This window comes from Typopeltis vanoorti, chromosome 26 (assembly GCF_054136105.1).
Source record: "Typopeltis vanoorti isolate ZY-2024b chromosome 26, IOZ_Tvanoo_1.0, whole genome shotgun sequence".
NCBI classification, from domain to species: Eukaryota; Metazoa; Arthropoda; class Arachnida; order Uropygi; family Thelyphonidae; genus Typopeltis; species Typopeltis vanoorti.
In genome coordinates this window covers 20,979,411-21,123,589 of record NC_143574.1, presented here as the reverse complement: position 1 = coordinate 21,123,589, position 144,179 = coordinate 20,979,411, and the positions used below count along the sequence as shown (strand labels likewise).

The following is a 144,179-nucleotide window of genomic DNA, read 5'->3' as shown; positions in this document are numbered from 1 at the left end:
TACTAACAATAATTAAGTCTCTACACTTTATGCTTTTAATATAACGCGTCATTTCCATTTTTAATTGATTTTAATGTCGTTACTGCATTCTTCTGTTGTAGCATTTGATGTTAGTGTAACCATTCTCGTCCTGAGGAAGCCAGACAGACTTAAGGTGGCAAAACTTATTGACGATTATATACATATATTTATAAAGAATCATGGTCCAATTCAATCCAAGAAAATGTCTCATACTTGGTATAAAAGGACCAAATATTAACAGTCAAAAAAAAAAAAAAAGAGATTTTCTTTAATACCACTTTCCCTTGAAAGAGTTGGAAATTTATTTGCGATTTTAGTGTCATGAGAATCTTTTATATGCTCTTCAGGACTCCATTAAGTAGGAGATGGTGGGCAGCTGTTTCTCTTGTTTTAATAGAAAATTCCCAACAGATAATGTGGGGATGATGGTCACCAGTCCAGTGGAACAATGACTATTAAATCACCTGCAAAACAGACATCGTGCCGAAGAATTTTATCTGACATTGATGATTGAGGAATCTATTGGTGTGATGTGCTTATGGCAGGAGAGACTTGAGTATATGTTAGTTCAATCAGAGAGTGATCTGATCTTGTCTAGCGATTGTATATTACTGAGGGGGAGTAGGTGGGTTGATATCTTTTTTTGCAAGAGAAAAGCAAAACTGTGTTTTGTTTGCACTGAAGGTAATCAGAGTATGCTCGCTCCAATAAAAGATGGTACGTAGATGAATGTTTAAAGCACCAGCTGTTGATGATCTGGAAACTTGGGATGTCAAAGTACTGCATTGTTTATGAAATCAGCAGGATGGATGGAGACCACTGTTATAACGTAGTACTAATAATATTTACTTAATATGGTTTAAGTCCTTTACTTAACTATCTCTTGAATAATTTGTCCGATCTCAGCAGCACCTATAATGTGTCTGTCTTTGTCTTACTATTATATACTTCAGCCCCTCAGATTATCATCACGTGCGCGAGTCCGATCTACCAAGAGATTGTCTCAAGGTTAAGCCAACGCCTTGGTAACAAAACTTCTGAAGTTCTTCTGAGGTTCTGGGAAACTTTATTTGTTCCGCTGCGCCACCTAGAATCCTTAGATCGGAAAAACGTCTCAGTCAAGAAGTGAACCTTCAGATATGCACGTGGTTAACTAACTATTTCTATACTAAGTTATCAATTAACAATTAACAATTGTTAATTATTTAATAAATTAATAACAGCAAACGGTTTATTTAACATGATCATCATCATACAGAATAAAGAACTTTCAATTAACACTGTACTACTAGATTACAAAGTAAAATGAATCAATATACATCACACAGTAATTAATACTACAAAAAACATTATGTTCAAAGATTCAAAGCTCGCATTCTTAAATTATAAAACCAATAATGACTTTTAGGTGTTAATCAAGCTGCTTGGATTAGACATCTCTACAGCTCTTAAACATAGCTAGCAATCAACACAAGTACAATTATAGTACATAGTACATATTGCCCACCGACTACGATTAAAATATCACAGTTCTGTCTTAATTTTCGATAGTCTCAAAATTTTATGAAGGTCTATGATTCTTAAGTTACAATTATCTTAACTATAACGAACTCGAGGATTCCTCATGCTTGTCCTTATAATTCTTGGATTCCTTCCAAACATTTTCTTCCTTCTATGTTAAGGCTAAATTTTCTGTCAGCTTAGGTTGGTCCTTATGGAGTCTGCATCTATGCCTAGAATATTCTTAGCGCCAGGCGAATCCGCATCCATAAGGCACGCTACCTGGCCACTATCTTCTCCAGGAGTTGCCCGTTGCTTTGAGAATCCTCTATTCGTTCATCGTAGGGCTTGGAGTCCGCGATCCCTCTAATCACGACCCGACCTACGACTTCTGCCACCGAGAGAGAACAGAGACTCCAGACAAAAAAGCAAAAAATCCTCTGGGGTAGGGGGGGGGGTCCAGCCCTTTTATATCCATCCCTACCGGGACTCCTTGTAACCCAAAATTTTCACCCGACACGTTATGCCATATGCGCGCGTAACCGCTTGAGGCAACTTACTAATCCGGTGTCTTGCCCGCGTACTTTGACCTTATAATCTCAGTTGGTTATATGCAACTTACGCAGTAATTCTTTTATATCAATTCTAACAGAAAGTATGTATATAACAAATTCATTGTCTAACATACAATTTATTAGGTATTTTACACGGAAATATTCACAAGTTTTACACTAATTATGGTATCCAATATTTGTCAGGCTAAACCTATATCTACAAGCTGTGAATAGGTTTAGTGGTGATTGAGAATAAGTGATTTATGCACAGGAGAGACAGTGGGTGATAGGACCCAGCAGAGCTCTTGTATTGTTGGTGAATTGGGGAAAACTTAGTTACGGATATGTCTATTGGGAACATCGTAATGTTCTGGAAGGGTTGTATGTATAATTTGATGAGTCTTTGACTCCATGAGGTCTTGTTTAATAATAATAATAATAAAATAATAATAACGACAAGCCAATGTGTACTTATTGCATTACACAGCTATGGGTAAGAGTTAGTCAACATTACAAAATATTACTTAATTCGTCAAGATTCTAGCTGTCCTACTTATCCTCACACTTAAGAAACCAGCTTTATTTAACTGTCGTGTAATGAAGAATTAAGAATCGAGGCCAGACTTTCATAATTATTTCGAACCCTACAGTAACCTGGAGTTGTGTGGAGTGCTTGTAGAAGAGAGTTTCTAATGCAACTAGAGGCATTTTGCTGACCCCAGGCCTCATGAAAGAAAAAGTTAAAAGTTTTTCATAGGACATGGTGTAATATACACTCACTTCAAATCAAAGCTGGAATGAGTTCGTAATGTTACAAGTCTGAAGGGGAAATCCTTGATCAGCATGATGCAACTTCCTGTGAACGGGTTGTTGAGCAAACACTCACAATCCACCTGCTTATATATTAGTAACTCAAAGAAAGTAGCTACCAATTGTGAGGGCGCTGATTGATATATATATATATATATATATATCAGACATTTTACTTATCACACATTTTATACGACATTTTTCTTAACACATTTTTATGATTTATTTTTCATGAAGCTTTTTAAAAAACATTTTTTTTATTAAAGCATTTTATATTTTTTATAGGACGTTAACAAGTCTTAAAGTACAAACCATTAGAGAAAAGAAAGCCAGGACGTACTCTTAAACGATTCAACGATGACTTCTAAAGCCGGAACAGGCCATGCTAGGCCTAAATCCTTGATATGCATGATGATGATGATGATGATGATAGGACGTTTTTGTACACACGAAACTGCAAGGATTAATGAGATTATTAGCATTTTTATCTCCTCAATGTTTCAAATTTAGTATACTGTTTGTAATCGATGTATTGCCAGGTGTGATAAATGTTATATTTATAAGACAGGCATACTCATGTTCATTGAGATGCGAGCAAGAACCAAATGCTTCGCATGCTTTCATAGATCAATCACATTTCTATTAGTTCCACTGGAGTATTATTTAAGTATGGCTCCAGTAGATTTCGTATCTAATGTTCATTGCATGTACAGCAAAGTCAGATTACGAAACTCTAGGAGGTTGATATAACCACTGTGCTCCACAAGTCTGACTTCAACCGAAAAATAAACCCTGACCAAGCTTTTAGGATAAACTGGTTTTTCCAACATTAACAGACAAGTATAAATATTTATATAAATATTTTTTTTATACAACCTGTTTCGTTCCCAGTGTGATTTTTTATTTTTTATTTTGTGCACCGCTAGTTTGGTTCTCTGCTGTATCCAATTGCAATTCTATACAGAAGTCAATGAAATTTTGACCTTAATGTTCTGGAAATGTGCAAATTATTCTTATCGTGGGAATCTTAATTGCTTTCAGTGCTTGTTTATCTAAAAATCAAGACTGTGATAACCTTGTAGTGTCATTATCTTGAATTCAGATGCGTTAATTTCAACACAGGTTCTGTTTGGACGTTTACCAGAGCGATCTCCACCTTACAGCTGCAGTCAAGTATTGAAAACAAAACCCGGGAGTCACACACACACACACACACACACACACACACACACACACACACACACACACACACACACACACACACACACACACACACACACACACACACACACACACACACACACACACACACACTCTTAACTATTTAAAGGTAAACAGGTATACGTGCATTCGCTCGCTCTGAATTTTGTTTGTCTTAAAAAAAAAACTAGCTCTCACACATTTTCATCAAAGGCCTCGAGAGCTAACCTCTAAACCATGATTAGAGGTTAAGGATTATTACAAGGGGACTCAATGATTCTGATTTAAAGCAAAGATATGTAAATGAAGTGATCGAGTGTAAGCGTCAACCAACAACGTTTTTCTTCTTTTTTTGTTTTAAACTTACAAAAGGAATACAGACATTTTCTGGAAACTTATCAACTATTTTCAAATTGCTAGCCTGGTTGGCTGAGTGGTACGCTTTATAACAAGTATCATTTTGTAGAATCTTTTTTTTTTCCGAATAATCATGAGTTAATTGTCTTTTGTGTCTCATGATGCGTCAAGTACGATATTTTGTAATTCAGTGAAAAGCAGTACGAGATGCGAAAGAAAACACCTACAAAAATTGTAAGTCATCATCATCATCATACGTATCAAGGATTTAGGCCTACCATGGCCTGTATACGAATTCGAATTTCTATTCGCTACTCTAATTTCGGGTCGCTGAAGCTTGCTGATTTAGATAGTAATTTGAAATTCACAGATACTCGTCTGTAGTTCGATATCTGAACTTGAAGTAAAGAAATCACTATGTCGCCTGGAAAGCGTAAATGGTTTAAATAACTCGTTTACCTTTAGACTTTTTTTTTTGTTCCTAATCAGGAAGTTTGAATATTTCTTCTAAACACGTTTCAATAGTTTGGGGAGAGATAGTGCGTCACTCGATTTTATGCTTCTCTCTGTTGTCATCGTGGAGCTGTTCGAAAGGATGCTACGAAGAATGGATGCTACGAAGGCTTACGAATACCATTCTGGAGATGCAATTTTAAATCGAAAAAAGTTTGCCAACATTTGCTGGTATTCAAATGCGATTAATATTTCACAATAAAGGAACGAAAGATGAATCCTTAATATTTTATTATTCAAAAGACTGCTCCATCACTAGCATTCCAAATAAGTATTTTCCGTAGAAAGAAGAACCAATACGTGATGTTTGTGATCAAAGACTTGATCATATCCTAGCTGTGGATCCATTCATTTATCAGCAGGCCTGACAAATAGTTCTTGTATGCACGTAACCCCCTGTATACAGGGGAGCATCTATAGATCTAAAGAAAGGCAACTTTATAATCATGTGATCGACAAGAGATTACAGTTTTTAGGTGACTTGCGTGTTAAAGAAGTCCCTGTTAAATTTCAGTTTGGGTTCAACCATCACAGAATATTAAGTGATAGCAACAGATGCATCTTGACCTCCAGGGTTGAATTAAAAACAATTTAACTGACTCAAATTACAATAGCTGAATGGCAAATCAATTTCCGTATTGAAGAAAAAAACAGAACACTCAGCTATCAACTACATAACATCATTTAAATAATCTATTTTTTAAGTTTAGGTATCAGTGATCAGTTTGATATTTCTTTTATTTTTATACATGTTATCTCTCTCTCTCTCTCTCTCTCTCTCTCTCTCTCTCTCTCTCTCTCTCTCTCTCTCTCTCTCAATGATAGTTACTTACTTGAAAACCTTGAAAACATCATCAATTGACTGAACAAGTTTGACAGGCCTTGAGCCGATCTGTAGAAAGAATTTTTCAGATAGACACGAGAGTAGAATTATTGATTCCTGAGAAGCAGAATAAATACGTTCAAAATATGCTTTTCTTTACTCTTTGTGATCTCTTTCACTCATACATTCTCATCTTAAAACGTTTTCACATGTAAATTTTTATCTTTGGCAAGTCTCCTTGATCGTGATATTGAAAACTAGTCAACAAGACATTGATTATATATATGAGACGCAAAAACCTTTACAAACAATGGTTTGAACTAAAGTTAATTGGTCTTAATACGGAAGTGATGGGGATTTGACATCACGTGAATATTGAAGCCTTAATTGCTTAGAACATAATGCAATCAACAGTAATCTTCGGCCGAACACACACTTAATTGACAGTTAAATTATACACTTTTTTTTCACAAAAACGACCCGTTTATTTCCAATCTCACTTTTAACAAGTCCCAACAACATCAATAATTAGGCTCGCTTTGCCTGCAAACATTATGCTACCTTTGTATATCTGTTAACGCTATGTAAATCGAATAACCAATCCATTTACTCAATATTGTTCTTCCATTTTGAGTAGTGTCATAAGAATACTAAAAATACTTGATCTGTACAGAATAGGAAAATTAAGATGATTAATGATCCCCGTTAATTCACCAATCCACTTCACACTTTCACCACAGCCATTAAGTTTCTACGTTTGCATCGTCTACAAATACTTACACAGCCATTTCATATGAACTATTCAAACTCAGGTCTTTGCAACTAAAGGGTATCACCGAAACCCACTGAGGGCTCTCGATAATTTTTCTACACTCTCTTAAATCCACTGAAAAACGTACTGCGGCTATTTGAGACTCCGTCACAGCTCAACTCCACAGCCATATAAAAAATTTCTCCTCCTCTTCCTTCGTCCGTTTTAATTCTAGAACCATTTCTCCATTTTATGTTTGCCAACAGCTGCAATCCACAGCTCATCAAATCAGTGAACAAGTTTCTTCTGGTCCATCCATGGTACTCAAGTAGTACAAGTTGGCCAACTTCTCGTGTGGGGGATTATCATTAAATATAATACAAAACAAACATATACGTGGGTGGTCTGAAAGGTTCTCGGCTTCAACCATTAATGGCAAGACTATCGGCAAGATTTTTTTTCTAAGTTAGTACATCTGTCGTAAGCATCCATGTGAAATTGCAAGTCATTCAATCAAGTAGTTTGTTTTATACAGCTGTCTGAAGCAAAAGTGTTGTCTGTATCCCTTGAAATGGATAAAATTGAGTATCGTGTGGTTATAAAATTCTTTGGAAAAGAAGGTTTAATTCCAAAACAAATTCATTCCAAGTTCATAAAGGTTTATGGGCACTCTTCTCCTTCGTTTTCGACAATTAAGAAATCGGCTGCCGAGTTTAAAAGCGGCCATACCAGTGTTCAAGATGATCCACGTGAAGGACGTCCTAAAAGTGTAACAACACCAGAAATTATTGATCAAGTGCACGATATGGTATTGGATGACCGGCGAGTCAAAGTGCGTGAAATTGCTGAGCCTATAGGCATTTTAAAAGAACGTGTAGAATATATTTTGCATGAAGAATTGCAAATGAAAAAGCTTTGCGCAAGATGGGTGCCACGCAGATCAAAAACGCACTCGCATGAAAATCTCTGAACAGTTCTTGGAGCGTTTTTACAAGAATCAAACTGATTTTGTCCATCGATTTATTACTGTGGATGAGACGTGGATTCACCATTACACACCAGAATCCAAACAGCAGTCAAAACAGTGGACAGAAGCCGGTTGTTCAGTGCCAAAGAAGACAAAGTCGGTTCCATCAGCAGGAAAAGTCATGGCATCGGTGTTTTGAGATGCTAAAGGCATTTTGTTTATTAATTATCTTGAGAAGGGTAAAACAATAACCAGGGAATATTATTCCAATCTAGGATATCAGCATCATCATATATCTCCATCGACGTCAATGAAATAATTTTATGAACAATAGTTACGATTAATTTAAAAACATATTATTGTTCTTTGTGGTTTTAAATACTTTTAAGGTAATATAATTTAAAATTAAATATCTCAAGGCGAATAAAATGTAGTAAATCATCCTATATTCGTAAGTGATTTAATCAGCAGCTGTTCTAAAAAATAAATTAATTAATTATAAGATCAGTAATGAAGGACTTCTGCTATAGTCGATCTTAGCCAATGATATCGCATAACTGGCCAACAATCACAATAAGCAGACGTCATGCAAACGTCAGTTTGATGAAAATAATACTGTAGTTGGTCAGGGTTTATTTTTCTATATTTATTTTTGCTGTAATAAAGGCTGTTACAAAACACTTCTTTTGATATTGTCTACTAACACTTCGAAGCTTGTTTCAATACTAATCTACTTGTCACTTTATAGACATTATGCTCTTATTTCCTTACAGTACGTCTCACAGTTTTATTTATTAGAATGCGGCCTTGTAAAAATGCAAATTGATATATCCCATTGACATGAAAGGTCCAAGGAAATGCTACGATGTTGACATGCTCAATGATCATTGCAAACACGTCAACATTATTTGAATAAGAAGTGGTGTTTATTCTTCTATGGTTCCTTATCCGTTCATTTTATATACGACAGGAAAACACTTTTCCTTATATATAAATTAATTTCTTCCTTATACAAACAGTCAATATTGTTGTAAGGAAATATTTAAACAAACAACATCTTGTAGTTCATGTTTCGACAATGCGTATGGGAATAACCAGTGCCATTGAGTTCTTTCTATTATCCAAATAAATAAATAAAACAGAATTTTAAAGAATGCTCTTTTAAAATCAAGAATAAGTTATCGTTTAAAAATATCACACACACACACACGTATTGGGATTGTGAACTACACCCACTGTCCAAAAAGAAACCGAACTTTTCTAAAATAAAAGAAACTAGTGGCGCCACCTGTTGTATCTTTTTGTTGTCGAAAGTGGCACCCTTCATTAGTGTTGTGTCAACTGTTTATGACATTTGCTTCATTAGAAGCCGAGTTATAGTGCCAAGAGGGACAGTGTTTTGACGAACGGTCGGAAAATGAGTTTCAAACAGAGTTGCGATTGACTTTTGTGTTCAACTTGGTAAACGTTTTACCGAAGCGCATCAAATGCTTCAAAAAGCATACGCTGATGAATGCTCATCCCGTACTCAAGTTTACGAGGGGTTTAAGCGATTTCAAAGTGGTCGTGAGACGCTTGAGGACGACGAAAAGCCGGACAGTCCAAAAACTGGACTGAGCGAAATTAACATCCAAAAAGTGGGTGAATCAAAGAATTCGTCCGTGAGATTGATTGAAGATGAATTGGGGATTCCAAAGTCAGCTGTGCACAACACTTTGACCATGAGTTTGGGCCTTCGTGAATTGAATTCGCGATTTGTTCCCCACAAGTTGACCGAAGACCAAAAAATGTATCGAATTGAACACTGCAAGGACCTCATTGAAACCGCTCGTAAGGACTCAAACTTCCTTGAAACGATCGTTACTGGTGAGGAAACGTGGTGTTTTGAGTATGAGCCCGGAACGAAGCGCCAGAATTCTGAGTGGAGACCACCAGAAGAGGGGCATCCGAAAAAAAGTCGCTTGGAGAAGTAAAAGTAAAGAAAATGTTTATTTGTTTCTATGATTCCAAGGGCATTGTCCACAAAGAATTCGTTCCGCCTGGCCAAACGGTCAATGGTGAGTTTTATCTCGAAGTTTTGAAGCGATTGATAGCCCGAATTCGTCGCGTACAGCATGAATTTCGTCAAAACCCACTGTCACTCTTGGCACTATAACTCGGCTTCTAAAAACAAATGTCATAAACAGTTGACACAACACTAACGAAGGTTGCTGCTTGCGACAACAAAAAGATACAACAGGTGGCGCCACCAGTTTCTTCTATTTTAGAAAAGTTCTGTTTCTTTTTGGACAGCGGCTGTATACTAGGCCTTACTACCAACAAATGCTAAACAATAAATACACACGAGAAAGTTTATTCTTCACATCACCAGGGGGATTTTTCTGAAATAAAAATTTAAATAGAGTCTTTAACAAATGTACATACTAAATCTATTAACTTCGATTACTGTTGAAAGCATGTTGTATTCCTTGGACAAAAAACGACAAATTCCAGATTAAAAAACCTCCTCGGTCACTTTTTTTAACTTCGTACTTAAGACAGGAACAATATAAATGTGTTTTTTAATCTGTATTTTTATTGTCAGCATTGAAAATCCAATCTGCCAAAAGTAGACGTAGAAAAAGAATGGGAAATACAAGAAGTTGGAAAGCAGTGAGAGTTGCTTAATATAGCAGAAGCTTCCGTAAGGAAAATTCAAGGATACATCGTACAGTTTCGTAATCAACACTTCAAGATGTGGATGGAATAAATGAAAAACGAAATAGAGACGCAACAATCGAAATTTGTTGGCACAAATCCACGTGAGCAGAACTAATTAACTAATGTTAGGGAGGAACTTATGTAAAAAAAATCAAAATGCGTAATTCTGTACAATCAAGAAAGAAATACTGCAGTGGATTCCTGGTAAGTGGATTAGGCAATGGAGAACGGCCCTTCAAAGCAGATTATATCAATTCCTGGTAGAAACGCAGGAAAAAAATGCATGCTATTATTTTATATGAGATGTCGTGCGATGTGTTTTCCCTGCTGTAGCAAACGTGTGGTCTCCTTAAGATTCTTTTGTTTTTTATAGCATTCTTAAGATGCTATATGATGGTGGTTAGTGGAGTGGTGGAAACGAAGCTGTAGAGCAGGTGCCCTCCCTCGATGAATACTTGGACTCCTTGGAAGTGTTATGTTCTACAAAATGAACTGATAAAACCTTATTGCTTCACATGAATCCCTAAGAGAAATCCGTGCTTTTACCATGGACGGCTGGTATGTTGAATCTCTCTTGATCCTGATGAACTAAACTCAAAAAAAAAAAAAAAGTAAACGCTGATATCTAAATATTTAAATGCTAATTTATATCCCGATGGCATAGGTGTTTTGAAACGTGCTTATTGGAGTTAGATGAATTGAAAAAATTAATTTTTTTTCCAATTCATCTACACATTATTGTAGTCAATATTATTTTTTTTTTTATTTACACAGTACAAATATATCCTGTTTTGTTTGTCCAGTCTGCAACTATTCGTAATGGATAAATAGGCGAGCGTATTTGTAAAATTCAACTTGATTATTTTGGTCTTAAGTTTGGTCATGATTGAGTCATTCCGTTCTTGCGCGCGCGCGAGCAATCAATATCTCTGATTCGTGTCAAAACTTGTATTCACAGAATTACAATGCATACAGCTTGAACTGATTGTTCTAAAATCCTTGCAGCGAACTGCAAGGAGTTTAGAACAATAAGCCTCATTTCCCATACATCAAAAATACTTATGAGAATCTTAACACGAAGAATTGCATCTAAAGTGGAAAATTTTCTAGGAGTAGATCAGTTTAGTTTCAGGAAGGGTAGGGGAACAAGAGATGAGATCGGACTGTTAAGAATAGTAAGTGAAAGAAGTTGGGAAGTGAATGAAGAAGTTAATATCTGTTATATAGATTTTGAAAAAGCTTTTGACTTTGTAAAATGGGATAAGATGGTGGAAGTAATGGTATAGATTGGAAAGACAGAAGACTAATTATCTCACTATATATGGGACAAACTGCCATGGTGAGAGACATATATGGTGCAACAGAACCAGGTATCATTGGACGAGAAGTAAGACAAGGCTGTTCTCTGTCACTAATTTTGTTCAACATGTATTCCGAAGCAATGTTAAAAGAAGCACTGGAGAATTCAGAAGAAGGTATGAAGATTGGAGGTAGAGAGATACCAAAACAGGACTACATCTGTCGAACAGATTACTGGAGTCCTGTATCAATTATGGAATGAAAATTAACATAAGAAAAACAAAGGTAATGAAAGTAGCAAGGAGAGAGGCAAATGTGGATATCAGAAAAAATGGGGAAAAATCAAGTAAAGGCATTTAAATATCTAGGAAGTGTTACTAGAAGTGTCAGATGGAAGATGTAAAAGTGACATAAAAGCAAGAATAACGATGGGAAGAGATACCTTTAATAGAAAATGGAATTTATTCAGAAGTAAAATGGATAGAAACCTAAAGAAAAGACTAATAAAATGTTATGTGTGGAGTGTTGACCTCTAAGTAGCTGAAACTTGGACATTGAAGAAAGAAGAAATTAAGGTTTTGGTAAGCTTTGAGATGTGGATTTGGAAAAGGATGGAAACAATCAAATGGACAGATAAAATAACTAATGAAGAGGTCTTAAAAAGAGTAGAAGAAGAAAGAAGTCTGTTAAGGAGGATAAAAAGGAGCAAGGGAAACTGGATCGGACATATTCTGAGAGGGAATGGAATCATCAGAGATGCCATCGAAGGAAAAATAGACGGGAAAAGATCCAGAGGAAGAGTAAGGAAAACAATGTTAGATGACATGCTCAATGGAGACACAACCTTGAAAGAGAAGGCTCACAATAGAAGAGAGTGGAAGAAAGGTTTTTGCTACTAAAAGAAGAACCTGCTCAATTGCAGTATATTCAAGAAGACAGCCTTGAACAGAGAGCTGCGTGCTCTGTATATTCTGTGAAGTTTTGATACGAACCAGAGGTATTGATTGCGCGCGCACAAGAACTAAAATGACGTCATGACGAAACTAAGATTATAATACTAGTAATAAAAATGATATTCACTTTTCCCATACCCTTCATGAAATCACACAGTTGTTTGCTGTTTCTTCCTTGATTTCCGTGATAGTGGTTGAGATTGAGATTCAGTTGCCCAATCGTTGCAATGGGATGACTATTTTCATTTTGGCTGAAAAACAAGGTCGAGATACGAATACCCCCCCCCCATCACTCCTCGAAATAAAAATTAATGCTTTAATTTATTCTCTTCGTATCAGTTGTGTTTTGGAAAGATTTCCTCAATTAGCCTTCCATGAATTGATAATAAATGAAGCAACCTCGAATCAGTTATCATATATTTTGTTAGTTTCTTCATTGTTCTTTCCTTTTTGCGCACGCCATCAAACCCAAATGACCACGACCATCTCAAATACGTGTCCTTCGATTTAATACATTGTGGTTTAAGCCAATAAGGATACAGTTTGTTCAGCTAAATCCCAAAATAGGTGAGGTGAGGATTGGACATTAGGTCAGAAGCCCTGGTCGGTTCTGTGCATTCCTTAAAAGACTACGTAGAGGTCTCCTGTGAGTTATAGACCTTTGACCTTTAAACATCCTGCTAATCTAAGGTAAATAATTAAAATAAGTAACAAAATATTCTTACAAAACTATCAGTAAACAGCAAACAACAGTTTTATGAAAATTACGACGTAATATTTACAAAAAAATCATGAATATTATTCGCAAAGTCGTTGGATGCAAGTACTGTACTATAATCCTTAAAACTCGGACAAGCAATGTTTCTCCTTCCCTTAAAATAAATACAAAACTAACGCACGCCTGAATACACATAATTAGCCAACGTGAATACTACTCAAGGCCTCGACCGTTTAGACTAATTTAAAAACAGCCCAACCCATCTAATTATAGTCGTTTTTGAATGATGACTCAACCATTCTGTATTTATTTGTATGAAAAACAATCAAAAATACGTTTAGTAACTAACCTAATTTCTCAATACGTTTCCATAGAAACCACCTAAAAGTGGTTTCTATGGAAATGACCAAGCTCGTGAAAATATCTATATCAAGTAAGGTTAATTTTTCGACAAAAGTAGCGTATTATTATGTATTAACAGGTTATGTGCGATTAGGGACAGCCCTTGAAGAATTAAAAATAACAAAGAATTAAAACCAATAAGGAAATATAAGCCATATTTAATTAGCTTAATTATACTTAAGTGATGTAGGAAAATATTTGAAGGAAATAATTCATTTGTTTGCTAATGATGCAAAATTACGTGGAGAATAGTTAATCAAGATGATTTAGAAAATTGATGGTGAATTTAAAAGCACCGAAATAACGTGGGCATGTTTATACGTCAATACATTGATGCGAAATGTCCACGGAAACTGAAATAACATTTAAATACTCAGAATAACATGGATGCGAAGAATAAATTAACCATAGACAAAAACACGAGCACTAGTTGAATGCGGAAATGTGAAAATTTGTGCATTCTGGGATGAAAATATTTTATAACTTGTGTAACTCTGAACTATACAACTGTAAATTATTACTGTGATTGTTATTTTAAAAGATAGCAACAAAACTATGTCATCATCATTATTATTGAAATTTCATTATATGTAGCACTTAGTGCTGAACATTATTATTATTATTATTATTATTATTATTATTATTATTATTATTATTATTATTATTATTATTATTATTATTATTATTATTATTATTATTATTATTATTATTATTATTATTATTATTATTATTATTATTATTATTATTATTATTAAGAGCCTGTGTAGCTCAGTGGATGTGGCATTTGCCAACCATGGCGCTTGGCCGCACGAAGGAAGTTTTGGTTTCGAGTCTAGTCGGCGACTAGAGGAAATTTTTCTAAGCCTTTTTTCGACCGGTTCCCGAGTTAGTCGATCTCTGGCACGGGCAAGCGGGTTTTTCCTCCCGGAAACTCGGGTTTTTCGTCCTGTAAACTCAAGAAAATCGACCGTAGAACCCACATTATTTCAGACATTAAATATATTGTGTTAGGGTTAGGGACCACTAGATGGCGGCACACTTGAGCCGTCTCTCTTCACTGAGTACCGCTTAATTAGTGATTGCCTTGGGCCATCTATCTCTGATTGGTACCAGTGGAGATTGAACTACCCACTCAGTCTCCAAAAGTTAGATAGGGCTAAATGGCCTCGCCTATTTGTAAGTCTCAATCATATACCCCCCCTCTTTCTCCTGTTTGCTAGTGTCTGCAGTCTACAAATTTTCAATCTGTCTTCATAATCAGTGTTACACGATTCTGATATTATTTTTAACACTCTCCTTTGCACTCTCTCCACTGTATCATAATCACGACAGAAACCAGGAGACCAGACCTGCGCGCAATAGGCCAAGCGAGGTCTTATGAAGGCATTGTAAAGAGGCAAAATGACATCACATTATCTTTACATGTGAACGTTTTTCAACATTGCAATTATCTTTTGAGTGTATTTGCAATTTTGCCACATGATCCCTGAAATTCAACTTCCTGTCTATTAAACCCTCCAAGATCCCTAGCCTCATCAGTTTCTTCTGGCCTAATCCCACCAATATAATACAACATTGGTGGGATCCCGTAGCTTACTAACTAGATCTTGGTTATTTTTATAATAATTTAATTTATTATTATGGCTATAGGCTAGTGGGGCCCTGTTCCCACCACCTGGGCATCAACTACCCAAACGTCACCATCTTTTTTAATCACTAAGTCTAGCTTACGCAAACCCGCGGAGGTCCTATACTGTGGTTCCACCGCGATCTCCCTACCTTTGTTCTTAAAGCGGTTGTTCAGAATGAAGACGACGGTGTCATACCTCCGCACGCGACCCCCATGGGTACGAAAGCAACACTAGGCTATATGAGACAATGTCTCACTGTAGTGGCAGCCAGCCCTACAGTTGGAGTCGTCACTACCCCATCGAGCTGTGCGGGCTCGAGTAGGCAAGGCATTGATCGTCGTCCTTATAAGGTCAACATACCGGAACCCAGGGAGAAGTCGGCTGCCATCCCTTACTCAATCATGCTGGGGAGACACCAGATATGACTCTTTTAAAAGCGCACCATCTACAGAACAGTGCAGCAGAGATGCCCCACCTCTTGTGTTCTGTGGGTGCTGACTCAATTAAGGTACCCTGATAATGGGACCAGCCTTAGCCCGCCTAAAGTCTTCTTGTATTAATGGGCTATAAAAAGCCTCTCTACAGATAGGAGAAGAAGATTGTTCTAACTTCGCGAAAGTATCATGGTGTATCCATTCCCCTTGTCTAGTTCAATGGTAACATTGTTATAGAATCAGTTGTGATAATAATAATAATAATAATATATTTTTGTTTTTAAGTTTGAGAAAGAGAAAGAGTGATTATACATACAAATTTCTGCATTTGCTTATAAGGATTACTTATAGATTAGTGAGGTAAGTTAATTCCACCTACTTCGAAGTTTGGGTTAGCTTTTATGAAGAGAGTGGGATTTAGCCTTCACTATTTGTGTTGTTGCTACTGTTTATGTATAGGATGCTAGTGATTTGTGATGTGTATATTAGTGTTAATGGTTTCTTAACTTTGTTGGTATATTTTCCAGAGTTCGTGTTTTAATGTTCTGTAATTATCTACGTGTTTTAACTTTCTTCGTAGGTTGTTGAGTTGCGTGGGTATCTGATGTGATCTCACAAAAGTACCGTATGAGTTGATGAAGGGTGTGGGGATGTAGAGAGTTGTTGTAGGTCGTGTTATACGATATGTGTCTCTGTTGTTTCGATAGGTGATGTTGAAGTAATTCCTTGTTAATGTCATGTAGTGTTTCAGGTTTTTAATGCTCAGAATTCTGTGTATCGCCATGTGCTTCTCGGATATTGGTTATTGCGTGAAAGGTGTCCAGATCACTGTTGACACGATTTTCCTGTGTAATGTTTCTAATTTTGTTAGGTGGCTGTTTGATGTGTTTGTATAGACTGTTATACCGTATCAGAGTAGGGATTCGCAGATACCGTGATATAGGAGTTTTTTTATGTTGGTTTTTAATAATAATAAAAATTAATTAATTATTGTTTATTAATTAATTTTATTAATTAATTAATTAGTCGAATGAAAAGTCGAGTTTTTTAATCCTTCAAAACAGCCTTTTACAGTAAGACGCTGGCCTAAATAGCCTTAGTGGATTCAGTTACATTTCCAAACAACTCAATCCTACTCTTAAAATATCCTTCGGGGCTACTGCACACTACTCAAAATGCCTCCACCCCTCGTCTCCTTTCTATGCTTCCGGTTTACCGCTTCTCAACAAACTTAATACTGCACGTTCTACTTGGCCTCCACTACAATCAGAGAATAACTCTACACCACAACCACCATGACTCAGAAACCGGAAAGGTCGTGCTGTCCCTGAGATACTAACATAGTGGGGAATGGCTCGATGTGACAGCTCAGGTATTACACAGAATTGGCGATTACAGTAATTTGTTTTAGCGAGACGTGATAAGCAATAACCTACGAAGCAGAGAGTAGATGATTCTAGTGGAACAACGCAAGCAATGTGGTAGTATTTTGTTTTCTTTAATACGACAATGTCACACTTCCAGTTCTTCCGCTATAAAATTAAACAAAATATTGATATTCATATTTATTTATTTTATTTTTATATTAATAGAAAAATACAATAAATTGTAATAATTATATATATATATATATATATATATATATATATATATATATATATATATATATAAACCGAGCTTTTGATAGAAAATAAATCACGCGCTAATTATAATTATTCAAATCATTTATTTCAATCAACATACTCTCCCTCAGCTTCTATACGGCTTTTGGCACGGTCGATTAATTCGTTAAATGAGAAGGTCGTGGTTACTGCCGCTTGAAACGATTTCAATGGTGTCGTATCGTTTTTCTTTCATCGGCAAATGAATTGGGGGGGGGGGAAGACAGAGAAGTGAAGGGGTGCTAAATCAGGCGAATACGGCCAGTGATCCAACACACAAACTTGGTTTTGCTCAAAAACTGTCTCACAATGTTTGAACGATGAGATGGTGTGCAAAAGTGACCAGCTGCTTGCATCATGATATACATACCGTACGCGACGAATTCTCGCTATCAATCGCTTCAAAACTTCGAGATAAAATTCACCATTGACCGTTTTGCCAGTAAGAATGAATTTGTGGATAATGCCCTTGGAATCGTAGAAACAAATCAGCATTGTCTTTACTTTTGACTTCTCCAAGCGACTTTTTTCCGGATGCTCCTCTTCTGGTGGTCTCCACTCAGCACTCTGGCGCTTTGTTTCGGGCTCATACTCAAAACACCACGTTTCGTCACCAGTAACGATCGTTTCAAGGAAGTTTGAGTCCTTACGAGCGGTTTCAATGAGGTCCTTGCAGTGTTCAATTCGATACATTTTTTGGTCTTCGGTCAACTTGTGGGGAACAAATCGCGAATTCAATTTACCAAGGCCCAAACTCTCGGTCAAAATGTTGTGCACAGTTGATTTTGGAATCCCCAATTCATCTTCAATCAATCTCACGGATGATTTCGGGTTTTCTTTGATGAAATCGTGCACGTTTTGGATATTAACTTCGCTCAATCCAGTTTTTGGACGGCCCGGCTTTTCGTCATCCTCAAGCGTCTCACGACCACTTTGAAATCGCACTCGTAAAGTTGAGTACGGGATAAGTATTCATCACCGTATGATTTTTGAAGCATTTGATGCGTTTCGGTAAAACTTTTACTAAGTTTAAACTCTGTTTGAAACTCATTTTCCGACCGTCCGTCAAAACGCAGTCACTCTTGGCACTATAACTCGGCTTCTAATGAAACAAATGTCATAAACAGTTGACACAACACTAATGAAGGTTGCCGCTTTCGACAACAAAAAGATACAGCAGGTGGCGCCACTAGTTTCTTCTATTTTCGAAAAGTTCTGTTTCCTTTTGGACAGAGGATGTATACACACACACACACACACACACACACTGTTTTATTTTGAAATGACCAGTTTACAATAATAATACAAATTATGGTGATTTTGGTATCACCAATCCTCACCATCTGATGGTGCAGTCATTTAGTAGGATAATGAGAAAGAGCTGTCAATTTGGGATTATTGAGACAACCAAATTATATTTTGTATTGGTTTAAGCCAAAAACAACACGATCCTACCTGCTTTCTTCATGGAACTAGGACGAACAGACAAAGGCTAGCTACTGGAGGAAAAAACCTCAACAATAACATCATCAGAATTCGGGATAGACACTATCAGTGTTAGAAGTATCAATGGAAAAGAAGTGAAAATTGCAAAAGTATTTGAGAAGTACAAGACCAGAAAACACTGGAATTATGGAAACAAAGAAGCCTCCCCAAAAAAAGGTAAGATTATGCTAAATAATATCAAGATGTTATATTCAGGTAATGATGATTAGGAAAAAAGCAGTTGTAATATTCGACGCTAAATATGAAGATAATCTTGAATGGCCAACTATGAAGCAAAGTGGACAAACATCGAAATGGGAATTAGACCATGAAACTTAGTTCGATTGTTTATAGCTTTCCACAGAATGTGGAACTATGGTTCCGTAGATGAGTCACTTGGTTAAGATGATTGGATGATAATTCTTACAAAAGCACAATGATGAGGCCTTCAGAAAGAAAAGTGCGTGCGTGCGTGCGTGCGTGCGTATGTGTGTGTGGTTTTAGATAAAGTTAAATAGAACAGTACAAGCGTTCTTACTCATGGGTCTTTTTTGCCAATATGAACGTCAAGTGAGTAATAGCAGTCAATATTAAACTCTTGCCACACTTTCTCTTCAATGTGAAGTTCGCCAGGTTGCCTTGCCTGGAATAGGTTGTTTATAATTATGGCCATAGCATGTAAAGCTAGGAGGAACAGAGAAGTATGTTTGCTATTTGCGTATGTCTTCTTCGGCTGATTTTTTTTTTATTTCATTCAAAAAACAAAGACGTCGTATCATCATTTGAAGACAAAGAAACATTCCATGATATAAGTTTGAGACGTACTCAAGATTTAAATAAAGCCCTGTCTTTAAAAATATCGAAAGAGAATTTAATACCAAGTATTGGTACAATCTGTTGAATTAAATATTTTTTGATGCTTTACGTGCTAGGCTTAGTTCGATTGTTTATAAAATTGAGCCGTCAAAAAGACAAAAAAAGTTATCATTTGGACTTCGGATATTGTCGTTAATATCCGGTCTTCAATGTTTAGTAATAAAGGAGCTGTCCAATGTGGAATGTTTGCAAAAAAACTTCGATATCGTTTATATTCTTTTTTGGAAACGAAAATGCTTCTGTAATTTGGAACTCATAGTTATGTTTTTTATTCTGCACAACAAACCGGCGCTAGAAGAACACGTGCAATCAACAGAGCAGACATAATACGCGAGTCTCATGGCCTTAGTTGCTTCTGTGATACTTCCAAACAACAACAGCTAACTGGAGCATCAAGATAAAATTTTCCTTCCTTTTTTTTTTACTTATAAAACTTATACATCTGAATTATGAACATCCATGCATATGGAAAACAAAATGTACTCCTGGAATCAAATGCCTGGGACATCACAACCTCAGAGGGGTGCTCCGGTTGGTTCTTATCAGGCTACAGTATATACAGTAGTAAGAGGTCAAAGAAGTACAAACTGCAGAGTTTACAAGTGTTTCAGGTGTTACAAGTTTTAACGTATAAATGATTCTGAAGGGTAGATATCATGTATTTATTTTTTTAAAAAATCTGTAATTTTTCTCAGGTTTATTCGAGATCGCAACCACTTGCTCAAAAGTATTGATTGGTTGGTTAGTGATTGTATGGAGAGTATTTTTTTTGACACACACACACACACACACACACACACACACACACACACACACACACACACACACACACACACACACACACACACACACACACACACACACACACACACACACACACACACACACACACACACACACACACAGTATGTCCATTCCCTAATTTTGTGACTGTATATCAGCTAACGAAACATTATTATCCAAAATAGCTACCTGTATATAAACTCTCTGAACTAGAGCATTATCCATGATGAATTGTATAAGACGTTCATGCTTCTTTGGACATTGTAAACGTAAACAGTACATAGAAGGATTAGGTGACATAATTTTTAGGTAAACATTTACCTCATTTCCAAGTACGAAAAAAAGAAAAAGAAAAAAGGTAAATATAGAATCTATTGGAGAAAATCATAACATGTATTTTGTTCCTCAGTTGTATTTTGTTTCCACTGTAAACGAATTAAAATATGGCGATAAATTTTAACCAAGTTTTTAACACCTCATTTTACAAAATCGCCAAAAGAGGCTTTGATAAGAGTTATAACAAGCCTGACAAACAAACTAACCTGTTCTGTTGCAATAACTGGGTTGGAGGAAAACTCTTTAAGATTGTAAATATCAAATCGGATTGTAATCCATCGTCAGAATAGTTCTGTAATGCTAACAGAAAAGTGTTAATAAATGCTTATTGCAAAACTCCTCATAAAAAATATTTTAAAAAATTAGGACGCGAGCAGCCAGTAGAGGTCATGGTTTTGCCCATTTGTCTAGCAAGCAACCTACTTGCAATGTAGGTCTAGGCTGAACAGCCAGTTGTCATTTCTCTTTCGTTCTCCAAGACTGTGTATCTACCAAAATATACTGATGCATCTGACCAAACTGGTTATGCTTACTCTCCAAAAGATGACACTGATGGATGATAATTATTAACGCTCGTACAGTTTTGTTTATGGCAGCAAACTAAATCTTCCAGCATTATCGATGACTAATATTAAAACGTTTGTGAACTACAGTTATGACAATATTAACAATCGAAATAACAGCAGTCTATTAAGACTGTTTTGGGATTCATAAAGTTGGATCGTGAACTTGCATATTACAAAACAGATATTTTGAAATGCATACATGACGATGGAACCTGGAAATATGGAACACTTTGAGCAACATTGCGATTTATTGAGAAGGCCAACCTTTTAATAGTTTCTTTTATTTTATTTTTAGATTGAGACTTCGTGTGTGTGGGTGGGTGGGTGGGTGTGTGGTCGCTATCTAAGCCAAGTGATGTGAGTTCAGATCTTTTCGTGGGCATGTATGGGAATGTTTTTAGGATGGAAAATGAATTTCTTCTACACCCATTTTCCTGTAAAATTCTGAAGTTGAAGCTTTTAACGCGATGTTTTTAACTCAATATGAAACGTGAAACCACTATGGTATTTCAGTTTCAACTGTAACTATTGAAACAAATACTAGCAGTACTATTCATCCAAGAACTGTACGTGAAACTATTGATTTTAAATCATAATTAGTACAAGTTGGAGTTTCAAACGTAGCTTGGTTTATCACAAGTTTAATACAGGGTGTCCCAAAATTCACGCAAGAAGTAATTTTGATAGAAAACACAGGTTTTTAATTAAAAATTGTAATTTCTTATTGATTCATAAAGTATACAGTATAGGGTTATGCATGGAATAGCATATCGGGTAAATGGCCTTCACGGCTTTGCTCGCACATATGCACTCTTTTGTCGAAATGTTTCATGACCGTTTTGCATAAATGTGGCTGAATTTCGTTGATACAGCGCTCAATTTCCTCCTTCAAGGCGTGAGTGGTCGTGGGCTTGTTGGCATAAACCTTAGACTTCAAAAAAACCCCAAAGAAAAAAGTCCAACGGCGTTAAGTCACATGATCTGGGCGGCCAATTCTGATCACCAAAACGGGAAATTACACGACCAGGAAATGACTCATGCAGTAATTGAATTGTTTCTCGGGCTGTATGGCATGTGGCACCGTCTTGTTTTCCACATCCATATCTTGCAATTTAGGCACAAAAAACTGGATTATAATGTCGCGATAGCCAGCACCATTAACTGTTATTGCCTTACCAGCCTCATTTTCGAAGAAGAATGGACCGATGATGCCTCCAGCCCAAAAGTGACAAGTTGTGGATGCATTTGTTTCTCAACAATCACTCGTGGATTTTCTGAACCCCAAATGCGACAATTTTGTGGATTAACGAAGCCATCAAGATGAAAATGAGCCTCATCGCTGAAGATGATTTTGTTCGAAAAATAAGCATCCACTTGTTGTTGTTCCATAATCCATTCAACCAACTCTCTTCGCTGTGTGTGGTCAGTCGGCTTCAGTTCTTGAGTCAATTGAACTTTGTAAGCATAAAGATGCAAATCTTTCGTGAGAATACGCTGTAGAGAGCTTCTCGAAATGCCCAATTCAAGACCACGGTGCCGAATTGATGTTCCTGGACTCTCAGCAACACTCTCACGAACTGCTTCGATGTTTTCTGTTGAACGACTTGTTGAAGGACGGCCAGCGTGTATAAGATCACTCATTAATCCAGTTTCCTTGAATTTTTTAATTAATCTTTTCACAGTTGATGAAGTTAAATCACTATTCCGACCATATTTTGTACGAAAATTGCGAACTGTAGCTGCCAAAACCTTCATTATTTTTAAAATATTGCTCAACAATGAAAATGCGTTGTTCTTTCGTGTAGCGCTCCATTTTTAATAGTCCTGAACTGTCAGCTGTCACGCTGTCTTTTTTTCTCGTTGGCAACACTTTATCCCACAAATGGCGCTAAATTTAAATCTTGCGTGAATTTGGGGACACCCTTTATATACAGGCCGACATAGGTTAATGGTAACTCCTGTTTCGCTTATTTACTTGCATTTTAAGATACAGTGACAACAGTTGTGAATGGGGTGATTCTCATTCGATGATATTTTTAGATTTTGCAAAGACATTTGACAGATTGCCACAATAAATTTGTGTGTAAGCTACGACAAATGGGTTGGGATAATCGGTTGGCGGATTGATCGAATAAGAAACTGTCTAATCAAAGTATTGTGTATATAGAAGCTTGCTCTCTGAGGAGGAGTGTTAACGGTCGAGTCCCACAGGATTCTGTCCTGGGACCACTCCTGTATATTTTTTTTTGTTAATGATATTTGAATAGACTGGTTATGTGGGTTGACAAGTGGGGATGATACTTCAACACCAATAAATGTGAGATTTGCACTTTGGAACTACTGAAGTCCAAAAGACATACTGCAAAAGTTATAAAAACAGCATGAAGAAATGCTACTATGCCAAAGAAGAAAAAATTGCAAACAGAGATGAGGATTTAGTCATTCCACTCTACCAAGCTTTGATTACAACGCATCTGAATCATAACTGAACCCAAAGCCATTTCTGGCATATGCACTAAACATAATAATTTTTTTTCCCTTTTGCCATAAAAATGGTCCAAACGAAACGACAGATCTCACAGAGATCGTAAGTACTAAATTTCATCAAATGTTATCCATCCAGTGTGTTGGTTTGTTGGTTGGTTTATGGTTGCTTATTGAGGCTTGAAGTACAAAAAAAAAAAAAAAAAAAAAAAAACGTAAAGTAAAAATTATTTTAAAAATTTCTTAATAAGCCCAAAGCGCTGATGTACTGTAGAGTGACAATATCTGTGGTGAGCGGGATATACTGTACAAAGAGAAATAAAAATGCCCCCGTCAAAATTAAATCGGGTGGTATGTTCCATTGTAAATCCCAAATTTTATTAAATGCTATTGAAGAGAAGTCATTGAGAAATTATTATTCTAGTAATAGTACAACTCGATATCAATCCATCTTACGATCTGTTACGTCATGGTAACAGATTATTACTTTTGACCCTGAATTGAAGGCTACACTAATGTTGCATGAAAAGAAATTCCTAGAATTACAATTATTAGAAGTATTACTGATGGATGCTTTAAAAAATGAACAAAAAGAAGTGGGGTATTGTTAAGTTAGCCAATGACGATACACTTCTGTTCATCTGCATTGGCCAATTTATTAATTCCTGCGCATGTTACTGACTATCACGTGGTATCAAAACATATTGCGCATAAAGTTATAGCACAAATGCCCTCTTCATAATAATCGTAGGCTGTTTTCGTAGAATCCAAATATTTCTCATACATCAAACCAGTCATGCACGTATCGGTGTAACATCCAAAGTCGATGTTAATGTCATGGTTCATCTCATCATAGTAACAATCCATGAAGCGATGCCATAAAGAGATGTTGCAATTTCAATAAAATTAAGTTTTTTCTTATTTTAAATTGGCTTATTAAGTTGTCTAATTCGAATTGCAACAACATGTACGCATGAGAAAAATATTATGGATTGATTCCCTATTGTTATTCATGAATAACACAGGATTACATAACTTGAAGGACATATAACAGGTGCAAGCAATTGATATTCCCCTACTACTAGTGCTCATTGTAATTTGCAATTTGAGAAACGAGCTACTAATTACGTAGTAGCTCGTTTCTTTAGTATTTACATTGGCATTTAAATACTCAATTTTGCAATCGATAAAACGAGTTTCAGGGTCCCAAACGAGGATAATCGTTTTGAAAATTGTAATTTAAACTCCAATTAGCGTTCTGGGAGCTCTACAAAGTCTTTTTTGTAGCCAAGCCAACTCCACTTTTCTATGGTGGCCCGTTTTCATAAACAGGACTCTCCGGTGACCCTGAGAATACAGCGCAATGAAGCCGATCATTCCGTAACTTCGAGTATCGCCATATGCAGGAGGGAAAGCATGTTGGATGTTTCATATATGATCCTGAAACTCTCACCACGTCCATACTCAGTATTAACTTCTAACGTTACAAACAATGAAATTACAATTAAAACAATAACACCATAGAATAACACTGGGATCAGAAAAAACTCCCAAGAAAATATTCGACATCCACCATTCGTCACATGTCGAGTGCCGTGATCCTGCTTTTCATCTACTATGGCTCAAAATCTCTTTGGTCAACTTTCTTGCATTTATTTGCCATCTTAAACACTCTATAGATTCTGATAACTAACCCCTTTGGTCTTTTTGGTTATTTAACTCTAAAGGGTAACTGTCTGCAGTCTACTATCAAAAATAGTATACAAATAGTGAAGTTATAAATCAAACTCGATTTTTTCTTCTTTAGTTTCACTGATAGAAAAATATTCCAGAAATATTATCCAGAATTAACACTCGCCCTATATTGTCTTTAGAGCATCTACCTGGCAACATGAAAGCAAATATATATTTATGATATAATCAAGGTTCAACTTAAAAATGAAATTTCAGGAAAAACTATAAGAGCACTATTTAGGCTTAGTATATCTACACATGTCTGATTTAGGCTTAATGATAACTAAATGTAAACTTTCATATGGATGAAAGTAAACTATTTTTTAAGAAGCTATTATAAAAAAAGTTGTTTAACTTTTTAACTAATTATATTCAGATTAAATATATTGGCATAAGAGATATTTTCATTCGCGTTTATTTTTTTCGTAAAATGATCTTAGTTATAAATTATTATTATTATTATTATTATTATTATTATTACGGCCAACTCCAAGGAGTCCTTAGACTCATCGAGGGAGGCCCTAAACAACTACTCAACATGCACACGGTATCTATCATACTTTGCCTTGAACTCATTCACGGTCGTAGCACCCACAACAGACTCTGGCAGCTTATTCCACTCATTTACCACTCTAAAAGTAAAGAACCCAGCTCTAACACCCTTCTAACCACACTTTTGCTCAGTTTCCATGGATGGTCCCTAGTCCTCTCACCACCAGTCCTGTTCTGAAAAATATCCTCTGAATTAATCTTATAGAAACCCTTCAGCAATTTGAATGTCTCAATCATATCACCCCTTTTCTGCCTGTCAACCAATTTCTGCAACCCACAAATCTTCAACCTGTTCTCATGTGGTTCATTCCATAGACCTGTTATCATCTTAGTCACTCGCCTCTGGATCCTCTCCACCTCCTCCCCATCAAGAAGGAACCCTGGCGCCCGCATCAGGGCACAGTAGTCAAGATGGGGTCTTATCAAGGCTCGATACAGAGGAACAATAACTTGCTTGTCTCTGCTTCTTAAAGTATTTTTCAGTACCCAAGTGATTTGATGAGCTGATTTAGCCACTTTTGCAATGCGCCCCCTAAACTTCAACTCCCTATCACCCCAAAATACATAACCTTATACTTTGCCACATTAAATTGACATCCATTCTCCTTAGCCCAGTCCCCCAATCTATCCAAATCATCCTGCAAAATTCTGACATCTTCTGCATTCACCATTGTCCTACCCAACTTTGTATCATCAGCGAACAAATGATCTGTTCCTCTTAGATCCTTCCCTATATCGTTAATGAACAAATTAAACAGCAGTGGTCCACGAAGAGAACCCTGTGGCACCCCACTAGTCACAGGTCGTCTTTTGGACTCTACCCCTGAATAAACTACTCTCTGATATCTCTCCATCAGCCACCCTCCTATCCGTCTCGCCAACCCTATATCCATCCCCATATGCTGCAGTAATAAATAAAGATAAATAATGTTATAATTTTTATTTGTTACGTGCAAATAATTATTATTTAATAATAAATAGCAACCGATCTAAGACTGATTAGTAAACTCAGTTCAAGTTTAAGTAATAAAATTTTAATTCAGTTATTAAAAATCGGTTCTTCTATAGTTCCAAATATACAACCATTTGCATGGGTTCAATTTCCATCTATTTGGAAGAAATAAAATACCAGATGTAAAAACTGCAGATATTCAGAAATGTACATCTTTAGGATGTACACTAAAAACAGGTCTTTATTTTTTTTTAGGTTTTTCTATGAAAAAACGTACCTTCGAAAATTGAAAACAATGTCATCTTCAGAGATACATCTAATGTTATATCTATCAATATATGACGCAGTTTTGCTTTCCTGTTTCCCTGCTTGCTTCTGTACACTGTGGGAAATAAAAAAAAAACATTTCACAAGACCGCTTTGTAAATCGATGTTTATTGAAAACATGAGTTGCTTTCAAACTATGCATTGAGGAAATAAAGAAAACAAGAAATTGAAAATTTAAAATTCAGTTAAGTACTTGATATACATTACATTCAGCTTTCGATGATCGTCATAACAAAACCATTACAGGGAAAACCGTTGATTAACGTGGCCATGATCGCTTAGAAGTAAACACGTATTTTTGCTAGGCAACTAACTCATAACCTGATCTAAGTTGACGTCATCAAGTCTAAATACCAGAGTTGCAGCATTAGGAAAAGCTTAACTTATGACGAGTTATATTTTCGAACGAAAAACCAACACGCGAGTGTGATCTCGCGAGATACGCAGAATTAAGCATTGTTCAGATTCAAGTTATTGATGTATTTATGTTTACCTTCGTTCTATGATGAATAAGCCGTACTACCAAATGATATTAATCTAATGTGTCTCTTCTTACTAACAAAATCCGATTTGGCCATCCTAATTATTATTATTATTATTATTTTATTAAAGAAGAACCATAAAATACACTTAAGCACAGTGAAAACATTTTTATTAAATTAATTTTAATTACCCGTGACTAATTATATATACATATACCCCCTCTGTCCAAAAAGAGACCGAACTTTTCGAAAATAGACGAAACTAGTGGCGCCACCTGTTGTATCTTTTTGTTGTCGAAAGCGGCAACCTTTTAAACAGATATTTAAAAATGAATTTAAAGGAAAGAAGAATCAGATTATCTATGTGATTAGATCGGATTCATGATAACGATGGGTTTTTCCCTTTCCTGTTTCAATGGATGGAGCCCTCACACTGAAAGTGGCTGAAGAAGTTCCTTGTTTGATTCTGTAGATCAGAGTTTCCATATTATACATCCCTTGGGGGCAGCAGCAACACTAAATTTCCAGATCTACAGATCTACATCCCTTGGGGCAGCAGCAACACTAATAAATGATAGCTTACAACGATAGGCTATTGACGAACATCCGTTGAAACTGGGAATACATACAATTCGGATTAAAGACAACTTAAACAGGGTTCGACTTGAGAGCAGTTGTCGTAATATTTGCTCTAACGAAACCACTAATATTAACAAAAGTGCAAGTGATTGTACGATGAATATAAAAATTGTTTTGCTTCGTATTTGAAAGCTCATGATAATGTCCTCGTAATGTATCCTTATAATTCATAAATTGTGACTTCAGATGGTCCATTTTTCCTCGGGATGTTAATTCGATGGAAGCAACTAAACTAAAAAAAAATCAGCTAACGCCTTTTTTATTCCCGTATACGGGGAGTAGGCGAGGCCATTTAGCCCTATCTAACTTTTGGAGACTGAGTGGGCAGTTCAATCTCCACTGGTACCAATCAGAGACAGATGGCCCAAGGCTATCACTAATTAAGCGGTACTCAGTGAAGAGAGACGGCTCAAATGTGCCGCCATCTCGTGGTCCCTAACCCTAACACAATATATTTAATGTCTGAAATAATGTGGGTTCTACGGTCGATTTTCTTGAGTTTACGGGACGAAAAACCCGCTTGCCCGTGCCAGAGATCGACCTAACTCGGGAACCGGCCGAAAAAAGGCTTAGAAAAATTTCCTCTAGTCACTGACTAGACTCGAAACCAAGTCTTCCTTCGTGCGGTCAAGCGCCGTGGTGTGTAAACGCCACATCCACTGAGCTACACAGGCTCCTGCTGAATTTTATGTCTGTTAATTGCGTGTGTTTTACTGGACGTCTTGTTGGTTTTACTGGATGAAAAACCCGAGTTTCAGGAAGAAAAAACCCTGCCATCTCCGTATGACGCCGGCCTTTTCTGAAGTGGGGGAAGTGAAGCGAAATTAAAGGAGTGCAATCATATTTATTCAAAGTTAAACCCCAGATGTCCTTCATACTTCAGTCGGCAACGACGACAATCTTTGAGTTCGAAGACCTGGTTTCGAATCATTTTAATAACTTTAAAATTTTGTCCCCTTACTACAGCTCTCTCTCTCTCTATCTATCTATTTCTCTTTCGCTCCAGAGCAAATGTATTACTCTAAACTATCCTACGAAATGGATTGGACTTTATTAAACGTGAAGGATCTCATACTATCAACTGTCGTCAATCGCACTGAACAAAGAACTTGTTCTTTGAATTGCTAAGAACGCATGTCTTTTGTTCAGATATCAAAAACTCTACTGCATCCTCAGCTAATCATACCATAGGCAGTCAACTGTATTGCGCAATCGGTTATTCTCAATCAGGTCGGGTGACAGCTTTCCCTCTACCCGTCTACGCCATTAATTTCATGAATGATTGTTAGACTTATAGTACAATAGCACTGCGTATAATGAACAGCGTGAATGTAGGATTTGAACTCTATCAATTAAATAAAATGGAATTAGGCTGGAGGTATAAAAAAAAAGAGGATAAAAGGAAGATGAAATGAGATAAAAATCTCTGAATCTAGTTCAGAAAAAAATAGAGAAATATAAGTTTTCTTGCATTACGTTTGTAAAGAAAATGCGCGTAACATATGTATTTTGAATCATGTGTTTTTGTCATATCTGTATAAACAGAGGAGTGGAACATGGATCAACAGAAAAAACAACTGAACCGTGGATAGAATATAATAAATATAATAATTCTTGTTTTTTTTTTGTTTTTTGCAATAACTGCATGAAGATTAATGGATCTATTTGATGGCTGAAAAAAAAAATATTTACTACTTTAAACGGTTATTTAAAATCATTCAGAATCAATATTGCACCAAAGACTACAATGTCGTGTTAAGGAAATGCCAAATGGATTTTTAGATGGTACATGACTTTCACTTTCCGGTGAAACAGCGATGCTCTATGTGAAGTGCACGTGGGAGGTGTGAAGTGGCTATTGCAATTTTGTCTCCACAGTAGGATCTTGGATACGCAGTGTGGGCGATGACCTTGCCTAGCAAACTCAAAACACTGTAATTAATTAACGGGTAGAAGGGAATCCGAATACATCAGCACGCGGAGGGGGGGGGGGGGGACTGATGAGTGCACAAATCCTTCCCAAACTCTTTGCCTCAAGTGATCCTCTGATCTTTCACCAGAAGGGCATAAGAATCCTGCCAAGTATGCTAAAAACTCGTTCACCTATCCTGTATCACCTATATAATGTGTGGTATTAAGCGAGCATTCATCAGAAACAAGTTTAATAAAATTCAACGATATAGCTATGGTTGACGATATTCTTGAGTGATGGAGAGGGCCATCAAAAAAAAAAAAAAAAAAGAAAGATCTTACATTATCTTACTTTAGATAATGTTCCGATTTCCAGTGATGATAAGTTCCTCCCTTCTTAGGCTAACTTTCCCATTTGACTTATCCTGGACATAAACATCCATAGCCTCCTAAAGATTTGGTTTTCTTGTTCCTTCGTAACTACTTCTTTCATATGCAACTCCTAACACTTTACACATCACAAATCCATCTCACCTTCGACCAACGTTTCACATTTGGGGTTGGTGCACCCAAAACCTCCTTAGGATTTTTTGGCTTGTATACAGAAGAGGACAATTCGTCTAAGAGGTGCCCAAGTCTCACTAATTCCTTCAGTCACTTTCTCATAGTTTGCTCTGTTTCTATTTATGCCTTTTGCTCAATCGAACTAGTCATTACAATTCTTCCAGTAAGCCACTGATCAATATCCGTACCCATTTCAACTCTAGACATATCAAACCAACTTCTATCTTCTTCTATTCTTTGAAATAACGTTTCCTATTCTGTTTATCTCAATCAATGCCATTTCAAGAAACTTGATAATACATTCCTTGTTTCGTCTCAACGACCTGCCCACACATGACACTTATAGGTCTTGTGACGCAGTCTATTATTGAGTATAATATAATTTAGTCGAATATTGAACATGCTTTAATGTTTTCTGCTAAAGAACTCGGTCAACGAGTTCTTTAGTGGAACTGAAATATCAATGAAATGTCCTTTGTATTATTGGTGAGAATCCTTGACGTCTTTGAAGTAACTATGTCAACTTTTTTTTTTCAATTTTTTATATATTTTGTAGTATGAAGACTTCAAGTCGGTTGTAGATAATGCCTGTAATAATTTCATAATTATCCATGTATGTTATGATGTATGAAAACCAATAATGAATTTGACAGCGTCAGAGGGCTTAAAAAACAGGTTTTATCAGGCTTGATTTCTGTCTAATTGAGCATGACAAGTTTAGAATTCTTGTAATAATAAATCTGACTTTACATTCAAATCAAAGTGATAAATGTGATCTTTCGCTCTTGTTGTTGTTAGCGCCATAAGATCAAAATTGTTGTGAAATAAATTTATGTGACTAAACCACAAACGAGGACAAATGACTTTTGACAATTGTCGACCTTCTCGATCGATATTGTAAACAACAAAGTCGTTCATTTATAACTAGACATTACAAGGACTGAAATATTGCAATAATAATAATGAGAATAATTTCGTTTTGTAACTCTACCTCGATGTTTGAAATGGTGTGAGTTCTACCATTCGATTTTTTAAGGTATGGAATTTAAGAAACCTGAATTTCTAGGAGGGGAATAAAGTACTTGTTTTGACCATCTGGACTCAAACCGAAAAAATAAAAATAAAAAATAAATCTTCTAGGCAGCAACTACAACCTAACATATAAAGGCCTCGCTTCTGGCGATCTACTGTCATTATGTAAACAAGGCTGAGTATGCGACTAAAACATTCAAACATAATGTACAATAAATACGATGAAGGTACAGACAGTTCTGTGTTTAAAGTTCCTGGATTGAGGAGTTCCCTTCATTCTTGTCGTTAATGGCGTCCATCTTTTATGACTGTTATTGCTGCTTTGCCATTTTTGTCTTTAAAAATCATTACGAAACCCTTTTCTGCAAAACCCAGAGTTGCGTGCGTGTGTTAACGAACTGTTTTTATTTTCGTTTTTACTTTTTATTTTCATTTTAGTAACAGAACTAATAAATAGAAGATGCATCGGAACAAAAACGTGATCAGTGTGTGCCAATGTTATAATTTCACATTCGCGTGTTCACAATAGCAAATTATATAAGCTACTGTTGTTAAATATTGATATAAACTTGAGATAAATAATATTATTCAACTTGTTTTCATATTTGAAATTTCACCTATGGATATAGGCCAAATTTCATATGTTTGTGCTGTTCTTTATTCAAATATACTTAAAGAAAATACAAAAACATTCGGAAAAAATTAAAGAAATATATGCATGAAGTTGCCATTTTTTAACTTCACATCAAAATGATAAAATAATTGAAATATAATTTATATTTGTTCTTTATTTTTACCATTAGCGGTTTGTTTTGCTTTCATTATTCACTTACGTATGATCTATAGCAGGGGCGAATGCTGGTCTTGAAATTCACGCTTTATTTTACAACATTTATTTTACAAATGATATTCTATCTTTCTCAATTTAGCTACTTGAATACAAATTCTACCCTACGGTTCTTCTTTATGAACTGGTCAATAACATCGTCATAAAAAGTTGGTTGTGACTTAATTTTCCCAAGCAACACGCACACTTGTAAAGGCTGGCTGAAGCTCACTGGCTAGAGCTACTTTGACTACGTATGGCCTGTGTTTAAGATGACGTGAAGGGAGCGGAAATGGCTATGCGCGCGCATGAAATCACAGTGCCGCAGCGAGGACCTTGAAGCTCCCACAATCGAGTTTTTATTTGTAAGTTTTTATTTATTATTATTTTTTTTAAATTTCATTTATTATCAATATAACAGACTTCTAATTTATCGTAATAAGATTTATTCTCAATGTTTATGTGCATTTTTATTAAAATGCACATAAACATTGAGAATAAATCTTAAAACATATATATATATATGCATTTGAAAAACAAGAAAACAAACTATTTATATTTTACAAAATAAATACAGAAGGATTTTTAAATGGCTTACCGTCTATACAAGAATGGGAAGCCACCCAATGTGTTGATCAGGAGAGATTAATCATTTTTTTCTTGATGTTGTTTTATGTCATTTTAAAAATCCTTCTATATTTATTTTGTAAAATATAAATGTTTTGTAAGTATAAAATCTAAGTTTTCGCTACTCTTACAGGATGGTACTGTAGTTATATTACCAAAAGACAAGGCCGAGTTACTGCCATCACTCTTCTCTTCCAATTTTTGTATCGATGACCTGGACAAGGTTCCCTCCATGCCACCAAGAACGGCTTCTTCCATGGCAGTCTTCCACCAAAAACCAATCCGAAGAATCCTTAATAACCTGAACACAAACAACGCATCTATTATGTTAAAAATTTGTGCCCCCAGAACTAACACCTCTTCTGTGACGCCTCTTCAATCTGTCCCATTCAACTGGTATCTACCCTAAAGCATGAAAACAGGCGCATATTCAGCCCGTTCCCAAAGAGTAAAAATCAACCAACGAACTATGGTCCAATTGCTCTCGCTTTTGTTCTATATTGTTACATGTTAAAACTACAATACGAACGTCTAAATCAGCAACAACATAAAAAAAAATCTTATCATAAACGGTCTTCCCGAAACTGCACCTACAGAAAACCTCAGAGACGTAGTTTTAAAATTAGGCCATGCAACTGACATCCCCCCCTACAGCTTAACGACATTGAGATCGTAAATCGGATTCCTAGGAAGAGCAAAAAACAAGGCTTGCCACGACCTACACCAGTCATAGTTCGTCTTAAGAGCAAGTCCACAAGAGACAATCTCATAAAAGCCAGCAGATAGAAAAAACCAGTTGCCAAGGGCTTGAACACATTGCAAGACAATACACCAATCTACCTATCTGAATATCTAACACCATTCAACCAGAATCTGTTGTACCAAGCAAGAAAAGCAAAAACAGAAAAAAAATACAAATTTTTGTGGATCAGAGATGCCAAGATATTCATGAGAAAGTCACAAACTTCAAAACCGATACAAATTAAAACCTAATTACTTCAAAAAGAAGACCACAATAAAAATGAATGTGAACCACTTGACCTGTCAAACATCAGCCTACTCCAACACAGCAATCAAATAAAAAAATATATAAAAAAAAATTTTAAAAATACATATATCTAACCGGTGTCATCCTCACATTAGCTCATTAAAAAGAGCTTCGAGGATGCAAGCAGACATTACATCTCAGCGAAGATAAAAAAAATAAAAAAATAAAAAATAAAAAATTAAAAAAAAAATATATATATATATATATACATATATATACATGTGTGTGTATAACTAATATTGTATCTATGTATATAATTTATCTGAGACATAATAAAATGTTAATGTTAAAAAAAATTGATTTTTATTGTTATTTTAAAAGATAGCAAAAAACTGTTATCATCATTATTATTGAAATCTCATTATATGTAGCGCTTAGTGCTGAACCTTGTAAAATAATATACTGAATGTTACTAAAGATGATAATTGTATAAATGAAAATCTTTGAGAGATCAATAAAAAATATTATTATTATTACTATTACTATTATTATTATCTGAGACCTCCAGGGAGTCAAGAACTCATCGAGGGAGGCTGTAAATTACCCAACCCAGCTATCATACCTTCCCTTGAATTCATTCACACTAGATAGATGCACTCACTACTCACTACCCCTAAGGACAAATTATTCCACTCACTCACTGCTCTCAGGGAGAAAAACCTAGCTCTTAACCCTTTCTTGACTGTAAATAAATTTAACTTCCATGGATGCCCCCGTGTTCTCTCCCCGCCTTCCATGTAACGAAAAATTTCATTTGAAATGCTCTAACACCCATTCAAAAGTTTATAGACCTCTATTGTATCATCCCTCTTTCTCCTGTTAACCAGAGTCTGTAATCCACATACTCGCAATCTGTCCTCATAACCCAAATCCCATAATCCGGATATAATCTTTGTAACTCTTCTTTGCACCGTTTCCACAGCTTCTTTATCCCCTTGGAACCCGGGAGACCAAATCTGCGCACAGTAATCCAAGTGTGGTCTTATCAAAGTCTTGTACATAAATAACTTACTTTCTCTCAGACTTCCAGTCCTATCCATAGCTTTGCCGATGACAGTACACTCCATTCCTCCTTTTCATTTGATAGTGCTCAAATATTAGAATCCTCAAGATCTACCACGACCAGTGACTTCTGATCTAGCTATATCCCAGTGGGGCAAGAACCTTGGACTTCAATGCCACCAAAACTCAGTCCTGTCCCTGTCTGAATTCTCTCAAGAAAGAGATTTGCATTCCTTGCCTTCAGACTGTTCCAAGAATGCTTGGCGAATCGAATAAAACGAACAAATAAATTTTATTGCAGCTTTATGTGAATTTTCGGATGCGAAGTGTCATTAGCGTGTCAAAAGGGTTTTCATATTTAATATTTATTTTAAAACAGTATTTTATGGTGGTACATACTTTTATTCTTATTTAAATGTACAAAATTTAAAAAGTTTGAGAACCCCTGGATAAGGTGTTCCACTGTGTTAATATTTCATTAATGTAAATATTGAAAAGTGTTGGAGACAGAGGGCGTCCCGGTCTTACTCCTTGGTTTATAGATTGTTTATCAGACAACTTTTTATTATTATTATTATTATTATTAATATTATTATTATTATTATTATTATTATTATTATTATTATTATTATTATTATTATTATTATTACGGGCAACTCCAGGGAGTCCTTAGACTCATCGAGGGAGGCCCCAAATCATGTTCATCACAACTATTCGACATTCAAACAGTATCTATCATACCTCGCCTTAAACTCATTCACTGTCATAGCACCCACCACAGACTCGGGCAGCCCGTTCCACTCATTCCCAACTCTAAAAGTAAAGAACCCAGCTCTAACACCCTTACTAACCACACTTTTGCCCAGTTTCTATGGATATCCCCTAGTCCTTTTCATTTATTTTTATTTTTTATTTCATTATCTTTATATATATTCAATATTGCATGTAGTAAAATATTAGATATATTTATTCTTTGTAATATATCAAACAGTATATATCTTCTTACTTTGTCAAATGCTTTTGCGTAATCTAAAAACAAAAATGAGTTTCAAATTAAATTCTCTTCTTTTTTCTATAAGTAGTTTTAAACAGAAAGCTACATCCCTTGTAGAGCGTCCTTTTCTAAATCCATTTTGACTTTCTAATAATATTTTTTCACTGTATATTTTTAGTTTTTCATTAAATATTCTGCTATATATTTTGTAGCATGTATTCAATAAACTGATACCTCTATAGTTAGCAGGTTTTGTTTTATCCCCTTTTTTAAATATTTAAACATTATTTAAACAAACGTTGTATTATGTTAATTCATCTCAATTATGAGTATTACCTGTCGCGTCTGCTGTGTACTTTAAACATTTTTGTTCCCAGAAATAAAAATTGTTTTTTATCACGAAATAATGTAAATTACTGGTTTAAAAGGTTTAAACATTTAAATACATCTAGATAAGTATACATAAAGTTTCGGATATTTATAAAATAAATATCGTGATAATAATTGTTTTCGTTTCTATAACGTTTGGTCAGTGTTAGAGAACGTGAAATTTATTTAGTCTTATGTATATCAGTTGCTCTCAAGTAAATCCAAACAGCCAGCGTTACTTGATGACGTAAACCATTGTTGTATTACTGGTGGCGCTTTAGCTAAAGATTTTCAGCAAAATAAACCAATGTTTTTATACAAATATAAGTGAATAAATAGGCAAAAATGTGCTGTAATTTTATAATATCAAAATAAACCGTTTGTAAGATTTAACTGAACTGTTGTTAAATTACATTATGTTACGATAATCATTAATTTCTGCGATGACAATTATTCAATAAAACCGCATAATTAACTACAATTAGGCTTGTATTAGTGGTCTAAACTATCTGAAAACAAGCATTTTCCCTGAGATCGTTTCTTTTATTATTTCAGCACGTAATTGATTGTTTTTGTTATTCAAAAGTGATATGTGAAGGTAATTTCCTTGTAGCTGAAGGTAAAAAAATAAACTTACTCCAAAACATAAAACATGTTAAGGAAAAGCATGGGCACCTTTGGTATAATTACCGTAATTTTCAAAGTAATTTCATTGACTCTGCAGTAAATGAAATACCTTGAAATGTAAGCCACCTGACTATCAATTATCTGATATTTCATGGAAATCATATATCCAATGAGACGGAAACAAGGAAGACAGAATAACAAAAACCTGATCTGCTTGTCTTTCAAGACAAATAAAATAATAGAAAAAAAAAAGACGACAGGGAAAACCCTGCCATATATCTTCGAGATAAATAATAAATAAATTTGGTAGAGTGAGCAACCCTGAACAACACGTTTTTCTACTTTGAATTGGTCTGTTTTAATTTCGTTAGTTATACACTATTGTTTTGTTATTTCAAGTATTAAATATTGGTTTTTGAAGAAATGATCTGTAAATAAAAATTATAAACTAAAGCCCATTATTCATTTGGAGTGGTCGAGCACCCACAGCCCACTTCTTTACTACCTGCAGGTTCGTAAATTGATCAACGAATACCAATATAGATTTGGTCCACGATCTACAACAGATCATGCCTCTCTTTAGGTTCAAGCCACGGAAATGTTTGATGAAATTCATGTGGTCACTCTTGACATATCAAAGAGTTTTATCGGATCGTCACAAAGTCTTCTTGGTCACGTGTCACGAGACTGTGGATGGTTTCCTTTCTTCGGATTTCTCCACCAATATCGAGATACCCTATGACCCTTTCTCGTCTCCCTAAAGAAATCCCATAGGCTTTCAGATCACTAGTACACTCCATTCCTTTCTTCATTTGAAAAACCCTGCAGTGCTCAAAGATCCGAAGATATACAAGATCCTCCATAACTAGTACCTTAAATACTTTTCTCTATAAACGAATTTCAGTGGACTGATGTTAATCTTCCAATTTCTATACAAAGTTTTTTTTTTTGGCTTATTTTAAGCAAGGAGGATCACACTTCATTTCCGTTCACTTTATGTGAATATTCAGATCTCCAGGCAAGATGAAATTTATTTTCTTGAATACGCTTTGAGTCTTATCCTAGTAAGTTAAAAAAAAACAACAAAAATGTTTCCTTTTTTGTTCAATTCATAAACTTAAGACATCTGTACATCTAACATTATTTAAATAATCAAATTCGTATTACTTTGAATAGCGTTCTTACATTTACAGTGGAGCATCAAAAATCTTCCTAAGATTTGGCAAAATCTTCTAGTTATTTTCCTGTTAGTTTTATTTTTAATATGTTGATAAAATAAAAATAATAATAATCAGCTAATGCCTTTTTATTCCCTTATAGGGAGTACGCGAGGCCTTTTAACCCTATCTATCTTTTGAAGACTGAGTGGGCAGTTCAATCTCCACTGGCAGTCAATCAGAGATAGCTGGCCCATGATTATCACTAATTATAGGCGACAACCGATGAAGAGACGAGCAAACAATGATGCCATCTCTTGGTACCTAACCCTAACAGGATATATTACTGTTGGCTCCATGATCGATTTTCTTGAGTTTACGGGAGAAAAACTTGCTGCGCATAATATATTAATATATTTTGATATTTTTTTCACTGAATACATATTCGCATCAAAAGTGGTTCGCATTGAACTGGAAACCTAATTTTTTACTTACTTTTAATACTAGCAAAAGTAGATTAAATCACTGCTGTTGGATTAAAATATTCTGCAAATTGTAACGTGTACTTCTCTCGGCGAAACCAAAAGTGGATACAGGAAAGAAAAGAATGTGAATAGAAATATTTTCATTAGCGGCGAATGAATTACTAATAATTAACAATTGTTGATCATGTTAATCAACATGATGTTGATCATAAATAAAGATTTATTTTTATTCACAGAGATAAACTGATTTTACTCACTATGGCTATTCTTACCAAGACTGGAATGGAAATATCGCTGTATAGGGAAAAACATCCCCCTCCCCCACACACACAGACACGAGTAAAGTAAAGTAGAAGTTTTATTGTTACACTAAATACAATACAGAGACATTTATGGTGCATGTACTATATTTAATGACAATTAGAGTAATTAGAGACAACTGGAATTAATATTACATAGGGAAATAAAAGTTTTTTTCCCTGTATAGGGAAAAAACACCTTCTTTCCAACAGAAAGACACTAATTAAAAAGTAGCAGGCTTATTGTAGCACTAACTATAGCATCCAACTCAGTACAATGTCCTAACAGCATATTCATTTCCGTTCACGAAAACATGTGTACGCATCATTTCATAATTCAGTACTAAATATAGAAGCTATGGTGTTACTTTAAACGATTTTCTGTCTACCTTCCTTCCCCCTTTAGGGTATGAGGGCCAGCTATTCCGTAACCGTTGGGTGAGGGTGCGTGTTCGTTGCCCTCGGGTATATACATATAGATTTCGATATGGATATTTTTGTGTGGTGGGGAGAATAGTTGGGTTTCAGTTTTCTAGTGTTGTTTCTTTATGTTGTGGTTTGGATTTTGAGTGGGTGTGTTCTCCTCGTATTTTTTTGGAGGGGAGGGTTAGGTAATTTTGTTCGTACGTACATTTTTGTTTGCTTATTTTAATGTTCAGTTACATTGCATTGATGTTTGGAGTAAACAAATGTTCTTGTCTTTTGCATTTCTTACAGAAGATGGGTTATTTATTTCAGATTCTCATTGAGGATTTAAAAAATCGGCAATAAATCGGCAAAAAAGGTTTCTTGATCGCACTGGATGAATGCTGTTAGGTCTTGTCGCTCCATAGAAGCTCGTAGATGACTTATACTGATTACATATAAATACTCTGGTCTTACCAATATTTGTGCATTGTTCGCAATACTTGTAAAAGCAGCAGTGCGATTTTTGATATCCGTTTACGGCTATTGCTGAGCTTCTTCAGAAAAAACTCAATTCGTATCAGGGCTAATAAAACAAAAGGAACTTTTCATAAGATCTCCTCGACTATGGATAATCTATTGTTTTGGGAAATATCGAGAAAAATTTAAGACTTTTAAAAATGTGGAATTTATCAACGGATTATCAGTCCCTCCTATTGATATAGAAATGACTTATCTTTTAATAATTGATGATTTTATTCCTAACCAAAAGACAGTACAGAAATCGCAGATGTATTTATAAAAGGGTCTCCTCACAGTAGCCTATGTGTTATTTTAATCATACAAAATTATGTTTTGTAAGGATCCGCATTATCGTACGATGTTTGAATAGTAGCTACATTATCTACTTTCGTAATCCTAGGGAGAATGCGCAAAATTATCATTTGGCCACTCAGATATATCCTGGAAATTCAAAAGCTCTCTTTGATATTTATAAGGAAGCTACTCATCTCCTTCACACATTTGCTGTTAGATTTAAAACAGAAAACATCGGATTTTGTAAGGTTGCGCTACCGTGTTTTACTAGAGGAAAGTCCCACAATGGTGTTCATCTCTACATGGGTCGAAGACTCAAACAAAATGGTCAATTTTTACGACTTCTCCAAAATTCTAGCAGAGCTCAATCTAGTGCCCTTTTGAGAAACTATTCAAAACAACATCACAGCGCTTTGTGAAATCTGCAAAAACGTATTGAAAGGTAACGTGAAGTTGAATAAAAAAAACAACATGCTCGCTTATCAAAGATAAAATATTTTAAGAAAGTTAGGAAGTGGACAAATCACTCTCTGATTGAAAGATGTAGGTTGATTTCGCAACACTACAGGGCTTGGTTTCCCTTCTTGGCAAGGATATTATCACCCCTCCTCTCCGGGTTGTTAAACTGAAGCCAACATTTCATAAATATACACCCTTCCAACTGTGGAAGGAGATGTACAAATTGGATTACTCAAATTTTGAAGAGGACAAATGAACACCCCGATATCAAAGTAAACGCATATCTTACTGCCCTTCAGAATTACCTAGGGATGAAATTACAACTTCAACGTGAAGATAGTTCTCCTAGAGAGCACATAACCAACCAATCATCTCCACTACCGACTTCTATATTTCATCATTTTGTACATACCAAGAAGACCAATTCGAGTGCTTCGTTTTCTGAGGAACTAGTACGAATCTCTGTTCCTACACGCCAGCAGAAAAGGAAATCCTATAGGAAATATTCATTGTTATCACCTAAGAAAATGAGGACAGTGGACCAGTTAGTAACCAATTAGTTTATAAAAGATTATCAATGACATTAATTTACATTACATCAATTACATTTGTTTTTAGGGTAAGGTGGGATCCATTTCATTTTGACAAAGTAATGACAGCATTTTTTTACTTAAAAATCTTTTATTTTCAGTAAATCAGGAGTTAAATTCAAAGTTACAAGAACGTAATTATAAAAATAATTCTATGGAAAATAATTTGTAATAATCTCAAGAAGAGAAAAGCCGCTAAAAATCAGTCTTTTTTCAAAAAAATGCAATGTAATCCATAGGTAACAGTGTCGCTAGCTTGAATAAAAACAGAATTAAATATCAGATTATTGCAGTGATAATACAAAAAGTTCTTAATGTCATCTTCAGGTTGACGCCCATACGAGTATAAAAACTCCGCTTTTTATTTTCTCTACAAAAAACCCTTGTCAGTGATGTCTGTGTTCCCATGAGCGATCTGTATATCTGTATTTACTATGAACATGCAGGGTTTTGGTAGCTTGATGAGTAGTAATTCATCACGAGCACACACATCACAATCTTACCCTCCAAATGGGTGAATTTCAGTTCTGGTTAAGATTTTGTTAAATTTGAAAAAGCCAGAATTTAAGAATAACTATATAGGATGATAAGCTATCGAAAGAATGCACTGTTTTGTAAAGGAAAAAGTCTTCTTAGCAATTTACTCTCTTTCAATTTACTCTTAGATATTCAGTAGGGGGTGAGATCAGGACTCTGTGGAGGTCAGTCAAGTGTCGTGAAGTTCATGTGAACATGAACTTCACGACATTTCTCTGGATATCCATGACATTGTCCAGAATGTTCAGATACCTTTAGGAGTTCAATGTTCGTGGCACCACACAGGTCCGAGGCTACACAAGGAAAGCAAGACTATACCATCACACCGCCACCGTCGAATTTCATAGTTGGGATTACGCACTTTGGTAAGAGACGTTCACCGGGTATTCTCCAGAACTGTCCATCTGCACAGTAGAAGGTGTAGCGTGATTCATCGCTCCATAACACAGATTTCCGCTCTTTCATGCCCCACAGTACACGTTCTTTGCACCACTAATGACGACGCATGTTGGTTCGGGTGATGTGGCTTGCATATTGCAATCCTACCATTGAGGCCCATGTTTTGATCCTCGGTTATGAATGTTTTTGTGAAGATTTGTGGCCGACGAATGGTGGTTTTTATATATTATCCATCGTAGCACCATACAGTCACTTTCGATGAGTGTGGTGAGTCGTTCACTGCAGGTGGCACTTGCAGTTGACTCCCTGCGCTTCCATTTGAGTATGGTATCAATGATTGTTGACCTGGGATGGCCTAATTTGTCAGCCGAAATGATAGGCCTATAATGGCATCCTATCAAACGTTTCTTTTAAACTCCATTAGTTCCTTTTTTGCAGTAATTTCATCCGGTAAAGTTGCACTGACTTGAGAGCATCATATTCCTTCAATTTATACCGGCAACAAACACGTGACTAGTTGCGTGGCACGATGCATCTTGCCCATGTGGGTGTCCGTTGACCTCTTCCCAAGCAATGTATCTGTAATGTCCTGTTGATTTACTTATTTTAGTGTTTCCACTGCTAAACGCACTCGGAATGTAAAGATGAAACCTCGTGGTTATTTCATTGTGTATTTTGACCTCGACCTATCAGTCGTCGTGTTGAATATCTGGTAACGTCCCCAGATGTCTTGTTTTTCAACATATCACATTATCAATTCTCTTTCCAACAAAAAATATTTTTGTCAAGATGATGCAAGTGTTCCGTATTTCGTATTATAGAAATAAAAATAGATATAATGGATTATTTATACAGGTCGGAAGTGTGAGTAGTTACCAGTAAGGCTAGCGAATGGATACCTCTGGTGATACGAATACATAATTTGTATTATGACGCAAAACTGCCGTGGCAGATATTGAGATATTTACAATTAACTCCATGACAACTAAAGGTCCATGATATGTATTATGGCTGGCAGGTGGCGTGTGACACGCACAAGATTTCAAAGTGTAATGTAATCGACACTAAAACTTTTCTTTCTTTTTATTTTATTTTATTTTTAAATTTCCTTTCTTTTTTTGGCAAAATATGAAGTGTTATTCGTTATTATTATTATAATTATTATTATTATTATTATTATTATTATTATTATTATTATTATTATTACTCCTACAATCACTGAGGTTGAAACAATACGATACCTTGGAATTTACTTCGATGCAGATTTACAACGTATTCTTTCTGTGCACACTACAAATTAAATAGATTAATGTCGCTACAGTACAAAATCATAAAACTGATCTTTTGGGAACAAAGAGAAAATAACGACCTTATATACATATATACATTGCAATGTCAGAACACAAAATACTGACAGCAAAACATTTATGTCACTATGCAGCTTTGCTAAAACATTATTTCGATGCCAACTAAAGGACAGTTAGAAATACATACCGTATAACAAGACCTCAGACAGCTAATTATATCACATATAAATACAATAATCACTACGAAAAGGCCACCTGGTGTCATCCCCAGATAAGCTCACAAATAAGCTTCGAGTATGAAAGCTGAAAAAAAAATACATCTCATCTCATCCAAGATAAAAAATAAATAAATAATAAATTTAAAAAAATAATAAAATAAAATAAATGTATCATAAGTAATCAAATGCATGTAATGTACATATCACATGTAAACAAATGTATGTAATGCTGTATCATATGTAATGATAAGTATATAATGTATGTATCATATATTATAAATTATTATAATTATTATTGCGAAAAAACTTATTATTATTATTATCAGAATACATGAATGTATCAAATGTAAAGAAATGTATGTAATGTTGTATCATACGTAAACAAATGTAAGTAATATTGTTTCATATGTAAACAAATGTATGTAATGTTGTACATACGTAATCAAAACTATATAATGTACGTATCATATGTAATAAATTATTATTATCATATTTAAAAAAAAAATATTATTATTCTATCTCTCCTTCTCGGTCACAGAATGTCACAGATCATGAGTTCCTTTTCAAAAATTGAAAGGAAAAAAAATCACTTTCATAAAATACTAATAATGCTTTTTTAATGTCTTGATTTTATAAATCTCAGAACAGTACACGGCTTTCATTTAAAATCTATTTACGTTCATAATGTATTATTAATCTATTCTTAGAGCGTTAAAATGACAACAGTAGAATAGAGTATACCTGGAAAGAGTGTGTAGAGGCTTAAGTACCGTGAGGACATAATGTTGAAGGCTTAAATCTTTATTAATTCTTTCTGAGTAAAAAATCCCTTAAGCCTCCAACATTATACCTGGAAAGGTATTCTCAAGTTCATTACTAAGGTCATGCCAGTTCTATTTCGCCATCCCACGTCTTCATTTTACTCATGAGCAATAATTACCATTCTTTGTTTACCCTCTACTAGGCTATGGGTTGCTTTAAGATTCATTTTAGAAAACAGCATGTGGCTTTAAAACAGTAGAAATAGATATGGAAATATGGCCTTTGTATACTACGGAGAAGCGATTAATATATTAATAAATATCGAGAAATGCTTATTGGTTTTATTACACATTTATTTAATTTAGTATAATTATATAAATACAATTTAGTCTAATGTTCGTAATTTAAATTTTCAGGTATTATTAAAAAAATGAAGAAATAAAAATAAAACATACCGTTTTGAAGACAGGTTCTTTTTTTTTTTTTTTTGTTAATTAGCTGAAAACTTATATTATGTTGTACGCATTCCAGGTTAATGACTGACGCTGTTCACTTAACTGCAGTGTGGGATTTACGTATAAGCTAAAAAAGCTACAGCTTAGGGCCTCGCAATCTGCAGGGGCCTCAAATAAAAAAACAAAATGATCAGCTGATCTAATTTAAAACAGTACGGGGCCTCTGGGTTTTGTATAGCTTAGGGCCTCAGCAAGTCTAAATCCGGCCATGTAACAGGAATAAATGAAGCAAAGAATAGCCGGTAGTCCAAGATTGTTATACGCGTTTCTCATTGGCTATTTGTTTGCTTCATGAAAAGTGAACATCGTAGTTCGCTAAGCAGATAGCATGTTTTAATCCACAAACTATGGATTTGAATCCTACTCTCATATGAATATTGGAGATTAAGTAGTAGATGAATTTTATCGCAGGTTCAAAGACAACACCATTTATTGGAAACTTTGGATAGCTTTGATCGCTAAAGAAGGATCTATAGTTCGCCCACCAGCAACCCTAATTAAAGAACTACCATGCAGCTATCGCAAAGTATTATAAAAGTCTACTAATGTTCCTATGTTATACGTGTCATGAAAATCCTCTGGAGTTAATATTTATAACTAAAAAGAACAAAAGGCCTGTGTAGCTCAGTGGAAGTGGCGCTTGCGTCCTCTGTGCTTGGCTGCTCGAAGTTAGACCTAGATTCTAGTCTAGTCGCTGACTGGAGGAACTTTTTCTAAGCCTATCTTCGACTGGTTCCCGAGTTAGTCGATTTCCCGTAAACTCAAGAAAATCGACCATAGTACCCACATTATTTCATACAGTAACATATCTTGTTAGGGTTAGGTATCAAAAGATGGCAGCACTTGTTTGCCAGCCTCTTCATAGGTAGCTGCTATAATTAGTGATAGCCTTAGGCCAGCTATTTCTGATTGGCTACCGATGGAGAGTGAACTGCCCACTCAGTCTCCAAAAGCTAGATAGGGTATAAAAGGCTTCGCCTACTCCCTATTAGGGAATAAAAGGCATTAGCTGATTTTTTTCTAAAAAAGGACTAATGAAGGATACACTCAAAAAGTTACCATGCCGTTGTATACCACCTATAGATCATATATTGTCAGAAAATATGCAAATTAATATTTGCTTCTCTCTATCGCTTCTCAGTTGTCTATTTGGAAGTACCATCAGTTTTGTTTTTAATGTTAATGCTAATTATAAAGTCTCCTTACTAGTGGCTTTAATTATATATAAATATATCTCTGTAACCCGAAATTGTTACTGTACAACAAAAGCATGCATTAACTGCTACCACAAAACACAATGGAAATTGCTCTTCTGACTAGTAGTGGCAAGGGAGAGGGAGTATTGTTACCTGTATTCCATTCAAGTTCAAAAATACTACAGTTCTATTTTAGTCCATAATTCATCATGTCAATCAATAAAACTCAAGGACAACCATTTAAAGTTAGTGGTTTGGCCGGGTGATTTGATTGTAGGCATTGTTATTGCATCAAGAAGTGGGATTGGAAAGGAATTGTTTGTCTTTGCTACTTCAAGAAAATGCAAAACTATTGTTCGTCTACAGGTACTATTGCAAAACAGATGCAATCTTAAACCTTTTTAAGTACAGAATACTCCAACAACTTTTTCTTTCAGAATTTAATTCCAACTATTAATACACTGCAAGCTATATGGGCGAACTCATGCCGACGTCAGCAAGTTATAAAGGTATATTTAGAGGATCTACTGTCTAGAGTCTAGACAGTAGAGTCACTTGAACTCGTGCAAAGGATGATGGATTTTTGTAGCTACGCAGATTTAAGCGAACTATTTAGTGCAACTTTAGAAGGTAGAGCTAGACATAAAAAGGACAACATCAACCCTAGAATTTACTGTAGGGTTTAAGCATAGAATTTCCTGTTCCAGAACTTGATATAATTTGTTCGTAAACTGGATGCATATGCAGTTTTGACAGGCAAAAATTAGGAGTAAAAGTCCAAAGTTTTGTTTGTTGTTGACGTTGTACTTTCAATAATTAGAGGACCTATGAAAATAAACAAAATTAAAAGTACTAATAATAAGTTAATAGCTAACAGATCCAGTAAGACGTTTTCAAGGCCTGGACAACTGTTTTTATCGAACGAATAACCTTGACTTACAAACACACGTGCAATCAATGTATATCAAAACGTTCGCTACAACATATTCACATTACAGTACTAATATTATTGATTATCCTAACTTCATTAGTTCCGTTATGTGATTAGCCAACAAAACGCGAATAATAAATTGAGCAAATGGCTTCTTTTATTTCCGGATTTGTCTCTTGAAATATAGAGATACAGAATATCACCAGTTACACTAAAAAAACACCACAGAAGGCCTTCCTGTTGCATTTTGTGCATTGCTTGTATCGAGATATTTCTCATCTCACTAATGGTTGATTTGATCGATGGTTCCAAAAGGTACTCTTGCTTTTAGTTACGTACTGCTACTGACATATCGATCTACTCATTTCTCCAAGCCCAATGTCGCGGCTTTATATATATATTTCATATTATTCCAACATGTTCAAAACCAATCGAGACGAGTTTAAACAGTCTAACACTTTTTTGTTACTCTGTCACTCATTCGCTTTGATCTTTTGTACAGTTACTGTTATTAGCCCACTTTCAATTCGAACAATGTTTCCCTGTCTTAGGCAGGATTGAGTTATAACAGTTAATTTTCCCTGTAGACTTCCTTATTCTAGTCTTCTGCATCTAGGAGGAATATTTCTTGGAAAAAAATGTATTTTATTAAGGTGGTGGCCTAAACTAGAGTGTCCTATAGTCAAAGAATAAATACATTATATATATTTATGTACACCCTCTGTCCAAAAAGAAACCGAACTTTTCGAAAATAAAAGTAACTAGTGGCGCCACCTGTTGTATCTTTTTTATTGTCGAAAGCGGCAACCTTCATTTGTGTTGTGTCAATTATTTATGACAATGTTTCATTAGAAGCCGAGTTATAGTGCCCAAGAGTGACAGTGTGTTTTGACGAACGGTCGGTCTTCACGATATTCATGTCGTACGCGACGAATTCTCGCTATCAATCGCTTCGAAACTTTGAGATAAAACTCACCATTCACTGTTTGGCCAGGCGGAACGAATTCTTTCTGTTTAATGCCCTTCGAATCGTAGAAACAAATCAGCATTGTCTTTACTTTTGACTTCTCCAAGCGACTTTTTTTCGGATGCCCCTCTTCTGGTGGTCTCCACTCAGCTCTGACGCTTTGTTTCGGGTTCATACTCAAAACACCACGTTTCGTCACCAGTAACGATCGTTTCAAGGAACTTTGAGTCCTTACGAGCGGTTTTAATAAGGTCTTGCAGTGTTAAATTCGATACATTTTTTGTTCGTCGGTCAAGTTGTAGGGAACAAGTCGCGAATTCAATTTACGAAGGCCCAAACTCTCAGTCCAAATGTTGTGCACAGTTGATGTTGAAATTCCCAATTCATCTTCAATCAATCTCGCGGACGATTTAGGGTTTTCCTTGATGAAATCACGCACTTTTTGGATGCTAACTTCGCTCAGTCCGTTTCTGGACGGCTCGGCTTTTCGTCGTCCTCAAGCGTCTCACGACTACTTTGAAATCGCTTAAACCACTCAAAAACTTGAGTACGGGATAAGCATTCATCACCGTATGCTTTTTGAAGCATTTGATGCGTTTCGGTAAAACTTTTACCAAGTTGAACACAAAAGTCAATCGCAGCTGTTTGTTTGAAACTCATTTTCCGACCGTTCGTCAAACCCACTGTCACTCTTGGCACTATAACTCGGATTCTAATGAAACAAAAGTCATAAACAGTTGAGAAAACAATGAAGATTGCCGCTTTCGGAAACAAAAAGATACACCAGATGACGCCGCTAGTTTCTTATATCTTCGAAAAGTTCTGTTTCTTTTTGGACAGGTGTATATATGTGATAATGTGTGCCTTCCCCATCTCTCCCGCAAGGGTGTTGGCGAGATGGGGAAGGTCAGTGGAGACAAATGTTGCCATTACATTCTTTGTGCACAAACTGGTGTGAATTCGGGTGTTATCATGGAGAAGGTGGACCTCATTCGTGTTTCTAGTGAGCGAACTCTATGGGTGCATTGTTTTTGAAATACATTGTTTTTCAATTTCTCTAACGTTACCACAGCTTTCTGAATTGATCGTGGTGCTTCTCTCCAAAAAGACCACGAGCAAAACTACTTGTATGCTGCGGTCTTAAGACCGATCAACCCCACTCACTGTGGTGGAACTGGAAGCTACAGAGACCGGTACCGTCCACTCAGTGACAAGAAAACTCTCAGCTACAATCGATTCGAAACACTGAAAAATAGAAGACACACTTATGGACGACTCGTCGCATATATACTATCTACCAACAAGGTTCGCCCTGACAATGATGGAAGCGAAGATGTTTAAATTACAAATATATTATAATTAATTAAAATTGTGTGTGTGTGTGTGTGTGTGTGTGTGTGTGTGTGTGTGTGTGTGTGTGTGTGTGTGTGTGTGTGTGTGTGTGTGTGTGTGTGTGTGTGTGTGTGTGTGTGTGTGTGTGTGTGTGTGTGTCTTCCAGATCTATTAATGTAGTACGTTACTATCAATAAGTGTATTTCACATATTTATCATGAAATATTTATTACATAATAAGTGTGTTTATTTGTTTATTTATGTAATATTCGCTTGATTATTATTACTTGACATTTTGTGGAACAACTTGTGTTCGCGTTTAGTTTTGAAAAGATTAATTTAATCCGGTTTAAACATTCAAATCGAAATTGCTTTGTCCTTTTTGAACAAAGCTATATGCTTTGTTCTTCACACACACACACACACACACACACACACACACACACACACACACACACACACACACACACACACACACACACACACACACACACACACACACACACACACACACACACACACACACACACATTTTTTAGAATTTTCCCTCTTGTATCCTTCTAGCTCTTCATTTTGCTATGACTTATGCTTTATACATAATTTCCACATAATATACGTGGCTAGCGCTTTTGCAAAACATTAAAGTACACAAAAGCTTACATTTAAGTAATTTATGCCGGTTTAGAACTTGTTTTTTATACCTTTGGCTTTTTATTTACCACTTCTTTGCTGGTACGTAGAATGTCTGGTTTGCCATAACCGGTCATCAAGGTCAGCTCACACATTTAATACTTGTTTATCTGTGAAATTGATTACACACGCAGAAAGACACATTTTTTTCCCTTTTTTTTTTTTTTTTTTTGTTTCTGTTTGTTAAACATGAAAAAAAGTGAACATCATCGTAAATGTAAACATGAGATAAATAAAAACAGAGTAAAGTATGTGAAAGTAGAGTATATTGATTGCTATTAGAAGGACTACTTTATTGATATTTCATTAGTAGCAGTAATGATCACGTTTCTATAGAAAATTTAAATTCTCAACAAATAAAAGAATAATGTCAGCTAAGTAGCCGTTTCATTGCAGACGAACTGTTGCTTTCTTTTAAAAAGCACCATTAAAAATTGAACGGGTATTGGATAATTAAGCCTTTTACATGGCAAGTATGAGTTTTTGAGTAATTCCGGCGTAAGAGGTTCCACCTGAAGCACTGGCCTCGTGCTAACTTGCGATCGCTAAGTTACACTCAAAATATTATTATTATTATTATTATTTTGATTATTATTATTATTATTATTATTATTATTATTATTATTATTATTATTATTATTATTATTATTATTATTATTATTATACAGTCCTGCGCCATTTTAGTTACTCGACTCTGAATTCGCTCCACGTCATCCACATCTCCAAGAAACCCAAGCAACCAAATCTGTGCGAAATAATCAAGATGATTATCATGTCCTATAAAGTGGAATAATAGTCTTCTTATCTCTTCATGTCAGAGTGGCCTTCAACCCGATAATCCTATGAGCTGTTTCAGCCACTTTTTGCAATATACTCTCTGAATTTCAACTCGCCATCCACCAACATTTCGAAATCCCTGGCTTCATCAAGTTTCTGGAGTACTTACTGTCCTATCAATATGGTACACATGGTAATCTTTTCACTCCAAATGCACTTTACGCTTTGCCACATTGAATTGGCATCCCTTCTCCTTTGCTCATACTGCCAGTCTATTTAAATAATACTGTAAAATATCTGCATCATTTTTCCTCATCCACAAACTGAATATTTCCAGGAGATTATTTAAAATATCATTAATAAACTAAATAGTAATGTTCCAAATACAGAGCCTGTAGCAAGCCACTAGTCACAGATCTTCTACAGGACTATGCACGTGCATACATTACTGTCTGATATCTCTCCCATCAACGTCTCTTATCCACAACAGCAGCTTTAAATTCACACCCATTTGATGCAACTTATGTATCGGAATTCCATGTGGTATAAAACACCTTTGAGAAATGCAACAGTAGGATTGTGTAGCCATTACTTTTATCCAAATCGATCATCTTATTATCAGAAAGTGAGTAAGTTTCTGAAGCATCACCTACCCTTCACAAAGATGTTGTCCCCATACAATATCCATTCCTATCATTCTCAATTCCCATTCTCTTTATTAATATACACCCAGTCTTGAATTTTGTCTTAACCAACTTCTCCAATACTTTGACCACCACTCCTGAAATACTAATTGGGCTCTTCCACATGCCTAACCACCTTCCAGGTCAAAACTGGATGCTTGCTGTCACCGATTGGTGGCAATATAACCACGTTAGTTATAAAACGATCCTCAGATGTAAGCACAAGGTTTATAAATGCATTCACTGTTCCTTTGCTACTTGAAAAATCATATTAGATATATTCTTTATAGAATGAACAGTATTTATAAAATTAAAGCCAATTTGACAAAATAAATAAATAAATAAATTAATTAAAATGATTATGTCAGTACCAGGTTTCAAAAATGCTGTTATGGAAAGCATTTTTTTTTACTAGTCATTAAAATAAAATATAATAAAGTAAAAACAGAGTAGAGAGCCTGTATAGCTCAGTAGAAGTGGCGTTTGCACTCTACAGCGCTTGACCGGACGAAGAAAGGATTTGTTGGTTCAAATCTAGTCGCCAACTAGAGGAAAATTTTCTAAGCCTTTTTTCGGCTAGTTCCCTAGTTAGTCGATCTCTGGCACTGGCTAGCGGGTTTTTTCTCCCGGAAACTCGGGTTTTTCGTCCCGTGAACTCAAGAAAATCGACCGTAGAACCCACACTATTTTCAGACATTAAATACGAGTGTTAGGGTTAGGGACCACGAGATGGCGGCACTAGCTTGCCGCCTTCTTCACTGCGTACCGATGAATCAGTGATAGCCTTGGGCCAGCTATCTCTCTGATTGGCTACCAGTGGAGATTGAACTGCTCACTCAGTCTCCAAAAGTTAGATAGGATAAACGGCCCCGCCTACTCCCTATACGGGAACAAATAGGCGTTAGCTGATGTTTTTTTTTTTTGAAAAACAAAGTAAAAATCAAATACAAAATGTCATTATCACTAAAGAAATGGTCAGTGCACAAGGTAAAAAACTAAAAAAAAAATTGGAGAGCACGTGGCAAAGACGAACTGCACGGATTTTGGTTCAAGCATCTAACCAGTCCACATGGACGAATGGCAGAACAATTTAATTATTTGTTGCAATCAGGCTCGGTGGAAGACGATGATATCTTGGTGTACTTTCTCTTCATGAAAGATAAGAATAAGGGTGTGGATCCGAGTATCTATCATCCAAAAGCATGCCTACTAACGATGCATAAGCTGTTCATGGAATCATAACAAATTCCATGTACCACTACTTCTCAGATAAGCAGATTTATCCGATTGAACAAAAAGACAATTTCCAAAAATCTACAGGAGCAAAAGACTAGATGCTTATTGATAAAATGATCTTTAGAAATTCAAAAAGGCGAAACATGAACTTAAACATGGAATTTCTGTCTGCTGTTATGAAATGGTGGAAAACAAATTTAAAAGTCAATATTGAACGATTTAGAGATATTAACCTTGAATGTGGAATTTCCTAAGATGATTCTTTGTTACCATTACTCTTTAACGTTTCTTTCATATATTTGTCAGTGATTTCGAAAAAAAAAACAAAATGTGGATATGAAATTCCTAAATATATAATATTAAAATTTCCCATCTTCTGTATATGAATGAGTTGAAGTTATATAGAAAATTGGCAGCAAACAGACTCATCGTATTTTCAATCAGGACTTCAAAATGGAATTTGGTTTGGATAAAGGTGCAATTTTATCAATTAAACGAAGAAAAATTAATGACGTTAGCAATTTTAATTTTTTGATCAGAAGAAATATATCAAAGCCATTTCAGCTAACGAACCTATAAATACCTAGGAATGTTAGAAGCAAGTGAAAGAAAAACATCACCGGAAGTGAAAGAAAAACATCACCGGAATACACCATGAATCAGAAATATTCTGAGAATAAAACTTAATGGATTCCACACAGTTCCATCAATGAACACTTCGGCTATACCAGTAATCCGATACACAGCTGGTATAATAGATTGGACAAGAAAAGACCTGGACAAATTGGACAACAAAACTAGAAAATTAATGCTATGCATCATGCATTACATCCAGGAAGTGATATTATTGTACCTACCAAGAGGAATAGGTAGACTGAGTTTGCTGCGAGTGAGACAGATTTTGGAAGAAGAAGAAATGAGTTTTTTAAAAAATTACATCGATAATAGCACTAAGTAAATGCTTCAAGCCATTTCAAAAGAAGACCTTCCAAAAACAATAATAAACAAAGCCGATTACAATGAGGAACAGTAAAATAACCGGCATGTACGTTGAAAAAATAAACCCTTGCATGGCCAATTTCTTCGAGATACTGAGGAAAGAATTGATGTGATCAAGATGTGACAATGGCTACAATATGGATATATTAAAAAAGAAATAAAGGATTTATTCTAGCCGCTCAAGAACAGGCATTACAAACTAATGCAATCAAAGCAAAAATTTTGAGCATCAATAATAACAGCAAATGCAGATTATGCTATCAGAAACATGAAATAGTAGAATATCTAATCAGTTTCTGCAGCAAGATAGCCCAAACTGATTACAAATACCTCCGTGATCAAGTAGCCAAAATAATTCAATGACATGTATGCAAAAATGTGGTTTTCGTACTTCAGATAACTGGTGGCAGCATAAAATTGATCAGTATTGGAAAGATAGTATTGTCTTTAGTAAAGTGCTGAACAAACGAAGAGAAAGTAGGCATTCTTGCTAACTCCCTTGGCGAAACGGAGTCAGCAAGGATTAGTTAATCCAACACCTGTGCTTGCCATGTCTCACTATTCAAGTTAGCTGCCAGCATGAAAACATGTTGAATAAAACCCTATAACTTTCATAACCTCCCACAATTTCCCATATTTCTCAAAACTTTTGAGCAGGCCACGAAGAACATTACCAAACGGAGTTTAAACTTTTTATATCCTTCAATGATTTGACTAAGGCAAAAAATTTGATTTCTGGTACCCTTGCCTTTTCTGAAATTTGCCTGTTTTTCAGACATCTGAACTTTGACTTTGACCTGAATCCTATTTAGAATAATCTTTAGTAGATTATTGCTTTCATGAGAGATTAAGCAAATAGTTCTGTAGTTCTTGAAGTCCTTCGTATCTCTTTGCTTCTGCAACTGGAAACGCTCTTAACCCTCCATCCCCCTGTAACTTTAATTAACTCTGCCTGGATCCCATCTGTCTCTCAGACCTTTTTGTTATTAAGCTCCCTAACTACTCTTTCACTCTCATGACTGCGTGAAGGCGATTCCAACTAATGAGTTCTCCTAGGAAGGGGTCTATTCCAAAATTTTCTTGTCCTCTCTGCTGTACAATTCTCCACAGAGTTTTTTTTTCATTTTTTTTTTGATCTTTTGTCCTTCTGTTAGTACTACAATATCCCTGTCTTAGATCATATTCAATTTATGCTTAAAGTCACAAACTTATCCAAACATCATTTTGTAATTGTGTCTCCTCATCTGGAGGTACTCTTTCGCCTTACATTTCTTAGCATACTTATATACTTGTTATTGGCCTGTTTGACGAGTTTTCTAATTTCTATGTAATCTCTTATATTTTTAAGTCTCTGTGTTTCCTTGTTTCTCAAACCTCCCATTTTTGATTAGATTCCAAGGTTGCGGATTCTGTATTACCTTGGCTAACTAGTACATATTCCGTGCCACATTCTGATATACTAATATTACTAATTCCATATTACTATACCATATACTAATATAACTAATTCCATATTACTAATACTGCTTCTGGAAGCAGTATTAGTAATACCTAATCTGTTATCATAGACTAATGCTAACAGTCTTTCATAATGGCGTTACGTTCGCCCAAATTAGACGTGCCTCACTCAGGCCTGTCATACTCTTTCCATGGTAACCTTGACGTATATACACTTCATGGCTGGTTGGGTGGTTAATTCTAATAAAAAATATCCTGTAATTCACAGGCTTATAAGTGAGAGGGATCTTGTCTAACCGTTCCTCAGTACCACAACTACTGTGGTACTTTGAATCTTCCTCTTGAATGAGCACCTAGCTCGCCATCCTGACTTCTAAAATGATCTCCATCCCACCTGCACTGTTACCATTCCTAGGATGGTAACTGTGCCCCTCTCCGCCTCTTTCTATGACATTCCATGTGCCTCTGTAGACTTCACCTCTATGATTAATCTCGTCTTCGCTATCTCTCATTCACGGTAACACTGACCTATATTGGAGACTATAATATGCTCAATGCCTCATCTTGAACGCGGCACCTATTATTCTGCACAACAGCCAATGCAGCATAAGATTTGTTATAAGGCATATGCAATTAATTGACAAAAAAATACTGTGTAATGTGTAACAGATGAGGTAATGCAGACGGTGGGTTGCTCAATGTAGACTGAATAATGTCGTATTGTGTAGTGTAGATGATGTAGAGTTGTCTTTAGAGAGAGAGATCCTGGGACACCAAGGAGTCTTTATGTAATGATAATAATAATAATTTACATAATACTTTTGTGAGTCTGACTAAAACCTTCCAGTTTGAGGGCAGCCGTGTTGCCCTCAAACAGGAAGCTAGGAACTCTGTTCGGTTCCATTCGCAAAATGTGGCCAAACCAACGGAGTCGATGCTTTTTAACTAATAAGAATGATTGAATTCGAGGTATTGAAATATTGCACAACTTCTGTATTAGTCGTTTGTTTGTCCAATGAGTTCTATTTATTTTCTTGAAGCATTTCATTTCAAAACTGCTTTTTTATTTATTTATTTATTTTTATTTTTTACGGTCAAAGCTTCTGCTTCATAGACAGCTCTTGGTAGTTATTATACTTTTCTATAATTTTATTTTCAGACTTGTGGAGATTTTGTTGTTTTTTAAATATTATTAAGTTTATTCATCGTTGACCATGCTATGGAGAGTCTGTGTTTTATTGTTGCTGTTCATTTAAATTTGAAGTGAAGTATGCTCTTAGGTAATTAAAACTATTAACCGCAGTTTGATTTCCTGATTAAGTGTTATCCGAATATTATTATTATAATTGTTATTATTATTATTATTATTATTATTATTATAAAAACCTCCATGGAGTCAAAGACTCATCGGGGAGGTCCACTGTTATACACAGCTTATCATACCGCGCTTTAAATATATTCACTGTCTCTGCACACACCACACTCTCAGCCAATGCATTCCAATCGCTCACCACTCTCCGTGCAAAAAACCTGCTCCTCACGCCCTTGCTCACACCCTCCTTATACAGCTTCCAGGAATGACCTCTTGTTCTCCCATTCTGTGCAAAACCTCCCCAACATTAATCTGGTAATAACCTCTTAACAGCTTATATGGCTCGATCATATCCCCCTCCTCCTTCTATCCACCAATTTCTGCAAATTGCATTTTGTCAATCTGTCTTCCTACAGATTGACAAAATTGCATTTTGTCAATCTGTCTTCCTACTTCCAGAGACCAGAAACCACCTTAGTAAATCGCCGCTGAACTTTTTTCCAATCTTTTGAAACTTTTGAACTTTTTCCATCTTTTTGAAAACCAGGTGACCAAATCTGTGCAGAGTAATCCATATGTGGCCTGATCAAAGCCTTATACAAAGGAACCATAACATCCTTACTTCTAAAAGTCAGTGTCCTCCGCATCATTCCCATTATCCGCTGTGTTGTCTTCACAATTTTAGTAACATGTCCCCGAAATTTTAGGTCCTTGTCTATAATCACTCCCAAATCTCTCATCTCCTCTACCTCTTCCAATATATTTCCATCGATTGTGTACTTTACATCCTATCTCTGCTTCCCAAATTTCAAAACCTTACACTTTGAAACATTGAATTGACATCCCCACTCATTTACCTATTCAGCCAGTGTATTCCAGTTCTCTTGCAAAGCTACAGCATCCGCGCTACTCCTGATAGCTCTCCCCAACTTTGCATCAACTGCATATCACCATTCACACCTCTCCAAATATCATTTACATACAAATTAAACAGCAACGGACCCAAAACAGACCCTTGAGGTACATCACTAGTGTACCTCAAGGGATATCGCTCCTCCATAGACAATTTTTGAATATCGCTCCTCCATAGACAACTCGCTGATACCTATCAGACAGCCAATCTCCAATCCAACGAACTAATCTATTGTTCAGCCCCATCCGTTCCAATTTAATTACCAACTTGTCATGTGGCAATTTATCAAACGCCTTTGCAAAATCTAAATATACCACTGTATATGCAACACCCTTATCCAACACATTTGTCACTTTATTATAAAAAGTAAGCAGATTGCTCGAGCACGATCTGCCTTTAGTAAATCCATGCTGGCCACCAAAGAGTATTTTTCTGTTGTCAACCCAATTCTGAATCTTAGTCCTAACTAACTTCTCTAATACCTTAACCACTACTCCAGACACAGACTGGTCTATAATTCAAAGCATTATTCTTATCACTGCCCTTAAGAATTGGAACAATTAGTTAATTCAAGTATTTTGGGATAAATGAATTTATTCCTCGATTTGAAAAAAAAAAATAATATATATATATATATATATATATTAGAATTTTTAGTGCAATGAAAAAATAAAATCTATCTCCATTTAGAATAATTTATTTATTTATTTGAATAACCCAATACCAAATAACTAGTAGCAGACGATGTATAACATCATTTTCAGAAACTTTATCTTTCAACTCCCGTCCTTCACTAGGTACTAAGAAAAATCAAGATTAAAGTCGTATGTTTTCTTCAAAACAATATGTTATGTTTTTATAATATAAATTATTCTAAAAAGAACATCTAAGTATATATTACTGCAATATAAGCTTGCCATTTAAAAAACTTATTTTACTAGGTTTAAAAAATGAGCTCATGAAACGTAAATGTGGTGGCTGTTCGAGTAGTTAGAAGCAACATATTCAAATTTAGAACTACTCAAAATAAAAATAAAAAAATAATAAAAATGTATCATCATAATATAAATGTCCATTTATTGTTCTATAGCCGACCGTACAAGAAATCATACACCACTCCTCTCCAAAATCCCACCTTAAGGGAGTACCGTACTGTCTACGTTAGGAGCCGCTACTTTCGACTGGCACGTTAAGAAATATCCACCTGACTTTACTAATAAATAATTATAATTAATTCATACAGAGATAGTAATTTATGAGAGCTAATAAATAAAGATTTGATCATTGATTTATATACATACATACAGACTGAGTTCTATATATATAAAATAAACAGTTTCACATATATTAAACTCTCGCTTTATCAATAACCAACTTGCGCTCGATATGTCCCATGGCTTCTGTTATTCTGTAATATCCTGAAAGCAACATGCTGTATTTCCAGCGATATAGATGGCGACAGCGTCGTTTCTGAAGTAACTTCTCTGTATATATAAGAAGTCAGAAGCGCGGGCGGTAAGTGTAGGGCTTGCTTGTGGTGTTTTTGTACTTGTGGTTTTGGATTCTGGTGCGTTAAAAATGGTTCAATTATTGAGTGATGCCGTGGACTTTTATACAGATTTAATGGATAGTGGAGGTAAGGTTTACGAGCCTTTATATGTTAAGATAAAGAAAAATTATAAAAAGAGAAGACTTCATGAAACTTTTTTTATTAATCATGTACGATGCCGGTATTTGGAAATCGGTTTCTTTACTTTTCGCGAGTTAACTGCCTCTTATTTAATGAATAAGATTTTTGTTTGGGTTCGAGGAAAAGATTAATTGAAGATTCGTTGCATGACCGTCGTCTTGTTAGCAACTAGAAACAGCTGAGGTATCTAGCGCACCTGTTGAAATGGCACTTGCGGTCTTTTGCTCTTGACAAACAAAACTATTTTTTGTGATCGCGGTTAGCGCATTTTTTTTTTTTTAGACTCCGTAAATTGATGTGATCTATGCATTTTTTTTTAAAAATAGTACTAATGACAACACGCTCGTTTCTTATACATTTCATATTTAAAATAAGATCTTCAAATTCTATACTTTCGTCACTAGTGGTAATAAAGCGTTGTAAGATGATACAGTGCTTGTTTTATATTAATGTGCGCTTTTCACATTCCACCTAGCCTACAGTAGATGTTAACTATATACATGTATGTGTCTTAGTCTTCATATTAAGATCCTTGAAATTATGAAAATGATGATCCCATTCAAAAGTAAGTTTTTCATTTAGAAATGGGGGGGGGAACATGATGCGTTTAAAACAATATCTTACATTTTTACAACATAATGCGTCCAAAGAGCCACTTGATTCTGAACAGAAGTTACCGGTAAACAAAAGGGCGTGCCGTACTCTGACTTGGGGATACTACCTGTAATAGACTTCTGTAAAAGGGCGATGGCCTCGAGCGTACATATATCCGGTGTTAGAGCGTATCTTGAAATTTCCGATTTCAGATGACTAGAGCTCTGGGAGTAGGAGGACAAGGCTAGTTTACCGTGCAACGCTTAATTTCATATACACCTAAATACTTAATTAGCGGGTCGATGAAGGGTAGGAAAACTGTCATACTCGCAGTCATTTTATGTGTATGTGTTAGCAGTAACTGCGATATTCACCTGTTCGCAGTACCAAGTAATACGATACACACTCGCAAGATTTATAATCTTCTCGTGAACTAGTTTTTTCTTACGTTACGACGTAATTGGAGTAGTAGTTTTAACGCTCAATAAAAAAAAAAAAAAAAAAAATAGTAGTAGTTTTACGGGAAGTAGCGAAAACTTATCAACCAATCGCCGTATAATGATAGTGGTAACAGTTATGTTGCAGGTGTGGCTAGTTTCCAAAAGGGTAGGTAAGAAATTGCTCGTTCTTCACGCTGGGATAACTGAAACAAAACCAGTCGAGATTATTTGTAAAAGAGAATCTAGGGAAAATTATGAAAAAGGTACCTTTTTATTTAAAGAAAAAAAAGCCTTTGCGTTACAGATTTTATTATTATTTTATTTTATTTATTTTTTTGATGGAGAATTTAGTAAAAACTTTGACGTTGAAGCCTTCATTGTAAGACTTGCCTGATCGGGTGTAGAATGCAGGGCTGCTTCCGTTAACATTCCATACTTTCATTTAGTAAGGGAAATGCTACTTATTATTACTTAATATTTTCACAGACAATCACAAACATCCATGCCCACTGCGGAATATCTCAATAATCTTTCCATAACTCTGCAAACTGATGTCTGTTATGCATCCTGTTAAATGAACATCTCCACGTAGTCACTTGTTGGAGGGTGCCCGTTATTCACACAGTATCTATCATACGATTCCTTAAACTGGTTCATTGACATTGAAATTGCAACCATCTTTGGCAATACATTCTTCTTGACAACCCATCTAGTGGTGGCCTCTTGTTTCTTTTATTTATTGAAAATATGAAATTTCGCTTCAATTAAAATTGATAAAATTTTTAGAATTCTTTATCAATTTATACATGCATAATTTGTTCTCTTCTGTACAAATTAATTTTTGTAACATGCACATCTTCAGTCTCTTATGATGCCATCGCTGAATCCTCTCCATCACTTCATCTCCCAAGCAACCAAATTAAAGCACTAGCTTTAATTCATTCAATTTAATCAAAGCTTTATAAAGAGAAATAACTTCTCTATCCCTGCTTGTCAGTCTTCTAGCATCCAACTATGTCTCCCTGAATTTCAAATTCCTACATTAAGCTATGAATGATACTGATGGAACTCCATCAGTATCATTCATAGCTTAATGTTTTCACTCCAAAGCATTATCCTTGCTACAGTGTCAGTTTATTCAAGTCATTCTGCAGGAGCTCTATCCTCAGCAAATATGCCTGCTTGGTTGGCCAAGTAATTAGCATACCTACAAGATTTAAACTTATGGCCTGCTGATTGAAAAAATCAGCAGCCAACAAGTTCAAATCTTGTCATGGGATATGAATTTCATTGCCATATGCAAGACCATGCTGTAGAGGCCCAAAATTGCTTAAAGTTTGAAATTGGTCTCTAAAGCAGGGTTTTTTATATATATATATTAATAAAACAAACAAAAAAAATCTTGCCTATCTATGGTACAAATATACTATAATAGGTTTGCAACCTCTCTGGGTAAAAATGGCTTTGAAGGATTATCCTTTTCATGCAGTCTCCATTATAAGTGATGAATTAATCAGCTGGTGGACAAAATATATAGCCTTGTGGTACATCACATCTTATTCTCCAGTTTACTTAACAGATTATGTAGCATGTCCTGTGAAGTGCTTTTGTCAAGTCACTGTATCCACTTCCTTTTATGAACTCCACTCTGTTAGAAACATCTTTCTAAGGCAAGACTTCCCCATCCCCTCCTTCCACAAAGTAGTGGTATCTCCAATAGGATATCATTCCTGTGTATCAACTTGTGAACTCTGGTTTTCATCACTTTTTATGAAACCTTCACTTCCGTTCCTAAAATAGTAAGTATAGTTTGTAAGTTGTCTTGGATCCATCTTATTCTCCTTGTCCTCTTGCAACTTAGCCAGTGCTGAGACTGCCTGGTTGGAGGTAGTGTCAACATTGAATTCAATATTAGATTTGATATTGGCTTCCGCATAAGCCAATATCAAATCTAATCCTACAACCACACTATCAGATTTTGTAGTTTCCTAAGTGCCTTCATTTGGCTCTCTGCTGACATATCCCTGCCATATTATTTTATTACTTCATCTGGAGATATCACTTTCAGTAATCACTCAATAATTAAGTTAGTTCTGTTTCCTTTTTGTACATCTGCATTTATTCAAGACATTCTTTCATCATCACTTTTATTTGCTACATAGTTAAAGAAATCTTTGTCCTTTGGCTTCTTAACTTTTTCTGATCTGATTTGTCTTCCTTACCAAACTGGTTGACTCTTGCATATGCAATTGACAAGCTTTTTTGCATTTCACCTTTTATATTGCATTTTTTGTAGTCCTTAATGATGCTACTTGTCAACTTAATATCATCAGACTTGCCTTCCTGATCCTTGATATGCAGTTTGACAATGCCTCTCTCAAATATCCCTTGACCATTTCCTACAAATTGTCAGTGCTTGTTGTTTCTGCTATGGCACTGCTTGAAGCTCCCTTTAAATAAGTTTATGGTAACCACTGTTTTGCAGTCCCACATGCTTGGTCATTCTTCTCCCATCCCCCTTAACTATTCTAAACTTAAGGACTATCTCAAGCTACTTTCAAATGTTGCACTTTATTGGAGATGAACTCACTCAGCATGCTGTTATAAATGTAAATCTTGAGTTATGGATAACTCATTAAATCAAAAAAGCAAGTTAATGTTAATATTTACCATTTTTTAGCATCCAAGAGCTTGATGAAAGCAAAAATATGGTCATTTTTATTCCATTTATAGTTAGAAGTTTGCTGTAATTTAGGTAGTAGTTTTGATTTGTGTACCATTTGCTTCAGTTAACATTTTTGTATATAATAACGTTTTAGCAGAGCATTTGAAAAGTAGATCATGACTTGAATGAAACCAATGCCTCATGCAACAGAACTTCAGCTGTTATGGAATGGTATGAAGAGATTGGTGTTAAACAAATGCCCTGGCTTGTGAAGAACCCTTACCTGAACCCCATTATACCTCTGTGAGACAAATTGGAGTGACGATTGAAGTCCAGAGCAGCACGTCCTTTTTAAGATCTGTCACTGAGCTCAGTACTGCTTTATTGAAGGAATGGAGACAAATTCCTGATGTCTGCTGTACATTGGTGGAAAGCCTCTCTCAAAGGGTGCAGGAGGTGATCAAAGCCAAAGGTGGACATTCCTAATATTAGGGTTTGCCTGCTGGTATCAATTGCTAAACTTTCTGGACAATTATTGGTAGATAGGATACATATCCTTATGGATATGTGCCTTGCATTATAGGATGCTAAGGCAATTGATGTGAAGTCATTGACCTCCATGTATAAGTAGCCCAGTCATGAAGTTTCTTCACAAGCAAACTTTTTTTGCACATGGATAAAAGATGAAATCAAGAATATAATTTCTTTTGGTATCTTTAAGTTATTTCCATTAAGACAGAGTAGAAACTAAGTGTTGTGATAGTGGTATGCTATCTCTACATCACTTGGTTTCTGCTCTTAAACTGTTACTAATTAATCTTTGAGAGAATGAGTTTTAAGAGAGAATAGATTTATTGCCAAGATGACAAGATGATGCATGTGAGCTGAGATTGCAAATGTAGTGTACTGGAGAAATGATATGATGTATATGGTAACTGTGTGAAAAGATTTGCATTTTGAGGATGGATTATGCTCAAATGGATTTGGTGTTAGGTGGTTCTGTGAGTACAGATGTGTTAATTAAAAATTTGGAGTAACTCTGGCTGCTTATTTGAAGCAGTCTGGCTTTAAATCTAGACGACCACATCTAAACTGCCCTTACAACAATAGTTGTTACATGGGGATGGATATCAACCCCCCCCCCCAAAAAAAAAAAAACTGGGAATAACTAAGAATCTGGTATATGTAATTATAAGACTGAGAGAATGTGTTCTTTAAACTTAGAGAAAATAAGACATCTTTGTAAGGAAATCTAAGATCCTCTTAGACTTAAAAAAAAAAAAATTGCAACTTCCTGGAAGACTTAGGAAAAGTGAGGTCTAGGTGCTTTCTTATGGTATGTGAAATAAGTTAGAGCAATGTCTTCAGTGAATGTTTAGGGAAAGCCACCTTAGGCATTGTGCAACTAGAAATGGCCTCAAGTCTTTAGACTAGCTGGTGTGAGATATTGTATGACATATCCTCAGTTTATCTCAAACACATAGAACAGGGTTTGAGATAAACTGATTAAACAGTAGCATCCAGAAGTACACCTATCAGTAGGAAAATTCACTTCTTGGACACTGTTAAATTTTCCAAATGGTTTTTCTTTGATGGTTGGAAACTTACACTGAAAGATATATTGAGTAGTTGCAGTACTTCTGGGATGGTGTATCATCAAAGCACTTGCACATAAAACTACTTGTTTTGTTATGCCACAAGTTTTCTACCAATGGCTACAACCCCTATAAAATAGGCAAAATAATGTCAAAAAAAAAATTGAAACACAATTTCGTTTTTTTTTATATTTTTTTAAATTTATTTATTTTTAATCTAGAGTTCTGAGTTTTTCATAAATATAAAGTGCATGCCACAAACTATGCATTCAAGTAGCAACCTTCATCTGTTTCAAATGTCTCATAAATTCCATGTGCTGCAACTTGTTAAATCAATCACTTCAAAGCAGGACATCTACCTTGAACAAACTACATTCACTATCATGTCAAATTAGGACTGGAAAAGAGTGCTCAGAATATCTTGCCCCAAAGATAATGAGAGACTACTATGGCACATAAGATTGCTACATGTCTGACCATTTTTAGAAGCATCAAAAAATTAATACAGTCATAATTTAGAATAGCACTCATAATCTGAATAAGTATAGCTGCATTAATTTTCCAAAGATTTGGATGTTATCTCAGTACATCATTAATAGAGCTTTTATTTTGCTCTGCAGGGCAATATAGATTAAGACATTACTTTGTTTCTTTTAGTTAAAATTGGAAATCATTTCTACAAATGATTAAGTGATTAATGCATCCACTTCCCAACCAATAAACTGTGGATTCAAATTTTCCATGAGCATGGGTGTTTTGTTTTTTTAGGTGGGAAATGAATTTTACCAGTGGAGTACTGCTAATAAGTGACTTATATCCTCATGGAATAGCAGCTTTGGTGGGCAGTGACACTAATAGTTTTGAAAGCCTATGGTGTGAGGTAGAGGTGGGCAAGACAGTATTTAGTAGGTGTTGCTACAAGCCAAGGAGCACAGAGGGTGGGGAGATGTTTAGGCAGTTGAGCTTTGCAAGTGCAACAAGAGTGATTGTTATAGGAGATTTAACTACAGCAGTATAAATTGGGAAGACAAAAATGCATGTAGTAATAAGGGAATGGAATGTCTAGAATTCTTGAGGGACAAATGTCTTAGACATATAATAGAAGGAACATGAGGTTCAAGAGTTTGGATTTGGTCATAGCATCAGAAGAGCTGATTATAACTGAGATGACATCTCTTCTCCCAGTTGGAGAGAGTGATCATGTGGTTTTCACTTGGAAGATGAATACACATGCAGGAGTATCAAAGAAAAAGAAATATGTGGAATTATAAGGCAGGTGATTATAATAGTCTGATATCAAATTGGCAGTTCCACAGAGAGGAATTGGAAGGGTGAGATATCATTAGTGCTTGGGAAATTGTGAAGGAATATTTGTTAGCACCAATAGTAAGCTGTATTCCACGAGTGAATAAGAGGACACAATTTGGTGTAAAGTGGATGACAAACACTATCAAACAGGAACTGCAGGTGAAAAGAGGTTATGGAAGAGATATAAGGAGAGCAGATGCATGAAGAATATAACTCTCAGGCTAGGAGAGAGAGAGAGAGTGACTAATATGGTAAAAGGAAAGCAAAACTGGAATATAAGAGATTGACCCTGAGATCCAAAAAAAAATCCTAGGGAATTTTTTAGCTATGTGGCCAGTACAAAGAGAAATTATTATGGAAGAATGACATTTAGGATAAAAATGGGAATAGTGATTGATGCAAAGGACAGTGGAGTTGTTCAATGAACATTTTATTGGAGTATTTCATCCTGGAGAAGTAGGGTAGTTTTAATACTAGAGGGATAGGGCAGGTTCGAGGTTTAGGGTGCAAGAGGAGTATTTCAAATAATTAGTACTCTGGATGTCAAAGCTGTGGGACTAGATGAAATTTTGCCATGGGTTTTGAGAGAATGTGCTCAAGAATTTGATAGCTCCCTTGACCTGGCTTTTCAATGAAAGTTGCTATGGAAATGGAAAGAAGATTAGATAGTGCTATTGCATAAGGGCAGTAGCAGACTGGAAGTGTCAAATTATAGACCAATTTATGTTTCATCAATAGTTAAGATCTTGGAGAAATTAGTGAGGGACATATACAGCATTTGGCAGATGGGGGTAATGTAATCTGTGAGAGTCGACAACAATTTGTTAAGGGGCACTCTTGCTTTAGTAATATGATTTGCCTTTTATATAACGTCACAAGCGGTTGATGAGGGAAAGGTATGTCCTCCTTTTTTGCAAAGGCATTTGACAGGGTTCCACATGATAAGCTGATATTTAAGTTGCAGAACATGGGTTTAAATGTCAGGTTAGTCAACTGGATTCAGGATTGGCTATCTGATTAGTATCAGTTGTGTATGGTATATCAAGGAAGCAGGTTAAAAATGGTGTTCCACAGGGCTCAGTACTGGGACTTGTATTGTTTAACCTTTATATCAATGACATTGTTACTGGATTGCAGGGGGATATTCAGTTGTTTGCAGATGATATAAAGCTAGGAAGAGTTATTAGTAATAGTGCAGATGTGGCAGCCCTGCATGAGGATTTAAATAAACTGAAGATGGGCAAATGAATGTGGTAGTTGAATATAGTAAAATGTAAAGTCTTGAAGTTTGGGATATCAATGGGAAGTGGCATCCTCTGGAGGAAGTAAGAGATGAGATTTGGGGGAGGGGAGTAATGATTGATAAAAACCTGAAATTCAGGAAACCTTGCAAAGGTGGTGAAGGTAACCCAGAGGATTGCTGCAATACTGAGATTCTAACCTGAGATAAGTGTTGTCATTCCATTGTATAAAGCCCTGATCAGAACACACCTGGGCTATTGTTCTCAAATTTGGTCCCCAGGATCTGAAGGAGATAAATTAATTGTGGAAAGAGTACAGAGGCAGATAACAAAGATAGTTTCAGGACTATATAATGTTAGTTATAAGGATTGACTGAGGGAATGTGGACTACAGAGTTTGGTAGATAGGAGAGGTGATATGATTGAGACTTAAACACTGAGAAGTGGTTACAGAGTTGACACTAGAGTTCTTTTTTTGATGTTGAAAGTTTATTTTTCACTTGGTCAGACTATAATAAATTTAGTTTAATCCTTTATCCAAGTGTGTGCAAACAAAGTTTGCGCCCGAAAGTATCTTCAGGACTGAGGTAAGGTGGTACAACACCGGGAAACTCCTTGAAAAGGTGGAGCAAGCTACCAACACTTCTCTCAGTATCTCCCATAATGCAAAACACATCTCCTTCCAGATATGTATAATGTTATGCATGAAATGGGAAGGGTCACTACCCAGACTAGTTTCGATCTTTATTGAGGTCTCTTCAGTGGGAGCCAGTCCCAAATGGAGATACTAAGGCAGAAGCATTAGCAAGGTCATCTCTTCCTATAGGAGCTGCCAAATGGTATGCCACCTTTTTATTAAATTACTCTGGATTTAGAGAAAGATGTTGAAAGTTTATGTACTGAGATATTTTTGAGAGATTTTTATACTGAGATAGAAGTGTTGGTAGCTTGCTCCACCTTTTCAAGGAGTCACCCGGTGTTGTACCACCTTACCTCAGTCCTGAAGATACTTTCGGGCGCAAACTTTGTTTGCACACACTTGGATAAAGGATTAAACTAAATTTATTATAGTCTGACCAAGTGAAAAATAAACTTTCAACATCTCTCTAAATCCAGAGTAATTTAATAAAAAGGTGGCACACTGTTTGGCAGCTCCTATAGGAGGAGATGACCTTGCTAATGCTTCTGCCTTGGTATCTTCACTTGGGCCTGGTTCCCACTGAAGAGACCTCAATAAAGGTAGAAACTAGTCTGGGTAGTGGCCCTTCCCATTTGATGCATAACATTATACATATCCGCAAGGAGATGCGTTTTGCATTACGGGAGATGCTGAGATAGCAAGTGTTGGTAGCTTGCTCCACCTTTTCAAGGAGTTGTCCGGTGTTGTACCACCTTACCTCAGTCCTGAAGATACTTTCAGGCACAAACTTTGTTTGCACACACTTGGATAAAGGATTAAACTAAATTTATTATGGGGAGTTTCTTTTGTTTGGTGGAACAGGGGAAAGGAGAAGGAAAAGAGGGCCATCTCTGGAAGTTATGAAAGGAAGTTGTGAGCAAGAGGGTGGGGAGTGGTTTATTTGCTTGCCAGGTGGTTGAAGTATCGAATGCATTTCCTGATAGTGTTGAGAGTACAAACTGAGTGAGTTCAAGGAGTGGTATAACAAACTGTTTTCTAGGAATGACCTCCCACAGTGAGTTTTGACTCCATGGTGGCCTGAATTATAATAATCAAATATTTAAATCATAAAATTAAAAAGAAATCCTTAGATGACTTACAGTGGTACTATTGTACTCTTGTCTCATGACTTTCTATGAGTGGGAGTTGAACTTCCTGCTTGAGTGCATGTGTATTCTATAACAATTCTGCACTCCAAAGATGCTTGTTTGAAATATTAGAAATTCAATAAATTTAGATTTTGCTCCTCATTTTACAGTGTTGCTGTAGTTACCATCTAAGTGTTTTGAATTTATATATAAATAAAAATCAGTGATACTTATAATATGGATGAAAATAATTAGTTCATTTAACTTGAATTATATATGGTAAATGTAGGCTGCTTCCTCTGCCCAAATAGATCCTTTTTACTTCTCTCAATGTAGTTGGTCAGCAAGATATACATCTACAGATACATGTCCGTGGATCATATCTGTAAGATATCGCTATAACAATTCATGGTATAGATCAGTCATGCATTGTTTACTAATCCTAAATTCATTAGGAATATTAAATAATATTAGGAATATCATATAAGAAATTTGGAGAATGTAATGCTCCTGGTGATAGAATGAGTTGAGTTATAATAGAGTTGCAAGCAAGAAGAGATCTTGTTACACCAGCAAGATCAAGTTTTGAAACTGCCTAATGTGAGATGGGGTAATATAAAAGTTCACTTATAGCCTGAAAATGCAAAAAAGAAATCTAAATATATAGAAATTAGTGATGTGCTTAAGGGTCAATGTAGCTACCATAGCCTTTTAGAAAGCTATGGTATGGCTAAATCTTAAAATTAGAGAGGATCCAAAGAACTGAGCAATGGTGAATTGCTTCCTAACAAGGATAAATTGAAGGTGTACAAATTGCTAAGATTGATACAAATTGCTTTTAACAGGACAAGCAGGAAGAGAACTAAGTGTATCCTTTGAAGATGTATAAGTGTGGATACTAAAGGTATGTGGACTTTTTAAGCTTAGTCACTGTGGAGTGCTGGTGAAATGACTATGTAAGGGGAACAGTGAAAGTTACAAACTTAGGAGCGAAGATACAGAAGACAAGGCCGAGATGGTTTGGTCATGTGATGAGGAGGGAGGCCGAATATGTGGGAAGAAGGGTCATGCAGATGGATTTGTAAGGAAGGAGGAAGCGTGGGTGGCCAAAGAATAGATGGAGGGAGCTAGTAGGAGGACTTGAGGATGAAGAACTTGGATGTGGTGACAGCCCAAGACAGGAGGATGTGGAGGAGACTCATCATCAACAGTGACCCCACTTAAGTGGGAGAAGCTGCAGAAGAAGAAATGTGGATTGCTGGAAATAATTGAGTGCCCTGAAAATGAGCAAGAAGAGATATGTTTATTGTGGGAAAAGTGGCTAGTGTTGCCTCCTGTGTCTCCTGACTCCATGGAGATGTCTAAATATCAAAGGGTGTTTTTAAAGGATACATTCCAGTTCAGAAGATGAGCAAAAGCATCAACCAGGAATTTCATTTTGAGTTCAAGTAAATGAGAAGTGTGAAACAAGAGCACATAAAATAGAGCCAACTAGAACCATAGGTATGGTAATAAAATTCTGAAAAATTGTTATTTGACACCTCCAGGGAGTCCAAAGACTCATCGAGGGAGGGCACCTGCTCTACAACTGTCTCCAGAACTCAATCCACCAACTGACCACAACTACACCAACGCCATCTACTGCCGACCATCACTAGTATTTCCAAAGACAATCGCAAACATCCATGCCCACGGCAAGATTCGAACCCGCAGCCTTTTGGCTGGAGAGCGGATACGCTACCACTTAGTCAGCCAGGCTGGCAATTGAGTAGGCAAATCCAAGAAAGTCTTCTATTTCAAGACAGATTTTTCCATAATTATCTATCACCTATATTCATTAAAAATATATAATTGGTGTCTGTTGCAGGATAATTAGACACATTCTGTTTTAGATAAAATAAAATAAATTACTGAGCCTTTTTTCTAAATGTTTCTAAAAAATAAAGAGAAAACCATTATACAAACTCCCTGAAAATCAGGAACATAATTCTATATGATGAGCCATAGCTAGCTAGATACTATATAATAGTAAGATTTGGATCTAGAAAGTTGTCTAGATAGATAGGACCTAGATTAAAATGGAGTTTTGAGTCATAAGAATGTTAAACCTGAAATGAGAACGATGCTAAATCTTGATCCAAATACAGAATTGAATGATCTGTGCAAAGAGAATAGAACAAAGGATTTGTATGTATGACTATGAAATTTGATTCAAGGGAACTTAAAATAAATTTTGATTCATTGTCATCCAGTTTGTCACCCATTTGTAAGCTTGCATTTTGCATAGTATAAGATTTTGTAGCATGCTTTGTCTGTAACATGCACACTTCCTGCTCATTTACAAATGTACAAAGGAAGTGAACAAAGGTGAGGAAGACAAGCTACAAGTGCCAAGGGACTTGACATCAGGGAATGTGACTAGATATGGAAGATTTGAAGGATGGTGTTAAATGTCTGAATTTCAAGTGAGTAGGAGGCTTGGAGAGGAAGATAGGTTGAGAAAGTGGAAGGTATGAAAATTAGTTGACTCATGAAGAGAGAGATTGCAAGGCTGGCTGATGACACTAACAAAGACTATTAGAGAAAGTTGATAGAAATGACAGGATAGAGAATGAGCAAACTAGGGAAAGATGAGAGAAAAATAGAACAAGGAGGGATAACTAGAGTGAGGATGCAAGGAATGAATGGGTCTGACAGGAGCATTGTATAGAGAATCGATGATTCCTGGTGCAGAATGAAATATTTGGGTACTTGCTTGGAGAAACAACTTGTGTGTATGGAAAAGAAAGAGGCATGTGGATAATGTGATAGTTGGTAGAAATGATCTCAGTACAAATCAGGAGCTCAGATTTGAGTGTGGTATTAGAAACCAAGCAGCAAGAAAGATACCATTTTTTACCCAGATGTGGTAATGCAGAATTTAAAGAGCAGCAATAAGAAGGGTACAGCACATCTTGAAGGAAAGGAACAGCAAACAGGATGGAGTGTTATTTATGAGTTGAATCCTCTAGTAGTAAAGAATTTGGAAGGAAATGCTACTAATAGTTTCAAGTGTGAGATCAAGGTGGGAGAAGATATTTAAATTGAGGTTGCTATAGGCCAGGGAACGGAGGGGTGATATAAGCAGGAAGTAGATCAGATTGAGTGATCACTATGGGATATTTTGACTATAGCAGTATACAGTGAAGGAATGGAATTCTTGAAGGACAAGTGTCAGGGAACAAGTAGAGAAAACACAAAGATCAAGAGTGTCTTCCTGGTTAGCAGAGTGGTAGCATATCCACTCTCCAGCCAAAAGGCTCTGGGTTCAAATCCTGCCATGGATGTTTGTGACCGTCTGTGGAAATACTAGTGGTGGGTGGTAGATGGCATTTGTGTAGTTGAGGTTAGTTGTAGTTGGATTGAATGGTGAAGACAGTGGTGAGTGTTGGACTCCCTGGAGATGTCACTTAATAAGTTATCTGATTGTAGCTGTCAGTCTTGTCCCCACTAGGACAAGATGTGAATGACCATGTAGTCCTGACTTGGAGACTTGAATAGATATCTGCAAGTATCAAGGAGGAGTTTGTGGAATGAGGCAGGTGATGGCTCCATGAATGGAAAAATTGAAAAGGAGTGACATGAGGGAGGGGGGGGGTTGCCACTGCTATGAAGAAACTTCATAGCAGTGGCAAACTGCATTCCTCAAATGAAAAATGGGATTTGGTGTAAAGTAGATGACTAATAAAATTGCAGGAGCTATAGATGAAAGGTTATATGAAAAAGGGATGAGAGATGGAGAGCTTTTTCATGAGGCATGACTTGGGTTAAGAAAGTGATTGGTATAATAAAGACTAAAATGGAATACACGAGACTAGTACTGCAGTCCAAAGAAAATGAACTTTTCTGTTAGATGGAAAAGGTCAAATGACCAATACAGATATGTTGGAACTGTTTAATGATACTGAGGCATTTCATCCTAGAAAAGCAAGTATCCTTTCAGGAAAAATGAAAGCGTGTGAAGGCTTAGAAGTGAATGAGAATGTGATTTGAAATACTATAATCTGAATTCTTAAATCCAATAGGATGAAATGGGATTTTGCTGTTTTTTCTTTTTTTTTTAAGAGAATGTGCTAAGAGCTCTAACCTGGCCGTTCAAAGAAATGAGCTTGGTTACTAGAAAAGTGTGCAGTTGGAATGGATTGAGAATAAAATAATGACATTGCACAAGTGGTGAATGTAGGCATCAAACTATATGCCATTCTGTATTTCTTCTGTGGTTAAGATCTTAGAGAAATTAGATATACAAAATTGGGCACATGCAGCTTTTTAAAAGAGCCTCTCTTGTTTCAGTAATTTGCTTACCTTTTTGTAATTTGATGTGCAGCTGACAAAGGACAAGCACTTTCCCTTGTGCCTGTTTTTAGATTTTGCAAAGGATTTGATAAGCTGTGGCACCTTTAAGTTGCAACACATGAGGGGGTTTGGATATCAGGTTAGCAAATTGGATTGGAAACTGGTCGGCTGTCCAGTAGAGGTGTGTGCGATATTATGGTAATCCTTGCCTTGTCTGTTTGTACCATTGTATCTATGGTACAAGCAGACAAGGCAAGAGATCTTGGTGATTAGTTGATGGAGGAACTTTGCAAGTGTTGCAAAGGTGGTAAAAGTGAACTAAGGACCTTAACCATTAGAGAAATGGTTAAGCCACTGGATTATATCAGATGTACATAAAGATTTGAATAGTTTACCTTAATGAGGGTACAGAGATGGATGACCAAAATGAGTAAGAGGTATGTTTTTTGCATGGAGGATGGTCTAACTGAATTCATTGTATTGATAATGGTGACTATCCAAAGGATAAATGGGTTCTAAGATGGGCTTCCCATAACTAGTTATATTACTCCATGGAGGTCTGGAACAATTATGGTTCAATTATAGAGGATTCAAGACAGTAAATCAGACAAGTTAATACTTCCTTTTAGTGAATTGTTAGTGTGAACTTCAAATACCTCCTTGATATGTGAAAAAATGGTTGTTACATATTTTTTGACTGAAAGTAACTCCTTTAGTATAAGTAAAACAAGCAGTTCAGAGCAGAAGTGCTAATGTTTTTTCCATTACTCTTGGGTAAAGAATAAAACTAAAATTTGTTAATGAGAACTAAGCTAAAAAGTTCGGGATAGCCTCAAATGCACTACATTGATCTGAAATTGGGATAGAGGCCAACACAATCAAATTCTAGTTGATTGTATTAGTCCTAAGGTGTACATGAGTGTGGTAGGTGCTCATATGCAAATTAACACAGTGAGTGCAGAGAGAAATATTGTCCTTCAGCTACAGGGACAGATTGGAAGGAGAAAACAGTATACATAGCATTTTGCTATAGATCACTGCCTATGAAAGTGTAGGAGTAATAAGTTGCATGAAGTGACGTTTTATAGACCTGCTAGGAGAATTAACCCAAGACTATGTAATAGTAGGGATTTGAGTGCTATATCTGGTGATAGCACAAGTTGTACTAACATGACAGCCACAATTTTTCTCATGAGATTGAATTGGGAGATTGCCAAATATGTGGAATTTTCAGTTAAGGGATATGTGAAATTATAGCACAGCTGATAAGCTGAGGATTCAACTTGGAGAAGTACCATGTCTTATGAATCTAGAAAAATTCTTGCATTGTCTGGGAAATTGGTCATCTTCAATTGCCTTCTGAAGAAGCAGTACTGTATCTTTATATAACCAGGATCAGGAGGATAAATGTAGGTATTAAATGGATGAGTAAGCATCATTAAGTAGGGGCTGCAAAAAAATTGTAGAAAGTATTGTATAAGGGGAAAGGTGATTAGACTAAAGAAAATTTCTTTGCTTGGAGAATTGTGGAATGCATCATGTGAATGTGGAAATTATAGCTATGAACTTTTTCCATAGCCACAACATGGATCTTGACTTTCTGTCAATGTTGATTATAATCAAGTAATTGTTTATAAAAGCTTGAACCAATTTAGCCTATATTTAACTCCTTCATGGAATCAAATCTCCCACAAATTTTTAATATTCTGGTGTATAAGTTAAAATTAAGGTAATTTTTAAACTAAAATTACTCTATATTTAACCTGAAATCTTTTTTGGATTCTTTTGAATTTATCATTTTTACATCTGTAATAACTTGAGCAAAGGGTGGTCGATTAGTAGAGCCTTTGTTACTAATGGCTCGCAAAAAGTTAAGTAAGTTTGAGCATGGTTAGTAGTGGGAAGGTATCAATCGTTCGATGTTATTGGCACACACTCTCCCTCGATGAGTCTTTGGACTCCCTGGAGGTGTTACATAATAATAAATAGGAATCTTTTGCCAGCTAGGCTGGCTGAGTGGTTAGCATATCTGCTCTCCAACCAAAAGGCTGTGGGTTCGAATTCTGCCATGGGCATGAATGTTTGTGATTATCTGTGGAAATACTAGTGGTGGTGGTCGGCGATAGATGGCATTGGTGTAGTTGCAGTCAGTTGGTGGATTGTGAGTGGTGGAGACAGAGTTGTAGAGTGGATGCTCTCTCTCTCTCGATGAGTCTTTGGACTCCCTGGAGGTGAAAAATAATAACTTTAATCTTGCATTTTAATTTGAGAAGTCTTCATGTAATCAAAGGCTTAAGAAATATATCCCTTGGCATCTGAAACTACGTTTTTTACATAAGGCACAATCAAATCTCAAATTAAATATGTACAAAAATGTATGCATGCATTTGCTATATTAATGTTACTAAATGAGATTTCAAGCAAGAACAGTTATATTAATTGGGTTTGATTAATATGCTAAAGAGTACTTGATCATTTGCTTGTTTGTCAAAGCTACTCACTTGACAATTAAAATCTTTGGATTCCATGAAGATGCAAAGTAATGCAAGATTTTGAAAATATTGCATTTGCTGTCCAAACACATGCATAAATGTTCATGTGAATGTGGAATTTTTATAGTTGAATAAAATTTTTGCAAAATATCCATACAAATTTCAACATTCTGAATGTTGAAAAATAGCTTGTTCCTTAGTACCCTGCTTTCAGATCACTTAAAGTTTAAAGAAAAGATCTTAATCTAAATAACAACAGTCTGAAGCTTGCAGAACATTCTACTACCACTTCCTTACAAGCAGGCTTCTTATTCTTGCACATATTAGTTTCCTTAACACTTGCTACCATAAGTGCTTGAGACCTTTTGAGGTCTCATCAGTGAAAACCAGATCCAGAAGAGATCAAAGTTGAATTAATGCAGAAATAGTTAAGATATCACCTTATTAAAATACTTCTTCAGAGATAATTGTAGAAAGTGCTTTTGCTTGGTTAGAAAGATCCTTCTCATGTTGCATAACAATGTACACTTCTGAAAGTGCTTTGCATTATGAGATACTAAAGCAATTGTGAAGTCATCAGCCTCTGTACAAGTAGCCTAGTTGTGAAGATTCTTCAGTATAAGAATATATAACTTTTCTTGACAAATTTGATTTGAAATCAAGGCTACAGGTTCAAATCTCACTGAGCATTGATTTCTCAAGTTTTTGCTTGGTTAAGCAATCCATTAAAGATGCCAAGAAATATTCTTGATTTAATCCTTTATCCAAGTGTAACAAAGTCTGTGCATGGAGTATATTCCCGACTAGGTTACTTGTATATAGAAGTTAATGACTTCACATCCCTCATTTTTGACATCCATTTTGCTATGCATTATGGAAAGGGCCACTCAGATCACCCAACATTGAATGACCTGAAGGATCATAACTGAATTCTCATTGGTGGTTCAACTGTGACAGTCAATGAGCAGAGCCTTCAACAGTGGCTCTGCCAGGGACAGGCCCACATCCATACAAAATTGCATCCGTGGGAGCCATACCCAGAAGAGATACTGAGGTTGAAGTAATATAGAAATCATATTTATATACAAATAGTAAAAAGGTATCACCTTATTAAAATACTCTGCATCAGAGATGGATGTTAATTTTTTTTTTCTTTTCTTTTCTTTTCTCCTACATGGTTAGGCCATAATCTTCTAATTTGTAGCATAGATGTATATTGTCTGGTGGTAGATGAATTTCCTCATGTGGTGATATCACTCTCCTGTTTATTGGAGACCTGAGCTTGAAAAATTTCCATGTTTGGTCCCTAAAGGAGGGTTTCCAGACCAGATAAAAATGAATTTTTAAAAATATTTTTGGCAGAAGGCATGATGGAAGCAACATGAAATTATTGGTAATCAGTTGAGTACAAAGTCTTTTGTAGTCTTTTGGTAAAGAACAGGAAGAATTAAATTAACTTGGTGTTAATAAGACAGATCTTGATGTTATTATCATGTCTTGAAGGAATGCTACAGAGAATTAACAGCACTTATGAGTCTTGCAACAGGACTGGTCCCAAAGGAGTGGAGAGTGGGAAAAATTGTTCCACTTTCCAGAGTGTAGGGGAAAAAGACTTGGCCTACAAATCGCAGGTAACTGGTTTGCAATTAAGGTATTAGAAGTTGGTGAGGACTAATATTCAGAATTGGGTTGATAATAGCAGTATGCTGGTTAGCATCCGTTTCTTCGGGGGAGTGTGAAAAATGGCTTTTAACAATCTGCTTATTATAACAAGGTGACGAATTTAAAAGGTAAAGATAATGCATATTTGGATGTTTCAAAGGCCTTTGATTTCCATACAAGCTAACAACTAAATCAAAACAAATAAGATTGGATAAGAGACAGTTGTATAGTGATCAGGCATGAGCTGTGTATGGGGCAGTAGTATTCCAACTCACTAGCAGTGCCACAGGGATCTTTTTTTTGGTTCCATTGTTGAATTGTATGTTTAATGAGAATCTTAACTGGATTCTTCTGGGATTAGTGATCGGCAATCATGAAAAGTTGTATCTATAGTCATTAAGTTCCCCATGACTTGACCATTTGAACTGAAAGTTTTTTGCATTTGGCCTTTCAACGTCAGATTTCTTTTTTTTAGTGGTCTTTTGGGAATTGTTGCATGCTGTGACGTATGTGGAGTGCTTGAATTCTGTTTTTGAACAGCTCGCGATATGCAATTTTTCCCGCCTGGCTTGATTCGCATTGGAAAACCAGTGTTTCGTTAAGTCAACAGTTCTGCCACAAATAGGATATGAAGACCTTCATTCCAGTAAGAATTTAAAGTATTTGGCTCAAGCAGGTGTCAAATCATAAAAGGAAAACAGTTAGCACTGGGAGAAAGAAGAAATTGCAGAGGTTAGTCCATTGGGCTTGAAGTACCAGTGGATATGTGACAGTGGTTGTGCTGTAGCATTGCTAACCATTTCAGTTATGCGTTCTTTACGATATCTTTCTGAAACATGGACTGATTTCTGTGTTTATTTACCTGCTGTTCTTGAGCACTCGATTGTTTAAATTATCGAAATGAGTGAATTACAAAATATTCAATCCGTCTTTATGGTATTTGTCATTTGAAGCTATGAGTGCTTATCAGTTAGCAATTAAACGGTAAAGATGAATCCAAGGAGGTTTCCTCGGATTCATCCAGTAATACTGAACTTCATAAGCTTCAAAGTTTCCCAATGTCCAACTAAACAAGACTTGGATTCGAATTCCACTGGTCTGAACGTTTTGTGAAAGTAGGTGGTAAACGATTTTCATATACGTGTTTTGCCATTAACAGTGTTTTGCAAATGCAACTTTACTTGTATTTGCAAAACACTGTTAATGCCCCCCTCCCCCTTAAAAAAAATGAAATCGGAAATGGAACTTGGCACAACCGATCAGACAAGGCACTGTCCTTGGGATAAGCATCCAGTTTCTTTTAGCAGTTAGGTATTTGCCAGATCTTCATGTGCAGATAATTCTGAACACTACACTGTATCAGGTCATGACGTAAAATGATCCCCTTCGAGATGATACAAGATCTTCAAATCGTGCATAACCAACGACTAGAACTCATCTTCCCAAAAGTAGTTATTGTTGAGACATCAATATTGGCGCCTGTAAATATTACCCACATGTCTGAGGGTAATATTTACACAAACGTCTGTTATCAGGGACGCGCCAGTAGTGTCTGCACCTGTGTGCAAAACTTTAGTTGGCGCCTGTGTGCGTCACACACATTGCACATATGGCCGGCACGCCCCTGTCTGTTATATTAGTGATTAGAAAATCCTAGTTGTTTCGATAGCGAACTTGACTAATTGTAACACTTTAAAATAATTCTTAAATTAATTCATTCCTCGTATTGTCGGTTTTGATTTGCTAAATTGTCTAAATTTAAGCATAAAACTGAGTTTTCTGATGTCATGCTTTCTCATTAGATGAGAAAGAACTTATCATTCATCATTGGGTTTTACGATTTATTTATCTGTATTTTCTGCACTTGAGTTTGGAGTGTAGCTATCTCGTGATCACAATTTTTAATTGCATATCTCGGCGCAAATAAAATCTTTAGTCAAGTTTTTACCATCTTTATCTTCAAGGCTTTTATTTATTTTTATTTTTACACAGATATGTAAATTAATATCCTTCATTTAAAATCCCTATTAAATCTAACTTTTTTAAGCCTAATCGTTACTGGTCTGCTCCATTGCCAATAAATAGCTTAGCTTCCCCCCCCCCCCTACTCGAAAGCACAACTTCAAATTGTGCAAGTTGTCTTAAATATCGAAGTGATGCATTCCTATATTACGTGCAGGTGAAATCCACAATTACTTCGGAATCTTACAAAATTGTTCGTAAGTTGACATTTGGATTGTGTATTTCGAAATTATTACTAACCTCTTGATTTTCTGCAGTAAAATTTTAAAACGTTAAATGTTCGTAAAAACAGTAAATTAATATTTTCAAAATGTATCCATGTCTGACTAAATTCTAGACTTAACAGTTCGGTAACTTTAACGGACCGATTGTTTAACATTGACCTCAAAAGACCATCTCCGTAGGCATTTGGAAAACCGTTACACGAAAAAATCGGGAAGGAAATGTGCCAGCCGTAGTAGACCAGTAGAGTACTGGGACAAGCTGTTTACTCGGGGGGGGGGGGGTGTACTTAGAGGGATGTTCTGACTTACATCAACGCACGAGATTGCACTCACGCACGGAATCGCTAAATGACTGGAATGTAGCAGTATACCGCATTCCAAACAGGTTCTTCGAACTGTGTCAACTTCAGAGATGCTACTAGTGTTACGAGTAGGGAAGTGGGAACATTGGTTGAATTAGGAGGGAGGAAAAAAGGGGGACAGCGAAGTTCAGTTTCCTAGCTTTATAAGCGTCAATGAATTACTGGATAAATAAAGTTTCATTCTTCAAATGAAGATCTAGCCTTCCCGTCATTCACTTTCCTTTTGTGGTATAACAGGACTTCGAACTAACTTTTAAATGCATTAGTTTAGCCATGGAGCGTTTAGCTCGCTTATGAGCTTTGAACAATACTTCTAAATTCATATGTACGAATTTAGGGACACAAAACGCGTGTTGAAATGATTATTTTACTTATTAATAAAATAACACATGACATTTCGACCCCTGTATATAGGTCATCATCAGAAAGATACATGTGTGAGAAACCAAGCTACATGCTCTTTCACTTTATAAAAGTAAGTTAAATCTACGCCGTTATTTAATATTTTTCTTAGCCTGACCTCTAGTGATAAATTTTTAAAAAAATTTAATAAAATAAACTACAATAAACTCTGCTCAAGTCCTCCTGTACTAAGATTCTTCTAGATTTGTAAATATCAGGGGCGAATTCTCCATGCTTGCTGCGCAAGCTCATTAATTGAGAAAGAAGTCATATTTATTCGTTAATAAATGCATGCATTTATAAGCATTCCATTTAGGCTTTTATTTTTGTAGACAGAAGACGTTTTAAGCTTGCGCGGCAATAATTGAGCTTTACGTTGTGTATCGAAGGCCGATGCTTTCTCGTCTAGTCAAAGCTACCTTGGCTTGCTCGGTTGTAGGAGCTTCCGGGTTCTCGCAGCAGCACTGTGATTTCATGCGCGCGCATAGCATTTCACGTCGTCTGACTCTGTTGCTTAAACACAGTTGTATTTGTATGATTGAATGCACATAAATTTCTAAATATATAGTTTTAAATGGTCAGTAATTCATTATTCCGCTAATCAGACTTCAATCACACCTCACTCCCTGAATGATAACAAGAGCAAGCGTGAATTTCAAGACCAGCATTCCCCTCTGCTAAATATAACTCAGATATTCAGTTTGAATAGAGAATGTAAAATGTTTTGAATACCTTGAGTTGGATAACAGTGACAGTAGATCTAATTATGAAATTAAGAATTAATCCTAGTCCACCTTATTTTGAGGCTTGGAGTTCCTTGAAAACCTGCCATATCATCTAAAAGATCTCGGGATTATACCAACACTTAGTCCATCTTAGTTTCATGGTATTAAATGTAATTTTCTTTAGTGAATGGTATTGTAATTGAATTTATAGGCGTTATCCATTAACATAGTGGTGCATTCGTAATGTGTAGATTCAAATACATGGCCGAGTTGGCCATAAATCATCCTTGAAAATTTTATTTACACCGGCTACAGTAAATAATTATATCAGAACTATTTAAAATCTAGTTTTGATTTATATTGGTTATTAGGTTGAACGGTTTATCTGCTATTTAATATTTCTGTGCTCACTTCATTCACCACCCCCCCCGTCTTTTTTTTTTAACATTTCGCTGTCTAGTACTCGTACCGTCTTTAGTTGGCTGTCAAATTCTGTACCGAAATGTCATTCTTGATTTAGAAATATCAGTGTGTAATATTTCTTTCTAATTATAATTGGGCAATTATTTTTGGCCTATAGCTTGGAATAAAACAACTTCATTCCTGAAAATAATACCATCTCTTATGGTAATCTTTTCCGTTCATGTTATCTTTAATACCTGTTAGGATTAAAACATTTACTTTTTAATATTCTGGACTCGCTCGTAAAACAATGTTAGTTGATATTGACTTGCATTTTGTATATGCTATTTCTCATTAAATTAATAAGAATTTAAATATTAGTTTTAATTCTGGAGATCTGGAATATTTAGAGCCTGAGTCGACCTATTTAAATACGTAAAATTTAGTTTAAGTTACGTAGCTAAAATTTTGGTATCCAATTTTTGGCATTTCAGCGTCCTTAGAGTACTGCTTTAATCCTAACAGCGAAACAGTTAACAATCTAGTATCTTTTCTTCCTGCTGTTCTATAGTGGGTAGTAGTCGCTCTCGTGTGTGGGCGATGATTCGGCTGCTTTTCCTAGGTGTGACTTCTAATAACATTACATCACTATCTAAATATAACGAATAACAATCTGACATATGCTTCTACCTTGCATTGTTCGCCCAGAACATTTTAGTTCTGGGTTTAAGACCTTTCGTCTGTAAAGAAAGGTGGCATAACCTACATATTTACGTCTTTACGTTATTTTTGTTATTTCATGCAGTGGAATATTATGCTTGCGAAGGTCACATATGCAGTACGATAAATCGGTATGATTTATCGTACTGCATTTATCTACTTGGCACCTAAAATGCAGGATTCATCTTGGGAGGTCCACTGTATATAAACTAAACTATAATTTACACTCGATACCTACTCTTTCAAGCCTGTGACTAACCATATTTTTTTGCTCCCTGGTATATTTACTGTAATGTTTACCGACATGATTCTTCCGATATTTCAGTCAATCTTAAATGGAATTCGCTGGACATATTGATTCTCTAAATTCATACTCCTGTAAACTTGACGGGCCACGTAGGTATGGTGTCCAGATCAAGGCTCGGGAGTTAATACGCAAGAGATTCTTCGATGTAAAAAAAAGTTTTCGCCTCCTATATTACATGTCACCCCCCTGAACTCATGGCGTGAGGCCACGCTACAATCCACTCTGGCTAGTTTACTGTTCATCGGAATCTGTGCCGAGAGTTAATTGCCTTTTCATTGAAGCCCATATGAAGATTTTAAGCATCGAAACCAGGTCTTCTCCGGTCGAAGGTCGCATATCCGTTCTTTCAGCTGCGTGGATTTCATCCTAACTCCATATTAAGTCACCTTTTTTTTTTTTTACATTTCTGTAAGTCTGTTTTAACGTAACAGTTCAGCTTCTGTGTAGAAGCGAGACCAAAGATTTTTCAAAGAAATCTGTCGCAGGCTAAAAAAAAAATCGCGGTATGCATGCACAATGTGGATCAACATTTGCGTCAATTTCTCCGAGACATCCGATCTCTGTTATCGATGCTTTGCGTGTGGATTGTGCTATTAAGGCCAGCGCGTGCTGGGGTTGACTCAGCCACCCGCGATTGTCGACACCTCAGAGCGCGCGTGAAGTACGGAGGTATCTATTCTAGGAAACGTACGGTCACAAGCAAGGTCAATGCGATATGCTCCAGCACGCCTGCAGTGCGCGCTGTCGCATTTTTGCGATGCAATCAGCCTGCTTCGGCGATAGTCTGAACTTAGCTTTACATTGAATACGAGACCGATGATATTCGACTCCGACCGAGGTGTTCCGTTAAAATTTCAGGATTTTTGAAGTGTTCCGTCCTAGGAAAAGTTTGGGAAACTCTGGTTTAGACAAATTACATCTTGCCCAAACATAGGCAGTTTAAAGTTTGCCTAATTTGAAACTTTTTTTTTTCCCCCTCGTATAGTCATCTATTAGTTTCGTCAACTGTAGATAAAAAGGTGAGGAACAGTTGTCGCACGCTGTTAGATCCTTATTGGCGTCTTTTAAACCAATCAAGTCGCCAGTGAGTGTTTTGAATTCGGATAGAATGATAGTTCAAACCTTGGCACATAAGTAAAAGATCTAAGTATGGTTGTAAGGCATCGCCTTGGTCCAAACGAAGTAAATGCTCACCATGAAAATTTACTCATTTAGCCAGTACATTATTCTAGCGAGAAACTGCGTTGACAATTTTTTATTTTTCATGTTACTGGACACATACAAAATCACGGTATTGTCTCCACCTTGCATGGTTGGGTACTTACGGGTCAAATTTATTTTTAGCTAAAAACAACGTCAAGAAGTACTGTAGTACAAATGACGTAAAAATGATACTCGCCTGTTTTTTTTTTTTTAGCGTTCGTATGCAGTAATAAACAATCAAGACTTGTTGCTAGCGAATCATCCATGAAAGTAATTCATAGTTTTGTAGAGAACGTTTTTTAGGATTATATAGGTTTTTCTTTCAGGTTTGCTAGGGGGGGGGGGAATAGTACCGAATTTAGTTATAACCAGTGGTTGAGCTATGGAAATTTTAACAAATGCCTCGCATCGTCGAACAAAAAAAATATTTCACACAATATTTTATTAATACAGCTTGTACAAATTCCAATCAAAAAGTATGAGAGGACAATCAACCTCTAAAGGCTATCATATTTAAACCAATATTTCATGATCTAAAGATGAAATATTTGCACACAATCAACTGTTAATTTATCTTACATAAGAAAAACATTTTTAACTATTAAAATATAAGAATGAAATGTTTTATAAAACATTGGATTGGCTACTGGTTTTACCATACGATTGGCTACCAGAAGAGAGAAGGGTAAAGATAGCGCATGCGCTTATTTTATTTTCAAACTTGGCGCATTCGTTATAGAGGAGTTGAAATAATAATTCCAAATAACCTATACACGGCCGAATAGACTAATTTTTATTAGGTTGCCATATAAGTTTGTCGCTTAATGTTTCAAAAAAATAAAGAACAAAGGGCTGGCAAATTTGAGAAAAATTTAACAAAGGGCTCGCGCGAGCCCCGTTAACTCACTACTGGCTATAACAAAAGCCTCAACATTTGTATTTTCACTTCTTTGAACAGATGAATGATCTGTATACTGTAAAATGTTTTTCTTATCGGAGAAGCTTGTACTACAGATTGTTCATTCAACTTCTATTATAACAATAAATAACGAATATTTATTATTGTTTGTTTGAGAACGAATACGCTAACCACTGGGACAACCAGGCGGACAACGTTAACTCCGGCCGGCTCAGCTGTTAATTTTCTTCCATTATGCAACCACTGACCATTCTTCCGTGATCATCCTACCTAATACTGGTCGTAAGTTTCTAAATTCAATTAAACACGTACATTCTTGAACACTTGTCAGAATAATTTCAAAAGTGAATTGAATACATTTGCGCATGCGTACACAGCCTACGATGCGCTGAAGGAAAGGTTCATAAGATTCAGGAGGTACATTTGTGCAAGCTAGACCAGATTGTAGTCTGATCGGGGCTTTATACAATTTATCCACATTCTTTGGCTGGTCGTTACTGTCGGAGCTGTTCTACCGCCGTCTTAATCGCTTTAACTTCTTGTAATTTCATAATGTCCTACCAAGTTAACTTATCAATCTTAATTATCACAATCTTCATCTTGATAGTCACTTTTAGTGACTAACGAGATAAGACTGAAGTCTTGCGTTTCTTTTGAGTTTAAGAATTTACGCTTCGATCACCTATCGACGTTGCATACGATGCGTGGAAGGATCCACAATCGTTGAGGGCAGCCAAGGACTACTTGAGTTAGAGCCAAATGAGATTGGTATGTTGTGGATTGCCATAAATTACGCATTAAACATCACCTCTTTGATTTACACAGGATGCTTTGATTTTATATAGTTTATTCCCAGTCAGAAACGTTAATGGAAAATTCTAGCAGCAATGAATATGTGAAATATGCGCGGAAAGATCTTTTATATCCATAAAAGAAGCCAGTACAACAGTACTTGAGCTGACCAAATGCATCCGGTGTGTTGGTAGTGTCACTGCAAGTTCCGAGGATATCAAATTCTCCGTGAAAGCGTCGCCAAACTAAATTGAACATTTGCAGACACTTTCTTTTTTAAAGTGGCTTTTCTGAGTATTTGCTACAGAATGTAAAGTACATATCTAGACCAAGAAAATATTTTAGTGTACAAGACTTTAATTTCTAATAGTCTTTGTGTTCCGATGCTCGATGGCATGTAGATTGTATCAGTAACATTTCGAGAATTTAACATATCGAATAAGTATTGGCAGTTGGAAATCGTTTCTTCTTCATAGAAGAGGCCCGTTATTCACAATGTCAATACCACAAACTCCTAAATAGGCTCGTAACAGCAATTTCAAGTAATTGGGGATTCTATTAATTCGTGTAATATTAGTTGATTGAACCACAACTTCTGCAGCTTTTTTTTTCCAAAATGAAGCATTAGTATTTTTCATGAATTTGGTCTGTGCCGTACCAATATTAAGAGACCTCCAGAGAGTCAGTCATCGAGGGAGGCCACATACTACACACTAGCTATCATACTTATTCTTGAACTCACAACATTCAATGGCAATCCATTCCAATCGCGCTCCACCCTCACTCCCTTCTTAGCGGCCTTCATTCTCCGCTTCCAAGGATGCCCTCTCGTCCTTTCCCTACTCTCCATAAATTAAATTTTCATCAATTGAAATCCTGTATGACCCTTTCAGAAATTTAAGTACCTCCCTGTTTGCTTGTGTCTGCAGTCTACAAATTCTCAATCTGTCTTCATAATCAGCATTCCACAATCCTGATATCATTTTTAACTCTTTTGTACTCTCTCCGATATATCAGAATCGCAACCGACACCAGATCTGCGCACAATAGTCCAAGTGAGGTCTTATCAAGGCCTTATAAAGAGGCAAAATAACATCCTTATCTTTACATGTGAACGTTCGTTTCAGCATTGCAATTATCTTTTGAATGTATTAGCAATTTTGCCACATGATCCCTGAACTTCAACTTCCTGTCTGTTTAAACACTCCAAGATCCGTAGCCTCGTTAGTTTCTTCTAGCCTAATCCCACAAATATAATACGCCATTGGATATCTAATCACGCCAAAGTGAATGACTTGTCAATTTACTGACATTGAATTGACACCCATTTTCCCATGCCCACAATTCCAGCCTATTCAAATCATTCTGCAAGTACTGCATATCGGCAGCATTTCTGATCACCTTACCTATGTTTGCATCATCGGCACATAGCTATGTTGCTTGTCAAATCCTTCTTAATATCATGTACAGAGGGAATAACAGTGGACCAAGCACGGATCCTTGTGGTACACCATTAGTTACCTTAAATCTTGCAGACTCTCATCCCCTGTATGCCACCTTTTGATATGTCAGTCAGCCATCCTCTTATCCATGCTAATATTGTATAACCCAAACCAATTTTCTCTAATTTATGCAGCAGTCTGCCATGCTGTATTCTGTCAAAGGCCTTAGCAAAATCCAAAAGTATCAGGGTGTATCCATTCTCCTTATCTAGTTCAATGGTAACATTGTTATAGAATGTGAGCAAGTTGCTATAACATGACCTTCCCTTAGTAAACCCATGTTGTTCATTGCAAAGTAGAGATTCACTGTCAACCCATTTCTGAATGCGAGCCCTACCCAATTTTTCCAAAATCTTCACCATTCCTGAGATAGTAATTGGTCGATAGTTGGATACAGTGGTCTTTGCACCACCCTTGTGCAATGGAATTACCATACATTCCTGCGGAATCATCCCTGTTCCGAGACTCGTATTAAACAGCCTGGTCAAAGGAATGGCCAGTTCATCTGAACACTCTTTTAGCACACGTGCTGATATCCTGATCAGTCCCTATTGCTGAATTCTTATTCAATTTGTGCAATAGCTCTAATTCCTCGTTCTCGTATACCTGCGTTTCTTCATCAGTGAACTGTTGCGTACACCAGGTTGATAGCTTTTAACAAAATGGGCACTCATTAACTGAACAACCTCTTCTGCCTCTGTAACCCTCCCACCATCAAGCTTTAGTTATTCTTTCATTTATTTTTTTTCTTTTCTTGCAGCATATTGATAGAATTCTTGTGGGTTGTCTTTAGCATGCAGAGCCAGTTTCTTTTCATACTCGGACTTTGCTTTCCTTACAGCAGTTGACTATTCTAGGCAGCACGCCCCCCTCTCCATCCTTCCTAAAAAAAGATTTGTTTTTCCCATCCTGCTTCGGTCATAATTAAAAAAAAATTCCAACCCCAATGGAAACACGAGCTTCTGCAGACCAGCAGAAGCTGTTTTTCTTTTTAAACATCAGGTAATGCTGGTTCGGTGTCTCCTAATTAGGATGTTAATATTCACAGTTCATCTTTAGTCTTGGAAGAACGTGTGGGAATGTTGATAGAGCAGAGTTGATAGCAATGGAGAAACTTTTAAGGATCTGTCATTGAAGATTGATAGGTGTCGACACGGAAGTTTGTAGTGATGCAAAGATTTTCTAAACGATTTTCAAAACATTGCAATTTTTTTTTCTCTTTAAATGACACGTTTCACAAACTTAGAAGAACGGTGTCAATCGTTACTCTGTGCTATTGAAGAAATGTTTCCAAGAAATCGGTTGTAAGCCTTTTTCCTTGAAAGGGAAAACACTTAACTGCCTTAACAATGAACTAAGGTTCGCATCGTTTCATGCGTGACTTTTTTTGTGTGTGACTACAAACCATATCGGGTTTGAGATTAGTTTGCCAGCTGGTTTTTTTTCGTTCGTTCCTTGAGTCGTATTTTCTTCCGGATATGAACTAATCAGATAATCCTACCAGGTATAAAATTCTGACCACCATGAAATCAACCTGCTTCCTAACTAGGTTTATATTAGTCTTTTCAGAATAATAAATAAACTTAAATTGCCTTGTTTCTATTTTTAATAAGAACATATCCCAAAATCTCCATTATTCATCTGAGTAAAAGTTCGTATTCTTCATAACTCATAGTATCTTGGATTTTTTTTTTTTTATTATTGCGAATGTTTTAGGCTTTTATATTATAAGGAAGGTTTCTGAAATTCTTTTGTATGGATGGGAAAACTCGATCTATTTACCATCGTCTATTGCTGCTGGCCAAAAAAAAAAAATAAATAAATAAAAAATAACGGCACTACGGTTTCGCAACTTTCAGCCTACAATACGAACTTGCGAAGATACTATTCAGTAATACTAGATTTGAGAACCGGATACAGACTACCTCGATCTTCAATTTTAGTGGAAAAATTTTCTTTATACTTCCTTGCTGATTGGTCACTAACATTTTGCAACACGGATGTTATTTCTTTCAATTGTGAGAACAGAGGATACGCCGCCCATTGTTGTAATCGGCTTGCATGCAATTTTTATGACCTTCATAAACAGCGGTATTCCCTTTCCCAAACGTTGAAAGGTTTCGATGTGTGAAAATTAACGATAATTCATGAATACTTCCATGTTTAAAATACACGGCTTGGTCACTAATATTTGCTACACAGATGTTATTAGACGTTCTGGGTTTGAGCTTTTCGACATATTCGCGAATATTATTCTCCTCAGAATATTTCCACTATAAAATATTTATTGATGAAAAATGCTTAGAAAACTGAAATGACAAATTCCAGGCCTTTTACCTTGCGCTGTCGAGGGTTTATGGAAAGAACACTAGTCGCACTAATTGTACGTCTATGATACTCATGAGTCGGACCGATAGGGCATCGTAGAGCTAGTTCGGGCCAGTGGAGGAACCAATCTTGTGTATTGTCACTTTATGAGTAGTCTGCTACCTTCAGTAACGTGTTGCACCTTTTCCAGATAGTCCATTCCACAATGATAATACGATACCATTTGTGTGCATTGTAAGAGTGTCTATCGAAAAACCACGCTATCACCACTCTTCAATGGCCGGATCTGAACTCAAACTAATATCTGAGATATTCAGGAACGTGTGCTGATACGTATGGATATCCCCTGTTTCAATCGGGATCTGTAACTCCGACGGCTGCAGTTCTACTCGATTTGGAATCGATGCCACGGTGATTACAGGCTTTAAGTTCGGCTCGCCTTACATTTGTCATTGTACGCCTTGTTTCCACTAATAACACTATTAGTTACATTCCGTGATGCACTGTTGTTGTATTCAAATATTTTCTATAATACGACTACCACTATTCAACTAGTGGGAATATGAGAACTAAACATTTTACATCGATTGCGATCGTCGTGCAAGTTCAAAATATTACTTGTGCTCCTAGAAAACTTGTAAACTGGCTTCAAAAGCATAGATTAAAATGCTTCATTGTTCGGTATTTACACTGTCTTAACTTGGATACTCATTAGGTGCTCTAGTATTGTTCAACGTGATTTTCCATATAAACTAATTAAACCTGTTACTTCGATTTTTCTGTATTTCCCACCAATTTCAGAATGGTTCGATCGTTTATCGTACTTTCGTAATGAAAGTGAGCCATTCACTTATTACAACGCCATGTTATAAATATGGCTTTGTAATTATGCATGTTTGAATAAAATAACTCCTCCCAAAATTGGCTTTGGCTGAGAGGAGGTTACTGAAGTACTGCAAGTCCTGCTAATTGTGTATACTTATGCTCTAGGTTATTTTGCCATCCTTTGCATATTTTAATTGTTAATGGAAAACTGACTTCAGTATCTAACTTTCATTAGATATGTAGCAGTTGCACATCCCTAACAATTGATAACTGTATCAAGTAATTTGCATCAAAATGCAGTATGAGGATAGGTTGTCTTTAGATTGGGAGGGGCAAAGAAAAATTTTGTATAAATTGATTTGTTACTTTAGGGTGGCGAACCCATGGCATTGCACGCGGAATTCACAGTGCCGTAAAAATATTTGGAACTTCGAAACATCACCCCAACTTGGGTCGTGACCTACTCACGCCGGTTCTCTCTTCTGGGCATGTACACCCCCTGTCCAAAAAGAAACCGAACTTTTAGAAAATAGAAAACACTAGTGGCGTCACCTGTTGTATTTTTGTTGTCGAAAGCGGCAACCTTAGTGATGTGTCAACTGTTTATGACATTCATTTCATTAGAAGCCGAGTTAGTGCCAAGAGTGACAGTGTGTTTGGACGAACGGTCGGTCGTCACGATATTCATGCCGTATACGACGAATTCTCGTTATCAATCGCTTTAAAACTTCAAGATATAACTCGCCATTGACCGTTTGGCCAGGCAGAACGAATTCTTTGTGGATAATGCCCTTGGAATCGTAGAAACAAATCAGCATTGTCTTTACTTTTGACTTCTCCAAGCGACTTTTTTTTTTTTTTTTTTTTTTTTTCAGATGCCCCTCTTCTGGTGGTCTCCAATCAGCACTCTGGAGCTTTTGTTTCGGACTCATGCTCAAAACAATACGTTTCGTCACCAGTAACGATCGTTTCAAGGAAGTCTGAGTCCTTACGAGCATTTTTAATGCGGTCCTTGCAGTGTTCAATTCGATACATTTTTTGGTCGTCGGTCAACTTGTGAGGAACAAATAGCGAATTTCATTTACGAAGGCCCAAACTCTCGGTCAAAATGTTGTGTGCAGTTGATTTTGCAATTCCCAATTCATCCTCAATCTCGCGGACGATTTCTGGTTTTCTTTGAAATCGCGCACTTTTTTTTTTATGTTAGTCCAGTTTTTGGACGGCCCGTCTTTTCGTCGTCCTCAAGCGTTTCACGACCACTTTGAAATCGTTTAAACCACTCGTAAACTTGAGTAGGGGATAAGCATTCATCAGCGTACGCTATTTGATGCGTTTCGGTAAAACGTTTACCAAGTTTAACGCAAAAGTCAATCGCAGCTGTGTTTGAAACTCATTTTCCGACCGTTCGTCAAAACACACCGTCACTCTTGGCGCTATAACTCGGCCTCTAATGAAACAAATGTCATAAACAGTTGACACATCACTAAGGAAGGTTGCCTCTTTCGACAACAAAACACAACAGGTGGCGCCACTAGTTTCTATTTTCGAAAAGTTCGGTTGTTTTTTTTTTTTTTTTTTGAACAGAGGGTGTAGTAACATTCACACCATTCAGTAAGCTTTCATATAAACATGCAGTATTTATGCAGCGATTTGTTTTTGAAGTCGTGAGTACTGAAACGTACTGACGGAAATGAATTGTGTGATTAAGAATATCGTCTGAAATATTTTTATGAAGGATCTTTAGGCATGTTTTAAATATCTTATTTCATTTTTTGTTACGCTATTAATAAAACGTATGAGAAAAAAATTATACTGCTCAAAGCTGCGAGTAGCATACTATCGTGCTTTCAACTAGTGGACGGTAAGGAGAAAAGAATGGAAACCTGAATTAACTCAGTTATACTGGACCGGTATTTGAATATGCCCCCCCCTAAATTCAAGCAAATACCAAAAATTCGGTGTTTATAGGTTGGGGTACAATTTTGCATGTTTTTACCACTCCTAGCTACTGCCTTAATTGTTTAGTATGTTACGACAGCCTTTTTCTTGGCATATTCTATCAGTAAAATTCTTACTATAATTAACGGAAGCAATTACAGTAGAGTACAAATCCTGTATGTTTTTCCCTCCTACTTAAAACGTAGCAAACCTATCGTACATCTAATCCAATATCTTGGACTAAAACTGTATAGTAGCCACTTCCTACCTCCATTTAAGTAGGTTGGTGGTTTTGCATCGAGGGAGCTGCGAAAAATCTTCCACTTAAATTCACAAATCATGCCATGGTGTGGTGTGGATTCCAACTTTGCAGCCTGTTGATGGAATGGAAACTACTAGCCAGGCTGAATGCGGTTTTCGTTGTGAAATCTTATGAGCTAAATTTTTCTCATTACTCACTTAAACCATTAGTGAACATCTTAATTCACGAAATGGACATCTCACTTCGCATATGGGTGTTTAGTTTTTGGCAATGACAGCGCGTTTCATACGCGAGATATGCTAAAATTCTAATACTTAGCTAATAACTTTGTTAACGTCTGCCTTATGCGTCTAGTAGTGTACATGCAATGATCGAAGCAAAGAGCCAAAACTGCGGTATTTATGAGAATTGAATACAAGGTTTTTCTTGGATTCATGTGAATATTGAAATACAAAAACTGGGGCTGCATGTTCGTAAGCTGATCACTTTGGAAACCTCATTTAAAAAAACCAAACCTGTTTTATAACTCGGCTATAAAATAATGCATAATCATCCCCTTTCAATTGGCACATAACGAAATCAGTTACATGCACTTTTCAATCAGTATACTTTGATGGTACCCATTAACCTGCCATTTGCAACGATTTTTTTTTTTCTTTGAATTTAAACATTCTTCTGAGAATCAATAACTGAAAACTTGTCCTTTTTGAGGGAAATGAGTAAAGAGAAAGCAAAGCGAATAACTTCAGAAGTTTACGCAGAATATAGATCAAAACACTAAACAAGAATAAAGCATTTAATATTATTATTATTCCTGACACCTCCAAGGAGTCCGAAGACTCATCGCGGGAGGACACCTACAACTGTCTCAACCACTACACCGAACCTCTACTACTAATCAACGCCATCTATCGCCCACCTCCACCACCACAAATATTTTTTGTCTGTAAATTGCGTGTGTTCTGAAGGGCCGATTTGTCTGTATGCGGGATGAAAAACCAGAGTTTCCTGGAGAAATATAGTTCGTAAATATTTTGCTTGCAGAAATACGCCGAACCAAATACTGATTCGAAACGCAGATATTGTCCAATTTATATACGTGTCTGGTAAGCTAATCGACGCATCAAACTCAGTTTGAGCTTGCTTTCCGATCACTATTGCTTTTTTTTTTTTTTTTTTGTTTAATAATACCACGGCACTTATTCAGAGTAAAGCGATTTATATGAATTCACGTAACTATCACAAACTACGTACACACGGATATTTTGTTCCTGTTTTAACTATTTTATACTCGCCAGCGCTCCAACAGTTATTTTTCGACACCTTGCAGTGCGTGTGCTCTGTTCGCGATGTACAGGCGAACTAAACTGAAGTGTTTGCGGCGTGCACTTTAGCATTTAGACTAAAAGTTAGAGCTGCAGTTAAATATTCAGTCGCTTGCGCCACCTTGCCGACTCCTGTACCACATTTCATATTTAGGATTTTGCTTGTTTCTAATTTTATAGAAATAAATAACTTTTTTTTTTTTTTTTAAATTAGCTTAGTCAGGGGTTGGCAAACTTTCTGAGAAGGGCCAGATAACAAATATTTTTACGCGCCATAGACCAGGAAGTAAAATCGATAGGTAGTGCCATATAATAGAAAAATTAATCCACGATCAAATTTTAATTGACCATATTGGTCACTTGGAAAGTATTTTATAAAATTTTCAAACTCTATTACCTGATGAGTCCAGGTACTCATTGCATAGTGGCAGAATACACTACTACAACTTGCTGTCTCCGTTCCTTAATCAGCACACAATGCCATCTACCGCCCATTACCAAGAATGTTAATTTTTGTCTGGAAATTGTGTGTTCTCATGGCTGATTTTGCCTGTATGTGGGATGAAAAACCAGAGTGTATGAAAGAAAAGCCTTGCTGCTACTACCATATGAGATCAGCTAACTTGCCTTTAATTGAAGATGCCTATGGATTCCTCTCCACTCATCACAACGAGAATATAACTCCAGTCTTCTCCAATTGATGGGTGCAATGTCCAATTTCAATTGTGCTAGAGAGAAAATAAAATTTAAAACCCCTTTAATCTCATAAATTATACTTACTTAAAATAAGTGACCCTAGCTAAGCTTCCAATTGAAGATTAGGTGGAAGCTCTTTAACAGCATAGTTAAATGGATTTTGAATTTGAACAAATAGGGATGGATGTTAAACTGATGTGAATAAGAATGGCTCATAGACCCATACCAAAAAGTAGTATATGGAAGAGCACAGTTCAGGATGAAGCAGGTGACTAGTGGTGTGCTTGGACCATTGTTTTAATTTGTACATAAATGATATAGGAAATGATTTGAAGGGAGATTCAGTTGTTTGCTGATGATGCAGATAGTGATAGTGCAATAATTAAGCTGATATAAAGAACTTGCAGGATTATTTAAATAAGATGGCAATATGTGCAAAAGATAACCAGGGTCGATTTTATCATTGGGCAAACCTAGGCAATCACCTAGGGGCGCTAAGCATCGGGGAACAAGATTTTGCTACATTTTTTGGGGAAAAAATATATAAAAATGTATAGGAGCAGATAACTTTTCTTTGCCTAGGGGCATTAGATATTCTCAAACCGGCCCTGAAGATAACAGATGTCAGTTTAACGTGCAAAAGTGTAAAGTTATGCATTTTAGGATTTAAAGATTACAAGCTATATACAACATTGATGGGACAGTACCCCAAAAGATTGAGGCTAGGGACTTGGATGTTAGTAGATAGTTGAGGTTCCGAGGGCATAGCTGAGGTGTCAAGGGTAGCTCATAGGATTGAAGAACATACTAACATGCAGAGATCAAGTTATTCTTCTTCATAAAGGCATTGATATGTCCACATCCGGATTACTGTTCTCTGGTATAGCTTGTCTGGATTCCTTGGAGATGAAGTGGTAGAAAAGATTCAGCTGAGTGGCCAAGTTGGTGTAAGGAATGTGCTCCCTACATTGATTTTTGTGAATTAGAGAGATTGGTTGATAGGCAGAGAAGAGAGGGTATGATAGAAACATTTAAGATACTGAAAAGTTTTTCTAAGATTGATGCAGGGAAAATATTTCAGTAGTGGGATAGTGGTGGAAGAACAAGGTCATCCCTGGATATTAAGTATGTTTAGCAAGGGTTTGCCAACCCCTACACTAAGTCGGCTTCTATTAAAACGTTGTCTCCAAGGACCAAATATTTCAGTATACTAAAGGACTAGATTTCACTTAGTGGTGAATTAATGAATGTATTGTCTGACTCAGTTGAGTGCTTTGTCTGTCAATGAGTTCAAGAAAAGGTATGATAGAATACTGTATGGATAGTTTGGATCTCTTATGAGTCTTGACTCCATGGGGGTGCCCATATAGTGATTAAAATACTAATATAAACAAATGTACCAATGTTGGATCCTACTTCTCAGTCTATACTTTGGATCTGACATGATTACTATTACGATGTTCTTAACTAATTGATAAGTTGTGAGTTGATTTCTAATTCAAATATAAAGAATTTATATTTAAAGACTGCACCACTTTATATCTCAATTAATTCAAGAATTGAAGATAAACCAACTCTCAACTACCTTTCCCTTATGTTGTTGTTATATATACTGGCAGAGTTATTTAACTTACTTAATTTACCCGCTTTGGTTCGAATAATTTATGAATGGTGCAGTAAAAGAGATTCAGACAAAATACAACTTTTGATTAACAAAAACAAACATTTAATTTTAAAATCACAAATTTTACACTTAACTTTAAATCACTAATTAAGTTATTAGAAGCACTTCAGTTCAGCCTTCCTGACAATAGTCATACAAACTCAGACTGGTAATTCTGCTATCTCTATTATAGTCTTCTCACAGTTAAGTTCCAAATACAATAAAATTGCAGTAATACCTCTTCACAAACAAACACTTTTAAATTTACACTTCAGCTAATCTTCGCAATAGTTACTGTTAGTATAAGGAAATTCTAGGATGAAACTCGCACTTCTCTGTATAGGAATATTAAAGGTTGGAATAATCTTACCGATAATCTTTTTTCTTCATCTATTTATACATAAACACTTTTTATAACTGTAAACACTTAAACATATACGCACTCATTAAAATAATTCTTCTAAGCAATAACTGAATTAATCATCGGTCACAATACACAAACGTTGTTGCATAAAGTACTACTGATCACTCATGAAATAAGGCATAGCACAATAATTCCTTAACTTGAGGTTTTATATGCACAGTTGTTCACCCTCTGGCATTCAATTAATTCTTTAGACACTACAATTCTAAACACAGCTATCGGTAAACTTCAACTTTACAGCCTCTACTATTCTCTAGTAACTCCGTGCTTTATTTCAAGAGTCTGTGCCCTTGACAGGTCGGCCCTGAAATTAAATCTCAACTCGAGTATTGCTAGTCTATTTAGTAGTCACTCAGCTGTCTTCCATAGCTATAATTGTTATTCTACACCTTATTAGCTAACTCCTCTCGACTAGTAGACTTTATTTAGCTGCTTGAGTGACTTGCCGACTCGCTATTATCGCACTGTGATTGCCAAATGCTCTGATTCCAACCTAATGCCAATCCTCTCCTTTTTTCTCTCTCTCTTAATAATCTCTTCTCTAATCTATTGTTTTTTTATACAGCGTTCCTCCTTTTTATATCCATTCTTCCTGCCTAAATTGTTCGCGTGCTCTCTTTAACTAAACTTGAGCTTTTCTCCCTCGCGTACTATTCCAACTCATGCTCGCTCACTTACGTCTCCATGACAACAAAACAAAACATAATAAAATTGAGCTATTGCATAACATTAAGCTTCTACAAATAGGAATAAATAGAGAATATTTACATTTCAATTAATGCGCAGTTAAATTATCAAATACAAGTTCTTATAATATTTATATAGTAATAAATAAAATAGGGGTCCGTGCGGTTAGAGTGGCTATGCGCTTCGCAACCATGTGCCTGGGGAAGGAGTGTCCTAGGTTCGATTCCCGTCGGTGACGTGAGGAGCTGAAGGATCTTCCTCAGCCATAGCCAAGTTAGCCAGTCTTGGGCGTGGACAGCAGGGTTTTTCCCTCAGTTTATTCTGGGGGTTTTCATCCCGCACAGCAGGCAAACTGGCCTTGAACTTAACACTACAGGCCATAGGATATACCGGGGCATAGGGCTGACCACCTTATCCTGTAATCGGATTATCAATCGATTATCGATGATCAATGGACCCTCGACACCGCAAGGTAAAAAAGAGGGTATAAAGAAGATGAGATAAAATAGCTTAATAATATTTAATAGTCTTTTCATTATTAATACATATCTTTAATTAAATATTAGATAAAATTAAAGGTAGTTTTATGAATATTAAATTATAAACAAGTAATTTACATTAAATAATTATAAGTTTAGCTTATGTGATGGTAGATAATGTTGGATTCTGAAGCAAATATTAATTACTCTAATCTCTACATAATCGGAATCCAACACCAATATTCACTTCACTAAACTCATGATACATGTGATTAAGAAAAGAGTCACTTAACTTAGAACTGAATGAGAGCAGCATTGGTGGCAGTGCACAGCAATAAGATCACAAAAATGTCACTGTTGCACTTACACCTGTGGTGTAAAAGCAGCCATATACCGTACATAAACAAATGGCGACAACTGTGTATCATGAATACTACTTTATGAATACCAAGACAGTGGTATCATGATTCTGACATGAAATTCACTTAGAACCAATCCTTAGCTTGTGGGCACATAGTTTGCCAACCTATGTGCTAAGTTGGCTTTTTTAAATAATCTTTGCACTTCTGAGGACCAAATATTTTATTATACTATACTATTAAAGGAAAGATTAAGACCCTCCATAGCTCAATCAGTATATTAACATTTGACCTCTATGGAGTCAGACTCATCATGGGAGGTAAGCACCATTGAATACAATGCTCATCCAACCACATCTTAAACTGATTTCAATGTGTTTACATCCACAACACTCGGGCAATGCATTCCACCCACCAAACCACCTTCAATGCAAAGAACCTGCTCTTCACTCCTCTGTTCACACTCTCCTTATACAGGTTCCAGCAATGACCTCTTTGTCCTACTCCCTTCTCCCATGTCTGCCCAATAATCCTGACCCCAGTCGTGATCATACCCCCTCTTCCTCCTATTCACAAAGCTCTGCAACTTATATTCTCCCAACCTGTCCTCATACTCCACATTCCAAAGATCACTGACTACCTTTGTTCTGGACCCTTTCTAACATATCCTTTTCACCATGAAAACCCAGCAACCAAATCTGTGCACATTAATCCATGAGACTAATAATCCATATCTGTGCATGTAATCCACCAAGGCCTTATACAATGGAATCATAATCTCTATTTCTGCATGTCAAGGTTCCTCTCCATTGCCATTATCCAATGTTATATCTTCACAACTTGTGCAGTGGGGCTCTGAATTTCAGGTTCTTGTCCACTATCACTCCTAGATCTCTCATCTCCTCTACTTCCATTAAAGTTTCACCACCAAGACAAAGATCTGGGTTCGATTCCCATCCAAGATGTGAGGAACCTTTATCTGGTCTCTTTCAACTAAAGGTGAATTTAGCCAGTCTCTTACAGAGGTAGATTTTTTTTTTTCATCCAGAAACTTGTTTCATCCCATAGAATAAGCAAACCAGCCCTGTAAACACGTCTAGTCATAAAAATTGTTCTCCCCCCCCCATTTCCCCAATGCTAGTTGGGGGTTTCTCATAGTTGCATAATCATAGCAGACCCTGTACTAAGCAGGATAAATGCTATAAAAAGAAGATTAAAGGAAAGATTTATGCATATCATATTCTTCTTGCTCTGGAAATTAACTTCTCTTATGTAAGAAGATATATATCCACAGTAAAGTACATACTATGCTTTAGTCATTTGGCATTTTTATAGTATTTTTATAGTATTTCACATTTTTCATGATGTTTCATTTCAGAATGTTACTAATATTGATCATATCACCAATAGTAATCTCATCTGTGGGGATGGGAGGATGGGATTGTCAAACAGAAATATGTTAAACTTAATCTGTTCTTTTTGGAATTCACTTACATTGGAATTGAGAACAATTTTTGGTCTGTCTAGTTTCAAGACCATCCTCATTCCAAACAACAAAAACTCAAGGAAACTTGATCTGTGGCTATCAGGATTCAAGGAAAGAACATTGTGTAAAGTAACTTCATTTCTGTCATGAGTTGGAACCTTTTCAAAACTTAAGTGATTTCTGTTCAGGTTAGGATCCAGATTGAGTGGAGTCAGTTGAATGCTGCAAAGTGTAAGAGCTTGAAATTTAGTAGGCAAGAATGGAATGCAGTGTATATCAATGAGGAAATTATTTTGCATATCAATGAAGACATTGATATGCAGAAGCAGAGAGGTTAGTTCTCTTGCACAGAACCTTTGATTAGACTGCTTATGGACTACTGTGCACAGATCTGGTTTTCAAGGGATGAGATCTCGAGGTCCAGAAAAGATTCACTAAGTTCACGTTAGGTTGGAAATGAAGACAGATTGAGGGAATGCATTTTGAAGAGCCTTTCAAATAATGGATATGTATAATCTGGTAACCACTCATCAACTTAATGTAGATTTTTCATAGAGTATGAGACTATTCTTGGAAGAAAGAGTGAGCAGTTTTCATTATATGGAGCACATGCATGTTTTTATTTCCTTCATGAATTCTCTAATGGTGGCAGTGTTTATCTGGTTTGGGAAGTGCAGCAGCTAGAGGTGAGGAATGTGCTCTGTTTGTTGCTTGGCCAGTACACAGAGCAAGACTGCTGACAAATACCTCTCTTGATTATCTAACATGCTACAGAGTAAGCGGCGCTTTATAGTCAGTCATGTGTAAACTCTTTTAATGGGGAAAAAAAAAAGTAAATGTAAACATAGGTACATTTGCCTGTTTTGCTTTGTATTATATAACTTATATGTTTCCTCCTAATTCTTTGTATTGTGTAGCGTTTTGCATTTTTAACTCTTAATTATGTTACGTACATAATGTTTTGTCCGTTCAGTATAGTGTTGCATGGCTGTCAGTGGATGTAGCATTAGTCCGATGACTTAAGCAAATCACATGGTTTTCTGGAAATCTCAGTTATCAGAGAAGCATGTCTCAGTGACTTGCAATAGGTATTGCATATGCTGTCATAGTAGTTGATTATATATCGGGAATTTTGTGATGTCCATCTTCAAGTTAACGCCTGTGTGTATAAAGGTGCTTCACATCAGAAATTCAAATGAAGAGTACATGGAATAAATGATTTAATGGATGTAATGCTGGTGGCTATTGTGAAATAGCCTTTAAGTCCAGGAAATGTGGATATGCCTTGTCATAAATAACAAATGGTCAATTTTTTGTAGTCTGTACTTGCACACTTTAATGTATTACAATATAGTTCATTGGTTTACCACTTTACTAAATTTCAAGCTCAGACCAAATATTGGTTTTATTTTGTCAGCTTGATTCAGGTCTATTTAATAAATAAATTACATCATTTTGAACTATTTGTTTTGTCCTGTAATTTTAATGTAGTAATATTGTATTTTCGCATTTTTTTAATAAACTATTCGTTTTTTTTTTTATAGATGCACGTGTACAGAAGTGGTGCATGATGAAGGGGCCTATGCCCACTCTAACAATTTGTTTGTCATATGTGATATTTGTCAAGTTTTGGGGGCCTTATTATATGAAGTCAAGAGAACCCTTGAACATTAGGTGGTTAATGATTGTTTACAACTTTGCAATGGTTATCATAAGTGCTGTCATATTTTTTTGGGTATGTATAACTTACATTAAACTAATTTCCTTTCTTGAAATGGTTCAGAAATATTGTTTGATTTTATATGTAGATGCAAAAAAAAAACCATGAGTATTTACTATTTGACAACTAAATAATGTTCACTTTCGATACTTACCATGTTGCTAGTTTAATGTTTCATAATTCATAAGCATTTCATAAGTTATTCTTAGTCTCCTGCTTAATGAATTTCATTCCAAATTTGTTTGAAATACTTGCTAAAACTTTTGTTAGACTTGCTATGAGCAAACTACTGCCATTCTTAATTAGTTATTAGTAATAAAAGTAATGTGTGAATAAATTAAATAAAACTTAGAATATACACAAACATGTCCATGCACATCTATTTTGATTTAGTTGGACATTCCTAATTCATTAGGAAATAAAAAAAAAATCATCTTCAGTTGTATTGTAATTTGTTGCCAAATAATTAACATTCTATTTTCAACTAATAGACTAGGTTCAAATCCTGCCACAGACATAGTTGTTTGCAATCAACTTTAGGCAGGAGACTGATTTCATTGCTTAATGTGAGACTACCACTGTGCTCATTTTGGAGGCCTTAAGTGATTTAAGTTCTGTTGGGTCTCTGGAGCAGGATTTCTGGATTATGTAAAAAATAAGAAAATCCTTAGCCATGCACATCATTAAATCAAACCCCCAATGGAGTTAACTCATCGTAAGAGGTCCATTCTCACGTAAGATCATCAAATAATGTCTTAAGTTCATACAGTTTCTGTGCTTGCCACACTTTCATTCCATTGAATACTACTTCATGCAAAGAACCTATTCCTTACTCTCCTTCAGAGATGGTCTCATATTCTATACGTCTCTCTTTCTATTCTATAAAAGTATTCTCCACATTAATCTGGTAACAACCTCTCACCTGCTCATGCACTGTAATCATATCCCCTCCTATTCACAAGGCCCTGCAAGTTGCATTCCCTCAATCTGTCCTCATATTACACATTCCATAGACCTGAAATACTAAGTGAACTTCTCTGAATCCTCTAATACAGTGTTTCTCAAACTTCAGATATCCACAGACCCCTTCTTAAATTTTCATTATTACCAAGTATCCCTAATTAATTCAAAAATAAATTAATTAAAACAAATAAATTAATTTAAAATATTAAATTAAATATTTTATTTGAATTTATGTTCATGTAAACAAAAAATGATTTATTTTTAATAGAACAAACTTTATAAAGATACTATAAAGTTTTACTTACTTGAAATAATTTATCATCAATGAGAGGAGTGAAATTGCTTATGGTGAGATAAAATTTCAGCAAAATTTGGCTCTATAGTTAATTTCAATCTCAGATGCGGTTTGACATCTATGTGATTCCTCTTCTTTGTCTTAATATCTACAAGGGCCGAAAATCCAACTTCGCACAGATATGAACTTGGAAATAGAAAAATGAACCTTGGAGCTTTATCTGTTAATTCAGGAAATTCATTCTGTATTTGTAGCCAAAATGATAACTAATTCTCACTGCATTTATTTTTTAGGAAACCATCAGAAGCTAGTTCTAAAAGTTGTTCTTCTATTGACAATAGACCCTTTGGCATAAATTTGTTTTTATTGAAAGGGTATCTTATCCACTCAATATTAATGTCCAATTCAGGAAAATACTTCTCTAGATTCATTTTTAAGGTTTTTAAATGCTGCATGATAGTAATTTTCACATCATCAATTTGTTCATTTGAGCTTGCGAGCAATTCATGAAGCGATGGAAACACGTCAAATTCTCCATTACCAACCCGCTTTGGCCATAACTTCATTTTTGCCAACGTGGCGTTCACTTTATCTTGGACATGAAATATAGAAATTTCCTTGCCTTTTTAAAGATAAATGAAGACTATTTAATACAGTAAATATATCTGCCAGGTATGCTAATTGACTGAGCCATTTCCAATTATGTAAATACTTTATCAATTCAAACTTTTCATCAAGAAAAACTTGTAGTTCATTCTGAATTTCAAATAAACGAGTAAGAACTTTTCCACGAGAAAGCCAACGAACATCAGTATGGAAAAGAAGTTGTGTATAGTTGCTTCCCATTTCTTTGCAAAGTTGAGAAAAGTCTGGCATTTAGAGGACGGCCTTTAATATAATTTATGATTTTTTACAGCTTCATCAAGAACTTTTCTTAGGTCTGTAGACATCATGTGTAGCCAAAGCCTCCCTGTGTATGCAGCAGCAGTGTGTCGACTTTGCATTTGGTGCAACAGCTTGAATCCTTGAAACAAACCCTTTTTTAGATCCGACCATGGATTTCGCTCCGTCTGTGCTTATTCCAACACAACTTTTCAAATCAAGCTTGTTTTGATGCATAAAGGTATTTATGCTGTTGAATATTTCTTCTCCTGTTGTATGTTCTGGCAAGGGTTGGCAATATAAAAGGTAGTCATGAATTTTTAGATTTTTTTCGTACCTAACGAACACTAGAAGATTTGCAAAACTTGTAATGTCTGTGGATTCATCTACCTGCAAAGCATAATAACGACTTTTACGTATATTGGATAACTGTTTGTTTTATATTTTCAGCTATTTCAGTGATTCTTCGATGAACGGTACTATTTGAAAGACAAATCCTATCAAAAGATCTTTTTGCATTATCTCCGATCATAATTTCTGCTATTATTTTTGCTGCAGGCTTGACCAAAGTTTCACCAATTGTTTCCGATGCACCACTTTTTGCTATTAATAGCAACACATGATATGAAGCTTCTAAAGCCTTCATGTTTTCACCTCCTGACACAATCGACATCACTTTTTGAGATTCTTTTAAATTTTACTTTATTTTGAAAAAATCAACAGGTTTGTCCTTGCATTCATTATGTTTAGATTCAAAATGGTGATTTAAATTACATGATTTCATGCTTTCATTTTTTAAAGTTTCACTGCAAATTACACCTAATGGAATAGGTTCCTCTTCATTTCCTGTCCATGAAAATCCACATTTCAAGTAATTTATATCGTACTTACGAAGTTTTCTCATCTTCTTTCTAGTTGGTTCTTTATAGATGTCAGACGACACACACTTATCAATTTCACTTGATCCAGATACAATATCAACATTTTCTTGTTGCTGACAGCTACTTGTATCTACTTTGTTCCTCTCTTTTGCGCATTTTAAAAATCCAGTCTTTAACCAGTGATCCATATTTAAGAATTTGAAAGCTAAAAAAAATTACTGTATTTAACGAACAGTCCTTCAACAAACGACTAGTGAAAGCAGAACTTGAAACAGACAGCAATGGTAGGCCAGTAGAGATAAAGCAGCTATGAAGACGTCCATATGATTGGTGCAGTATTAACAAAGATTGCACTACTAATTGACAAAAGCAAGCTGACAGTTCAGTTGAAATGCTAATTCTCTTCAACCGAATTCCTTATGTAATATCTGAAACACATTCACTATATATTTCTTAGTTTTAACACGCTCACTCAAACAAAACCATATGCTGCCGGTGTACCATATGGTTTTGATTGTTTATTATACAGCATTTTATGTGGGAGGGGTCATGCAATTCATTAGTTCCGTTTTTACCCAGTTGTCTCTAATTGCACTATTTGTTGAGAAACATATTACACAGACTGCAGATGTCTCTACCTTATTCAGTGATACAATAAGAACATTTTACGATCTCAAACTTAAATTTTATTCCATGCGTTAATGATGCATAGCCGAAAATTGCCACGGACCCCCTGAAGACCTTTCGCAGACCGCCGGGGGTCCGCGTACCACACTTTGAGAAACACTGCTCTAATATATCCTTATCCCTCTTCAAAACCAGGCAAACGTGCACAGGCTACATGTGGTCTGCTTCTGTGTCAAGATCCTTATTTGCTATAATCTATTGTGAAGTTCTTAGTTATAACTGACTCCTAAACTTCAGATCTCTCATCTGTCTCCTTCAATTTCTGCATTAATTATATACCATGTATCCCAACCATGTCTACCAAACTTCAAGACTGTCACTTTGCAACACTGGACTTGATAACCCCAATCACTTGTCCATTCAGCTGCTTTTTTATTCAAGTCCTCCTGCAAAGCCACATCTGTTTCTTATTGTTCTCTGCTTTACCAATGTTTCAAACTGCGTATTTCCAGTTAAGTTTGCCTGAATATCATTAATATAGAAGTTAAACGGTGGCTCCAAAATGGACCTGCTGTAGTATTGCTAGTGACTTTCCTTTTTTGAATACCTCTTCTTCATATACAACCCGCTGATACCCGACAACCAATTACCTATCCAAATGATAGTATTCTTATCCAATCAATTTTAGTTTAGTTCTAAGCTTGTGTGGCAGTCTGTCAAAGGCCTTAGAGAAATCATACTGCCATTATCAGCAGATTTCTGAATCCTATTCCTTGCTAACACTAAACTCCAAACAAGATTTGCAGCTATCTTATTTTCCCTCCCTCCCCCTTTGAAGTAGAATTATTTTTCATACTTCTTTGGAACTTGTATTTTTGCAAGACACTGTTAAGTGTACTAAGTCATTAATTCCCTAGAGAAGAGCTATCCAACGTTAAATAATCCAAGGGTTGCATTAGAAAAAAAAATTTATCTGGGGGGGGCGCATCACAATGCGTATCTAGTAATTTGGTGAGCAGCAGTGATATAAGCTAGAAAGCTGAACAAATGAACAACACTTAATTGCGCACTAATCACGTGCTCGCATTCTCCTTGAGGGCCCAGAGCATGCACATTGGAACAAAACAGTAAGAATGCTTCTTTGACACATCTAATATTTAAAAACACGTGGGTATATAGTGATGTAAAAACACCAAATAAAATTATCAACATTGATTAGTGAGAGAATTAAAATATCTAATTCGCATTAGATTCAAATTATTTTATTTATTCTCTCGTGAAAATCTAAACCCACAGGTAGGTTGCACAAAATCGCACCACATGCAGCCCATGGGCAGTGCTTTGGACAGCCTAGCCCTAGAGCATCCTTCCAAACATGCAGTGATATTGTCAAGTCACTGTCTTATTAAATTAACAAAGTTTACCTAATTCCTTTTGTGTTCCTCCTGTTCATTTACCATTAGTACCTCCTCCTCCACATTCCAGTTTATTACCTTCACAGGGATGAAATACCCTTTGAAACTCCCATGCATGTTTACTTCTCATATCTATATCAATTGTCCTATTCATTTTCCTTCCTGAAAAACAAACTTTAAGTACCCTCTCATCCACCACACCTTTAATAAAATCTCTATACATTGCTAGTCTTGTATTATTTGCTACATCTTCTTTCCCATACTATCATTCACTTAACTTTTGCACTCTTCTATTCATATCTGCCATACATCTAATTTAGTTTCCTATCTTAATCATTTCATTCTTCAGTTCTTGCATTCCTGCAATCAGTTTCATGTATGCTGTATTAGTCAGGCTTTCTTCCATTCCTGTAGTTGTTTTTCTTTGTCAGTCATTTCCATATGAACAATGGCATTCTCTTGCTAATCCTTCTGGCTGTTACAATAGTATCTTCTGGCAGAAGATACTATTGTCTTCTGCCCATCACTGTTTTTTTTGATGTTCATCTAATATTCTTCACTTGTCTTGACTTTCTCTTCAAGACTGAAGAGAAAGAAAGTCAAATGATCTACAAAGAAATCAATGTCTAAAGATAGAATGACAAGTGGACCTCAGGTGGTTCTAGGATCATTATTTAATTTATGTTGAAGTGTGCCTTATGAGTGGATAACCATATAGCCTCTGTTCCAGATGCTGAAGTTGGTCTTCAGTGCAAGGTAGAGCTCTTGTCCCATTCATTATTATCCAGCCAAGACGTATATATACGTCCAGGTTACCATGGATGCAAAGTGCATATTTAAAATTGTAATACCACTGATATTACATTGATGGATACGAAGTGTAGAGGAGTGATGTATTTTATCCATATCGATGGCAACGTGGTTATTATTGTACAGGCACCTCTATAGCAAAGACTCATCATGGGAGACGGAAACTATCCACACTATCTATCATACCTCTACTTGAACCCATTAACAGATAAAGCACTCGCAACTGACTCTGGCAACCCATTCCACTCAATTCTCCAAGCCAAAAAATCTACTCCTCATATCCTTACTAACCAACCTTTTTATTCAACTTCCAGAGATGATTCCTTGTTCTGGCCCCTCCAGCCAAGTACTGCAACAACATTTACCCTGCTTCGATGCACCTATAAAACCCTTTAAGCAACTTAAATGTTTCTATCATATCCTCTTGTTTTTTTCTCTTATCAACCAACTTCTGCAATCAACATACCCTCAATCTATCTTTATAAGAACATTCCACAGACTACTCACCTCTTGGTCACTTGCCTCTGAATCTTCACTTCCTCATCCCCAAGAAACTCAGTGCTGAAGTCTGGTCCAGGAGACCCAGGACCAGACTTCAGCACTTTAACTCTGTCTACCACCTTCTCTAAATCTCTAGCTTCATCTATTTCCTGGAGTACACTGCCATCATTGTGATACACAGCTTGTAATCTATTTATCCCAAAATGCATAACTTTACACTTCTCCACATTAAACTGGCACCCATTATCTTTTGCCTATACTGACAGCCTATTTAAATTGTCCTGCATTTAACATTCACTTGGATTTAACTATTACTCTACCTAATTTTGCATCAGCAAACATTTCCTTTAGAGTTATTTCAGATATCATTTATGTACAAATTAAACAGCAATAGTTCCAACACCAAACTTTGCAGCATACCACTAGTCTCCTGTTTTCACCTCAATTCTGTCCCTTCATATGCTACTTTGATATCTGTCCAACAGCCACTCTGTTATCCATTTAACCATTGTCATATCCAACCCCATTTATTCTAATTTGCACAAGAGTGCCATGTGGTATTCTGTGAAATGCCTTTGTGAAATCCAACAGAATCATGTAGCCATTTCCTTTATCCAATTCTGCTGTTATAAAAAGATAGCAAATTACTAACTTCACAAAGCCATGCTGCCCTTTTTACAGTATCATATTTTTATCCACCCATTCTTGAATTTTCTTTTTGACCAATTTTTTTAGTACTTCTACCACCATGCCTCAGATGCTGATTGGTCTATAATTTGCTACTGCAGTCTTAGAACCTCCCTTATGCAAAAGAATTATTTTGCCCTCTTTCCACTCCCTTGGAACTCTACCAGAGCTGAGACTTAAATTAAAGAGCCTAGTCAAAGGAATTCAGTTCCCTTGCACATTCTTGCGAAACACAAGCTGATATCCATCTAATCCCATAGCTATATGTACATTAAGATTCTGAAATATCTTAAACTTCCAATTCATCCACCTCTAATGCAGGAACAGTGTCTGTCACATATTAAAGCAGTACCTCACTAGAATGATATATCCTTACAAAAGTGATTGCTCAGTAACTACTATTTAATCTGCTTCTGCCACCTCATGGCATCACTCATTAAGGTTGGTCTTCCATGGTTATCCTTGTTACTTGCTACATAAAGAACTCTTTGGGATTTCCTTTGGCCTGCTTAGCTAGATTCTTTTTAATGATTTTGCCTTTCTTGCCTTAGCCTTGTACTGTTTGAGTTTTCTGGTCACCTTTCTCTTTATATACCCTTCACAGCATTTTCTTCTGTAGCTTATGCTTAATATTTGTCATCCATCTAATGTCTACCTGACTAACCTTCCTTACCTTAGGTATACAATTTAATATTGCTTCTTCTAGATGACCTTTAACTATCTCATGCACTTAACATCCTTATCTGACAGTGTTTTGCCATGCCACAGATTTAAGCTTGTCCTAAATTGTCTGCCTTGTAGTTCCACATATACCCCTTCTTGACAGAATATTTCTCATGTTGTACAATCTCTCTCCCAAGTCAAGATTGCATGGTCACTTTCACCAATCAGAGATAATGTGGGTCACCTTGGTTATGGATAGCTCTTTTAATCTCCTAGTCCTTCTCCATCACATGCTGCCTCAAATTATTTCTAAGTAAGAGTATAAATTCAATTTCCTTCCTGACTTGTGGTCTTTCTTCCTTCTAGTCTATATCCTCCATAGCTGAAGTCCTCCATAATCTTGACCTGCATTTGTACTAATTTATATTTTGTCTTACTGGTATTAATCTTGAATTAGACTGTTCAAATGAACAACCACCCTCCTGTCTATCTCCTATTCTTTTTGGCTACAATTCATCTGCCATCAGCAGTACTCTTCCCCATCCTGTCTTTTCTATCTTCCCTGAAAATACTAAACCCTTCACATTCTATCCCTATATCTGCTGTTAGCCAAATCTAACTAATGCCTACAACTTTTGGTGAGGTTGTACTAATCAATGCCAAACTCCTCCTCCTTGTTCCTGATACTTCTGGCATTAGTATATAGAAACTGCAGCATCCCTTTAGGCTCCACCCACCTCTACTTCCTGACTTGACTACCCTATTTAATATTCTTGCTTGAGAGGCTAGATTCCACACTCACTTGCCTCATGGGTGCCTTCACACAAACTCCCCTACTTCTTCCTTAATTACTTAAGTTTTGCTGAATTTTCGTTTAAGCATGCTCAATGAACAAATCTCTAGACACCTAACACAAGCCATTTAGATATGGTCTGTTGCATTGTACAAATCCTTTGTCACAGACTACAAATCCTACATTATTCCTTCTGCACAAGCTACGTATACTCATTAGCTAGCAACGTCCTCTTCTATTATAAAAAGATAGTAAATTACTAAGGTATGAGTGACCCTTCACAAAGCCTGCCCCCTCATATAGTATTGTGAGTGGGAGAAGTGGAAAGCTACACCTGAGCTGCCTTCTCTGTTAGTCTCCATATGCTCTTTTTGTCTAATTTCCAAACTTCTAGATGTTTTCCCTATATAAGCAAAGCCACAAACCTGGAATATTGAACTCCAGGATGTTTGAAATTGTTGTAATGGTTAGGTGAACATAAGAGCTCATAGTCACAAGGGGCTTGAAAGCCACCTGTCTTGATTTCTGGAGATTGATTTTGAGAGAGACTACCAATATAAGGAATGGAAACTGAGGCTCAGTAGTGAATGTAAGGAATCTGTTGTTGACCAGAAATAGAGAATAGTACTTACTAAAATAAAGAGCCAAAAAAGCTTCATTTTGGCAATGCAAAATTATACAAATTAAGTGGATATTAAATCCAACATCATTTCAAAGCTGAATACAGAAACTATAAAAGTTGTGTGCAAAAATTGACCAAAGAGCTTGTAGGAATTACATGGTACTTTGTACCATTTTCTTAGAATATCCATTGCTCTCCAATAGTTGGAGAGAGAATGTAATTCTCTTTGTAGTGTTAAAGGAGGCCTCTCTTAGTGTATACTGTTAGCCCACTCATACAGGTCATTTCCTACATTTCTCTTCATTGTACCATATTGCAAAAATTATGTATTATACATATTGAAAAAAAAGGCAATTTCCGTTATAGGGAGATGAAGAAACACTAAGATTAAATTATATTCTATTCAACTATTGGTCAGTAATGAATTTTCTAAGAAAATGGTATAAAGAATATTGTTCTCTGCTCATGCTTCACAAGATTCCTTACATTTGGTACAGAGCCTTGGTTTCCATCCCTTATATGGGTAGACTCTCAAAATTGCCATCATGATATAACAGATAACGTTCAAGCCAATTTTGACTATACAAACTCTGTTACGTTCACCTAATGACCATAACCCTTTCAACAAACATCCTGGTGTTAACAATAGTCCATATTCTTGTGGCCTTGCTTACATAAGGCAGACATCTAGAAGTTTGGAAATTAGACAGAGCATATTGGAGACATTAACAAAAGACAGCTAGGGCTTAGCTTTCTGCTTCTCCTACACTCACCCCAATATTGAATTGAACAAGTATTCCATGCCTTACATAAACATCAGAGGCTACAATGGTTATCCACAAGGCACACTCAACAGAAACCAAGGAATGATTTTGTGATATTTGGAAGTCTCTTATTAGATCTTTCCACATACTTTTTTCTGCAAACTACCATGCATACATGCTGAACAATGACCTGTGTCAACATCCATGCTCCATGTATTTGTCTATTTTGCTCTTGTGTAACTGTTCCTGCATGTTCAGTTTTAGTTATGTAATGGTTCTTGTTTACTGCGTATTGTATTTGTTTCTCCTAACAAAAACCATTAACATATGTGGCAAAACTACTCAGTTTAACTATTTATATTATCATGACCTATTAAACCCAGTATCATTTGTCACTTTTGCTCTTTTTTTGGTCATATCTACATACTCATAATTGCATTACTTGGAGGCTTGCCAGTTTGTGTTAAGCAATATGGATTTTACTATTGCTCAACAGCAAATCTGCCTGCCCAGTCTTAAAATGCTCCTTATATTTGGGTTCACCAGAAACCTTTGGAATGTTCCATGGCTATCTGGAGGATGGAAGCAAACTTAATGACCCCCTTTCAGGGACTTCATCTTGGTTTGTCTTTTTTTTTATAGTTGTTTCCACTCAACTGGCCACAAGATTCCTATATTTTCCTTTAAGCCTGTAGAAACTTGCATTACTGTCCTTTGTACACCAACTATTAATATGCACTAATCATCTATCTCTGCTCTTTGAAGCAGCCTTCCTATCTATATATGGTACTCTAGATTTGCATCTTCCTGTGTTATAGTGCAATATAGAGATTGTTATGCCAGAGTGAATTAGAAGATATTATGTTGTGTGATGGGGAATAAAATCGCCCCCCCCCCCCAAAAAAAAAGCTGCGATTAGTATTGTCACTTTGGCAGTCAGTTACATTTTCTGTAAATAAGCACTTTGTGAGCTAGGTATTGTATATTTTGTATTGGTGAGTGTGATTATGGAAACCTCTTGGGGATAGAAAAGGGAAGAAGGTATTAGAAAAGTTAAAGAATTAGAAGGGTTGAGTAAGGCTTGTAGTTAAAATAGTGAGATTGGTACGTAAAAATGACTAGTCTAATTGAAAATATATTCATCTGCAGTTAAGGTATTAGAGGTTGGTCAGAATTAAAACATTAGCTAATTATGAAAGAGTTTGTAAAAAATAAAAAAAAAAGAGGTTTGCCTCAGCAGTTGAATTTTGATAGTGACATGTTGAATAAGGAGAAACGGCAATATTTCTGGATTTGTCAAAGATATGACATATTACTGCATTGTACTAGGTAAATCTAAAATTAGAAGATAATTAATCCCTGATTGTCTTATCAGCAAATTATTTGCTATAGAATCTCCATAAAGTTGCTCATTGTAGAAGTCCCACACTGTTATTCATAGTAACTATCATGGACTGATAATGTGAGTGGCAACAAACCCATTCATCACTGAACTAAAAGTAAATATCCTTAACTACAATTTCCACTAACATTTTGTCATAATTTTTTTTTTCTCAATCTTATGAAAACACCTTTAGCAACTTTTCTATCAATTAGCCTTAACCTGTAAACTTTCAGTTCCTTTACACAAGGAGTATTGAATGTTACTTATCCTATGGGTCTTCCACATCCCATTGGAGTCACCACCTCAACTCTGGTGGTGACAAAATGGAGAGGATCTGGAGCTTACTGAAAACATTCTATTGTGCCTATGCACTACTCCAGATGTGGCCTTATAAAATCTTTTGCTTGTCAGTTAGGTTCTGATTATGTGGATATTGAACATATTTTGGCCACCTTTTTTGCAAGTTCTAAATTTAACTGTCCATTTATCTTCTACATCCCATTTCAATCACTGGGATGACAAGTTGTGTATTACAGAGTATGCAACCTAATGCTTTTCCATATTAAACTGAAAGCAGATTCTTTGTCCATATTGCCAGTCTGTAAATCCTGCATGACCTATCACTGTCTAATTTTGCATTAGCAAATAAGACTTTTCCCTTAATCTGCACCTCCTTCAAAATGATTGTATTCAGAAGCAGTTTGATACCTTTCTCACTGTCTTTTTATAGGCATTTCCATAGGCAGCATTGCTCCACTGAAGTAACCACTATTATTCTTCCACTTTAATCATTTCAACTCTGAACACATTGAACCAACTTAGCATCCTCGGCCTTCATTCCTTACACCATTACTGCTTGGAAAAATCTTTCCTGTATATAGTTTCCTATAAAACTACATAAATTAGTGATGCAAGTACAGAGTCCTGTAGCACACAGATTACCTAGTAATTTATTTCTCCTATATACTATCTGTCCATCAGCCATTCTCTTTATCCATATCACCAACTTCATCTCCAGTTTATACAGTGATATTTAAAATGCTTTTGCTAAGTCTAGCAGCAGCATTATATAGCTGAGCTAGAACAAGGAAATGACTACTTTTATAATAAAAGTGAGTTGGTTTGCTAAAGGCAGGACCAACTCTTTTCAGACCTGTCTGCCTCCATATTGTTACGTCATTGTTTCTCTCTAATTTCTGAACTTATATACCTCCTTAACTTCTATTATCTTTTACTATGTGTAATCTAACTTGATTCTACCCAGGGATATTCCCTTTTCGGATACTGGCAAATTTGTATTATACTGTGCCAGCCAGTATCCTATAACAGGAGTTAATTCAAGTTCAGGGAAATATTCCTAGATTCATTGGCATACACAATTAAATAGATATCAGTACTTTGCAGTCATGACCAATGATCTATTACTTAAATATATATATCTAAAATTTCTCCTGCTAAGGTTCTAATTTCATAAATGGTAATTTGATATCTCTAATTCAGGCATGACAATGTTGTGTACGTACTTGCACACAGTGTAAACAGATTAAACAAAATCCTTCCCTTAAATACTGACATGAATATAGCCTGACTATATATCAATTTTTAATAGTATAGCTCTATATTAAACTAAGTATACAAACAGACAAGTTCTGTAATAATATTCCCACAAAACTTAGTGACTTAGTTACCACCTTATATACATGTTTTCTTGTAGGCATATTCATGAACCCACGATACTTTCTAACTAATCGCAAAAATATTGCCTACTTACATATTCACCATAAACAGCCTAATATACAGCGTACTTGTTCAGGACTTTAGTGTCTTCTTTTGATAAACTTCCTGGCTGTTGGACATCATAGATGGTTGCTAGTAGGTCCTTCCACTGTTGGACATTCAATATGGAATCAGCTGTGGTTACTACTAACTGATGAGGAAATTGGTCTGCTGCGATCTGGAGACGAAGGTCAATGGAAAAGAGAAAGCCTTAACGATGACAGGTAAGAAGCCCTGACAACCGGAAGAAAAGGCCTCAAGCCAGGGGGCCACTATCTCCTTTTATGCAAAAATGTCATCCTTTGTTCTCTATTGCTGTCTTTTTGGGATTAGCCTCTAGTGATGTCATTTCTGCCTGATAGGTCAACAACAGTTGACCTTGCAACCTTTGAATTGTTTTGCTATTACTAATCTGGCATAATCCCTACTTGCAGTATACAGTCAATGTATATGCACTTTTAGTAACATCTATTTAGCATATTTTTTTTTCGTTACACTTTAAATATTACTAAATACTGAAAAAATTGGAAAATCGGTTGTGAAAAATAAGTGCAGCAAAATTTTTCTGAGAGAGATTTTACAAGAGCATAAGTACTCCAGTGTTAGTGCTTTGTCATTGGACATGTTCAAGGAAAGGTTTTGTGTGGATAGTTGATAAGGGCCTCCTATAATGAATTTTGACTCCATGGAGATGCTTGTAGTAACTGTCTAGTTTAGTTTCTGATAGCAGTGTAAACATACATCAGGTTTGAAATTTAAGTATAAAAGATCCATACGTGAATATTTATTATTTGACACCTCCAGGAAGTCCAAGACTCATCTAGGCAGGGTACCTACTCTACAGCTCTGTCTTCACCAATCGCATCCTCTACACCAATGCCATCTGCAGTCCACCACCAACACTAGTATTTTCAGACAATCGCAAACATCCATGCCCACAGCATGATTCGCTTTTTGGCTGGAGAGGATAAACTAACCACTCGGCCAACCAGGCTGGCAAGGTATGGGCTGCTACTTGATATGTAGAATTAAACGTGCCAATTAACTTTCAAATAGAACAATAGTAAGATTAATGCATCTTTAGTAGTGCTTCTGCTGCTTGGCAGTCACTTCATTTCCAAGCTATGGAAATGTTTATTTGAACTGCTTTTTCACACTTGAATTATGAAATGAATTTTCTGATCTGAAACTGTAGGCTTATGTTATTAATCTTAACATTTCCAGTCTAGTTAATCACTAAAATTATCTTCTTTGACTCCATAGTCACACGACTCATTGTGAGAGGTCAACACAATGAGTATCATACCATACCTTAAATTTGTCCACCATTTGTTCTTTTACTACCATCCCATGCATTCTTATACTCCTACCTCTCTATGCAAAATAAATAATCATTTTACTCACTAATTCCTTTTGTAACTTCCAAGAATGCTTTTTGTTCTTTACCCTTTTTCTACCATATAAAAAATCTTAACTCTTCAAGAGCTTAAATGTCTAATATTATCTGACACCTCCAGGGAGTCAAGGACTCATCGAGGGAGGCTGTAATTACCTAACCCAGCTATTATACCTTCCCTTAAATTCATTTACACTAGATGCACTCACTACCATAAGGGCAAATTATTCCACTCTCATTGCTCTCTGGGAGAAAAACCTAGCTCTTAACCATTTCTTGACTGAGAACAACCTTAACTTCCATGGATGCTCCCATGTTCTCTTCCTGCCTTCCATGTAATGAAAAATTTCATTTGAAATGCTATAACACCCATTCAAAAGTTTATAGACCTCTATCGTATCGCCCCTCTTTCTCCTGTTAACCAGAGTCTGTAATCCACATACTCGCAATCTGTCCTCATAATCTAAATCCCATAATCCAGATATAATCTTTGTAACTCTTCTTTGCATCCTTTCTATAACTTCTTTATCCCCTTAGAACCCAGGAGACCAAATCTGCACACAGTAATCCAAGTGTGGTCTTATCAAAGCCTTATAAAGAGGCAAAATTACTTCCTTATCCTTATATCAAGGTTTGCTTCAACATAGCAATTAGTCTCAGAGTTGTATTTGCAACTTTTGCTATGTGACCTTTGAACTTTAAATTCTTATCTACCAATACACCAAGATCCCTTGCCTCTTCAGTTTCTTGTAGCATAACTGTGCTAATATAATATGTTGCTGGATCTCTAATCATGCCAAAGTGCATAACTTTACACTTACTAACATTAAACTGAAAGCCATTTTCTTTGCCCAGATTTTCAGTATATTCAAATCATTTTGTAATTGCTGTCAGTAGCATCTGTGATTGCCCTGCCTATCTTCGTCATCAGCAAACAATTGCAAATCTGATTATAGATTCTGCTTGATGTCATTAATGTATAGATTGAACAATAATGGCCCAAGGACTGAACCCTGAGATACACTGCTGGTTACCTTGAATCTGGCAGATTCACACCCTGTATACCACTTTTTGATATGTCTGACAACCATCCCCTGATCCAAGTCCCCCTTTTTTTTTGTATTATATCTACCAAACTCTGCAGTCTGCATGTCCTCAGTTTATCCTCATAATCAACATTGTAGTCTTGGCACCCTATAAGATTACTTTATCCTCTGACAACCATCCCTTGATCCAAGTCCTTCCCCTTTTTGTATTATATCTACTAAACTCTGCAGTCTGCATGCTCTCAGTATCCTCATAATCAACATTATAGTCTTGGCATCCTGTGAGATTATTTTATCCTTTTCAAATCCCAGTGACTAGATCTAAGCAATCAAATCCAAATGTGGTCTGACCAAAGATTTATATAATGGACCACCACACTTCTCATGTGGTCTTATCCTCCACTTCTTCCAGTATGTATGAAGTATCCCATCTATGGATCCTAAATTTTAAAACTTTACATTTAGTTGCAATAAACTGACATCCCTCCCTCTCCCTTCTCTCCCCATTCATTTTCCCACTCTTCCAGCTTATTCAAATCCTCCTGAAGAGCCAAAACATCAGCACTATTATTAATAGCTCTCTTAATTTTCATTTGCAAACAAATGTTCAGTTGTTTGCAGATGAACGTATATTGATATAACAATATCAATGACATAATTATAGAACAATAATGGGCCCAGTACTGTACCATATGGAACTCCATTGCAACCTTCCTACTCTGATACTGCTCTCCCATAAAACAGTCACTTCCACAGCACATTCTCTTGGAACATGTGAATTCTATTTCCCTCTGCCTTAATGTCATTTAGCATACTTGGTATTTTGAATATATACTCTTCATTCAATTCTAACACTTCACCATTTATTATTCTGCTAGGAATAAAGCTTGCTTTATCAGGATGGAACACTCTAAGTGATCATTAAATAGCTTGACTCTATCATCTGTACTAGTTACCCAAGTTCTATCTCCATCCAGCAAGGTAATTTGTATCATTTCCCCTCCTCTTCGCCACATCCTGGAAAAGTTAATTAAAAAGTAATGAGACGGCAAGGGAAAAGTTTTTGGTAATATTAGCATTGTTACAAGACATGGCTAGGTATACTTTTCCTAGCTTGACTGCTTTTAGAAACTTTACCTTGTAGCTGTGAGATGCTTTGTTTTCATGTAATTTTTGTGCAACTATATGGTAGTTAAAAAAAAAAAAAAAAAAAAAATGAATAGCAAAGTTTATTGCTGGTGATTTAATATCAAACTAACTTAGTACTACAGGATTAAAATTAAACAGTATGTGTTAATATTAGACTCTGAGCCTGTTTGATAAAAGCAACATTAGGTACTACTTGACCTATATTAAATTTACTACACATAAGGTGATTCCACACCATTATCAAATGTGAAAAATGTTTATTCTATCTCAACTAAAGGTTCTAGTAAACATGGATCAGGAAAATAATTTCTGAAGTAGTCATTCATAATTGCAATGTGAACATTCAAGAGGAAAAGCATCTAGAAGCAACTTGATTGCAAACAACCAGAATCACATGCAAGACATGCCTGAAATTAAATTCAGTTTCTTAGGTTTGCCCTAAGAAAATGGTAGTTGCTTAGGAGGAATTACTTACTGAATTGATGTGCACTTTTATGGATGTGCTAATGGAAATACATTGTGTGCATCTTAGCTTTATCAAGAGGCTTTCCCCAGTCACCATTCTATGCTCTCAGCCATTCTTGTATTACTTCCTTGGAGCATAGCATATTCTACATGAAATAAAGGAAATTAAACCATGAGGGTAAAGTAAGAAAACATTGGTAGCATGGGATCTGCATGCCAGCACAAAGGATTACAGCAGAAAAGGACATCTTCCAAGCAGTTGTATAGAAGTGATGGTTTCTATAGCACTATGAGGTAGACTACCAATTTTTCTGTTACTTCTCACAAGGATTATTACTTGACTGTTGTGACACTCATCCATCTACAGTTTAGTGAAGACATCAGAAGCTCTTGGATATGCATCTCTCTTAATCTAGAGGTGAATTAAGTGGATTCTGTTTGTCCAACAGGCTTACAGGACATTTTCAGACTATAGCTTCTTGCAAAACCTAGTGGAAAACATCTTCCATGATGTGCCTGGTGTATGTTCCCTTAGTATGAAGAAAAATCAAACTTTAATTGATAATTCCGTCACCTCTTGATAATTCAGTCATCAGGCTTAGAGGTATAGTTGCCTGAAAAATATAATTGGTTGAGGTGACCAATTACATGGTACTTTCAGTTCACCTAACCTAAGAATTTATCTGTGGATCACTGTGATCAATCCTACTTAGGCCATGTAATGAGAAACAATAAATAACATTCTCCAGGTAATACTAGAGAAAAATATCATGGCTAGACAATATAAATAAAAAAAAAACTGGACTAAACTGAACACAGAATTCTTGATCAGAGCCAATAAAGACAGAAGTAAATGTGCAAAGGTGGTAGCTGAACTCAATTAGGAAATAGCACTTAAAGTACTCAATCCTAATGGGAATATGCAAGAATGAATGCATGCCCAGCCATCACACAACCTAAGAATTCTTAACCACGCTACTGGCCAGGATGTATGTATATATATACATCCAAGTAAACATGGATGCGAAGTGCATATTAAAATTGCAATACTATTGATATTACATTGAAATATATGATGGATAAGAAAGGTATGAGGATGCTTATTTGATCCATAATGGATCAAATGAAGAGTAGAGATAAATGAAGAGTAGAGATCTTGTGGCCTTACAAGAAGACTTGAATAGATTGAGTGATTGGGAATGCGGATGCGAGTTCAATGTTGCAAAATGGAAGGTTTTAAAATTTGGTAAACAAAAAAGCGCAGAATTTATGCTTGGTGAGGATATACTGTTGGAGGTGGAGGAAATAAGAGATCCACTATCACCTCGAGAGTTTCTTGGGGTGATAGTGGATAAGGATCTGAAATTTAGGAAACACATTGCCAAAACTATGAAGACATCACAAGGACTTCTGGGAATGATGTGGAGGACATTGACTTGTAGAAGTAGGGCGATTCTTGTTCCATTGTATAAGGCTTTGATTAGGCCACACATGGACTACTGTGCCCAGATTTGGTCACCTGGTTTTTAGGACAAAGATATTGGAAAGAGTCCAGAGGTGACTAAGGTAGTTTGACCTCTGGAATGTCGAATATGAGGAAAGATTGAAAAGATGCAATTTACAGTCTGGTGGATAGGAGAAAGAGGGGGAGATGCGATAGAGACCTAGAAGTTAGTAGGGGAGTGAAAAGCAGGTGTTATCCATGCAGAGTTGTGAATGATTTGAAATATCTACCTGAGTGTGGTATCTGCAGAGAATTTGAATGTGTTTAAAGCACAGTATGATGAGCTGTGTGTTTGGTAAAAGGATCTTCTAGATGAGTCTTTGACTCCATGGGGTCTGGGATGATGATAATATTGTTGGCACTCCTTGAAACTACATGAGGCTGTATCTGAAATGAGACTCTGGATCCAAATGTACTGGGACACCTTAGTTTGAAGTTTGATAAGGTGTGGAATTTTCATGTATATGAAATAAACTGAGGAAAATTACACGAGTAAATCAGAATAACTTCTCTAGGTTTCTGATCTTGACTATTTTTAAATTTTGCTAAAAGCAGTTTGCTGCTGACCTAAACTGAATGTTTGAAGTATTTAGTACTTTCACTTTTGGTTTGGGATAAATATCTAAATTAATAAAAATCTAAAAATATGAGAACATTCAATATAAATCATATAGCTCAATAAATAGTAAGACTAAGATTAAAATATAGGTCTGCAAGTGCAACCTTATAGATTTTGGTAGGTTATAAACAAAAGGGATAACAAGGTGCCATTTCTAGAAATTGGATAAAGGTATAATAGGGAAGGCAAATGTTTTTCTTCTGGACAGAAAATGAAATTGAGTGAATTGTTGGTAATAAATGTATATAATTTTCATTTTTAAGATAATACTGATTGGACCAAGTTTTTAACAATACTAATTTGGATATTAGTGACTTAAAAAAAAAAGAATTCTTGTGAGTGCAAGATACAGTGTGGAGCTGCATGTAGCTTAACAATCTGTTCACCTACCACTATCTATGTAAATAATTTAAACAGATTAAGAGCAATAGTTCCTGCTATTATGAAACATAATTGTACTATAGTTATTTCCTCTTTTACAGTTAGGATGGCTTGGATGGTTTGGAAGGTATAACTGGAAGTGCCAACCAGTAGATTATTCAGATACTCCAGAAGCCATAGCAGTAAGTATTTATGCTTTTTCTAATCCGCAGATATTTCACTGTTTGTGGGGAAGGGGGGGGAGACACAGGATATACACTGCATATTTCAGTGCACTTGAGGATATACTAATACATACTGAAAAATCAGTATAAATGTACCGAGATAACGGAATATTAAATTATCGCTTTCTTGACAGCCAGCTATACTAAATAAATTTCTTGAATTTGTAAACCCAAGAAAACATAATAAAATATACATTTAAAATTAGGGAGTGTGCAATTTATAATATAATTCTGGTTTAAATATTGAAGTCATCTTTATGATGGTTTCAAGATGGATTAGTTGCCACGGCATATTTCAGGATTAAATTACTATTAGTGGCAGTATTTTAAGATAATACTGCCAAAAGTTAATTTCTTAAGAAAACTATAAACTGAAAATATCATTTTAATTCACCTTTGCCTTAAACTTTTTTCTTTCCTGTCCTAGATGGTTCACTTAGCATGGTGGTACTATGTTTCCAAGTTCTTGGAATTCACAGATACGGTGAGTCATTTATTCATTTGGTTTTAAATATTTAAATGTACATTTTTAGGTATCCATGAAGTCAAAACAGATCAAGCAAGAGCTGTTATACTTTGCTTGAATATTCAGTATTTCTTTGCAACATGAAATCAACTGCTTCTACCAATCTCCTTTCTTACAGCATCTGTCACTTCCCTGGTCTGTGGTCCATGCTTATCATGTGGTTGAGTGCCTACATCTTTACATTTCCATAACATCCAGTCTGGTTGGCCGAATGGTTAGCGTATCTGCTCTCCAGCCAAAAGGTTGTGGGTTCGAAGCCTGTGGGCATGGATGTTTGATTGTCTGTTTGAAAGGGGGAAAAAAAAACTAATGGTGGTGTAGTTGTGGTCGTTGGTGGATTTGAGTGGTGGAGACAGTTATAGAACAGGTGCCTTCCTCAGCGAGTCTTTGGACTCCCTGGAAGTATCACATAATAATAATCCTCTTTCTCTAGTTGTCAGTAACTAATTTTCTAAGTAGACAATCTCCCTTTCAGTTGATCATAGCATGGTAGGTCAACAACTGTTTAATCTTAGTTCCTTGCTAGGTAGTTCCATAAAAGTTATCATAAATTTCCTATGGTAGTTCCATAGGAAACATAGTGAAACTTGTATCCGTCTAGCCATTCATTCAAAACAACTTCATTACCAATACCAAACAGTGGTATAGTGAGTTTTGTTATCACTATGTACCATCAGATTTAATGCTAGTGTTATGTAATTCATAACAGTGATCCTTAATGAACTTGTTCTCATATTCACATGCTATTTTCTATTCTCATATTTGTTTTAATCACCTGCATCTCTTTATTTCAGAAGGCATAATGCAAAGGTGGCCAAAAGAACTTATCAGATTATATGATTGTTGAAAAACATACTAATGAAATGCTTTAAGTACACATTTGGTACTGCATGCACATCTTGTCATCTGGATTTTGTGGAAGTGAGTGACTAAGGTTGTGAAAAGTGTGGAACATTCCCTATGAGAATAGATTAAAGATCCATCAGCTTCAAAAAATAGCTAATAGGCAAAAAATAAAGTTATTAAAGGAGTTTATAGGATTAACACTGAAGACTTCACTACATGGCAGGAAGGAAGAATGAGGAGTCAGTGCTGGAAATGGCTAAATGTGATTAGCCAAGGGTATTAGGCTAAGATTTTTTTTGCTTGGAGGATGGTGAGTGGGTAGAATGGATTTGCCAGAGGTGGTTGAGTACTTAATTGGTGAAAAAGTCAAGGAAAATGGTTGAACAGCAGGAAGGAGTGATGACAAGGGGCCATCCCTGGAAGTTACGAAAGGAAACTGAGCAAGAAGGTGAGGAGTGGTTTCTTTGCATGGAGGGTGGTTGAACCATGGAATGCATTACCTGATAGTGGTGAGTGAGAACGGTCAATGAGTTTAAGGAGTGGTATGATGGACATTGTGTTTCCTAGGAGGGACCTCCCATGATGAGTCTTGATAGACTTTGTTTCTTAGGAAGGACCTCTGATCAGTCTTTTGATTCCATGGAGGCCTGAATAATAATAATAATAATAAAATTCTATGCTCCAAACAAGCACATCCTGCTACATTTCTAATTTCTGCTTTCATGTGTATGCTGAGTGAAATAAACATATATTTAATAAATGCTAGCTGAATTTAAGTATGGCAGTATTTCACCTTAGTCAATAAGGTATCTTCATGGGTACAAATACAGTATGTGCATGCAGACATTGCAAGAAAGTAAGCACAGACTGAGTGTGAATGGTGGGATCCCACAGTCTTAATTTACACAATCTGAGTGTGATGATAGAAATTTGAAGGTTTGAAGTGGGGCAACTGAGTTTATTTGTAAAATTGCAATGCTGAGGTGCAGATGCTAGAAATAGTCTCTTTTATATCTGCTCCCATATAAGGAGCTTTTTACCACTGTATCTGGCGATGTATATTTGTCAAAGGCATTTGACAGGATACGACATGGAACTATTACCCAAACTGCAACAAATGGGAATGTATATGAAACCGGTGATATGAATCAGAGTGGCTGATGAACAGATACCAAAAAGTAGTATATGGAGAAGCAGAATTCAGAAGGCAGGTGACTAGTGGCATGCTGTATGGCTCTTTGCTTAGACCACTGCTGTTTAATTTCTATATAATCATAGAGGAAATATTTAAGTTAAGGGATATTACATCCCATATTGTTTCATAGCTGAATAAGAAACTCAGAGTTTTATGCTGAATATAGTAAATATATAAAGTTCGGCGAGTCCAAGCGCAAGGGTATTTGCTTATGCTTGGACTTGCCAAACTTTATATATTTACTATATTCAGCATGAAACTCCTTGAGTTTCTTATTTGGCTATGGAACAATATGGGATGTAATATCCCTTAACTTAAGTTTAGGTCACCGAATTGAAGCCTTTGGCTCTTCATATAATTATTAGGACACCTTCTTAGCAATTCTCATAGTAGGGTATATGTAAGTTCTGTTTCCTACAAACTTGGTATTTTTAGGTCTACCTGCTCACTGATGAGACCTCAATAAAGGTTGAAACCAGTCTGGGTAGTGACCTTCTCTCACTCATAATGTAGAACAGTAATACAGCTCCTAGGAGCTGAGTTTCACATTATGGGGAAATATCAAGAATAGTGATTGGAGCTTGCTCCACCCTTACCATGAGTTGCCTCAGTGTTGCACTCCCTAAACGGTCAGTTGTAACACTATCCAGGTATTTGCTTACGCTTGGACTCGCCGAACTTTATGTATATTTACTATATTTGGCATGAAACTCTTTGAGTTTCTTATTCGGCTATGAAACAATATGGGATGTAATACCCCTTAACTTGAATAAGTTTAGGTTGCAGAATTGAAGCCTTTGGCTCTTCATCTAATTAATTAAATAGAGGAAATAATTTGAAGGGAGATATTCAGTTTGCTGATAATGCAAAGTTGGGTAGGGTAAAGTGATGTAAAGAGCTTGCAGGATTTGAATAGGCTGACAGTATAGGCAAAACATAATGGACTTTGATTTAATGTAGAAAAGTATGAAGTTATGCATTTTGGGATACAAAGATTATAATCTAAGGGAACATTCACACCGAGGAAATTGAAGTCCGGGATTTGAGGGTTAGTAGAGTTGAAGTTTAGAGGACGTTGCTAATGTACTCAGAGTATCTCACAGAATTCTTGTTTATTGAAGAACATGCAGATAGGGAGTCATCATTCCTCTTCATAAAGCCTTGATATGACCACATCTGGATTACTGTGCTCATGAGTTTTGAGTTTCTTAGGAAAGAGGAAATGGAGAGGATCTAGAAGTGATTGATCAAAGTAGTGAGTGCTCTGTGGAATGCTTATGAGGATAATTAAGGGTTTGCGAATTAAAGTTGGTTGATAGGTGAAAAAGAGATATGATAGAAACCTTTTAAGCTAAAGGATTTTATAGGATTGATGTAAGGAGGAAATGTTTCAACACTTTGTTCGAGGCAGCAGAACAAGAGGTCATCCCTGGAAGTTAAGAGTGGTTAGCAGGTATGTTGACTAGATTTTTTTGCTTGGAGAGTAGTGAATGAATGGAATAAGTTGCCTGAGTCAGATGTAAGTGCATTGCCAGTTGATAGTTTCAAGGAGAGGAATGATAGACATTGTGTTAATAGTTTTGGTTTCTCATGGGTCTTAGGACTTCATGGAGGTGCCTGTGTAATAATATCCATGACATGGTAGACTCCAGAACAGCTATAGTACAGGTAATGAACATAGTTCCTGTGTTTTTCCAGGTAGATATTAGTTCTTCCTGTTTGTCTAAAGAGTTCACTCAATGTAAAGCTAAGTTTATGTGAATTTTATGTAAATAATTTTCAAACATATTACATATACTATATATTTTATATACTTGGCTTTAAAACTTGAATGTCAACGTTGTTTTACAGATATTCTTTGTTCTTCGAAAGAAGTTTACTCATGTGTCCACACTTCATGTTGTCCATCATGGTATTTTACCCATGAGTATTTGGTGGGGAGTGAAATTTACACCAGGTAACTATTTTTCATGAAATTGCAATTTCTTTAACATGATTATTGAAATAAGATGCATGCATCTCATTGACACACACTGCTACTTAGCATTTAGTTAACTTGAAATACTGAAGTTAGCTATTTCCAGAAGTCACAATAGCAAAGTCAATTTCTGTAGCAAATAAATTGACTTTGCCATAAAGCTAAGTGGAAGTCTAATGTTCATCACAAATTCTTACATGAAATACTGAGTTTATTCATTTTTTTAATATAAACTTCTAGGAAAAATTTGCTAAATTCAAACATCTGATTATGAACTTAGCAATTTATTTTTTTTTATTGAAAGATCTACTTGTCACCAGTTTCTGCAAATAACTGTATATTTCAAATCTTATTTCTGAAATCCAGGCAGAATCCTGTAATAGCTGCTGTGTGTGTATATGTAGATCTAATAAAGATTTTTGTATTTGTGACACATTTTTATCCAGTTAAGACTCCATTTTATTTCTGGATTTAAGATAATTTAATTTTTGCTCATTTTGGTATTTTACTGTTATAATTTGATTTATATCATAATTTTTGCTGCAGTTAACAAATATAATGAATGCTCCTTAGCTGACTCTCACTGCAATAATTGAAAGCAACCTATCTCACATTGCAAAGGCTTCTAATTTTGTAGACAGCATGTGTTGTCTAAACTGATTTATAGTACATGTGCTTATCATCCTTTTCTTCACTGTCATGAAGGTAAATATCTCCATTACTTTGAATCATTGATAACAAGGTTGACTAGCACAGTTTAAGTAGTATGGTGTTACAGTATAGCTGAATTTCTATTTTGATTTTTATTAGTTCTAGCAAAATACCAGTGAAATATAATTGAACAGCATACCTTGCTGTTTTTTCACTTGTTTTCTCAGTTGACACTGACATTAACTGACAACTGAATTTTTTGGTCACCTCCCACAAAATATTACTACAAAACTGCACTCATTCAAAGGAAATTACTGCCACAGGTTTTGTTCCCATCCTTCATAAGATTTGTTTATATTAACTTGTTATTAACATAGCTTTAAATTTTTTAGATAGGATTGCTTTGGGATCTAATTTTGTTTCATTAGAGACCAAGATCATTTAGCATGATTAAAATAAACAAAACAGGTGACATTGGTTAGAAAAATAGATGAATACAATCAGGAGTACATATATCTACTTAGATGGCATTTTTCTGCCTTGGATGATGTAGAAAAATGCAATCTGAAGCATAATCTAGAATAGACTTGACAAAAAATGCTCAAATATGTAGTAATAAGTATAAAAACAGCAACTGCACAAGCATATTCAAGTCAGATTGATATCAAAGCTGTCATGGTATGCATCTATAGAAATGGAAATAATTCTTTGTTTAGAATTACAGTAATTTTCCTTAATGTTCGTAGGCATACTTGAAGATGCTAAAAAAAAAAATTGAGAAATAAGAAATTTTGTGAATTACAAGCTGGATTCATGCCAAATTCTTAACAGGATACACTTTAAAACAGTTATAGGAAGACAAAGATCAGTTTTTGTTTTGTGATCTGGAAAAGGCATAACCGTGCCAAGAGAAGCATTTTGAAAATGCTATAGTGTGGTGATGCGACATCAAGTTAATGTTTGAGTTGTAAGTTGGTGTTTGGAATTTGAAGGTACATGATTTGAAAAATCAACTGAGACATACAAATCATATAAACGAAACATTAGGCATACCAAATCAGATGTTAATTCTGGTTAGCTCCTTTACATTATGTTGGTGTACCAGGATTCTAACAAGACTACAGAATTCTTTAGTTAAAATTGAATAACTGCTGTAACAAATTTGGCATGAAAACGGCAATAAAAAAGACATGAAAATGGATAAGAACACTGAAAACATCAGGTTCATCCTGAATGGGACATTTGTCAAACAAAAACATTTAAACTATTTAGGCAATTTTTTTGTGAAGATGGCAAATTAAATATGAAAATAAACAGAATAAGAAACTGGTTTGATCCTTATGAGATCTGTTAGATATGAAATAGTTGAGAAATTAGAGGAGCAAACAGATGTCATCAGTGCTAGAGTATTAAAAATGTATTAAAAATGAAGATATTTAGATGGAAGTTTTACAAATGCCTGAATGCAAAACTACAAAGAATTGCAATAAACTGTAGATAAAAATCAAACTAAACTATATCTGGAGTGGTAAGTGCATGAATTGCAGACCAGTCAGATTTAATGTAACAGTGCAAAATTATAAATGGTATTAAATTACTGCAATTCTGTACAGACAACAAATTAAAAATATTTTCTACTAACATAAAGAAAATCATAAAAACATTAAAAATTCCTTAAACTTATCCACATTATTTGAGTCTTACATTTGGTTCACTTCCAAAGGAGTAGAAGAAAACGAAGATTGTACCATGTCATAAGGAAGGTGACAGAACTCAAGCATAGGCTAATCTGTCAGGTTTGTTAGTGTTGGAAAGGCTAGTAAGAACCAGAATCTAGAATTAGGTTAACTGAGGTATTATCTTTTGATGGACAGCATGGGTTTGCTAAAGGAAAGTCATGTTTTAGTAATATACTTATTATAATAAAAGTGACAGCTGCATTGGATGAGGGAGATGGATATACAGTAGTACTTAGATTTTGCAAAGAATTTTGATATCTTACAGAAGATAGTCAGACTAGAGTGGATAAGGTTGGATATTAGACTAGTTCATTAAAATAGATTTGGCAATTTGTCAACAAATTGGGTATGGGAGAGCAATATTCTAGAGAAAGTCACCATTGTTGTGCCTCAGGGGTATGTTTTAGGACCATTGCTGTTTAACTTGTAAATATTATCGGAAGATTTGAATGGGGATGTTCAGTCATTTGCTGATGATGCAAAGTTGGAAAGAACTGAGTAGAGAAAATTTTTGTGGCCTTTCAAGAAAACTTGAATACACTGAGTGAGTTGGCACAAGAGTAGGGATGCCAGTTCAGTGTTGCAGGACTTGTTAAACAGGTAGGCAAATGCTGATGCTTACTCCCTGGAACATTCCCTCAAGACCAGGTTTATGTCCCAAGTCTTATTGACATCTAGCTTTGCTTTGTTTCATATTGCTCGTGCTCGTCACTGTTTGTTTTCTCATTTCATTCTCTATGCTTGAATTTGGGAGGAAGAAGATAAGGCTGGATTGCACTTGAATGGATTTAATTAAGTGGCCATAATAAGTGTTCACTTGAATGTGGAAGTGCAAAATCAGGGAACAAATGTTCAGGCCATTATGCAAGAGTAGATATGCTGAATGGTGGTCTCATAGGATTGAAAATGGATCTTTTAGATACTCCTGAAAAATATTTTTAGGGAAAAAAAAAATTCTATCAACACCCATCCCTTGCATTAGCTCCTGCTTTTTTAAGCTAGCACACCTCTACAGGTGTATGTTGATAAAAACCAACATACACTTTCAGAGCTGTCTACTTCCTTCCAGATTTCTTTGGCAGGCTTTGAAGTTTAATTGTATAAACTTGTAAAATTTTTCATTCTTCTTTTATGTTCTCTCTTCTGATCTCTCTCTCTCTCTCTCTCTCTTTGCCTTTTACTTATATATTTTCTGTTATGAGTGGGTAGCTATCAATTTTATCTTGAGCTAGCCCTGCCACTCTAAGCTATTTAGATATCTCTGATACCATGAGAATTCTGGAAATTTATTTTTATTTAATGACTGCGTGACCAGGATTCTCTTGGGAGGTATTAGGGATATTCTATGACCCCTGTAGGATATACTACATTCAATTAAGAATCTTAATTTCTGAGTTGTGGCTATTCTTTGAATTCTTTGCTTATAGGTTCATAAATCTTTTTAGAGACAGTGCATTGTATAAAGATCGGGCAGTATTCCACATTAACAAAACATATATTTAAGTCAATAACAATTATACATGATAGTACTCTACTATATTAATCTTCCCTTAATTGCATCCTATGCTACAAGTTATACTGTAACATATAATATAGATTCTCAATCATGCACATAAAGCAATCATTTTCAAAACTAGATTCAGTTCTACAATTCTAATTGCAAGTTTTCAATATTTTGCTCAGTCATACAATATATCTCTGATTCCAGGCTTCTCAATCCATGACAATGAAATTTTCTAACTTAGCAGTATCTTATGGGCTCTCAGCCAATCCTCTACAAACTCAAAAGTATAAAATTTACTCAGTTCCTCATCTGCACACTTAATTATCAGTCCCTTATATCTTTACTGGTTCCATAGACTGCTCTTCTGTCCTAACACTCTGCGCTTTCGTATACAGTCTCATAGTCATCATTCAGTGGCTCACTCCTGAGACTTGAAGCATACTGTCGCTGGCTTTTCCAGGTCAATTGCAGGTGCATGATGCAGGCTCATTTACTTGCAGTGCATGCTGGTATGTCACTCTGCTTCTTCGGTGCTTCTCCTGCCCACGGGCCACATTCTATTTCGAATGTGCTGATTATCTGCAGCAAGAAAATTGAGTACCCTCAATCGTCCTTTTCTTTCTTCAAAGGTTTCCTATCCTATATATAACTCGGGAGTCCTTGGATTAAGGGTTGGAGACCCCCAAATACTCCTGCACAAACGGTTTTGACCTTCATCAATGGTGGTGGTGGGAATTCGAAGTTTTGGATGACCTTCATCACTAATTGTTCACTCTTAAATCACACTGGCAACATATCGTAATCCTGTTAACTGAAAATGGAGCCACTTCGGTACTATGCCGCTTTTTATGACATTGCCCTTGTTGAGTTCACTACCCACCTGGGTTTTTACAAAAAATAAGAATGCAACTCCAAATAGTAGTACACAACATGAATTTTATTTACAAGATTTGTGACCTCTGTAAAAGTCTATGCAAAAGGAAAAAATATCTTCAACTGCATTGAATTTTACAAACTAATTTTTAATTATTAAAAATAATTAGAATACTACAATATTGAACTTAGATTTGGACATTCAACAAAATAAATTTGCTTAGAGAATCTTAATTCATTGTGTTTTAAACATTAATTTTACTTTTTTTTTTAGGTGGCCATAGCACATTTTTTGCCTTTGTTAACAGTCTTGTTCATGTTGTCATGTACTTTTATTATGGACTAGCAGCCATTGGCCCTAGTATGTACAAATATCTCTGGTGGAAAAAATATATGACAGCATTCCAGATGGTAAGATCTATTAATCACTTCATTTAAACTTTATTGAAAATGGTAGTTTACAAACATTTCAATTTTAAACATGATTCAAATTCAGTAACTGGCTGTTAATAGATGAATTTTAAAGCCTCCATTTGTACAATAATTGTAATAGGGCAGGATTCTGGCATCAGGAAGGAAAAAAAACTAGGCTGCTTCAGTTGCAATACTTTTCCTAGAAGGTCCAGCCTTATCTACATAATGTAGCAATTTTTGCCATGTCACATGCTAAACTTCAGTGATGCTGCATTTTCTGTTCATACAATATCAAAGTGTATTGACCATCTAATGTGAAAAAGATGAAAAATTTTTTCTTAGACCACTGCTATTTTTGGAAATAACTGCTCTACCTAAGTTGATGCAAATCAAATGTATGGTTGACCTATGTTCTATAATTTGAACTATAACATGTTCAAATTATAGAACATGTTATGTTTGGCCAGTTATGTTTGGCCGCATGTTATGTTTGGCCTCTTGGCCAGTAGTATCACATTCCTGATGTTACATCTGAACCAAATCTGTACTCTTTTGGCTTTATAAATGGCAATTAATTTATAAACACAATTCTTTATGGTCATAGCATTGTATTGCTGCTATGATAAAGTACCTTGACATGTATGGATAAGAAGGTGGTGGTGCATCTATATAAGGCATTGGTCAGACCACATATGGACTATTGTGCTCAGATATGGCACCTAGTTTTCATGGTGATGTGGACACACTAGAGGGGATCCAGCAACAAATAACCAAAGTGATGTCAGGACTAGAGTGTTTATGAAGAATATTTGAGAGATTGTGGGTTACAGAGGTTGGTGGATAGGAGGAAAAGAGATGTGATGTTCCTTCAAGTTGAGGAATTCTGTCAGATTAATACAGAAGAAATTATAAAAAGTAGATGTTGAGATTGGAAGAACAAGAGGTCATACCTGGAAGTTGTATAATGTGGTGAAGCATGTGAGTAGATTTTTGAGTGAAGAGTTGTTAGAGCAGAATGCATTGCATGAGTGCATTGAGTGTAGGTATCAGGTCATCCCAAAAGTAATAGTTTTTAGCATTAAGTTTTGAAAGTGATATAAAAGTTAAATCACTAATTTAATCAAGTATATATTCTCCAGTTGAATCAATAACCTGTTGTTGATTCAAATGGAGAATGGCTCTTCCAACATTGCAAAAACTTCATTAATGCCACTTCTATAGAATTCAGGAGGTTTGTAGGCAAAGAAGTCGCATAGGCTCAATTTCAGTCCCAATAATTTTCATTATTTTTTGGTATACAATAAATAACGGAAAAAACTCGCGTAGAAAGATTATTTATTAGTATAATTTTCGCCTGTGTGTCACAGGCATCTTCAGTACATTAAGCTCAAAATTAAACACTAACTGACAATTCCAAAAAGCACCACCTAAGTAGCTGGTGTAAGATAACTAAAAAGGTCAACTTTCCTAAAAAAAAAAAAAAAAAAAAATTAATAAAAAGTTAGTACTTTACAAGTCAGCTAATCTTTCCTATCTCCAATAAAGGGGATAGACGTAAGCCGTCGGATCTGTTTAAGTTAGGAGAATGAAGTAGAGTTTCACATGTTTCTTTATAAAGGCGTTCCATGAGAAACTGACTTTTGTGAAGAACTCTTGTCTTTCTCCAATGAACTCTGTGTCTAGTGAAGATGGCATGTTCAGAAAGTCCAGACTTTTCAGGTTTAAAGTATTTAATATAAGATTGGTGTTCTTCTATTCGGCTAGAAGAACACCAATCTTATATTGAATACTTTAAACCTGAAAAGTCTGGACTTTCTGAACATGCCATCTTCACTAGACACAGAGTTCATTGGAGAAAGACAAGAGTTCTTCACAAAAGTCAGTTTCTCATGGAACGCCTTTATAAAGAAACATGTGAAACTCTACTTCATTCTCCTAACTTAAACAGATCCGACGGCTTACGTCTATCCCCTTTATTGGAGATAGGAAAGATTAGCTGATTTGTAAAGTACTAACTTTTTATTGTATTAATTTTTTTTTTTTAGGAAAGTTATTGACCTTTTTAGTTATCTTACACCAGCTACTTAGGTGGTGCTTTTTGGAATTGTCAGTTAGTGTTTAATTTTGAGCTTAATGTACTGAAGATGCCTGTGACACACAGGCGAAAATTATACTAATAAATAATCTTTCTACGTGAATTTTTTCCGTTATTTATTGTGTACCAATATGTCTACTCACGGTTTACCTCTTTTAAAACTCATTCATTATTTTTTGTTAATGTTGAGAACTGCAAAATAAGTGTTAATCTGAATGTGCAAAATCAGGAGAATATAGAGGATGTGGAAGCTTTTCCCAGCAAGATTCCTCAATCTTGGTAGAGATGATTCTTGCACTGTGAGGGTATGTTTTCATGGTGAAAAACACCTTTTGATTGACCAGAGAATACCTCTTTTCTTTCAGTTTTTCATTCAGTTGAGTTGTTCACAGTATACTTCAGCTGTGATTGTTTAGTTTTGTGGCAAGAGTTCAAACTGTGTAATGCCAGCTATATCCCATCAAATGCTTAACAAAACCTTCTGAGGGTGAAGGTCTTGTTTTGGCTGAGGTTTAGCCTGTTCCCCTGAATGAACCCACTGCCTTCAGTGCTTAATGTTCTTGTAAAGTATCCACTTTCATCACCAGTGATTACACAACCCAAAAACGGAGATTGAACCTCTAGAGAATGAAAAGCAGTACAGATGTTGATGTGCTCTCTTAGATTGTTGTTCATCAGATCATGAGGAACCTGCTTGCCAAGCTTTGGAATAGCGACTAAGCTTGGTGGGTTCCTCGTAATGGATGGTCGGTGATGATGAATTAAAATCTTTTACTAAATCTTCAACAATTGCATTGACTATTTCTTGCAATAGTGGCTTCCAGCATATCATTATCAAGAGAGAGACAGACCACCCAGAGTGAGGGGAGTCTTTCAAGCTAAAGCTCCCTTATCAAAATTTTTGGAACCATTGCTGGCACTCTTGCATATTCAAAACATTGCCATACATTTCTTACACATTTTTAGTGGTAGCAGCATTGTTGCCTTTTTTGAACTCATAAACCATGATGTGCCTAATGTACTTTTCAGTGACCTCTATAGTAATAAAGGGTTATTTAAACAATAACTTATGATGTTCTTGCATGGTGGAATTCCTTAGAATGAGGCCACCTGAACTTAGCAGTACTTATAAAGCTTTTAAAATTCATGTTTAGACAAACTAAAACATTTTTGAACAAGTACAGTATAAAAAATGGACATTACTTTTGGGATGACCTGATATAGTGTAAATCAGTGCTTCCTAAACTTATAAAGTAAAGTCCTCCTTTGGAAAAATGAAAATATTTACAATATTTATTGTATTTATATTCAATACAAAACATACACAGCAAATATTGCAAAAATCAAATGCAAACATGACATTTTTAGCATCTTACACACACACACACACACACACACACACACACACACACACACACACACACACACACACACACACACACATTTGACATGGCACATTATCTTCTATTTTAATATAGATAGAGATATATTGTTATTGTACATTTGCAGTACAAGAACATGAAACATATCCATCTCGGGGTTACATTTTTTTTTACGTAGAATAGATCGAATAATAGCATCATGTACCAATACTAGCACACCACTGACTAACAAGATGAAATTAGTGAATAAGGGAATCTTCTGCGTTTAGTTTTGATGCATGTGATCTGTGCTATCAGCAGTCTTCCTGTACCCCAGGTACAGGAAGACTGCTGTATACACAGGTGTAGTATACACCTGTATATACAAGTGTATACTTCCTGTATACACAGGTGTATACCAGCAATGAAACATTAACTTAAAGCATGAAAACTTGGCCTTTTTAAATGAGCACTGTATATACAGGTGTATACACCTGTATATACAAGTGTATACTTCCTGTATACACAGGTGTATACCAGCAATGAAACATTAACTTAAAGCATGAAAACTTGGCCTTTTTAAATGAGCACTGTATATACAGGTGTATACACCTGTATATACAAGTGTATACTTCCTGTATACACAGGTGTATACCAGCAATGAAACATTAACTTAAAGCATGAAAACTTGGCCTTTTTAAATGAGCACTGTATATACAGGTGTATACACCTGTATATACAAGTGTATACTTCCTGTATACACAGGTGTATACCAGCAATGAAACATTAACTTAAAGCATGAAAACTTGGCCTTTTTAAATGAGCACTGTATATACAGGTGTATACACCTGTATATACAGGTGTATACACCTGTATATACAAGTGTATACTTCCTGTATACACAGGTGTATACCAGCAATGAAACATTAACTTAAAGCATGAAAACTTGGCCTTTTTAAATGAGCACTGTATATACAGGTGTATACACCTGTATATACAGGTGTATACACCTGTATATACAAGTGTATACTTCCTGTATACACAGGTGTATACCAGCAATGAAACATTAACTTAAAGCATGAAAACTTGGCCTTTTTAAATGAGCACTGTATATACAGGTGTATACACCTGTATATACAGGTGTATACACCTGTATATACAAGTGTATACTTCCTGTATACACAGGTGTATACCAGCAATGAAACATTAACTTAAAGCATGAAAACTTGGCCTTTTTAAATGAGCACTGTATATACAGGTGTATACACCTGTATATACAAGTGTATACTTCCTGTATACACAGGTGTATACCAGCAATGAAACATTAACTTAAAGCATGAAAACTTGGCCTTTTTAAATGAGCACTGCATATACAGGTGTATACACCTGTATATACAAGTGTATACTTCCTGTATACACAGGTGTATACCAGCAATGAAACATTAACTTAAAGCATGAAAACTTGGCCTTTTTAAATGAGCACTGTATATACAGGTGTATACACCTGTATATACAAGTGTATACTTCCTGTATACACAGGTGTATACCAGCAATGAAACATTAACTTAAAGCATGAAAACTTGGCCTTTTTAAATGAGCACTGTATATACAGGTGTATACACCTGTATATACAAGTGTATACTTCCTGTATACACAGGTGTATACCAGCAATGAAACATTAACTTAAAGCATGAAAACTTGGCCTTTTTAAATGAGCACTGTATATACAGGTGTATACACCTGTATATACAAGTGTATACTTCCTGTATACACAGGTGTATACCAGCAATGAAACATTAACTTAAAGCATGAAAACTTGGCCTTTTTAAATGAGCACTGTATATACAGGTGTATACACCTGTATATACAAGTGTATACTTCCTGTATACACAGGTGTATACCAGCAATGAAACATTAACTTAAAGCATGAAAACTTGGCCTTTTTAAATGAGCACTGTATATACAGGTGTATACACCTGTATATACAAGTGTATACTTCCTGTATACACAGGTGTATACCAGCAATGAAACATTAACTTAAAGCATGAAAACTTGGCCTTTTTAAATGAGCACTGTATATACAGGTGTATACACCTGTATATACAAGTGTATACTTCCTGTATACACAGGTGTATACCAGCAATGAAACATTAACTTAAAGCATGAAAACTTGGCCTTTTTAAATGAGCACTGTATATACAGGTGTATACACCTGTATATACAAGTGTATACTTCCTGTATACACAGGTGTATACCAGCAATGAAACATTAACTTAAAGCATGAAAACTTGGCCTTTTTAAATGAGCACTGTATATACAGGTGTATACACCTGTATATACAAGTGTATACTTCCTGTATACACAGGTGTATACCAGCAATGAAACATTAACTTAAAGCATGAAAACTTGGCCTTTTTAAATGAGCACAAGATTTTTCATTTGTAAGCTTTTTTTTGTGCTTATCCATACCTTTTTTGAAATGAAACTTATATGAATAAGCATATGCTTAATCATTTTGCTTCTATGCAATTCTTCTTATACATTTTTTTTCCTAATATTCATTAGGAAAAAAAATTTGTGAACCAATGCGTTTTTTTCCCATTAAAATAAATAATAAAAATGCATTTCTTTTAAGATAAAAAATATCTACTTAGTCTTAAAACATTTTAAATTTGTTTTCATTATTTCATGGCCCCCCTCAACAAAACTAACTGCCTCCAAGGGGGAAGCAGTCTGCAGTTTCGGAAATGCTGGTGTAAATGGCTAAAGCTTATGGTTGAGTGGGGCTCCCATGAGTGACTCCTTGGAGATTACCAAGATTATATATAAGACATTACTTCCATATAAGAGCAAAGCTTTTGCTCATGTTGTAAGTAATTAGTCAAGATAAACTATTGTCTGCATCAATTGAAACAAAAGATAATCTACAGGATATACATTGGACCAGGTGAAAACTAGAAAATAAATACAATACATCCAGCAATATAAATAATACATTACAGAATGGATATATGACAGTATATCTTGGATTCCTTTGCTACATCCCTTAAGGAAGTTTATTAGGAAGACTAACCGAAAGGTAGCTTGAGATTATAACAGGCTACTAGAAAACATGATTTTGGAAAATTTTTCATTTAAAAAGATTCACTATAAGATCTTGCACAATTTTTGTTTGCTATAATTACTAAAAAAAAAAAAAAAGTTAGCATTTCGCTCTTGAAGACAATGTACAATAACATTATGTTGTCTTGTAGCTACATTCTTTAGTATCTTAAGAATCTCCATCTTAAACTCCAGATTCAACAAAAGTTGAATGTTGTGGTTGGTTTGTCATTCAAATAAGATTGACAGCATATACCACTCTTAAATGCTGTTGATAGAGCTACTGAGCAAAAAGTGATTCAATTATTGACATATTTGATTTGAACTGAGGACTAACACTGCATTTGGAAGATACGTTATAACATTTGACCTTGGTTAGTCAAAACAGTGGCATTTTCAATGGTCAACTTGTCACATGCTAAAATCAATAGTGAATCTATTCAAAATAGTGTAAACGCTCTGTAATTTGTCCAGTTTGTAAGTTTTGTCATTTTAATTTGTTTGCATAAAGTATATGCAAGGTAACCTGAGTCCTACATACATACAAAAATTTTATTGTAATAAATTTAATCTAAAATTTGGCTTTAGTGGCTATGTTCCACTTTATTGGAGATAAAAAACAAAACTAAACAATTCCCGAATAAGGCTGTTTAGAGTATTACTGAAAAGCCACTTTATCAGTAGAATATGTAAAATATGGTCATATTTTACACCTGTGAGAAGGGGGGGGAAAAAGACCAACAATTGAAAATATGGTTATCAGAAATTGGATAATGGCATATGGTTATTACAACTAAAATGAGTATTTAAAAGGCTATTGCAGAATTCAACATTGTCAAACTTTGAACAGCCATAGTAGATGAATTATTTTGCTACATATATATTGGTATTCATTCCATGGCTGGTCATATAGTACATATGCATTGTAGTTCTTAGGTTTATAGTAGTTCTGGCACTACTACTAGAACTACTATAAACCTAGATGCTCAGTGCTTTTGTCATAGGCCTATGGAGATGCTTTCTCCAGACTTCAAAAGCATAAACTAGTCTGAAGTACTTTGCCATAATATGGCAATATATACATGCCTGTAAAGTTGCATAATTTTCAGTGAAGCTCTTAAAGGTTTAATTTCTACCTAAGTTGTTTTTCTAGCTTGGCCTTATCTAAATTTTTAGTTTTGGTCCCTCTCTGAAGTGATAACTAAGTAGTTCATATATTGTCTTATGAGATATGAAGAAATCTCATTAATACAGTAAATTTTCTGGGGAGGGGGTCGTCAGTGGAGAAGACTTTGTAACAATAGGCTTAATAGTTAAATTTAACAGGGGGTAGTTTAATTGGATATTTTTACATGTGTAAAAAAAAAAGTCTTGAAGGTAAAGTTGGTGAAAACTTGACAAGACTTCATTAGAGCTAAGATGCAATTAAGTGGTGGGCACAAGATAGCAACAACTGAGTGCAGAAAATACATTCAGATAAGCAAGATATTAAAAATCCATGCCAAAAAAAAAAAATTAATACCGAAGACATGCATTATGTAAATTTTAGATTTGAAAGAACCAAGAATAAACTGTTACATAGTGAACCAGCAACGTAACAAGTGCTAACCATTTTGTTTAAAATGTTATCAAATAAAGCCAAAATGCAAAGTTATGCATTTTGCCTCCTATCACCCTTCTGTGTCAGAACAGCCTATCATATTAAGACAATTCATTAATCCCTACAAATATTCATCTGTAATATCTTCAGCTCTTGACAGTATCCCAAGCAACTTGTACTGTTATTCACTATGTCCAAAATTATGTGCATTCTCAAAGTTGCATATCAACATCAGTCTTAAAATTCCCATTCTACCTACAAACTACAATTATTAAAATATAAACACTAGTTCAAGCTGACTGACACTATTATGCCATAATGTATTTATGAGTGAAAAAGTGAAACTTGGTTGACTGTCAGGACTTGAAATGGTAGGATATAGAATTTTCCAAAAAAGATAGGAAGATTAAGTGAAAACATACTGTTTTTAATGATAGCAAAGGAACTTTGTCCTTCAAGAGTCAAAGTGGAAAGTAGTAATACATGTGAAGATTTTAAAGCTGTTTGGTGTGCAGTTGAGATCAGTAGAATAGTATATCTGATAGGATGCTGTTATAGGCCAAGGAATGTGGAGAGTATTGATTGTGAAATATTATTATTACATCACACCTCCAGGGAGTCCAAAGACTCATTGAGGGAGGGCATCTACTCTACAACTCTTCGTCTCACTACTCAGACTACCACCACTAGTACTTTCACACAACAAACATCCATGCCCATGGCGGGATTTGAACCCGCAGCCTTTTGGCTGGAGAATGGATATGCTAACCACTCGGCCAACCAGGCCAGCCAAATATTTAGATAAATTAGTTGGGAAAGTAAAGGAAGATGATCATATTTAAATTATAGGAATGTGGATTAGAAAGAAGAGTGTATAATAACAAGGAAAGAATTTGAGTTTCTGCAGGATAATTATCTTAAGCAACATGAGGTTTATTGGTGTTAAATTTCACATCTCATAGGATGTGAAGGAGATCAACTGTGAGGCGACTACCTTCCAAAGATTTGGAAGGTAGTCGCAGGAAACATTATAGTTCCACATATAGACCTTGATAAAGTGGGAGATTATCAGAAGCTCAGTAATCAACTAGCATCACTAAATTGGGTTGATGAATTGTGTAGAAAAGATGTTGACAGTGCATGTATGGGAAATGATAAGGCAGTGTTTAACCAAGCAAAGCATAACTGCATTCTAAAAGTTAAGCAAATAGAGTAGGAGTGAGAGGGATGAACGGTGAAATCAAGTGAGCAGTGTAACAAAAGATGTTATGGATGAAGTACAAGACCGTTTAAAGTGAACAGGTGCATGAAGAATAAAGTGCAGGCTAGAAAAGTGACAAGTATGGTTAAAAAAAAAAAAAAAAAAAAAGTAGAATATGAGAGGAGATTGGCCAGTCAGGTCAACACTACTCCAAAGGAATTTTTCTGCTATGTGGCAAGCAAGAGGAAAAATAATTATGGCAGGTTGATGTTGGTGGATAGCTGTGTAGCCAATCAAACTCCTAAAATATTTTACAAAGCCATGTGACTAGCTCAGCTTTTATTGGACATTTTTAATGAAACGGCTAGCACCTGTCATCTTTGCTGGCTTTCTATATATATATATATATATATATATATATATATATATATATATCATATTTTTCGATAGATAACGCACGTGTTATCTATGCAAAAAGTCTAAATTCGTTAAAAATGAACGTGCGTGGTATACATTTGAAAGGTATGAGAGGTAAATCAAATGTAATCACAAAACTAAGGTAGAAGTATTACTTAATATTTATTGAACATTACAGTATTCAAATCCAAAAAATTCTTCATCACTCAATATTGAAAGAATCGGTTTCATTAAAAATTTCATTTTTAACACAATTTAACAGTATTTCTTCAGCTTCATAATCATTGTCACTGGATACCACTGCATTCCCTTATGCTTTAATGAAACCACTTCTAACACAGTTTTCACTTATAGCAGCCTAACTTTCTATAATCCACATAACTATATCTTTATGACGTTCTTTTCATCTGCCCTGTTTTGTTATATTCATGGAAGCCATTCATTATCCAGTCTTCCCACTTAGTCCACAAATTGTCTTGGAATGGTTTATTTACTGCAAGATCAAGGGGTTGGAGTATTTTTTTTTTGTTAAACCACCTGGAATGACAGCCAATTTGAAATACAATTGTTTTAACTTCTGTCATGTGTGCCCTACACGAATCCAACAGTAACAAAGATTTTGGGTTGAAAAATGCTACTAGCAATGCACATGCTTTTAAAGAATTCATCAGTCCTCTGTCTGTACCTCCAAACTCTACTGCTAGTTGGCACATGCATGTTATCTATACATCAAAAGGAGGGATGAAAATGTTGGGATGTGTGTTGTACATTAGGTGTTAATTTTTTCATCATGGGTTTGTCTTGCTTATCTGAATATATTTTCTGCACTCAGTTGTTGCTATCTTCTGCTCATCACTTATGATTGCATACTATCTCAGCTCTAACAGTCGTTTTTATCATCTTTACCTTAAAGACTTATGCAGGTATGTAAATCAATATCCTTCAGTTAAAAACCCTACTAAATTTAAGTTAAGCCTTGTTATAAAGGGTCTGCTTCATAGCTTAGTCATGAAATGCTTAATGTGCAAACCTATTTATGCTATAGTAAAATATGAATAAAATTTTTATGTATAAACTTAGATTGTTTACTTACTGGTTAAAGCAGTTTGCTGTAATTCATTCTTTGTAGTTTAATTATTGCTATATATTTAAAAAAAAAACTTATGAAATTAACTTTTTTTAAATTCGTTACAGATTCAGTTCATTGCTATCTTCGTTCACTCCTTCCAACTATTGTTTGTTGACTGCAATTATCCTCGTGGATTCATGTGGTGGATTGGGTTTCATGCCGTACTTTTCTGGTTCCTCTTTGCTGATTTCTACAAGAATACTTACAACAGGGCAAAAACAAGAAAAAGCATTGCAAATGGTAAACTATCTAATGGTATTACACTGAATGGAAAAACAAATGGCATTGTTACAAATGGAGTACACAAACACCATGAAAATGGGAATGGTGTGATCATGAGGTCAAAAGCAAAGTCAAGTGATGAATGATAATAGCTAGTTAATTATTTGATAGTGTTAAAACTGTTAAATGGATGGAATTATATAAACTAAGTTAATTCTTTCCAGATCAAAACCAACCAGCTTTAATTATATCATGATCATCCATTCAATAGAACACTTGCTAGAATTGTCTAGATTTGCCACTTCACAGATGGATGTTTGATCATTCGTATAACGGTTGTACAACAGCAGGTGGACTAAGAGAAAAGTCATTGTTGAAGGATGTCTTCTGAACATTAACAGATATTTAAACTTCTATTTTTACTCTTGGTGAATAATTCAGGGTATACTTCCCCACTCATTTCACTTAATGCTACTAAAATAGCATTATTTGTAATTATCTTGTAATGTATTATTTTAAAAACAGTGAATTTTTGTTAAACTCGGATGGTTGTGAAGTGATAAGAACATTTTGGCTTTCCCCTGTTAATTTTTAATTTTCATTATCTTTAGTTTATTGTTAATAGATATTTACCAGTTTCAAGCCATCAGTTTTTTATTCTGTTTGATTTTTGTTTGTTTATAACATTTTCAAGATATTTAATGTTTCCGATTTCTGCTAATTACTACTGTTATATTAATTTCCAAAGTTATTTACCCTGAAGTTTAGTTGATATGTTTGTATAATAAGCATTTATCCTGTATTGGCATATTGTTACTTAAATGATATATTCTGTTTGGAAGTAAGAACATAAGTCCACATAATTACTTGCTCAAATATGCTCTGGAATCTTTTCAATCAACATGTTGTAGTATTTCATTTTGTTGATTTATATAGTTGTTGGGATTAAAGTTTAGAAACATATTTATAAAGAAAATAAGCACAAATATTAATGCAGTTGACATTGACAAGATGTGTTTCTTAACAAGTTCTCAAATTTTTATATCTATTGTATACACTTGGATGATAGAATTTTTTTTAATAACCATTCAAGTGCCTTCAAAATAGCAAAGTGCAGTGAGAGTAGAGTTGTTGTGCTTAACTGCCAAACTAATATTACTACCATTTTTGAAGCATTCCATGTTTTGACCAAGTTCATTAATTTACTTCATCTGTACAGTACTTCAGGTTGCATTTTCCCATCCCTCCCTTGTTAATTTCTAGAATTTTGTATTTCCTTCCCTGGACATTAACTTTTTCTATACCTTGTTGGGTATATAATAAAGTTTTTTAAATAAATAACCTGTATGGTCTTTTTTACCAGAATGCCAAATTAAACTGATTTGGAAATTTCAGATTTGCTCATAAATGATTTTTAGTTGACTAAACCTTTCCTTGTCACTTTTATTCACAGAATAAAATACTAGTAAACCTTTTCAGTGCATTAGTTGATACTATTTTAAAAGGAAACATTACACTATTTTAATTTTCGACAATTTTTACATTGTATTAATTTGAAAGTAGCAGAAAATTTCTACTATTTTGAAACTTCTTTAGGGCAGCTTAACATTGTTTCATAATTTTTATAGAATGTTACTAAATCATTGCCCCGGCCTGGTTGACCAAGTGGTTAGCGTGTCTACTCTCCAGCCAAAAGGCTGCCAGTTCGAATTTCTCCGTGGCCATGGATGTTCATGATTGTCTGTGAAAATACTAGTGGTGGTGTTGGCAGTAGATGATATTGGTGTAGATGAAGGTAGTTGTAGTTGGTGGAGACGAAGAGCTGTGGAGTAGGTGTCCTCCCTGGAGGTGTCATGTAAAAGGAAAAAAGCCAATTTCCAAAGGAGTGGAAGAAAGCAAGAATGTACTGAGTCATAAGGAGGTAACAAGACTGAAGCTTCAAATTCATAGTGTTGGAGAGGTTAG

At 35.7% G+C, this 144,179-nt stretch overlaps 1 protein-coding gene and 1 long non-coding RNA gene across 3 annotated transcripts; one reads left to right on the top strand and one right to left on the bottom strand.

Moving 5' to 3' along the window:
* Window positions 1–16,684: 16,684 nt before the first annotated feature.
* On the bottom strand, window positions 16,685–27,710 carry LOC150092393 (uncharacterized). The gene is made up of 3 exons (XR_016550587.1): window positions 27,597–27,710; window positions 27,340–27,444; window positions 16,685–17,165 (listed from the first exon to the last, which is right to left on the bottom strand). It is a non-coding gene; the product is annotated as an uncharacterized LOC150092393 (long non-coding RNA).
* A 31,769-nt stretch (window positions 27,711–59,479) lies between these two features.
* LOC150092392 (very long chain fatty acid elongase AAEL008004-like) lies at window positions 59,480–143,688 on the top strand. Of its 2 annotated transcripts, none has more exons than XM_090414915.1 (7): window positions 59,480–59,589; window positions 101,339–101,529; window positions 121,239–121,319; window positions 121,789–121,845; window positions 125,780–125,885; window positions 130,948–131,084; window positions 142,058–143,688. In XM_090414915.1, the coding sequence occupies exons 1-7, from the start codon at window positions 59,532–59,534 to the stop codon at window positions 142,358–142,360; spliced, it is 933 nt and encodes a 310-aa protein (XP_090271041.1). In that variant the 5' UTR covers window positions 59,480–59,531; the 3' UTR covers window positions 142,361–143,688. The 2 variants fall into 2 exon arrangements, with proteins under 2 accessions (XP_090271041.1, XP_090271040.1); XM_090414914.1 differs by lacking the exon at window positions 59,480–59,589 and adding an exon at window positions 60,137–60,208.
* The last annotated feature ends 491 nt before the right edge of the window (window positions 143,689–144,179 follow it).

Excerpts from the sequence above, each read along its gene's own strand:
- LOC150092392 (XM_090414914.1), top strand. The coding sequence starts at position 60,148 with ATGTGTCTTAGTCTTCATATTAAGATCCTTGAAATTATGAAAATGATG. Across the intron at positions 60,209-101,338 it reads AATGATGATCCCATTCAAAA|ATGCACGTGTACAGAAGTGG; the intron begins GTAAGTTTTTCA and ends TTTTTTTTATAG. Across the intron at positions 131,085-142,057 it reads ATATGACAGCATTCCAGATG|ATTCAGTTCATTGCTATCTT; the intron begins GTAAGATCTATT and ends AATTCGTTACAG.